General features: G+C 38.7%; 7 protein-coding genes and 1 long non-coding RNA gene across 11 annotated transcripts; 5 read left to right on the forward strand and 3 right to left on the reverse strand.

The window, feature by feature from the left end:
- Window positions 1–1,637: 1,637 nt before the first annotated feature.
- LOC118557687 (sialic acid-binding Ig-like lectin 9) lies at window positions 1,638–11,684 on the forward strand. The gene is made up of 7 exons (XM_036127810.1): window positions 1,638–1,683; window positions 2,584–2,757; window positions 2,884–3,195; window positions 9,646–9,954; window positions 10,048–10,126; window positions 10,243–10,333; window positions 10,412–11,684. Exons 1-7 carry the CDS (start codon window positions 1,638–1,640, stop codon window positions 10,778–10,780), a joined length of 1,380 nt encoding a protein of 459 aa, XP_035983703.1. The 3' UTR covers window positions 10,781–11,684.
- Window positions 11,685–17,758: 6,074 nt separating this feature from the next.
- Window positions 17,759–19,591, forward strand: LOC118562647. The gene is made up of 3 exons (XR_004930716.1): window positions 17,759–17,986; window positions 18,722–18,794; window positions 19,358–19,591. It is a non-coding gene; the product is annotated as an uncharacterized LOC118562647 (long non-coding RNA).
- A 12,313-nt stretch (window positions 19,592–31,904) lies between these two features.
- si:ch211-231m23.4 (free fatty acid receptor 2) lies at window positions 31,905–37,624 on the forward strand. Its single transcript, XM_021309975.2, has 2 exons — window positions 31,905–33,464; window positions 33,878–37,624. Exon 2 carries the CDS (start codon window positions 33,885–33,887, stop codon window positions 34,794–34,796), a length of 912 nt encoding a protein of 303 aa, XP_021165650.2. The 5' UTR covers window positions 31,905–33,464; window positions 33,878–33,884; the 3' UTR covers window positions 34,797–37,624.
- Window positions 37,625–38,565: 941 nt separating this feature from the next.
- Window positions 38,566–44,337, reverse strand: lim2.5 (lens intrinsic membrane protein 2.5). Its single transcript, XM_036135235.1, has 5 exons — window positions 44,146–44,337; window positions 41,440–41,652; window positions 40,358–40,507; window positions 40,007–40,141; window positions 38,566–38,733 (listed from the first exon to the last, which is right to left on the reverse strand). Exons 2-5 carry the CDS (start codon window positions 41,615–41,617, stop codon window positions 38,672–38,674), a joined length of 525 nt encoding a protein of 174 aa, XP_035991128.1. The 5' UTR covers window positions 41,618–41,652; window positions 44,146–44,337; the 3' UTR covers window positions 38,566–38,671.
- Window positions 44,338–49,436: 5,099 nt separating this feature from the next.
- On the reverse strand, window positions 49,437–59,179 carry vsig10l (V-set and immunoglobulin domain containing 10 like). Of its 2 annotated transcripts, XM_036135236.1 has the most exons (13): window positions 58,910–58,978; window positions 58,703–58,716; window positions 58,387–58,625; window positions 57,481–57,753; window positions 57,116–57,382; window positions 56,666–56,908; window positions 56,278–56,559; window positions 53,718–53,810; window positions 53,115–53,327; window positions 52,902–53,021; window positions 52,255–52,295; window positions 49,970–50,050; window positions 49,437–49,869 (listed from the first exon to the last, which is right to left on the reverse strand). In XM_036135236.1, the coding sequence occupies exons 2-13, from the start codon at window positions 58,708–58,710 to the stop codon at window positions 49,795–49,797; spliced, it is 1,935 nt and encodes a 644-aa protein (XP_035991129.1). In that variant the 5' UTR covers window positions 58,711–58,716; window positions 58,910–58,978; the 3' UTR covers window positions 49,437–49,794. The 2 variants fall into 2 exon arrangements, with proteins under 2 accessions (XP_035991129.1, XP_012706885.2); XM_012851431.3 differs by having other exon boundaries at window positions 58,387–58,716; window positions 58,910–59,179.
- A 1,332-nt stretch (window positions 59,180–60,511) lies between these two features.
- etfb (electron transfer flavoprotein subunit beta) lies at window positions 60,512–69,702 on the reverse strand. The gene is made up of 7 exons (XM_012851430.3): window positions 69,560–69,702; window positions 66,177–66,335; window positions 63,491–63,649; window positions 63,317–63,379; window positions 62,601–62,759; window positions 61,221–61,436; window positions 60,512–61,128 (listed from the first exon to the last, which is right to left on the reverse strand). The coding sequence occupies exons 1-6, from the start codon at window positions 69,611–69,613 to the stop codon at window positions 61,266–61,268; spliced, it is 765 nt and encodes a 254-aa protein (XP_012706884.2). The 5' UTR covers window positions 69,614–69,702; the 3' UTR covers window positions 60,512–61,128; window positions 61,221–61,265.
- A 2,766-nt stretch (window positions 69,703–72,468) lies between these two features.
- On the forward strand, window positions 72,469–96,071 carry LOC105916804 (upstream stimulatory factor 2). 3 transcript variants are annotated; one of them, XM_012851427.3, is made up of 11 exons: window positions 72,680–72,714; window positions 73,209–73,249; window positions 74,152–74,258; window positions 78,239–78,358; window positions 81,473–81,626; window positions 84,424–84,511; window positions 87,114–87,152; window positions 89,863–89,921; window positions 90,272–90,366; window positions 90,453–90,581; window positions 93,901–96,071. In XM_012851427.3, the coding sequence occupies exons 1-11, from the start codon at window positions 72,680–72,682 to the stop codon at window positions 93,988–93,990; spliced, it is 957 nt and encodes a 318-aa protein (XP_012706881.3). In that variant the 3' UTR covers window positions 93,991–96,071. The 3 variants fall into 3 exon arrangements, with proteins under 3 accessions (XP_012706882.3, XP_012706881.3, XP_035991130.1); XM_012851428.3 differs by lacking the exon at window positions 87,114–87,152 and having other exon boundaries at window positions 72,469–72,714; window positions 93,901–93,990; XM_036135237.1 differs by lacking the exons at window positions 72,680–72,714; window positions 73,209–73,249; window positions 74,152–74,258 and adding an exon at window positions 77,964–78,124 and having other exon boundaries at window positions 93,901–93,990.
- Window positions 96,072–106,986: 10,915 nt separating this feature from the next.
- On the forward strand, window positions 106,987–107,912 carry LOC105916803 (hepcidin antimicrobial peptide). The gene is made up of 3 exons (XM_012851426.3): window positions 106,987–107,269; window positions 107,365–107,442; window positions 107,606–107,912. The coding sequence occupies exons 1-3, from the start codon at window positions 107,183–107,185 to the stop codon at window positions 107,708–107,710; spliced, it is 270 nt and encodes an 89-aa protein (XP_012706880.1). The 5' UTR covers window positions 106,987–107,182; the 3' UTR covers window positions 107,711–107,912.
- Window positions 107,913–143,876: the final 35,964 nt, after the last annotated feature.

A 143,876-nucleotide genomic window follows, 5' to 3' on the forward strand; every position in this document is an offset into this window, starting at 1 on the left:
AAGATGGATGATGAGACCAGAGTCTTTCAACGGACGGAGGTGAAGGGTGTAGAAGCTGGCCGGCAGGAGGAGTGTGGAGAGACTGACCGGGAGGAACTCTGGAGCCGAACACTGGAGAGCAGAATATCTGAGCCGAGCGCTGGAGAGCAGAGCATCAGAGCCGAGCGCTAGAGAACAGAGCATCAGAGCCGAGCGCTGGAGAACAGAGCATCAGAGCCGAGCGCTAGAGAACAGAGCATCAGAGCCGAGCGCTGGAGAACAGAGCATCAGAGCCGAGCGCTGGAGAGCAGAGCATCAGAGCCGAGCGCTGGAGAGCAGAGCATCAGAGCCGAGCGCTAGAGAACAGAGCATCAGAGCCGAGCGCTAGAGAACAGAGCATCAGAGCCGAGCGCTGGAGAGCAACACATCTGAGCAGAGCACTGGAGAGCAGAACGTCAGAACCGTGCAGTGGAGAGCCGAACATCAGAGCCGTGCACTGGAGGGCAGAACTTCAGAGCCGTGCAGTGGAGAGCAGAACGTCTGAGCTGTGCAGTGAAGAGCTGAACCTCAGAGCCGTGTACTGGAGGGCTGAACGTCTGAGCCGTGTTCTGGGGAAAACAAACTGACGGAAAGTCTATGGGCTGACTGTAACAAAACCAGGTTGAACGGAGTCTTCAGGCTGACGGTAACAAAACGGAGCTGACAAGAATACTGGCAGAGAACTGAGCGGGAGTGAACGCTATGGACCGGCAACGGGAACAGAAAGAGGTGAGTCTTATAAAGCGGTGGAAACAGGTGGAAGCGGTTGCGGGTTAATTGCAGCCTGCCAGGTGAAGCCGATCAGGCTGCGCAGGAACGAGAGAGAGGGAGAGAGGTTCAGCATGCAGCCTATAAGCTGCATCCTGACAGACTTCTGTTACAAATCTATGTCTATATCCTATGTCAGGTTATGGTCAGGCTAGATTTACATCATTGTAACAAATCAGTCTGCGTGGAATCCTTTGCTTACGAAGTTAACAAATAACTGCAGCAGAGATCACAGAGAGAAAATAAGGTGGGGCTTGTTTTTTGTTTTTTTGGTTTTTTTGTACTTGTGAGTTTTTAACTTAGTTCCTCCTTTTTAAAACAGTTCCTGATGCTTCCTAATATACGGTAAACTCATTTAAAGCAAGACAACTTCTCTACTGAGCATTTGAGCCCATACGGGGTTTGGGAGTGCACCGAATCTTAAACAGGAAGTAAAACTTAAGGCGAAAAAGGAAAAAAACTGGTGAGTTATTTTCACAAATGGATACAGATGCTTTCAAGTTGTCATTAATTACAATTCTGTAACAAAGGTGGCCTATGTAGAAATAAAGGAAAACTACAGTTAAATTACTGCATGAAATGTTTGTAGTTTTTGTGTTTGTTTCTTTATGCTAAAAGTGTACCGAATAAAAAAAATGTAAGATTGTGTTTTTCACTTTTTAGTTTTATTTTACATTAGATGATAATCTAATGTGATGATTTATTAAAGATCATTTAGATGCTCTGTAAAAACCTAGTGAATTTGTTTTAAATTAATGAACTTTAATCTGTGGAACCTTATTTGCCCACCAAATTAGATTATCAGGATACTACAGGACAGTACATTACATGTGTTATATTCATCTAGCAAGATGAACAGACTTCTGATTTTTCTTCTCATCGCCTCTTTACTGCAAGGTGAGTTTTTACCGAAATAATTTAGATTTTCTTCAATATTATGTAACTGGGAACATAGATGGGTATATTTTAAGCTTTCCAGATCCCCCTTCGTGTAAATCAATCCCAGATGAATGACAGATTAAAACCATAAATGAGTAAATTCTTACTTGAGTACAGCAATGTCCATGTAAAGGAGATTGACAACATTATTTATAATACATACTGATAAAAAATAATATTTGAAGGAGTCCAGCATTCATGTTTAATCTGACACATAAGGCAGCAGTGACATCCTCAACTAATTTCACTGATAATTTTACACTATATTCTTGAAAAATGTACAAGTCTGTTTTATTTGATCAGTGTTTCTATCTTAACATTTTGTTTATACCAACCTCATTAGCCATATAATCTAAAATAATAGAAAATGTATCTATTTACAAATGAATTAGCTACATAACTTTTGTACCGCATTTCTAATAAAATCATCCACACTTCGTCAACGCACTGCCAAACACTAAAAGAAATGAAAGATAAGTAAACAGGAACCAAAGTATTCAAGATCCTATGTGGTTGACAGTATTTTAAATAAAAGATAACTAGCAATGTTTCTTATTAGTTCATTAGGCTTAGCAGACACGGTCGAATGCCTTCTCCAACGCAGATATTAAATCTTATTTTTACTATTTGTATTTTCTTATCATGGTAAATGTTCACAACACAGCTTCATTCTCTCCTAATTTCTCTTTTGTTTTGCAGGCAACAACTGTGATACGTTTGAGGTTAATTTGCCACAGAATGTACAAGTTGTGACAGGATCCTGTGTGACCGTCCCCTGCTCCTTTAACATACAGAGGAAATATGGTTCCAACTTAAATGATAGATGTGTAGCTAAATGGGTTTTCTATCCAAAACAAGATCCACAACTAACTGAGACAAATCCAGTAACAGGAGACTTAACAAAGAAAAACTGCACCACAACATTCAGCAACATGCAGCCTCGTCACAGCAATGTTTATAACTTCAGACTGGAATGTAACAATGATCTGAAGTATACTTATGATAATCTACGTGTAAACATTGATGTCATAGGTATGTTGCATTTTCCACATAAACTATGTTAAGTCCACTCACTTTCTATTCATTGCATTTTATTGATAATTAGACAAAGCTGAAGAAAATACTTTAATGAACACTAACTCTGGACCTTCCTCCCAGATAATTTTCCCTCACCAACTCTGACTCCGTCCACACTGAGGGTGAAGGAGGGAGACTCAGTGAGTCTGACCTGCTCTGCTCCAGCTCCCTGTGTGCCTCATCCTCCAACTCTGATATGGACCCACACACTGGGGCACACTCAGGAGACATTACAGGAGGATTGGGACAAAACTCTGGTTAAGACCTCTGTTCTGAGCTTCACTGCTTCTCACCTCCATCATAGACAGACAATCTCCTGCTCTGCTGTCTACAAGAAACAAGATGGCAGTTCTGATGCATCTCTTACCACGAGTGTAATGCCAGATGTTTTGTGTAAGTTAATTTGTCTTCTCGTCAAATTTTAAATTTCCTAAAAGTATTTAGCTATTCTTTCCAAACACTTATGAAAGCCTCCAGTCTCAGTCATTTATTATGTTACTCTTCTAAACACTCAATAAACCTGAGCCTTGTCTAAGCAGGGTTTTGCTTTATTTTAAAAGCTCACATGTTAAACATGTTTAGATCATGTAGCTGCCACCCTACAGAGGCGATGTTCTAATCCTGTCCTACTTGTTTTATCAAGTGTGACTCCATCAACCTGTTATAGGAGAAGTGCTCTAAATGTTGTTTTGGCACAAACCATTACAAAGTTAGAATGATTCGGTAGTAAAGTTCAGTCAACCTGTTGAAAAGTTTAACTCTTAAAATTTGATGACACTCATGGGTTTTACAATAAAGTTCAAATGTAGTAAATGCTAAAAACAGAAAAGATCTTTCAGGCTTTCTTTATTTGATTTCGTTTCCTATTTGTTTGTCATACCATCAATACAAAAAAGTTATTTCTTTTTGCTTCTTTAAATAGTTACAATCATTTGCTTTTCTTCCTTTAGATGCCCCTAAAAACACAGCAGTTTCAGTCCATCCCTCTGGTCTGGTTCTAGAGAACAGTGAAGTGACTCTGACATGCAGCAGTAATGCCAACCCAGATGTGAAAAAATACACCTGGTACAGAGCTGATGGAAGACATGAAACTGTCTTTGGGACTGGAAGGTAGGGCTGGATGATAATTCAATAACAATATATATCGATCGATAGACAAATATCGATGATAGAAAAAAAGGTTAATAAAAAGTTCAATAGAATAATAGTTTTCCTTCTTTTTACATTCTAGGCTATCATGTAAGTTAATATTACAGTCATTATATCCTCCCAACCAATTACAACGCAGACCCAGGAACCAAGCTCGCACACATTCTTTTTGACTAAAAAAGTTGGTTCATCAAAGGGTTAAGTTTGAATTCAGTGTTCATTATCTAAAAATAGGTCACTAAGCAACAGCATAAAATGGCCAGGGGTGCACATAAAATATATTGTTTGAATTTGTTGATAATTATTGATATCCATCAATATGATTTGTATTTTATCAATATTCTTTTTTTTCTATATCGCCCTGCCCTACTGGAAGGATTTTAAATGTTAAAGTTTCTACAGCCAGAAATATTTTTTTCTGCAAGGCTGAAAATTATCTTGGAGAAGGACGTTCCACCATGAAGCACATCAATGTTCTGTGTATGTATCACACTGGAGAAAACCTTTTGTTCCAATTTATAACACCAAGCTACCATTTGTCATTTATATAATTGAGTGTACTAAATACCATGCAGAAAGCTGTTTTGTAAATGCAAAAGAAGAAAAAAAGATAATTATTTTGTTGCATAGATTTATTTTTTGGGACTGGTCCAATTTAAAATATTACCTAAACTACATAAATAAAAGGTCACTAAAGAGGTATAAACTTTTCCTGAACCTACATCATGTCAACATTTGAATCTACTGATTCATTTATCAAGATTATATTCAACTTTAGGATAAACAATAACAATGAGCTCAGCAGATAGAAAATAACATTAAAACAACAAACCTTGTGTAGAAACAACAAATCTCACTTTAACATAAACTTAAAGTGTGTGTCTGTCTAGGGTTAACTTTTTGGTTAAAATGATTCTGTTCCTTATTAAATGAAGTTACTTGTGCAGTGTAGAGAAGCTTGAAATTTGACTAAAGTAAGAGTAGCAATACTTCTTAGTATTATGACTCAATTTAAAGTAAGAAGTACAGTGCTGTAAAACTGCTCTGAAAACTACATTGTGTCCAAAACGTTACTCAAGTAAATGCAACTGAGCAAATCTAACTAGTTACTACCCATTTCTGTGCTCTACTCAAATCATGTTAGGATGTGAATTTACTGAGTAATTAAGGCAGGATTACATTTAACTTTATGAAAATTGTTGTTGTTATTGCTGTCAAATATAGTTTGAAATGAGCAGAGAAAATATTTTTAAACTTTGATGACAGGCAGGTGAAACAGGTCTGAAAATAAACTGCATTGCTGCTTCAATTTTAGCAAATGTTAAGCATAAAAAGGAGGTTTAAATTCCTGATTTAAAAAAAAAAAACAACACAGCCAGAAAGATAAAGATAGAGATCTGGCTTCATTTACACTTCTAAAGATTAGTAAGACTGGTAAAAAATATAAAAATAATAATAAGAAATAAGAAAAAAAAGTTTGAAGCTTTAAGTGAAAGCAAAAAGCTACAGATGAGACTTGGTTTAAATACCTATATTTCTTTCCTTGCTTTGTTGCTTATCCTACCACTAAATCTAAAAAAAAAAAAATATTTTCTCCCAAATGTTCATAAAAACATGTTTTATAATCTTGCTACTTTATCTTGTGTTTTAATCTTCTATTTTACTGCTTTATTTTTAGGTATTTTTTTGCTTCTTTATATAGTTTCAAATCATTTCCTTCTCTTTTCTTTAGATTCCCCTAAAAACACAGAAGTTATTGTCAGTCCCTCTGGCCCAATTCTAGAGAACAGTGAAGTGACTCTGACTTGCAGCAGTAATGCCAACCCAGCAGTGAAGAATTACACCTGGTACAGAGTTGATGGAGAACATGAAACTGTCTTTGGGGCTGGAAGCATTTTAAATGTTAAAGTATCAACAGACAGCAAAACTTTTTTCTGCAAGGCTCAAAATTTTCTTGGAGAAGGACGTTCCAACCCCAGTTCCATCAATGTTCTGTGTATGTATCACACTTGAGAAAACCTTTTGTTCCAATTTATAATACCAAGCCACCATTCACCAATTATATGATTAAGTTAACAAAATCTCATACTCACCACTCTTTTGTAATTCCAAAAGGAAAAAAAATAATGCAAATATTTTGTTGTACTGGTTAATTTTTGGATTCAGCACAATTCAAAAATACCAACTGACCTACACTAATCAAATTCACTACATTTAAATTTAAATTAACTGATTAATTAACCCATTATTACATTTAATTTTGGGATAAATCATTCCCGTTATCTCAGTTAAATGAAGTTCAAAATCAGCTAAAAAAGTTAATTATTAAACTTTGATGACTGACTGGTAAAACTTGCCTGAAAATAAACTTCATTGCTGGTTCAAGTTTAGTAAATATTTAGGATAAAAAGGAAGTTTAAAGTCTGGATTAAAAAACAAACAACAACCAGAAAGCTAAAGATGAAGATCTGGCTCGAATTAAGCTGCTAAAGTTCACTAAAGCTGTTAAAAAATGTAAACTCTTAAATTTCATGTCACGTATGAGTAAGTAAGCAAAATGTATTTATATAGCAAATTTTACAGGATAAAAACCAGAAAGTACTTCACAATAAAACCATAAAAACAACACAGAACATAAAAAAAGAGATAAACAACATACATTCAACATCATACGGCATAAAACCATAAAAGCCAATCCGAATAAATTAGTTTTCAGGTGCCTCTTAAAATTATGAACAGAGTCAAGACAGCTTGAAGATGGAGGTAACACATTCTACAGTCTTGGCACCACAACTGTGAAAGATTTCTCCCCTCTGGTCCCAAGATGAGTTTGTGGAATCATTAACAGCCTTTGACTGGAGGATCTCAAACTGTAAAAGGCTGTAAAAGGTTGGTAATATAAGCTGGAGCATGACCACAATGCAAAGACCAAAATTTTAAAATGAACAGGAAAAGAGAGATGTGTGAAGCTTTAAAAAAAAGGCAAAAACCTAAAGATGACCCTTGGCTTAACAACCTCCTTTTTATTGTTCTTGTGTAAATAGCTTAAAAACTCCCTTTAGGGACTAGAAAGAATTTAAATGTTAAAGTATCCACAGACAAAGATTTTTTTTTTTTTTTTTTTTTGCAATGCTGGAACTGATCTTGGAGAAAGACAATCAAACTTCAGTCATATTAATGTTCAAGGGATGTTTCATGTCAGAAAAGCTGTTGTCCCAATATGTCCATATGAAGGAAAATAAATTGGTGATCATGAATCATTATTACACAAAACAATTGGATATCAATTGAGGAACAGCAATACTCAGTCGACTGGAAAACACAGGTTGGACTCTTGCTGATAAATGACATTCATCTAAGAAATTGCTGAAAGAAAAGCATAAAGTTTAGGTACAATAGTTTAAAAGGATACAAAATTGTCTTGTACAATATGTTATGAAAATATCTAAACCTATTTAGAAAAATATCTAAACCTCTGGAATATACGGTGGCCCTGAGGTGCAAAGCGCTACAACTTTAAGGAAAGCACTCCAACATTAATGAAAGCGCTACAACAATACGGAAAGCACTCCAACTTTAAGGAAAGCACTCCAACATTAACAAAAATATTACAACATTAACAAAATCACTTCAACATTAACAAAAGCACTTCAACATTAACGAAAGCGCTACAACATTTAGGAAAGCGCTGCAACATTTAGGAAAGCGCTACAACATTAACAAACCGGAAGAGGTACGTCCCAGTGGGAGACCTAAGAAATCGCTGATTGGACTACAGCTCGTTTTTACTTTTGAACCGAAAGTTATTCTGGCTTTAATGTGTTTTTAAAAACCATGAATGTTCTCGGTGATCCAAACCGTAAGATGCAGTATAAAACGCCACTTAGTCTGTTTTTAAGTTTCGCTTTTATTAATTATGCTTTTTTTTTTTACTACATGCGCTGTGTTTCTGTACCTCAACGCTCTGGTCTGCTCCTCTCCCCTCCCTCCCCTCGGACCCAGGGGCTTTTATCAGCGGCAGCATTATCACTACGTTTAATGTCTTTCCACTCCTACCAAAATGTCCTAATTAAAATCAATAGGAGAGTCCGTAGCTGTGTTTCATGCTATTTTCTTTTTAACGACACAGAACCAGAGGCGCTTCGGTGGGCGTGCTGCCTTGGCTTGAATTCAGGTGCGCAAAATTACGTTACATATAATTTAGGTGTGCACTTTTAAGGGTCATTTCAACAAGCTTGTAACATCGGAGCTTCAGTTCAGACCCAATATTCATTCTCTTCCCTCTAAAGGAGCCCTATACAGTCTTTATTTATGCTTTTCCCGTTATCCCTCGCGCGCAACGCACCAGGGTAAAATAGAGCAGCTGCGGATCATGCGTAAAGACGCCCAACAACCCCCCCCCCCCCCCCCCAGAAGCAGATTGTATGTTATCGTAGTTGATAATGAAACTACAGCTTATCATTAATCTATCCATGTTGGTCTCATTTGTGAATGAGGCGGAGTTTGATCAAGCCTAAAAGGTCCAACATTTCCCCTCAGCTGTAACCCTTAAAGCATACAGGGCTGCGTCGTTCACGCTGCGTCTTTACGCATGATCCGCAGCTGCTCTATTTTACCCTGGTGCGCTGCGCGCGAGGGATAACAGTGGGGGAAAAGCATAAATAAAGACTGTATAGGGGTCCTTTAGAGGGAAGAGAATGAATATTGGGTCTGAACTGAAGCTCCTGATGTTACAAGCTTGTTGAAATGACCCTTAAAAGTGCACACCTAAATTATATGTAACGTAATTTTGCGCACCTGAATTCAAGCCAAGGCAGCACGCCCACCGAAGCGCCACTGGTTCTGTGTCGTTAAAAAGAAAATAGCATTAAACACAGCTACGGACTCTCCTATTGATTTTAATTAGGACATTTTGGTAGGAGTGGAGAGACATTAAACGTAGTGATAAGGCTGCCGCTGATAAAAGCCCCTGGGTCCGAGGGGAGGGAGGGGAGAGGAGCAGACCAGAGCGTTGATGTACAGAAACACAGCGCACGTAGTAAAAAAAAAAAAAGCATAATTAATAAAAGCGAAACTTATAAACAGACTAAGTGGCGTTTTAGACTGCATCTTACGGTTTGGATCACCGAGAACATTCATGGTTTTTAAAAACACAGTAAAGCCAGAATAACTTTCGGTTCAAAAGTAAAAACGAGCTGTAGTCCAATCAGCGATTTCTTAGGTCTCCCACTGGGACGTACCTCTTCCGGTTTGTTAATGTTGTAGCGCTTTCCTAAATGTTGCAGCGCTTTCGTTATTGTTGGAGTGCTTTCGTTAATGTTGAAGTGCTTTTGTTAATGTTGTAATATTTTTGTTAATGTTGGACTGCTTTCCTTATTGTTGTAGCGCTTTCCTAAATGTTGTAGCGCTTTCCTTATTGTTGTAGCGCTTTCATTAATGTTGTAGCGCTTTCCTTATTGTTGTAGCGCTTTGCACCTCAGGGCCACCGTAGGAATACAACATATCTATGAATTTTCAGTAAGAAAACAATCTTGCAAAATTACCTTTGCAAGACCAGAGGGCATCAATTCATGATATTAATTCAGGAGAGTACTTTCAAATATATATTTGCATGTTTTCTTTCTGATTAAAGCAAGACTAGATTTCAAATGTCTTTTTTCAACTTCATTATCATTTAAACATTTGTCATTACAGTCCCTTCAAAGATCCTGCCCTCATCTAACTGCACTAAAACCACAAGTCAGGTCAACTGTTCCTGTGAAACGATGGGAAACCCGTCTCCAACGACACTTTGGCATCTGAATGGCCGACCTGTTAATCAATCTAGCCAGGTGGTGGTCACAAATGAGTCTCTAAATAGCTCATATCTGAGGAGCATCATTACAGTGAATGAACCACATGGCAGGGATCTGTCCACCTTGCTCTGCTTCAGCTACAACTCTTGGGGATCAGCCAGTAAAAGGTTTTGTGTCAGCTGCCTTGAGAGCTCAAGAGAAGATCAAGGTCTGTCTTTTGTCTCTGTAAATATATGGAACAAAAAGTATATGCTGCAGCAGCTTAATTCTTCTATTCTTTGATCTTCTTTTTGCATTGAAGGTCAGATCCCAAAGTCTGTCTTCATTGCCACAGTTACTGCTCTTCTACTCATAGTATGTGCCTTGCTGTTTGTTGTCTGGTAGGTGAAGCCATATCATCTGATTTTATCTTTATACATTTTTTCCCCTCTATAGCCTTCTGTTATTGACTAATGAAAGAAAAAGACAGACACTAGATCTTCTGCATGTTTTCCAGGTTTCAGAAGACTCACTATAAACCCACAACGATCACAGGTGATTCTGGGACAGTTGCTCCACGTCAACATTTGATGAAAGAGATAAATGAGGTACATTGACCCAAGTTTTGCAAAAAAAAAAAAAAAAATTCATTTTATAAATACCTGAAGTTTTCCCTTCAATCTTAGGTACCAAACCCAAATGAAGATGCAATTTATGCCAACTCAGCGGAACTTGGTCACGTAGTGAACCCCCAACCTTCAAATCCAAATGAAGTTAACTGCACCAGCTATATGACCACTGACAATGCAGGAGAAACCAGTAAAAGCTTGGAAAAGAAAGACGAAGATGTGGTTTACACCAGTGTGAACTGGTCAAAGAAGAGAAAATCAAAGAAGGGAGAGAATGACGTGAACATGAATCCTTCTGGTGACTCCTATTTGGAGGAGGAGAAGTTTGAGAGGGGGGGCATGCTTTTTGTGAACTCTGCGATGGAAATGGGAAGTCTGTATGCAGAAGTTAAGATTAGACCTGGAAGAAAGGAAATCATAGAGTGAAAATGCTAAGGTTAAATTAAAGAACAAGTGAGTCTGGTAATAAAGACAAACAATTTAAATGGAGGAGCTGTTTTTAAGGCCATTGAGGATGAAAAGAACAATATCCTAATATTTCTTAGGATGAACCAGAAATGGTCAATATATTTTGAGAATTGCTTAGAATCTCTGAAGATTGAACACTTTTTCATTGCAGTTCTTTCACAGAGTTGTTGAAAGGTTGTCTTACTGATGCAGAGCCATTGGTCCAAGGAGAGGAACTAACTTTAAGTTGAGTAACTGAGGGGGACACTGCTTGTGCAACGTAATTTCAAAGAAATCTTTCACAACTTTGTGTCCAGCCAAACACTACTGAATAAGATTCGCTCTACAGAAAAATACTGTTAGGCAGAAAACCATGGTGAAGAAAAAAATTAGGATGAAAAAGAACAATAAAGACTGGAATATACACATTTTTGTGCGTTGAATAAGTGTATTTATTAGACTGCTGCAAATTCTTTTTTGTCATACCATTGAAAAGAAAAGGGGAAAAAAAACTTTTTTCTCATAGTATCACTTTAACTTTTTCTTCATTTGTTTGTCTCAAAAAGTGTGCTATTATAGTTGCAGGTTAATTTTCTAAATCTTTTTAGATCTTGTTGAATTGTCAAAGCCTATCTGAAAGTTATTTTATTATTCTTAATTATACATGAATGCCATACTTTTCATATGTTAAGATAAAGTATTCTTTAAGTAATCATTAAACTTTTTATGACTGGGTCAAGTGTACTCTTTTTTTGCCAATATTAATTTACTCACCCTAATTTATACCACTTCTGCCAGGAGGAATGGACCAGAATTCAGCAAACTATTGTGAGAAGCTTGTCAAAAGATACCCACATGTCATGATTTAAGTTTTTGTGTGTTTTGGATTTTTCAATCAGCCTGTCATCTCTCCGCCACCAGTCATCAACCAATCAACTCATTCTCCCTCCAGCCACCACCCTACTCTAGATTATCTCCACCTGTTGCCACTAATTAATCAACTCTGGTCACCGGTTCACCAGCCTACATATAGCTGCCTCAGCCAACTCATCGCTGCCAGAATGTTGTGTCACTTCTCTTCTCACCCAGTTTGATGTGGCTCTCCTCTACCTGTTCATGTGTGCTCAGCCAGCTGGACTCTTCTGTTAAGGTCCTCTGTGTCTGCGTGCTGCTAGTGATGGTGAGATGAAGCCTCATGAGGCATTGAACCACTTGAGCCAACTGGTTCGAGAAAGGGCTCATTTTTTGGAGCTTCATGTGCACACGGAACCACCTACTGGCCAGGTGTATAATCACAGCCAGCTGTATCTTAACAGGTGTGATGCCTTGATTTTTTGTCTATTATGGCTCTTGGAAATGACTTCACAAAAGGTGTAGGACGAAATCATTTGTCTACATAAATTGTGTATATACACATATGTGTATAATAAAATATTGTTTGAATGTATTCTCTGTGTGTAATTATTCCCAAAATAGTAGTGTCATGTGATATGGCATGGTGTGTAATAATCAGACCTCTCAACTTTGATCAAAAGTTAAGAGTGAGATTATGCTCATTTTGTGGGCGGGAGGGGGGGGGGGGTTATGATCAACAATTTTCCCCTCAGCAGCAACACTAAAGCACACAGAGGTTCACGCTGCGTCTTTACGCACGATCCAGCTGCTGATGTCTCCCTCTTTTCAGCTCAATGCACTTCTAGACTGTTACAGTTTATAACATTCTCATCACCTTTCACAGCGACAGGTTTCTCAGTCAGTCGCCGCGCTGACCAGACAAATCTCTATTGCTCTCGTCAGTGCGCTCTGGGCAGATTTTACCCCCGTTGGTGCGCTGCGTGCGACGGATAAACAGTGGGGAAAATGCATAACTAAAGACTATAAAGGGCTCCTAAAGGGAACAAGGGTTCTGACAAGTCTGAGATGAAGCCCCTGATGTTACAAGTTCTTTAAAATTACCCTTAAAAGTGCGCACCTGAATTAAAGCGCGAGGCAGCAGCCCACCGAAGCGCCACTGATTCTATGTTGTTAAAAACGAAAGAGCATGAAACACAGCTTCTAACTCTCCTATTGACTTTAACTGGCACACGTTGCTACCGATGTGAGGACATTAAACGTAGTGATTCACGTTTTGAATGATGAACGGTGATAAAAGCATCTGCTCCGAGGGAAAGGATGGGGGGAAGAGGAGCAAGCGCTGAGGCACTGAAATATGGTGCATGTAGTTAAAAAAATGCAGAATTAATAAAAACGAAACTTATAAACAGACCAAGTGGCGTTTTAAACTGCATCTGGTTAGCAGAACTGTTTTATGATCCAGCGTGCAGCCATGACTGTTTCTGAATGAACCGGTCATCTGGCAAAATCTGAGCCACTTCCCGAAGCAGTCAGGTGGTACAGCCGGGCAGCGAGGCTTCGGACGTCATCGTTTTCGGCTCCTCCCCTAAATGAAGCAAGCCTCGATACGCGCTTTACGGAAACGCCCCCTCCATTACTCGACACACGCCTCGAAGCCTCGGCACATCACGTAACATCACTACGTGCTGCAGTTCTGTTTCTTTGTGAGTTCCAGCTGCTTGCGTTGCCTGTTCTGGTTTTTCCCCCGGTCTACATTGCCTGTTCTGCTCTGTCACTACCTGCATCCTCTGGTCTCCTGCTCATCCCTGCCTGCCTTCACCTTTTATCTAGGCAAAACAATGCATGTACCTTTTGCCCCCCCCCCCCCCAAACATATTTTGAACCCCCCCCAAAAAAAAATGCTCTTGAGAAATCTCTCTCTAACTGTTACGGCCAGTGGCCTTTTTGTCTGTTTTGTTTTTCTTTCTAATATGTTTGCAGGTGTAGTTGCATCTTCCTGCCAGCTGGGGCCACTCTGGAACCTTGCAGACCTCCCGAAGTCTCCTCCTGGCTTACCTTCAGCTACTTCCTTCTACCATCATCCCCATTCTGGATTGGACACTCGCCTGATTGCCTCACCAATCCGTGGAGAGCCCTCCTTATTTAAACTCAGCTCTCCCTCTCAATCAGGGCAGCTGTGTTTTAGAGCAGCTTGCCACACTGCCGGTTGTGTTTTGTTTGTTGTGATGTGTTTTTGTTTTCACTCGTCTGGCAATTTGCCGTGGCACTCGGTTTTAGCCTTTCAACTCCTGGTTGTGTTACTCGTCCCCTGTTTTCTGTGACACTTTGTTAACCTGTGTATTGAAGGCTGTGTCACTCGTCTGGCAATTTGCAGTGGCACTGGTTTTAGCCTTTCAATTCCTGGTTGTGTTACTAGTTTGATGTTTTGGTTTTGTCTTGTGGTTTGTTTAGTGTTGATGCTGTTTCCAGCATCAACACCTTAGTTCTTGTGGCCTTAAGTCATTTTTGGGTTTCTTTTGTCATTAGATCATGTCCTGTCCTTTTTGGTAGTGTACGTATTGTTTCTATAGCCAACTTATCAATAAATTGTTAAATTTTTTCTCAAACTCTTTTGTGTTGGCTTTTTATGTTACCTCCCCTGTACCCCTAGACCTTTGGGGTCGTAACCCTAACCCTAACCCACATGCTAATGGATTTCACTAAAATTTCAGTGGGCATACCAATCACCCCACTGCAATAGTTTTTCATCTGCATCCTCCTGCTTTGCCGTGTTTATTTTGGTTCAGCTGTGTGCTTGGTCTCAGCAGCGCTTGCTTTTGTCACAGCTGTATGCCCCGCCTTAAACCATTATACTGCAACATGATTTGCCTGGAAAATTTTTTGTCCTGTCCTGAACGGTTGAGGCGGGAGCGGGACAAGATGGATTATCATATGTTTATGAACACACAAATACAGCGAGAATTCTACTTGCAGCAAAGGTTATTGAATAATAAATGTAATTCAGATATAGATACAATATTTACGATACGATGTTTGGAGGAAATTTGCATCTGACTTAGAAATGCACCTAGGAGGACAGCAATGCTCCAACTACTGGTTGCTGAAGTGCGAGCCACCAGAATTGACTCCTAGATGCTGTAGGTGTCGAAACATTTTCAGAACAACTGAGCCAAAGTGTGGTTGCCTCCAATTTAAGCCTTCTTGCTTTTGCCATGACCTGCATAATTAAGAATTTGCAAAGGCAAAATCAGGAAGGATATCAGAGTTGGGGAACTTAACAAAACTGGCATATAATGGGCATAATTTCCAGAGTTATGATGGTGTCAATTTGATGCTTAAATAGTGCCAAACACAGATGTCAGTAATCAGGGCAGTAACAGGTGCTAGTAATCAGAGGATAGAGCTGGAACCAGTGTCCGAAATTAACTTCCTGATTCACCAGCCAAGTTGGCCGGTAGATGTAAAAAGCAACCAGCCAAGGATATTTTTTACCGGCCAAAATATTAATCCTGATCAGACCTCTCAATTTTTACCAAAAATTAAGAGTGAGATTATGTTAATTTGGTGTGGGGGGGCGTGGTTGGGGGTGTGGCCAACTGGACCCTGGAAGAGAAATCTTTGTTTCCTGACTTTGATAGGAAAATATTAAGTGTATTATAAAAGGCACAATATGAATTATCAGATTTACATCCAGGCAATTAGAAAACACTACAGATTATCATTATTCTATCCATGTTGGTCTCATTAGTGAATGAGGCAGGGGCTCTGCCTCATGAAGCTCTGAGCTTCATCAAGCCTATACCGTCCAACATTTTTCTCTCAGCTGCCACACTTAAAGGCATACTATGCAACATTTTTCAGTTAATTAATGTGTTCCATACCGTTTTGGATGATTAAATGAGTCATTTCAGGTCGAACAAATGTTTTCTCGGTTGCCCTGGTGGTCTGTGGGGGAAATACCGTACTTGCAATTGCAAGAGCCCTCGGCCCGCACACACAGGCTCAGAAGTCTTGTGCAAAACCGCGAGAGTCGGTCTTGCTTTACGGCGAGAACTCCATGTGTTTTTGCCCTGCCATTCACTATATGCACGCGCGAAAGCAACAAAGAACCGCGTGTTAACATCAAATAAACAGCATTATTATTATTATTTTATTTTTTTATTTATTTTTTGGAATGTTGGCGAGGCGGTTGCGTGAGCCCGACGAGGCGGCCGCAGCGGCCGCCTCGTCAAAATAGCACTGCGGGAAACCCTGATGTTCATACTTTCACTGTGTTAGTCATTGTTTGTACTGCCGTTTTTTTGACTTTTCGTTGCGTTCGCCTGTCTGCTAAGCTCAAAATAACCGCGCCTGGCTTGATGGAGAAACCAGAACAGCTGAGCATCTTTATGACAGTGCACTTTTACTTTCGCCCTCTGGGGGGAGCCTCGCTGGAAAATCAACCCCGGTTGCATAGTATACCTTTACAGCACGCTGGGGTTCGCGCTGCGTCTTTACGCTGATCCAGCTGCTGGATAAACAATGGGGAAATGCATAAATGAAGACTGTAAAGGGCTCCTTTAGAGGGGAGCGAAGGAAAAATGGGTCTGAGCTAAAGCCCCTGATGTTACAAGTTCCTTAAAATGACCCTAAAAGTGCGCACCTAAATTATAGCTATGTAACGTAATTTTGCGCACCTGAATTCAAGCGCAAGGAACCACGCCCACCGAAGCACCGCAGGTTTTGTGTCGTTAAAAACAAGAGCATGAAACACAGCTACTGACTCTCCTATTGATTTCAATTGGGAAACATTTGGGACGAGTGGTAGGACATTAAACGTTGTGATTCACGTTTTGAAGGCTGGCCGCTGATAAAAGCACTTGGCTCCGAGAGGGCGGGGGCGCAGTAAGAGCTGTGAAGCACAGAGACAGCGCACGTAGTTAAAAAAATGCAGAATAAATAAGAACAAAACTTATAAAAAGATTAATTGGCGTGTTAGAAGGCATCTGGTAAGCTGATCTGTTTTCTGATCCAGGGTGCAGCCATGACTGGTTCTGAATGAAGGATTTATCTGGGAGCCGCTCTCCCCCCATGCCTCCTGCTCCGCAGAAGGCGGAGTTTAGACTGAGCTCTGGATGGACCGGGTAATCCGCAGCCCAGATGGGTTTTGTAATTTTTATGTTATTTTTAATTTATTTGGTACAAACATTTACTCGCCATGTGGCAGCTAGCCCTCTGAAATTCACTCGCCAAACGGGAAATTTACTCACATTTGGCGACTGGCGAGTGTTAATTTCGGACCCAGCCTGGAACCATTCAGAATGCCGTGATAGCAGCAGACAGCAACAGGAAACAATCACAGCAAAAGCTGTAATGTACAGTAGCTCTCAGTTTCAAAAAGGTTGGTGACCCGTGCTCTAACGAAACACCAGAAACTGTATCGAGAGGCTAGTTTTCTTATGCTAACAGAAACCTGGCTAACGAACGAAATCCTGTACTCTAATGTAAAAATGTATGCCTTCCAGGCTTCCACATGATCAGAGGCGACAGGGCGAGTGACAGCGTTATGAAGAAAGAGGAGTGGCCGTGTTTATTAACAACCACTGGTGTAGCTCGGAACCCGTTACTGTTAAAGGGTGACTTTGCACAAAGGACATTGAGCTGCTAGCTGTTGGCCACGTGTGAAAACTCCCCAGACAGTTTTCACACGTGGTCGTGATAACAGTGTACGTCCCTCCCTCTGCAAACAACGAGGGACCCCACCCCTCATTTAACAAATCCCTTGTAGAAGCTGAAGTGATGGGGAATTTATTGCGCCATCCTCAACCGCTTTATAAAATAGAAGCTGCAGAACAACTAATAGATAAAACCCCCACAATGTATTACACGTGTGATTATAATGTATAAATCTTACAGACCTTCTCTGTCTAACTCTCCATTGAACATGAAGTTGCCACAATATAATGTGACATTGAGTCCCCATTTAAAAGACCACTACAGCTCCAGTCATTTCTGGTGTATATTTACATCATCGTAAGATATCAGTCTTAGGTTTCTGCCACGAAAACCTTGAAATTAACAAATAACGGATGTTAGATGCAACTAAGATCAAAGAAAGATAATGAGGTTGGGCTGTTCACAACTATTTCTAGGGACATGTTTTCATCTCGTACTAGTCAGTTTTTAAATGTGTTCCTCCTTTTTATAGCAGTTCCTGGTGCTTCTAAATTTACGGTGAACCCATTCAAAGCAAGATGACTTCTCTACTGAGGATTTGAGTCCATACGTGGTTTGGTAGTGCATCTTAAACAAGAAGTAAAACTTAAGGCGAAAAGGGAGTTCTGTTAAGAGGTAAGCTTTTTCTACTAATGAATATTGAAACTTTCAAGTCATTTTTGGAGATTTTTAATTGCAAATCTGTAACGAAGGTGGCCTATGTTGTAGTAAAGAAAAACTGCAGTTCAGTTACTGCATGATATGTTTGTAGTTTTTGTGTTTTTCTTTATGCCAACCTCTACCTTTTCCAGTTTACTGTATAAAAGATACAATATGACATATTTTTCACTTGTCTTTTTTATTTTATATTAGATAATAATCTAATGTGATATGACTGACCTCTTAAAGTTTTTTGAGATGGTCTGCTAAAATTTTTGAAAATTAGTTTCAAATTGATTAACTTTTATCTTTGACCACTGATTTACTGACTAAATAAAATTTTCAGGATACTACAGAATAATTTTGTTTGTTAAAAGAACCAACATCTTTTCAAAATACACATATTTCAGGCAAAAATATTTCATATTAATCTTTCACTATTAAATAATATAAATAATGGGTGCGCTGGTGGCGCAGCGGGTAGTGTGACCCATGTACGGAGGCCGTAGTTCTCAACACGGTCGACCCGGGTTCCAGTCTGACCCGCGGTCCTTTTCGCATGTCTCTCCCCCTCTTCCACCCCCCTTCCTGTCAGCCTCCTGTGTTAAAAAGTGAGCCACTAGAGCCACGAAAAATCTCCAAAAAAACAAAAACAAAATAGAATATAAATAAAAGTTAAATAATAGAAAATGTCTCCTTGGCTGTTTGTAGAGTTTGCTCAACATGCATCTAACGAGGATGCCCATACTTCTGATTTTCCTTCTCATCATCTCTTTGCTGCAAGGTAAATTTCTACTGACATAATTTAGATTTGGTTACATATTTATAACTGTGAACACAAATGGGTATATTTGAAGATTTCCCGATTCCGCTTCTTATAAAACGATTCCAGATAATAAAACTATAAATGCTTCTTTCAGAGTGTGAGTAAATTTTTATTTGAGTAATGAATGTGAAGAGGACTGACAATGTTATTAATAATACATATACATTACAAGCCTGTTTATTTGATCAGTATTACTATTTTAACTTGGTGTTTGGTCATATGAATTAAAATAATAACACATATATCAATTTATAAATCATACTGTATACATAACTTATGTTTGTACATTATTTATACCAAAATAAACCTCTTAGTCAACAAAATGCTAACCAATAAAAACTGAGGAACCCAAGTATTAACAATGAAGACCCAAAGTGTGGAACAGCATTTTAAATAAAAGATAAACAGCAATGTTTCTTGTCAGTTCAATAGGCTCAGCAGATATGATTTTTTTCTTTCTTGTCATGGTAACTGTTCACAACACAGCTTCATTCTCTCCTAATTTCTCTTTTGTTTTGCAGGCAACAACTGTGACAGTTTTGAGGTTAATCTGCCACAGAATGTACAAGTTATGACAGGATCCTGTGTGACCGTCCCCTGCTCCTTTCACATAGAGAGGAAATATGATCCCGACTTAAATGATAAATGTGTAGCTAAATGGGTTTCCTATCCAAACCCTGATTCACAACTGACAGAGACAAATCCAGTAACAGGGAACTTAACAAAGAAAAACTGCACCACAACCTTCAGCAACATGCAGCCTCGTTCCAGAAAAGCTTATAACTTCAGACTGGATTGTAACAATGCTCTGAAGTGGACTTTTAAAGCTCCACATGTAAACATTGATGTCACAGGTAGGTTTATTTTCCCCTTGCAGAACTTCAATGGATTAATTATCTTAAGGCAGCTCACTTTATATGTATTGCATTTTACTGATCATTTTACTGATCATAAGACAAGGCTAAAAAAAAATCACTGATCCTTTTATGAACACTAACTCTGAACCTTCCTCCCAGATAATTTTCCCCCACCAACTCTGACTCAGTCCACATTGAGGGTGAAGGAGGGAGACACAATGAGTCTGACCTGCTCTGCTCCAGCTCCCTGTGTGCCTCATCCTCCAACTCTGACATGGGCTCCTGCACTGGGGGACACTCAGGAGACATTGAAGGAGAATCGGGACAAAACTCTGGTTAAGACCTCTGTTCTGAACTTCACTGCTTCTCACCTCCATCATAGACATACAATCTCCTGCACTGCTGTCTACAAGAAACAAGATGGGAGTACCGATACATCTCTTACCACAAGTGTAATGCCAGAGGTTTTGAGTAAGTTAATTTGTCTTCTCTTAAAACTTTAAAATATCTAAAATGCCCAAGTCTAATTGTTCAATTTAAAGAACATTAGTCTGTGTTGTAACAGACGAGATTCTTTACTTACACTTATAAAGCTCTTGCATTTAATAATTATTTTTTACTCAGCAGGACTGTTTGTTCTATTCTAATAAAGTAAGTCACATGATGAACGTGTTTAGGTCATATAGCTGCTACCCTACAGAGGCGATGTTCTAATCCTGTCCTGTTTTATCAAGTGTGACAAGATCACCCTGTTAAAGGAGAAGTGCTGTAAATGTTGTTTTGGCACTAACCATTCTAAGGTTATATCACCAGTTTTATTAAGTTTTGAATCTGTTTGTCATAAGCTTTTGCAGTTTAGTCAATCTGTTGAAAAGTTTAATATCTTAAATATGATGACACACATGAGTCTAAAAATAAAGTGCAAATTTAGTAAATGTTGAAAACAGAAAGTTCTTTGAGGCTACGGTTGAAAACTGGCACGCAGTTGTGGCTTCATAACATCTTTGGTTATTTGATATTTTGTTTGTTTGTTTTACCACCTTGATTTTCTTTCGCTAGATTTCCCAAAAACATAGTAGTCTCAGTCAGTCCCTTTGGTCCGGTTCTAAGAACAGTGAAGTGACTCTGACATGCAGCAGTAATACCAACCCAGCAAGGAAGAGTTACACCTTTTCATGTGGAAGGTTACACAGTTTAAATGTTAATGTATCGACAGACAGATTTTTTTTACTGCAAAGCTGAAAATTATCTTGGAGAATGATGTTCCAACCTCAGTCCCATCAATGTTCTGTGTATGTATCACACTTGAGAAAACCTTTTGTTCCAATTTATAATACCAAGCCACCATTTACCAGTCATAAGATTAAGTTAACAAAATCTCATACTCAAAAGTGTTTTGTAATTCCAAAAGGAAAAAAATAATGCAAATATTTTGTTGTGCTGGTTCATTATCTTGGAGAAAGACGTTCCAACCATAATTGCATCGATGTTCAAGGGATGTGTTATAAAAGAAAACCTGTAGTCTCAAAATGTAATGTATTAATCAGTTGTATGGTTTAGTATCTGTCCTTCCTACATGTCCATATGAAGGAAAGTCTTGTCAAACATAAGCAAACGTTTCATGATTTTCATGAATCATTATTACACAAAACATTTGGAAATATAAATTCAACAACAGCAATAGTCACAGGAAATTGGGAAAGACAGTTGACACTCTAGCTGATAATTATCATTTATCTAAGAAATTCAAGTTCTGCCTGAAGAACAGCATATGGTTTAGGTACAACATTTAAAAAGATAAAACATAGTTTTGTACAATTTATTTTGAAAAAAGTCTAAGAACAGAAAAGTGTCCAAACCTCTGAAGTACTACCATAGATCTAAGAATTGTCAGTGAGAAATTTAACCACTGAAAGTCCTTTGTTCTTAGACAGTCTCCTAAAAACGTATAAACCATTGAAGCATTTTTTTTAGACTTAGACTTAGACTTAGACAACTTTATTTGTCATTTTGTATGCACAGAGTGCGTACAGAACGAAATTTCGTTTGCATACAGCTTGAATAATCACAGTGAGTTGCAGTAAATTACAGGATAAGGTGCAGCGGTGATTTATGTAAACAATTGAAATATAAACAATGTAAACAATGCAGGGGGAATAGACAGTGTGCGATTTCACAGTGTACAGGTGAGTATTATTAAAAACTGTGTAGTCTACGAATGTGGTACAGAGTCCATTTTTATGGAAATCCAGAACATAATTATCTTTGCAAGCTCAGATGCATCAGTTCATGAGATTAATTCATAAGAGTACTATCTAAAACTTTATTAAGCATATTAACATTTAAACATTTGTCATTACAGTCCCTTCAAAGATCCTGCCCTCATCTAACTGCACTAAAACCACAAGTCAGGTAAACTGTTCCTGTGAAACGGTGGGAAACCCGTCTCCAACGACACTTTGGCATCTGAATGGCCGACCTGTTAATCAATCTAGCCAGGTGGTGGTCACAAATGAGTCTCTAAATAGCTCATATCTGAGAAGCATCATTACAGTGAATGAACCACAGGAAAAGGATCTGTCCACTTTGCTCTGCTTCAGCTACAACTCTTTGGGATCAGCCAGTAAACAGTTTTGTGTCAGCTGCCTTGAGAGCTCAAGAGAAGATCAAGGTCTGTCTTTTGTCTCTGTAAACATATGGAACAAAAAGTATTCTGCAGCAGCTTAATTCTTCTATTCTTTGATCTTCTATTTGCATTGAAGGTCAAATCCCAAACTCTGTCTTCATTGCCACAGTTACTGCTCTTCTACTCATAGTATGTGCCTTGCTGGTTGTTGTCTGGTAGGTGAAGCCATTTAGTACAACATTTGTAAAATATTTCGGGTTTAATTTTTCAGATGACAGTTTTAGTTTCTGTCCTTTGTCTATAAAGCACAAATTAAAGTTTTCCTTCTTTATAGCCTTCTGCTATTGACTTTTCCAGGTTTCAGAAGACTCACTATAAACCCATAAGGATCACAGGTGATTCTGGGACAGTTGCTCCACGTCAACATTTGATGAAAGAGATAAATGAGGTACATCGACTCAAGTTTTGCAAAAAAAATAAATTTAAAAAAAAAAAAATATATATATATATATATATATATATATATATATATATATATATATATATATATATATATATATATATTATAAATACCTGAAGTGTTCCCTTCAATCTTAGGTACCAAACCCAAATGAAGATGCAATTTATGCCAACTCAGCAGAACTTGGTCAGGCAGTGAACCCCCAGCCTTCAAATCCAAATGAAGTTAACTGCACCAGCTATATGACCACTGACAATGCAGGAGAAACCAGTAAAAGCTTGGAAAAGAAAGACAAAGATGTGGTTTACGCCAGTGTGAACTGGTCAAAGAAGAGAAAATCAAAGAAGGGAGAGAATGACGTGAGCATGAATCCTTCTGGTCACTCCTATTTGGAGGAGGAGAAGTTTGGGGGGGGCATGCTTTTTGTGAGCTCTGCGATGGAAATGGGAAGTCTGTACGCAGAAGTTAAGATTAGACCTGGAAGAAAGGAAATCATACAGTGAAAATGCTAAGGTTAAATTCAAGGACAAGTCAGTCTGGTAATAAAGACATAAATAAATGAAATGAAGGAGCTGTTTTTAAGGCCATTGAATCTGAAAATAACAATATCGTAATATTTCTCTGGTACGGATGGCTAAAAGGTTGTAAAATAAATACAAAAGAAAACTTTTGAAAGATTCTACTTTTCATTTGAGAAATCCAGACTCATTAAGTGGAGAAAGGAAATCCCACTTACAAAATGTACACGTCACAATTATTGCCAACTTTAACTTTACATCAGAGATGACAAAAATAACATGTGGGATTCCCCAAGGGTCCATCCTGGGTCCCGTCCTATTCAGTATCTACATGCTCCCTCTAGCTCAGATCATAAAAAAACATCAGCTACCATAACTATGCAGACAACACACAGCTCTATATCACTATGTCACCAGGTGACTATGAACCCATTCAAGCACCGAGTAAATGCTTAGAAGAAATCAATGCATGGATGTGCCAAAGTTTTCTTCAATTGAATAAACAAACAACTGAAGTAATAATTTTCGAACTAATAGAGGAGAGAGCAAAAGTTAGCACACAGCTTTAGTCACTTCAGCTAGAAACCACTGATCAGGCCCGAAATCTGGGTGTAGTGATGGACTCAGACCTGAACCTCCAAAAGCATCTAAAGACAATTACAAGGTCAGTCTTCTATCGCCTGAAGAACATTTCCAGGATTAAAGGACTAATGTCTCAGCAGGATCTGGAAAAAGTAATCCATGTGTTTACTTTTAGTCAAATTGATTACTGCAACGGTGTTTTTACAGGTCTGCCGAAAAAGTGGATCAGACAGCTGCAGCTGATCCAGAACGCTGCTGCCTGCATCCTCACTAAGACTAAGAAAGTAGAGCACATTAATCTGGTTCTAAAGTCCTTACTCTGGCTCCCTGTATCTCAGAGAATAGACTTTAAAATCCTTCTGTTAGTCTATAAATCCCTAAATGGCTTAGCACCTAAATACATCACAGACTTGTTATCAGTGTATCAACCCTCCAGACCACTCAGATCTTCTGGCTCCAGCCTACTCTGCATACCTAGAACCAGAACCAAACACGGAGAAGCAGCATTTAGTTCCTATGCTCCACGTATCTGGAACAAACTTCCAGAAAACTGTAAAAGTGCTAAAAGTCTGAGTTTTTTAAAATCAAGATTAAAAACACATTTGTTTAGGATTGCCTTCAACTGTTAAACTGTTTTACTGAAACATCATTTGTTCAACTTTGTAGTCCAACTGTTTTTAATATTTCCTTTAAATTTCTATTTTCCCATGTTTTTTTGACATTTTGTTCCAACTTGCTTTTACTCCGTTTTATTTTCCTGTATCATGTAAAGCTTTTTGCATTGTCTTTGTACTGAAATGTGCTATACAAATAAATTGACCTTGCCTTGCCATGTTTCCTATAAAATTAATCGGCACATCTATAAACCTTTAAATAGAAAGCCAAAAATTCCTGTTTACAGGAAAGACTTAAGAACACACTTCACAGGTACTATTGACGTGTATTGATCATAAATGTCAGGTACTGGATATAAAAAGACAGCCACTGACCTAGACCTGCCAATAGCTACAGTCAGAGCTAGGGTCTAAACTAAGTGCTGTTGTGTCAAACAAAGCTAGAAAAATAAACAATTATAGATAGTATTATAAATATAATAGATTTTATGGTGCCACCTCACACATGATGAAGAAGGAGGGGAAATAATCTTCAAGACTCATTATTAAAGACCTGCATTAAATTGTATTTTGGGATCACTAACCCTCAGTAAACACTATTTATATTAATGCTTTTGTGCACATCATGATAGGTGGAACCATTAGTTGTTGCTGTATCTGTCTGGTAATTTAATGTGTTGGTTGTTTATGTTTCCTTTTTGTCAAAACTGAAGTGTGATGACAATGTTTTCGCCATATAACTAAAATATCAAGGTCCTAGTGGCATTTTAAATTCTCATTTTGCTTCTTTTTTAAGTCCAAGAGGTTTTTATATGTATAATGATTTATCACCAATCAGGCTTTTTTTTTTGAAGACAGAAAGCCACTTTATTGAAATTAATAAATCAAGTTTGATTACAAAGCAGTTTCCATACAGCATCTGTTACGGCTGCAGTTTGGTTTGGTTTGGTTTGGTTTGGTTTGTAGCGTAGCGTGTCGTGTCGTGTCTTGTCTTGTCTTGTCTTGTCTTGTCTTGTCTTGTCTTGTCTTGTTAGGTTTGTTTTGCATTTGCTTATTTCTGGTTAGTCATGGTTTCTTATTTCAGGTATTCTCTCTTTGGGATTTTATTTCTTTAGTATAATTTAATAAAATTCAGTTTTAATTTAACCAGAAAATCCTTGTGTGGTCTCCTTGTAATGTTATCCCACCAAACGAGCCTGGTGGACGTAATATTTATGGGGGCTCGTCAAAAAAAAAATAGTTTACCTAGCAACTAGTTGTGTCCTGCGGTTGTTTTTGGCAGTTATGCTGGTTTTGCTGTGCATTTTTTGGAACAGTCAGGGGTGTTGCGGTGGTTGATTAGGACAGTTGGACGTGGTGTGCTGGTAGCTTTAGTTGTGCATGGGCTGTTGTTAATTTGTGTGGCTTGATTCTACGGTCTAGACATGGAGTTTGACCTGGATGAGTTTGTTAAAAAGCCCACTTTGGAGTCCTTGGATAGATGTACGAAGGATCAGCTGCTGTTAGTAGCCGATCATTTTGAAGTTACAGTAAATAGACGTGCTAAAAAAGGAGCAATCGAAGCTGAGTTGTCAGCAGCACTGGTTCAGATTGGGATTTTTTCTGCTACAAGCTTACCAAAAAGTCCTCCTGCGTCTCCTTTGGAAGCTTCGTCAGATGACCCAGTTCGTCTAAAAGAACTTGAAGTTGAATTAGGACGGCTGGCTTTGAGAGAGAAGGAGCTGTATCTTGAACAAAGGAAACTGGAGATACAAGCTGACCTGCGTGTGAAAGAACTTGAGCTTAGTGCTAGGTCTTCGCAATCACATTCCAATGATTTTGATGTTAGTAAAAATGTTTGCTTGGTTCCTCCATTTAATGAGCGAGATGTTGATAAATATTTCACCCTATTTGAAAGGGTGGCACTCTCACTTAAATGGCCGAAAGAGATGTGGACTTTGTTGTTGCAATGTGCATTGAGTGGCAAAGCGCAAGAGGCAAATGCTTCGCTGTCTGTGGCAGATAGCCTTGATTTTGACAAAGTTAAAAGTGCTATTTTGCGGGCGTATGAATTAGTGCCTGAAGCGTATCGCCAAAAATTTCGCAAACTGAAAAAACATTATAATCAAACATATGTAGAATTTGTCAGAGGCAAAGAAATTCTCTTTGATTGTTGGTGCTCTTCTAAAAATGTTAAGGACTTTGCACAACTTAAGCAGCTCATGTTAATGGAAGATTTTAAAAACAGTTTGCCAGAGAAGGTTACTACCTATTTAAATGAAAATAAAGTGTCAAATGTGTCAGAAACTAGAAAATAACGGGAAAGAGTGGGCGAAACCTGTTTCATTCACTGAATCAGATACCCATGCTGCACTCAGTGGTGTTGAAAGTAAGTCCGAACATGTGTTGGATTTTAAAGCTACTGTGACGTGTTTTTATTGTAAAAAGAAAGGACACATTGTGGCCAACTGCCCGGTTTTAAAGAAAAAGAACACTAAGCCGATCGCTCTAGTTAAAACTGTAAATCACGTTACTCAGTTACTTTCAACAAAGTCTTGTGAATATGCCGATTTTAAGCCTTTTGTTATGGATGGGTTTATTTCTGTGTCTGATAGTATTGGGAAAATCCAAGTAAAAATATTGCGTGATACTGCTGCTTCTCAATCCTTTATTTTGGAGGGGGTTTTGCCGTTAAATAGTGACACTGCAATTGGTTCTGATGTGCCAGTTCGTGGTTTTGGCATGCAAGACATTGGTGTTCCTTTGCAAAAAATTGTGATCCACTCTGAGCTGTGGTCTGGTGATGCTGTGGTTGGGGTGCGCCCTAGTTTTCCAATAGCAGGCGTCTCCATGATCATGGGCAACGATTTGGCTGGGGGTCGAGTGTTAGTTACTCCAGACGTTACACCCGTCCCGGTGTTGCAAACCTGTCCAGATGAGCTTGCTCGTACGTTCCCTGATGTGTTCACATCATGTGCAGCACTTAAGCGTCAACAAGAGGTCGATAAAGATGACTTGGACTTGAGTGATAGTTTTCTGTGCAACATTGAATCCAAACCTGTGTCATTAAAGAGAACTGTGGAGGAAGACATGTTGGATGCACAGGATCTGTGTTTGTCCAGAAATCAGTTGATAGATCTCCAAAAAACTGACAAAAGCTTAGAACATTTATTTAGCGAGGCGTTAACTGATAAGCCCGACTCCATTTCTTCTGGCTATTTCTTAAATGATGGTCTTTTAATGCGTAAAAGGACGCCATTAAATCTTTCCCCTGTTGAAGAGTGGAGTGTGGTGAAACAGATTGTTGTTCCAACCCCATATCGATCAGAGATTTTGCAGTTAGCACATGACAATCCACTAGCTGGTCACCTTGGCATAAGAAAAACATATGATTGCATTTTGCGTCATTTCTTTTGGCCAGGATTGAAGAGGGATGTCGTACGCTACTGTAATTCGTGTCATTTCTGTCAAGTATCTGGAAAACCCAATCAGACAACTCCCCCCGCACCATTGTATCCCATTCCAGCTATCTCTGAACCATTCGAACGAGTACTGGTTAACTGTCTGGGTCCGTTACCTCGAACCAAAGCCGGGAATAAGTTCTTGGTAACAGTGATGTGTACCTCCACTCGTTTTCCAGAGGTTTTTCCGGTGCGTAAAATATCTACACCAGTAATAGTGAAAGCTTTAACAAAGTTTTTTTTCATTGTTTGGTTTACCTCGGGTTGTGCAGACTGACCAAGGATCTAACTTTATGTCAAAAGTTTTTGCACAGGTTTTAAAACAACTTGACATAAAGCACTGTCACTCCAGCGCTTATCACCCAGAAAGTCAGGGGGCACTCGAGCGTTTCCATCAAACGTTAAAAACAATGCTTCGCACCTACTGTTTGGAGTTCGAAAAGGACTGGGATGAAGGGGTACATTTACAACTGTTTTCCATACGAGAAGTGTTTCAGGAGTCTCTGGGGTTCAGTCCGTCGGACTTGGTTTTTGCTCACACTGTTCGTGGGCCATTAAAATTATTAAAAGAGAAGTGGTTGTGTGAAAGATCGGACCAAAACTTATTGGACTATGTGAGTAACTTTCGGCTGAAGCTGAGCCGTGCGTGTGAGATAGCCAAAGATAGTCTAAAAACTGCACAGGCTAAAATGAAGTCCTGGTTTGACAGAAATGCAGTAATGAGAGTTTTTGAGCCTGGTGATAAAGTATTGGTGTTACTTCCAGTTCCGGGTTCTAGCTTACAAGCACGCTACAGTGGCCCTTATGTGGTCAAGAGGAAAGTCGGAGATAGAGATTATTTGGTCTCTATTCCTGATCGGAGGCGGAAATCTCGCCTATGTCATGTTAATATGCTGAAGCCTTACATCGAGCGTGCAGCCTCTCTGACTGTCAGTTGTGTTTCTAGTGAATCAGCTGACGTATGTGTCGGGGCCGGTGCAGATGCAGGGGAGGAGCTGTGTGGTGCTGAACCTGAAGGTGACGTCTTTTTCCCGGATGTCTCTAAAGGAAAGTTTCCAAATTCAGAAGTGCTGGAAAACTTACCTCTCTTGTTGTCTCACCTTGATTTTTTTTCCAAGCAGGCTGATGTCATTAATTTGATCCAGACTTATGCGTCGCTGTTTGCAGACATTCCCACTCAGACTCGTGTGCTTAGCCATGACATTGATGTTGGTGATTCCAAGCCCATTAAACAGCACCCTTACAGAGTGAACCCGGACAAACGACGCCGTTTGAAAACACAGGTGGAGTACATGGTGAAACATGGACTTGCTGTTGCCAGCAGTAGTGCGTGGAGTTCGCCGTGCCTCCTTACAGTTAAAGCCAATGGAGAAGACCGTTTCTGTACGGATTTCAGGAAGGTAAATGGGGTGACTAAGCCGGATTGTTATCCATGGCCAAGGGTGAGTGTTTCTGTGTGTGGCTTAGTGTCATTGATGTCATTGTTTGTTTGTATACTCAGTAATTTAGCAGCTAAACAAACGGACGGCCATTTTAGATTCATACAAACCACATGTGAACAATAGGGTGCCTTAAATGTTTGAGCACTTGTTTATATTAGGTTTTCTTTACATTTCATGTTGACTAATTTATATAGTGCGTATTTATTGGATTTTCATGGATGTTATTTATATTGAACTTTATATTTATTGAATATGCATATTGACTGAAAATTGGAATTATTTATAGTGCAAAGAGTGCCATTTATTGAATTTGTGTGTGCACACTAGAATGTTTGATTTATATATTGAGAAAATGGTCCTGTTTTATTATTCAGGCCAGGTTTGATGGCGAGCTGAAGATCCAGGCCTAGAGCCCAAGAAAGATTTGCCCTTTTGCGTGCGTGAAGACTTGTTGATCTCCTGCCAGGCTGGTAGGAGGCTCCTTGCAGCCAACGAACAATTCTGTTCTTCTCTGATCTGACTTGAGTCAGTCAGGACCTGCACTGCACCAAGCACTTTAAAAAGAACTTGCTTGGGACCTTTAACCAACCCCAGCTTGGGGTGAATGAACTGAAGGGTGTGGGTTCATTAATTGTAGAATTGATCAATTTGTTGTTTTTTTTCTGTTTTATTTTGTTTTTTTTCTTTTGCGCATTTTATATGGCCATTTGAATGTTTCACTGTTGTGGGGAGACCACGCAAAAGAAAGGTTTAACAATTTATTAAAGTAAATAAACGTGCTAGTGTAGGTCAGTGGTGTATGTAATGTTGGGATGTATAAGGTGTGTGAAAGTGTACATGGATCAAACTAAACTAAAAGCTGGAGCAGGAGGCCAGAGGAGTCCATGGAGAGCAGAGCCAGAGAGAGACGCAGCCATGAGCTCTGGGCCAATTTATAGGAGGCCATTGCAGGTGTGGTACTCAGGTCCGCCGCCCACTTCCTGGAAGCACAAACCAGAGGAGCAGTCTCTTCACGATAAAGGCGGCCTTGGCCGTCACACTCCCCCCCAGAAGAAAAGGGCCCCGCAGCGGGACCTTCCAGAGAAGCCCGGTTCCAGTTTCGCTGTACCTTTATGTCCATGATGGCCCTGGGACATGGGGTCACCACCGTGCTGTCCCGGAATAACATAGCACGGTGGGTCAGTGAACGAAAGAGAAGTCCGGCCCAGTGATCCCCTTCTCCAGTCACAGTCTGCTCAGCAACCCGGCACCTGGGAGCAAATTAAGAGGAGAGAGACTAGAGGAGAGAGAAGAGGTCTTAAACAGGGGCACGGGACAGGGCATCAGCCATGACATTTTCTGTTCCCTTGATATGTTTAATGTCAAGATGGTACGGCTGCAGGAATAGGGCCCAACGCATGAGCCGCTGTTTCGGGTTCTGGAGAGAGTTTAGAAATGTTAGAGGGTTGTGATCGGAATAAACGGTCAGGCATGTTCCAGAGTCTATATACACCTGGAAGTGCTGTAAAGCCAATATTAAAGCCAACGCTTCCTTTTCGATTACTGAATAGTTAAGCTGGTACGAATTAAATTTCTTAGAAAAGAAACTGACGGGATGGTCAATCCCCTGTTCATCAGCCTGTAAGAGAACAGCTCCAGCCCCAACATGGCTGGCATCGACCTGCAGCTTGAACGGCTGATTGAAACTAGGTGCGAGCAGTACAGGAGCTGAACAGAGAAGAGACTTTACATCTTCCAATGCTTTCTGGCATAACGGAGACCAAATAAACTTAACTTTTGCTTTCAATAAATCAGTAAAAGGAGCGACTACACTTGAGAAGTTTCTGCAGAATGAACGGTAATAACCTACGAGCCCCAAGAACCTCATAAGTTCTTTTTTGGTAGTAGACACTGGGAATTCCGAAACTGCTGAAACTTTTGCTGAGATAGGACGAACTTTACCTTGCCCAACAACTTTGCCTAAATAGGTAACTGTAGCTTTAGCGAAATCACATTTTGCAAGATTCAGTGTTAGGTTTCCATTGGCCAAGCGATCAAACATACTTAAAACATTTTAAAACAAACCGAAAAACATGCACATGCAACAACAGACTTGCAATAAGAACAGACACACCAGAAAATCCTGATCTGCATTAAATAAACAATCTTTTTAAACAATAAATCCAAATTTCAATAAAGGCCAAATCATTTAGAAATGACAATTATAGTAAGTGTAGTTGGGAAACAGATGAAAGCCTAATGTCTCTCCTGCTGTCTTCTTGGAATCAGCCAAGTTGTTTTGCAACCCAGCATTTTGTCTTATTATACACCATAAGAAACAAAAAAACAAAAACTAATCAGTCAAAGTAAAACTACAACAGAGAATAAAATCCTTTAAAAATACTTATGCTTCATCCCACAAAGAATATCTATGAAATATGAAATAACAGACACAAGTATAAAATTACAGGTTACCATCCCATACCATCTTTATTTATAAAGCACTTAAAAACAAAGTGATGCACATTGCTACAAGCTAAAACATATCCATTAAAATAAATAAATAAAAGGATAATGCATTAAAAAGCTTAAAAGAAACATTAAAACCAATCAAGAGGGCGAGTAGGGATGAAGAGGTACAGAGGGGGCAAGGTCATTTAAAACCAAAATAAGAATTTTAAAATTAACTCTAAAATACACTGGGAGCCAATGGAGTGAGGCCAGAATAGGGGTAATATCTTCTGTTTTTTTTTTTTTTTTTTTTGAGTACCTATTAAAAGACCCGCCCCAGCGTTTTGAACCAGCGGTAGACGAGAAAGCAAAGACTGATTCACTCCAACATAGAGTTCATTACAGTAATCCAGGCGGGGTGATATAAAAGCATGGATCACTGTTTCAAGGAGCTGTCTTGACAGAAAAAAAATAGTTTTGCCAGCTGCCTTAAGTGATAAAAACATGATCTAACAACCACACTGATCCGACCATCTAATTTAAAATCACTGTATAATTTAAAACCCAAATCAGTGACACTTAGTTTAAAGGTTGGAGGTTACTGCTGGAGAAGTTTGATCAAAGTAATAAATCTAGCAGTTTTCTTGCAAATCATTGGAAAATGAGTAAAGAAAATGTATTTCTTTCATTATTAACTGACAACAATGTGTAAGGCAAGGCAAGTTTATTTGAAAAGCACATTTCAGTAACAAGATAATTCAAAGTGCTGTACATGAACAGAAGGTAAGAACAGAGAACATTAAAGAGCGAAGCACATTGCAGTGGAATAGCAGCAGGTCAAGATGTAAGACAAATTGGACTACAAACTGAAACACAAACTTTTTAAGGCAACTCTAATCAAAAAGGTTCTTAACCTTGATTTAAAGGAACTCAGGGTTTAAGCACGTTTACAGTCTTCTGGGAGTTTGTTCCAGATAAGTTGAGCAAAAGAACTAAATGCTGTTTCTCCGTGTTTGGTTCTGATTCTGGGGATAAAGATGTAACGACTGGACACAGAGGACCCAGAATTCAGCCAGACAAGATCAGATAGTGTTAAAAAAACAAAAACAGTTTGAGACATAAACTGCTGCAGGTCGAGGGTGAATCACTAGCTTCTGGGACAGGAACCACTTCTCACAATCTGGAAACATTATTTAGTTGCTAAGCTATTCAGGGATTTATATACTAATGGAAGTATTTTAAAGTGTATTCTCTTAGATACAGGGAGCCAGTGTAAGGACTTCTGAACTGGGGTGCTATACTCTTCTTTCTCAGTCTTAGTGAGGGCAGGGGCAGCAGCGTTCTTGTAACAACTGCAGCTGTCTGATCGACTTTTTTGGCAGCTCTGAACACACCACAACAAAGATTAAAGTCAACATATGCTGCAGCTTTGCATCTTAGTTAATATTAACTGGATGGTCACAGCTCTTTGCTCAGTTATGGATGAATAAAGCCGTGTAGGAGGTGTCAGTGTGACTACTACGGGTTCTTCCGGCTTGTATCATTTTAGTTTAGGTCATCTTTGATCTTTGATCTCATAAGACAGGAAACATAGCTGTACTTGAGCAAGTCACTAACCAAAGACTTTTGTTAATTTTTTTACCCGTTACACACCATTCGGTGAGTATGCTTTGGTTGTGTTACCAAACAAATATTGCAAAAAAGTATTCTTTTGTTATTTAAGATCTGTTGTTTGGACTCAGGAAATGACTCCAGTTTATATGTCCGGGTACGGAGAAGTGTGAGTTGAATCATAAAAAGCCTCATGTAAACTAGAAGGTCAACAGAGACCCAGAGGGTTGAACATTGGATTCCTGCTGTGTTTCTGGTTAAATCCTGATATTTTATGTGGCTTTTCCAGAATCAAACACAACATGAGAGACAAGGCACTTGAAATTGAATTTGATTAAGTAATTCAGAGCTTTCATCTGTTTTCATTATTAGAATCAGAAATAAGCAGGGTGTTCTGCATGCATGAACACCCTGCTACTACAACAGGCATTTTTAATGCTATTTTTTTCCTTTTGCTTTAGGTAAGCTATGGATTTAGGTGTGAGAAGTGAGATTCTTCTGTCATTTTACATCATCTCCTTCCTCTTTGGGCTTCCAGCGAATTTGGTGGCTCTGTATGCCTTTAGCATCAAGATCCACTGCAAGCCCCTCCCAACAGACATCCTGCTGCTGAATCTGACTGTTTCAGACCTGCTATTCTTGATCGTTCTTCCTCTCAAGATGCACGAGGCAGCATCAGAGATGAAGTGGAATTTGCCCAACTTCTTGTGCTCCATCACCTCCTTTACCTTTTTCTCAACGATCTACACCAGCTCCTTGTTGCTGATGGCAGTCAGTGTGGTCCGCTACATAGGTGTGGCCTTTCCTGTGACTTATCAACAGCTGCGAAAAGCATTGTACCCGATCATCATCAGTGCTATCATTTGGCTGATCTCAGCGGCACACTGCAGCATTACCTTCATTGTCCAGCATCACCCATCCCTGTCCAGCTCAAACTCGTCTGTTTGCTATGAGAATTTTACACAGAAGCAGCTGGAGATCCTCCTCCCAGTGCGTTTGGAGTTTTTCATTGTGCTCTGCCTTGTGCCTCTTCTAATTTCCATTTACTGCTACCTGCGCTTGATTTTGATCCTGTACAGCCGTCCCAGGATAACCTGGATGCAGAAGAGGAAGGCTATTGGCATGGCCTTGGGGACTCTTGCTGTGTTTCTCATTTGTGTTCTCCCATACAATTTCTCTCATTTATTGGGTTTCTTTCAGGGCAAGAGCCCTGAATGGAGGTACTACACTCTGCTTCTCAGCACACTGAACACCTGTATTGATCCCATTATATTCTATTTTTCCTCCTCAGTCTTCCACTGCGGTAGCAAGAAATCTATTTTCAGAAAGCGTGGTCTTAATGATGTAAAGATGGAAATGAAGGGAACATGCTCGAACTGAAATTGAATGCGTTCATTGAATATGTAGATTCTTTTGACAGGTTTGCTTTTTAGTCCCTTTATTCAGTTCTAAACTCTTTTTTTGTGGGAGGACCTCCTCTTTTTATTCTTAGTTGTGCAAGCATGAACTTTGGTCGAGATTTTCATAAGAAAACCACTTAACCTTGCCGTGTACGATTTTAAACTTCAGAATATCATTAGTCACTAGGAAACTGTCAGTTTTAATCTTATAGATTGATTAAATAAGAGTTGGCATTTTTTTTCTCTGCATTAAAGCAGACTTTTTTGCACTAATGGACTCTGTAGACATACAGTATGTAGAATGTAGGTGTAGATAACAACAAGCATGAACAATAAAACATAAATTAATGTATAATTTGCACAGAGACCTAGAACAAGATAGAAAGAGACCAAATTGAAAATCCAAACAGAACAATGAAACTATTTTTCAAACTTTTATACATGGTTGGATGTGAAACTAGATTGATGTATGATTAGTTATGATATGCAAATGTTTTTTTTTCTATCAACACAAAATGAAATAAATACCAACTCATAGCAGCTGCAACTGTGAGATATTTTCTGATTAAAAATGTCATGCCTGAGTACTGAGTATCCCCCTGTATTATGTAGTATTCTAATTAAAAAAAAAACCTCAGCATTTTCTATGTGATAAACAACCTGTGAAGAGTGTTGTGGCTGTTGCAGCCGAGACGAGTATGTTGAACAAAGAGAAATTACAGTCACTAAAACAGTTGCCCTGTAAGTTTACAGTCATAAAAGGACATTGGTAACAAAGGGAGCTGCTTTGGAGGGTGCTGAAGGTCACTTCATTTGGATATTACCTGGGAACATCAGGCAGGGTTACATAATCATGATGTAATGATGTTACACTCCAGCAGACTCGAGCAAAGAAAATAAGACTCATTTTAGTTTTCTATGTAGTTCTTGAACTTGTGTGCTTCAGTGCAGATGGAGCGACATGGTAGCATTAATAAATGCTTTCTCAAACAGCCTGTTGAAAAAAATATGCACGTTAAAAATCACAAGAATAAACAAAAGTAATAAAACTAGGATTTTGAGGTTTATGGTTTTTGTTTGGTTTAACACTGTTTATTCCATGGCTCAAGTAGCTCTAACTAAAAAGTCATATACAAGAATCAAAAAATATTCAGGGAGAAACCTGATTTGAGACTAATAGGAATATATAGTGAAGAATTATTGCCAAAGGAAACAACGACCACAGCTGAGTTTGTTAGATCAGGATCCTCTGATGCTTATTACCCAAACAACACGCACACTCATGGATCAGAGGAAAGGTTAACACTCAATGCTGCATAATTACTGACAGATGAAACATAAACTGAGTGGAAGCATGTAGGCAGCAGGAGGATAGAGGCAGCTGAGGGAGGCTGGGTGTGAGGAAATACTAAGTAATCTAGTTTCCTTCCTCTGTCTTTCATTTGATAAGTAAAAATTCCATATGTAGAATGTGCGAGACTAAGTCGAGAAAAGACACTAATTCAGGGCACAAATTCAAAGCTAATGTGTGTTCCCTCCTACTAAGGGTTTTTTTACAATAAAACTGTTGACTAATAAAAATACACAAGCTGTATTTTTATTAGTCAACAGTTCCCTGGCATTAAACAGGGGATAGTTTTCTCACATTTGACGTAATATATCCTGTTCACATTAACATGCAAGCAACTTCTTCTGGGTGGATTCATTTTAGGTATGCATTAAGAATGTACTTGTAAAACAGCAAAAGTTAACTGTATTGATTAACCTATGAGATAACTTATACAAACAGAAAAATAGAAATGTGCATTTTCACAGATGCCAAGTGACTGGTTTGGTGTAATATTAATATATTATTTTTCTTAATACACACTTAAGAAATGACCATATTAATATGGCATTTTATACCTTTTGATAATGAAAAAAAGTACCCTTATTTTGTGCCCACTGACTAATTTCAAAATAATTGGAGGAGTAATACAATGTAATTCATATAGAAATATGGTGCAGATCGTGAACACCATCCATGGAGACTTTCCCCGTTATTGCTGTGGGGCCCTGCAGATGCACATCAAGTATGTTCCAATACCTTTTAATGATTTAATTGAATACCAGGTACAGAATTATAACAAAAAAATAAACTGGAATTCATAGACATTGATTTTGTGAAAATACAATCTGATTTTTAAGTAATTTGGTTCCACCATGATCCAAAGGAAATCTTCTGACATTCCATTTCCAATGTCCAAAGAGACAGCCCCCTTCAAGCCTAAGAGCATTTTTTTTTTTTTTAGCAGAGGAAAACTCAGTTTGAGCAGAAATCTGACAATCGGCAAAGCCAAGTACTGTGCTGGCGGGGAACCACATGAAAAGCTCCTTAAAGGCTTTACAGCCCATGTGTGACCAAGTTGACACATTTCTTCTCATTCTATTGTTGCAGAGGAGAGAGAAGAAACTGCAATAAAAGGGAAAGCGAAATATTCTAACAGCTTGCATCACCGAGGCCTTGAATGCACTGGAGCATAGTCTTGAGTTTTATTGTTTAGACTGGCAATTTAGATCATGTTATCAAGCTGATTGTATAGTTCAGGATAAATACAAGTCTGTGTCACCTGTGTGTGTCTCCAGCCTATATATAATTTTATTTAAAATAATGTAAGAGCTAAAAAACAATAACTGGCTGAAATGCATATTTGCTACTGCAGCAGAGAAGCATTGAATGGTTCTTTACTTAATGCGGTGAAATCTTTCAGAATGCATCTCCAAAAGCAATTTCTCTAATTTCATACATTCCAATTTAAACCAAACTAATAAAAAGGACGCCTTGAATTGTCGATTTGATTCTACAGAATTTAAGCTTCTTCTTGTTGTGCTTTTTATGATTTATGAATCCTAATATGAATAATATAGTTATTAAAGCTGCTTTACATTTTCAGATTTGGGGCAAACAAGAATATGCAATTCTTTTTATAAATTCAATGAATTAGCTGTTACTTGTTTTTATGCAAACTCAGATGTTTTGTTTTCTTCCTCAGATCCATAACCGAGAGATTAGTGAAAAGTAAAGATGACATGTTGCATAATTTCCTTCCTGATTGGCTTTCCTGCCAATCTGGTGCCTCTATATGGCTTTAGAGACAAGACCCACTCGTAACCGCTACCAACAGACATCCTTTTGCTAAATTATTATCACTGCTGCTTTCTGCCTGATTTCAGGGGCACACTGAAACATCACAGCCAGCACTTATGTCCAGCACCACCGACCCCTGCCCAGCTCAAACAACTCCATTTGCCATGAAAGTCAAAGAGAAGCTGCTGAAAGCCGTATGTTTGAGGGTTCCCTTTATGCTCTTTATGTATGTTTTCTAATTTCCATTTACTGCTACCTGCGCTTGATTTTGACCCCATAACGTCCTCACAGGATGTCCAGGATGCAGACGAGCAAGATTATTGGCATGGCCTTTGAGATGTTTGCTGTCTTCCTTGTTTGTCTTCAGCCATATGTATATGCACATCGATATATACATAGATGTATATATGTATACATATTATATGCTATACCCTTTAACATATGAAACATCTGTCCTTTATCTTCCTATGCAAAACTATGTTTTCAAGAATCTTTTTATTAATGTTATCTAAACAGAGAGGCTAAAAAAGCTTTTAGGTGCTCATATTTATCTGTGTACTCAAATATATTGTGCATTCCACCCTAAAATGTTGTTGGCTTTTTTCCAACAAAACACAACATGTTTCTGGTAAATCTGCAAACGTCCAGATTTTATTAGTGTTCAAAAAGTTATCTATTGATATATCAGTGTTTTGTTTTTTGCCTTGACGTGTCATTTTCTGTTTGCCTCAACGCGGGCCTGCCACTCTTCTGCACTCATGCATTCTGTAGGCACACATGTAGAATATACCTGCAAAACAACAACAAACACGAGCTGTAAATACAATACAATAATAACCACACTGAGCATTTTTTTAAACATCCATGTTTTTTTTTCTTTTGTAATCTCCACAAAATGAGTGAAACAGTGTGTACAGAAACACCTGTATCTGTGCTTTTAACATTCAGACGAGGAGGGGAGTGATCTGGATTCAGGTCTCCACTGGGTGCATCTGGGCCCAGTGTTCTCAGTCTAGGAACATAGCAGCTCCAGACTGCAGCCAGAACTGAGTTTTGGGGTTTGGTTTGGTCTGGTTTGGTTTAGTTTAACCTATTTTTTGGTTTGAATTTATTTTTGTTTCCACCAGACTTTCTTTGCAAATTCACATTATTATAAATATGCACAACCTTCACAGTTGATTTACTGATTTGATACTTGGCTCATTTATTTAGGTTTGATCTCAGGTAATTTAAAGAAAAATGTTAATAGGTTGTTAAAGGAGGATTGTTGCCATTACCTCATAAGTTGGGTCATAAAACTGGGGGTTGGCTTGTCCAGGATTTCTGGAGTCAGCTGCACACTAAAAAGCGTTTCTAGCCATTGGGTTCACTAATTTGTTGAATGATTTGCCATGTTTATTTGTTTGTTATTACGTTACAGTTCAAGTTTTGATAAAACTGAAGGCTCATCCAGTTTTCCTGGAATCAGGTGCTGACTGAGAACACTAGACCCTGGTGTTCCCAGTCAGCATCTGACTCCACACCACTCCCACCTTCCCTGAAAGAAGGAATGTTAAAGGTATTGACATGAATGGCTACAGTGACCAAATCTAAAATATTTGAAAAAAAAAGCAAATATTGTTCAGAATTAAATTGTTTTGTGTGTGTGTGTGTGTGTGTGTGTGTGTGTGTGTGTGTGTGTGTGTGTGTGTGTGTGTGTGTGTAAAAAGTCAAATGTAAGTCTTGCGTGGTGCATCCTTCTTGATGATATAGTATTTTATTGAAAATAATAATAATAATAATAATAATAATAATAATAATAATAATAAATGAAGCTGCAGAGTTTTTCAGAAAAACATAAGCACAGGTTTTACACTGTGTAGGCCAGTGAATGTGTTTTACAAGAGTGACCTTGTTTGTCTGGTTAAAACCCAAGAACAAAATTCAATAATATTGGACAAGAATGACACATACTGGTGTCTATTTTGGAATATTAAAGTGGTTTTTAAGAGCTGCATGTTTTGGTATCATCAGTGAGATGCAATATTTCAACAAAAATTGGCAACTTGAAAGTGAAAACCAACCTGCAAAGAATGTCATGAGTAGTGCCACCCAGCCCAGTATGTAGGACCAAGAGAAACGCCAGTCACCAAAACGCTTGCCCAGGAAGTTCACCGTCACTCCCGTGTAAATGGCCATTGCAAGCAGAACAAAGAGAGCTGGTGTGAAAACAGAGAGTGACTCGTCATGAGGTGTTTATCCGTAAAACTAATGGGCTCTTTATTTGGAATTTACCCAGGAACTAATGGTTAAACAGAAGCCAATGTTTTACTTTTATTTTGCATTGTAACCAAATTATCTGGTAAATGCAGTTTCATACAAACAGAGGGGGGAGGGAGCATATCTGGCGATGGGTTGTCGTGTCTATGACTTACTTGAAACAAAGAACATGATCCCTGCTGCAAATGAGCGGTTGAATCTCTCAAACGCAGAGAAATGAGCAAATGAGAGGATTCCTGCGATGATGCCAGCAAAGCAGGTCATGGCGGACAGGATCATGAAAGCTCGAGTGGCATTCCAGTAGGCTGTGGAGGAGAGGACAAGCTTAAGAAAGAATCCACACAAGCTTTATACAGAAATGACCCAAATTAGATGGGCCTTGCAGTTTCACTAAAAATTTAGGTTACAATTTTCATTTCCTGTCTTCCTTTGTTTTTGCTGAATTGATTTCTTGTAAGATGTTTTCGTGTGCAGCGAGATGCAAAAGACACCAGGTACAACTGCAGTTCTTAAATTAGTGCCAACACTGTTCAAGATAAGAACAGTGTTGGCACGTTATTGTCCAACAATGGAGAAAATTAGGCGTGACAGCACCAAAGATACAGACAGTAAAACACCCAGGTGTATTTAAAACTGTCAACTAAAAGATTTAAGATATTTTATATATATATATATATATATATATATATATATATATATATATATATATATATATATATATATATACTTTTAATCTTTCAAAATATAAGAAGAGAATACTAATAACTTATAGTCAGACTCTTGCAACCTGTTGTGGTTCAAATGAAAATATACCTGCAGCTTTGTTCCAGTTTTAATTTGATGCTCAGCTCATGCGCCTTAATGGGCCTTCAGTAAAACATTTTTACAGCGCTCATTGTCCACTTGGTTTGGATTAACAATGCCAAAAAAATTACTTTGTCAAACTCAATCCAGGTGGAAAACCAGTAACATTCAGATAATGCACAGCTTTGCTCTGTGACTGATGGGAGAGCTGCTTGTCTTATACCATTTTAATCCTTTTAAACAGGAGGGAACAGACATCAGGCAGGCTAAATGAGGATGTGACTTTCTTTAGTCATTGCGCTTATTTGTATTACAAACATAATGATGTTATTTCCTTCAGATAATAATTTATCTTACCACACCTTAACAGATATGACAATGAATTCATCTTTTTTTCCTTAAAAAAAAACAAAACAAAAAAAAAAAGACTTACCAATGCTGTCGGTCTGCATGTAGCATTTGCCAGACATGCAGTACCTCCACAGGCCCTGATGGGCAAAGCTGCCCGAAAGGCGGTACTGCATCCAGTAGTCTGTTGCTGTGGAGACCACCAGCAAGATGTTCCCCACAATGGCACAGAACAGGCCCCCTCCCATGAAGCTGTACATCATGAGTGACGCTAAGACGCCGGCAAAGGCTTTATGCTCTGCAAACAAGGGCACAAAGTCAACTTATTAGTAAACGTGTGGACACAAGTCAGATATAAGTCCCACATTTAGTGACTTTAGAACAGAGATGATTAAATCAAGAAAGACTCGGATTTGAATCTTTTAAGTTGAAATCAGATTCAATGTTACAACAAAGTTTGCCATGTAAAACAAGGGTCGCCTATACATTTTTTTAAAATCAACAGTTAACTTTTTTAGTTTAGAGTCAGTTCACACTCGCTGCAAAGAGTGGCACAACATCTCGTGGCACCAGATTTTATCAGGCATGGGACAGTGGCCCATAAACATGATTTATGTTCAAGTAGTTTATTGTTGTGTTGTAATCACAGACCTCTACCAGCTCCATGACATGGTAGGAAGTTACAGGAAAAAAACAAATACATGTAGAATGATCTATTTGGTTACACGAATGGTCAAACAAAAATTAATTACAGTATGCAAAACACCTAAAAATACGGAAAGAGAAGGAACAGAGCTCAATTTTCATCCAGCATTTGCTGTTACACAAACAATGACAAGTCCATGGGCTTTCCTGAGATAATGAGAAAATAAGTGTTTCATAAGAAGAAAACTACATGGAAATACTGCTCTTGGCTTTTCTAAGTGACCAATATCTAGTTAATGTTATTTTAACAGCTAAGTAAATACTCTTGATTTCAAATGAATTTATGTGGGCTTTTATAAGTTCTTTTATAAGTGTGATGTCAATTGTTTAAAGAAAAATCCATAAATGGTGAAAAATGTCTTCAGATTTAGGCTGTTTAGTAAAAAGGTGATGTATTGCATCAATTACCAAACAGTTCAAGTGTCAGTCTCATTCCAACATCATAAAGAATGATAAAACATAGACTGAAAAGCAACAAATGCCTGCAGTTGTTAATAAAAAAACAAAATAATATTTCTAAAGAAAGCTACTCAAATGCAATAGCCACCTAATTTTATGTGATCTAATAAAAAACATTCTTTGAACAAATAAGAACAAATAATTAGTAAAGTAACCAAATACCTCATTTTGTTAAGCACCATTAATAACATTTCAGAAAGTATTATTAGTCCATCATGACATTACAAATTTGTTCAGCTTACTTATGTAAGAATCACATTTCCAGCAGTCGAACTTGGGTTTCACCTCATGTTTTGTGCGTCTTGACTTTGGACTCAACTTGGGATTTGACTCAAGAATATACTGATTTGTGAGATGCAAAACAACAACTTAGTCCCAGCTCTGCCTTTTGTAGCCTATTATTCATATTACTTGTTGGGAAAACCAAGAACACATTGGACAAAGCAGTCAGGATGCAAGTTTAGAACTTGAGATTTAACACTGCACTTGTTTGTCTTTACTTAGAACTCAATTTGGGACATGCATGTACTTAACTGGGATTTTACTGGTGTTGCACTTCTGGGTTTGCAAACAATAATAGTTTCACCTCTTACTATACGTAACCTAAAAATTTTCTGTACCAAATCTGATAGTATGCATGCTTATTTACATAGAATTACATTGCGAAGGCAGGGATCACTCTGTCTACCACAAAATCGGATACAGTTACCATTGTTTTTATTTTTGTCAAGTCAAATGGTAAAGGGAAGTATGTGCTTACAAAAATGTATTTTTCCTATTTGTTTTCCTTCTTTAAGCATAACTACTCTTTGCAGCAGCAGTGTTGAATGCATTTCCCTTCGTCTCCTCTAACATTAAGGCAGCCTTCTCTGTCAGCCTGGCAGAACGTGCTGCATTATCTGTCAAGTTTACTGCCGACTAGGGTTTTTATTTGTATTAACATTTACAAGAGCTGCACTTTGAATATTTATGAGGGTGCATGTAGATAGAGATTGCTTTGGGCAGTCGTTTAAAAAAAAAAAAAAGCCGTCCGTCATGAAAGCTGGAGGTTTCACAAACCTATTAAACCCAGCACGAAAAGCAAAACCCAAATCATAAATTAGCCCATGACCATGACAGTAAGCACACAAAATGTTAGAGTTTAGAAAAAGACAATAATGATTTAAATAAGGTTGCATGTGTAATAAAGTAGCTATTTAAGCTTGACCAGCATCTCACACACGTGTTTCACGCTTACTGGACTTTCTAAATGAAATAATAAAAAAAAATAAAAATAAAAAAAAATTTCACCAAATAAAAATGTAGATTTACAATGTACACAATGTATCTATGTACACATGTAGATTTTTCACTATTTTATGTAGACTTCTTATTCTCTCTGCATGTGCAGTTCAGCTATTTAATTCATAAGGAAAACCAAAAACACATTGCACAGGACTGGTTGATGGGATACAGATTTTCAGCTAAAACCTTAAAACCTTGTGATGAAAAGACAAAGGCCTGAAGGCCTCCAGGGTCCACAAGTAAGCAATGCACCTGTTGGCTTTCATCAAATTGCATTTTACTCTTGTAAACTCATCGCAAAAAAGAAAAAAAAACAAGAAATTGCCACTCCAAATCAACCTACCTGAATTCCTCAGGATATATGAACCCTCTTAAGTATCAGCCCTCCTCAGGGAGAGAGTGAGAGAGAGTGCAAACCAGGAGTGAGCAAAACGTCAAAGAGGAAGCTCTAGGCTGAATTCCAAAAGGTTATCCCCCAACTTTCTGTTGATGGAGGCAAAATCCTTTAAAACAATCAGCACAGAACAAATGCATTTGAGCTGGTGGGCCACAAGCCACGTGACACTTTCAAACTAAACTACATGGGAGCCTTTTGGGGGTTCAGGGGACGATGGGAGGGGCGATGGTGCATGGGGAAGGGGGAGGCTCTGGGATACCAGGCCGCTGCTCTACAGTCCTTGTCTGTTGTTCTATCAGTCGTTCTGGAACTGTGGATGTGCAAATGCTTGCAGTACTACTGTGGTCAATGGAATATGCTGAAGTGCACAGTTCCTTTTAGTGTAGCTGGGGTGTGGTCAGAGGGACACGCGCGCTTCGAACAGACGCATGACCAACACGCTGATAAAAATACATCCTGCATGCAAAAAAGCATCAAATATTGTGACACTTTGTGTAAACATACTGTAAATCTGCTGCACTGACAGTAAGAAAGTGGAATTATTGACCATACGTCTATTTTTAGAACTTAAGCAGAAATGACACCACGTTGAGTTGTAAATAGAAATAGGACCAAGTGCAACCGCCCTTCCATTAATGCAACTTCTACACAAGTAGAAATGGCCATTTTCTTGACAATGCAAGACAGCCAATGTAAAACTGCTCATTTAGCAACAAGGTTATAGTTTGCAGTAAAATGAACAGTAAGGTCAGGCTGCACTTGCATTTTAAACCGTATAGACTACTATTAATAATATGACTAAAATCCCATCTAGAGAGAGACAAATGCAAATTAGCTAAGATATAAATGTTAAAGTGTATCATGATTATTAATACTTAAGACTTGCCCCAAACCAAATAGATGTCTTAAGGTATCACATTTCTAAACAATGCATGGTCAGCTATGCTGGGTTTTAGGTTTTCTCTGAAATGCTAAGATGTAAATACAAATGTATCTTTATCTCATTATTTAGTTTCCAATACATAATTACTCCAGCTAAAGACATAGTATGTGGTTTCTCCATAAAAGAGAAGTTTGTTTCTAGGGAAGTGTAATTAGTAAGTCAGTTTGGTTTAATCTAAGAAAATTGTCCAAAAAAAAGAACTGCGTTCAAGCTGATATCAGTACAAGGCTATGATACTGTGGTATTGTCTAAAAAATTTAACATTAGGTTAAAATTTGGTTCAACCTCTGTAATTTGGCATTACAATATCAAACATTGAAATATTAGATATTGAAAAATCACTTGCAATGACATTGAAAAATAGATTTGGCATTATAAAATCAAACATTGAAAAGTCAAACATTGAAAAGTCAAACATTCACAAATTTAACGTTGTTAAAAAGTAAAATTCATGATATTCTGGTTTTATACTGCAGCTTTTTTTCAGTGAGATATGTTTTCATTGTCACTGCAGCGTTCCTTCAACTACGATGTCACTCCAACCTGACACTGTTTTGCCGTCGGGGGCGGGGCTAAATTGAAGGCCCCTTCATGGCCCCTTCCGTTTTTCTGGTGCTACTCGTCATCTACCTGCATTGAACTTATGGAAGGCTCCGGTTCAAGTACCGCTACTTGACCACAAGAAAGTGTATTATTGTCATGAATATTATCTTCACTAGCTTATATATGGAGCTAATGATTGTAGTGACATCGTAGCTGAAGGAACTCTGCAGTGACACTATAAACATCTCTCATTGAAAAAAGTTACAGCATAAAATTAGTCAAACATTGTTACTTTCTAACAATGTTTGATATCAATATTTGATTTTTCAATGTTTGATTTTTTTAATGTTTGACGTTTCAGTGTTAATTTTTTTAATGTTTGATTTTACAATGCCAAATCTCTTTTTCAATATCATAGCAAGCTGTCACTGCTTTAGCTCCATAGATTTTATAGATCTTAGTGTTGATCATGAACACTTTCCCTTCCTGTTGAACTTCATAAAGTTCAACAGGAAGTGAGTGGTACATAAGTCACATTGCCTCACATGACACCAGCTATACCATTGAGCTTATCCATGTCTCATGATAAACTGAGTATCTCTCCTTAATTGGTAGTGATACTAATACGGTTTTCCTTTTATTTCTTGTGTTTCTGTCATGTTCTCTCAAATTCAGCATCAGTCTGAGGAACAGGTTGCCTTCTCTGAGTTTGGTTCTGCATCGGTGTTCTTCCCCTCCCACTTGCTGCTCTAGAGTGTGTGTTGTTTTTTTATTTTTTTTAGAAAAGCATTAGACACCCTTGTGACTTCTAAACATGCATAAATATATTGAATTAAACTTAACCTTAGCTGACCGCCATTACAATGGGTTGAATTTGAAATTACCTTGTTTTGTTAATCTAATTTAGAGATTACTTTCTACAGTTTAACCCATTAAACTGACTTGAAGAAATATTGGTCATTGGATTCTAAGACTGAGCATGATATTGTATATTTGATGTTTTATTTTTTTACTTTTCTACAAGAAAATCAAATTGAAAGTACATTATTGAACAGAACCATTACTAATTCCTTGATGTTTAAGTGTCATCAGTTTGAAATATCTGATTAAGATGCTTAAGACACTTTTAATCAGACACTTTTATTCAGACAAGCTTTTAGTCAAATTACTATTTTATAAGCTGTTCGTATTTTATATCAAATCTATATTTTGATCTATTTTAGTTGTGCTCTGTAAAGCAAGTTGGGATTTTATTGAGGGGTGTTATGTAAGTGCTGTGCAGCAGATGGCGCTGCACCACAGCACCATTTGCTGCAGTGTGAACATCAAGCAGTGATCTCTCAACAAGTGAGACGAATTTGATATATCCGTTCATCATCCTATGATTGATTTAATTTATATGCAAAGATTAAAAGAGGAGTCAACTTCAGTAAGACCACTTAATGACTAAAAACTCCTGATCTCTGATTTACCTCTAAATGTTCTCATTAAGCCTTTCAAAAGAAGGTTAAAAACCTTTACACCAAAATTTGTTCAGAGCAGTTGTGAATGTGCTTGAAAAAAAAAAAAAAGATTATTTGATTCTTTCCCCCTAAATCTTAATAAACACTAAAATCAACAACTTCTGTTGCTTCTAAATTAGTCAAGGATTTACTTATTCTTATTACAATGAAACAAAAGGAGTCATTCTGGTTGTAGCTTTAGAAAACTGTACAACACTTTGAATTGTCTTTTACTGAAAAGTGCTATATAAATAAACTTGTCTTGCCTTCTGAATGTAAATTATGTAGGATTAAAAATACAAAAGAAGATGTTACAGGAAAATGTGAAGCTGCAATGCTTAAAAATTAGGTAAATATTTTCAAGAAAACCCCTCGACTCTCAGCCTGGAAGTAAAACAGAGAAATTCTTGTTTCATAAGAGAAGCATAAATAAATTCTGACAAAAACATTATACTAAACCAACATTGATCTTGTTTTGAAGGAAAGCACGTGAAAGCAGGTCTGATTTATTTTTCTTGTTTTTTTTTCTTATATATCATTTGCAATATTTGCATTTTGGGTTGTTGTTGTTGGAATACTTGAACATTTACTGAACGGTATTGGGCAGGAGGGCCTGAATGAGAATACATTGGACCCCTTTGTACATATATCCTTTGATACCAAACTACGTGTTTAACCCAAAAAAGGTGCTGGACATTTCACCCCTTTTACTATTTTGTACTTTTTTTTGTTTTGCTCCCTTATTAAATTTTAATGGAATTAGTAATTAAAAATTAGAAAATGTCGTGGAAAATACATGGTTTACATGAAGAGTGAAACTAAAAGGTAAATCAAGTCTTCACTGTAAGATCATCACAGGGTACACCGACATTTAAGGGAAATTAAGGCACCAAAGAACCCGACATACTTGTCTTTATAGGATAGGCATGTAGGAGAACCTAAAAAATGCCAGGCATGCATGGAAAGAAAATGAAAGCTTTTCAGAGAAAGGCGACAGCCAGGATCTGAACAAAGAACATTCTTGCTGAGCCTTGACACACACTGAATACTTGAGACATACCACACAATTTCAAATCTATACCGAAAATACATAAAAATCAACAGTTTTTTTTTTTTTTTTACATCTATGCAAGTGTGAGGCATGTGGAAACATTGATGACCAGTTAAAGATTTTGTAGGTTTATTTTTGCGATGATAAATGTACAGTATTGTGCAGCCCAAAGATAAACCCAAGCACAAAAACATCAGGGATTCAGCTGCAATACGAGTGAAATTGTAAGAAATAGAAAATAACTCTCCTCCTGGAACAATTATAACATATTAACACATTCAATTTCACCATAGAGAAAACTGGAAAAAAAATTCAAGAAAAGTTGTAAAATTATAAAACAAAGTAAATCCCAAAATGTCATATCACTGGAAGATTTAGGTTTAAAGAAATCACTTTCCTGTATAAGTGAATATGAGTGAACTGAGATGTTTTATCTCATAACTTTGAGATTGTGGATTTTATATTATTAACTAGTCACTTTTGTTAAGTATGAAAAGGTTATGCGGAAAACGGCAGGAGCTGATCTCCTGTGGGCAATCAGAGTCATGCAGAACATGAACACTTGTTAATGTCACATTTCCTCAAATATTTAGCTAGTTATTTTAATAGATATACCTTTCAAAGAATTTACAATTAATGAACAGATAAACTGAGTTTATGAACAGTTATAAAAATCTTCATACACTGTGTGCACAATTCTTGGGCCAGATCTAGAGCCCTCATTTAATCCAAAATGTTATTTAACCTCAAACAGGAAAATTTAAGAAAGTAAATGTGAAGTTATAGCTATCTTAGAATATCTATATGTCCATACTTATTGGGCAACTATTATTGTGTAGACTTATTACACAACTAGATCAAAAACATTTTCCAATTTAATTTTCTTTTCTTTTGAGAATTATAAACATGTAACATCTAATAAATAAATAAATAAAAAACACATGTCTTTGAGCATCTTGTAGATACTCCAGGGTTACAGTTATGGAATATGACTGAACTGGAAGATGATGAGTTCCTGGTTGCTTTACGCTAGATTCTTCTCTAAGCCTTGTCAATTAATTTGTGTCTTTTTCACAATACGTCTCTTGCGACACTGTTAACTATTTGCAACAACATTTGATAGTTCTGTCATCACGGTCCATCTTCTTAGTTAATTCAAGAGTCCTGCATCCCTCAGAGACCTTTGGTAATTTTTCACTTTTCAGAGACATTTAAATCTCTATTTTGGCCCATTTTGCCCCCAAAAAACTGCCTAATAATTATGCACATCTTGAATTATGCACATCTTGATACAGGGTTTTTCCTCATTACACAGATACACATCATCTGCTATGCTTAAATCCAATAAACATTCAAGTTATTAAGCTCATAGTTAGGAAATATGCCTAAAAATTATGATATGGTCAAAATACTCATTTGCCTTATAAATGTGCACACAGTATATACACTCAGCACAATTGCACAGCCTTATTACAGTTAAAAAATTACAAACATAAAATGTTTCAGTAATATATCAAAGAATAAAGTCAATTTTACAAAATATACACAAACCACATTTAAACTGTTGTTGCAACTCTGACTGGGGGAGGTGGGACAAATGTAGGAAGAGTCACAGATCTTTCAGAGGGAGTCTGGAATAAAGAAGATATAAAAAAAAGTTATATAACTTTACATGAATCTGAGAAGTAGTTTTCCATATATATTTATGTATTAATGTATTAGAAAAACTACCTGGTGTAACCTATTGTAGTCAGGAGGAGACCTAAGCACTCCATTGTTGTGTGGTGCTGTGTTATGCTGCATGTTCTTTACCTGAAAATAATACCAATATATTAGAACAGCTTCAATAAATTCAATGTACAACTTGACCATTTAAAACATTTATTTAATAGTAGATGTTAAACTGTACTTGGCAAACTTTTAAATCTCTGTATATTTTAATCAGTCTCAGATCTATTGTTTAATTCTGCTCTTGAATGTTTCGTTGTATAAAAGTCTTATTGCACAACTTAGGAGGAGCAATGATGATTTATACTGTAGTTTTTTGTTATAATAAATAATAAATCAAAATGTATTTAAGAGACATTCCTAAGGGAACTGAGAAATATTTAGTGTTATAAGCTAATTTTAGGATGTATTTCAATCAAATACATTGCTCTCAAGTTTAAAGAAAGGGTTTTGCATATAATTTAGGTTTATATTATCCAGTTAAAATTGGAAGGAATGGTCTGATAGACAAAAATTTATTCGGCAGAGGAAGCACTTTGAAGTCCAGCAGGATCAAACAACAGAAGTGCCAGAGGTAAAATGGATAAGGATGCACTTTTGGAGAAACACTATTCTGCGTCTCTGCTCCAGGTTCTACCAGCTCAGTCTAGCTTTCATTTTCAAGAAGTGTGGTTTTCAACCCTAGAAATGGTCTTTTATCTGCCCCAAAGTCCCCTGAAGCTAGAAGGCTTTTTGCTCTGGTTCACTTCATTGGATTTCTCTGTGGTTCATCTCTCTGAATGCTAAACAGATATCTTCACCAAAGAAAAATTAAATGGCTGAGCAAGATGCATCCTGTCTGGCATGTTAGTAGGTAGGTGAAGCAGTACCAAAAAAAGTGTTGGAACTTTTACCAAACAATAGACTGAATAACAAAAACAAAAGGTGAACAAAAATATTTTTTTGTCATTGGATAATGCATGTTGATCAACCCCGGACAACATGACAGCACTGGAGCTTCCAGTTGCTGTTTTTTTATGTCCATTTGTCACAGACTGCTCGCCTTGGAGAGCTCAAGATGACATCAGGTGATGATCACCCCCTCAACAAAGGAGACTTAGGAAAACATGTGCATTGCATTACACTGCCATTAGAAGAAAAAAAGATCCCCTTTTAAATCATCGTTTTAACTGAGTGAAAGATGGGAATTTAAAACAATTAGAAATTATCTCAGGTTGTACAATCATTCTGCTTGAAGCAGCAACTTGTAATTCAAGATTTTACAAGCAAGTCATTGAAGCAGTATTGTGTAATTACATGATTTTACAGGTCAATATACAGCACTTGGCGCGTATTGATGCTCCGTGAGGGCCGCCCTTCTAAAAAATTCACCTATGTAACTTCAGAGAGTGGGTTGTGGAGCTGAATGGGTAATGTGCACTCTAGGCTACATGATCCATTCTAAGTTACTGCAGTCTGAGCTCAGACTATTGTCACAACAAAATAAAACAGATATGACACTGATCTGAGATGTTTCTGGTTCTCTGATGTAGAATTTAATCTAGAGGGGTGAATATTGCCTTGACTTTATAAGTAACTCCATGATTTCTAAATCTGCAGGTCTAAAGTGGTTTGCTATCAGATTCCAAAACACAGAGGGAGAACGTTTAATTTTGTAACAGTGCAGTGTTGCCTGTGGCATTCAGGGGCGCTAAACCTGAAAGTTATAGGGTTTACTAAAAGTTGCAGGGGCTGCTTTAAAAATAATTAAAAAGTGTGTTTTCAGACTTTAACACGGTCCCCATTTCAAGTTATGACTGGTCATGAATACGTTTATGTATATTAGTAGGTTGGTGGGAATTGTTCCCAGGGGGATTGCTGTTTCACTTGTAGCCCCTCGCCCATCAGGCTATAGTGCACATTATGGGTAACTGTCTGGCGATAGGACAGAACTTTTTTTTATCTAATAGCACCTGTATATGTCAATTAAGGAATTGCATGTTCAGGCTGTGTTAAATGAAATGGCTTACTGAAGACTGATTTACCAGAGTAGGGCACTATTGCCTGCATTGACGAGCATCTAAACTTTTTTGATCACAACACCTCAGTCATCATTTTCAATATTTTAAGCTCTCAGGAAAATCATCTGCTGGATAGAGATCATCTAGCATTATGTGAATCTTCTTTAAAAAAAAAAGATGTTAGGTATGCAACCCATTTTACACAGCAGTCAATGTTAACTTACACCACCTTTAGCTAATTTGTCGACTCGGATGTTTATGTAGGCATAAAATAAATTTAAATCAAACCTTCTCAACTGCTCTGGAAACTGGATATCTTGTCTGATAACCTACACATAAAAAGAAACAAAAGGATTTATGGCCATGTGTTTCAAGCATTAAACATTTTATAATCCCAACCACGCTCTGTACATTGTGTTATAAAATACATCATTTTGCAAAACGAAACTTTGAAACACATCACAGTTTCACAGCATTAATACAAAAAAAATATTTCAATTTCCAAGTTTAATTCAAGACTTTCTCATAGCCTGCGATTGTTCAGTAGTTATACAAACATTTCTTGGTCATGTTGCAAGAGGCGGTTTCTGATATGAAACAAAATCACTCCCTAATTTGCTAAGATGGATGTTCATATGTAGTCTTAGAGAAATCAAATGTCTGTCTACACCTATTTCATGTTAAACAATTTTCATTCATAATGTTTTTGTGTTTTGTTCAACTGCCAAAATAAATAAAACAAACCTCCATTCAAATAAGGTGGTCCAATTGGGTGAGTGTGCGGTTGAAATTAACAGATTTATACATTTCTAGTAACTAGGAAAACTCACTGTAGTGCACAAACCTTGCGAATATATATTTGGAGGTAAAACAGCTTAACACCTCCATAATGTTGATATAGAAATTATTTTAACATTGTTCCTGACTTCACCTACTTCTTTTCTTGCGGATGTGGAAAATAAGGAAAATGAGGCCAATTAGTAGGATCAAGACGAGAATGCTACAAGGGATTCCAGCTGCAATGCCAGCGATGGCGGGCCCGCTCAGCCCTTCACCTAAAGTCAGCAAGATAGACAGCTATCAGTAATTTAAATAGAAACCTATTTGAAGTAAATGTGATGATTTGACAAAACAAGAGATTGTCATACCTGGGCCGACTGTGTGAACCTCAGATGGCTCTCCGTCATACAGTCGAGCCTTGGGAATGATTCGAAACCTGTATGTCAAGTCAGGATCAAGTGAAAAGACGTCTGCACTCCTGGCAGATCCTGGTTTCTGCTGAATGATGTTGTATTTGTTTGAGCTTCCTTTAGCACCATTATTGCTCGGAAGATTTGGCCCCTTCATTTGGATGTCAAAACCTTTTATAATGAAAGTCATATTTTGTTGCATCAGAGTCTTTAGCAATAACAAAGCTCCATATTTCAGCCATTAATCTATGACGGCAACTTAATTATGTGGTAATGCGTAATATATTTGCTTGTCCTAGCAGTTCTGTTGTTTTTGTTGTTTTCCCAAAAACACAGTCTCACTCAGCTGAAAGACCCATTACTTAGTGTTTACACCCCTATATTCTGTCAAGAGTTTCTGTGTTCAACATTTAGTCCACATTGTTCCTGAGCACTTCTGCTTAGGCGTGCAAATTCAAAACAGGAAGGTTAGGTTTCTGCGTTTCCCTAAGAGATTTTTCTGTGAAGATAAGTCAGCCAAGAGCTTTACAAATTGCTTTCTTCGAGTTATTTCTGCATTACCTGTAACAATAGACGTAGGCGGGACCTCCCAAGTCAATGTGATGATGGTTCCATCTTGATTAGGGAACAAACTGGAATCTGAGATAGATGGTCCTAGAGAGGGATTTGGAAGAGTAAGGGAGTTAATGGCATATAAAGACTGGAGAGCTTTGTTTAAAAGGAAAACGGCACTCCTAGGCATTACTTAGCTCCCAAACTAAGGGCCCATTGTCCCCCCACCCCCAAGTACTGAAAGTCATACTGCAAAATGAAGGTAAATGAAACAGAATTGTTCAAGCTTTTGTATGGCAACAGAAGTATTGACTGCATTGTAAGGTCATGGATAAAATGGTAACTTGCAAAGAAATACAGGTGTATTAAAATAATTGTTAAAATATGTTTCAAAAACAGCCTTAAAGGGGCATATCATCCCACTTTTTTAGCCCTTAAATACATTTTGATGTGTACTTTGGAGTCTGTAACAAAAGTTCAATATAGTCTTTCCAAGTGCTGCCTCAATATCTTTATATTCTATTTGGCTAATTTTTCTCTGTTTCCTATTATGTGTTTTGAACAATTACGTCACAGTGTTTTCCATGTAACTGTTAAACAAGGTCTTGGACTTCTGGGAAACCAATTTCGCGAATCTACCATTTTTATTCCAAGCAGTGATTTTATAGTCCAAGCTCAAGGATTCTGAAGCTACAAGTGGATGGAGAAAGTGTAAAAACAGTAATAGCAGATCATTGCGATGCTTTCATTTGAAGGTGCAGTACTGCTGGTTTGCTGACTTTATTCTCCTTTTGCTCTGGGTCAGACTGGCTGGAACATGTAATGGTGGACAAAAAAGTTTCCTGCCTTTTAAGCAATTTAGGAATAAAAAGTTTTGGTGTAGCTAGATCAATGAACATTTGCTATCGAACTACAAAAATAGTCGAACGGGGTGGAGTGGAACGCTTTGCGACATGGAGGGGGGAGGGGGTGTCTCAGACGCACTTCAGAAAAGAAGTAAAAGAGGCTATGGGAAAACAATAACAAAGAATTCAGATAAAAAAATTGCAGTTCCAAAAAAATTTGATAAGTAAACACTTTAAATAAATGTTCATTTCTTTTATATGGTCTGCTTTTTCTTTAACTAGTCCAAGCTATTAAAGAAAAATTTCAATGTAAGTTTTTTTGCATGTATTAAAAAGCCAACAGTTTAAATATAGTAAAGTGGTTTGGTTTTACATCAGAACTTCTTTTGTAAACCACAAATAAAGTTACAATGTCCATTTCAGTCTTTGATAACCAAGATAAAAGGAATGTATTAATCGCGTTAGTTTAATGCTGGCTATTAGTTCTTCTAACAATATTGAGTCTCTGTAACTGCATCTAGTCTCCTGGGTTAAAGTGTTTTAAAATGTCAAAACGTTTCCCTAAGCTAATAAAGTTAACAACTCATCTCAAAAAGGTCTCATGTCTAATTTCTGATAACATGTTCTGGATAATTTCACTTAAATAAAACTAAATATGGAGCGGTGTGCTGGCACACTGAGCGGAGCACATGAAGCAATCTGTGGTCAAGAGTCTTGCTAAGGGACCCAGAGTGACTAAGTTTTGAACCAACAACCTTTCGAGCCTCTCCAAGACATAAACGCACAGCTCCCTAACCACTAGGCCACCACTCCCAGCCTTTAAAAGTTTACAGGCTGTTTTGGACCACACATAGGGCATGATTACATCATGAAACAGATCAGAATTAGATCACAAGGTCCCATAGAGTTTAAACCACAAACACAGTGATTATTTTCCCCTCCATTTTAATGAAACAAGGTAGTTGGACTTTGGCAGAAAGTCATCTTAGATCCAGAAGGATTGCACAAGTTGCTTTTTTAAAGTCTTTTTTTTTTTTTTTTTTTTTGGGGGGGGGGGGGGGGGGGGGGGTTGGGGAAATTTATTTGGTACGTTTGGTTTTGAAACTATTTTATTCTCATCTAACCAAAAATCAAAAAAAAAGGACAAGGGTAAAAAAAATTATGAAAACACTTATTTTTTGCCAAAGTTTAATAAATGGAAGAGTCAGAGTTTGTTTTGAGTGGTCCCACTGTTAAAAGACATTTGTGTTGTAAAAAAAAATAAGTTTAATTGAAAGGTCCACATTCATTAACATAATAGCTCTGGCTGTCTATTCAGAGTAGCTTTGCTCCAAAAAGTTGTACTTCCCACCTAGTTTACTTAGCATTCATGATGCTTTGTTCTCTAATGATCTCTAACAAACCTGTGATCCTTTGACTCTGATCCTAAATTTAACTTTTTGCTTTTCACTATTTGGGTGAATTCTGAACAGAAATGATTGCTCTACATTGTATTTTTGGTATGTCAGATTGAAACAATGTTTATGGTCCAAACATGTACCATCCTTAAATTGAGGTTGGGAACCACACAGATTTATTAACAGAGGCACAAATGGTCCCCAGACTACACTCTGGACATTCCTGCGCTGGGGATTGACAATGGATTAGGGTAAGATATCCCCAAGACTAGTGGTCATTATAAGGATGCAGCGCTTGAAAAGCACAATCGCCGTATGCTACGTTACCTAGCAGCTGAACCTGCTTTTGCTGGCTGCCCAGTGGGTTGCGACAAGTACAGGTGAAGTTTGGTGTAAGCAGGAAAGTGCTGATGTTATAACTACGAATCTTCAGCTGTGTGGTGTCACTGCTGATCTGGTACGCCAACCCGTCGAGGACAGCCTCATCTCCCCGGGACCATGAAACCACAGCCTGAGGGGATGCCTCGCTGACACAGTGGATGGTCACCACAGTTTTTCCATCGGGATCAATAGTGGTTTTCACAATTGGGATGAAATGTATAGGACCACCTGTTGAGCAAGCAGATTCTTGTTGAGAGTTGTTCATCTCAACATTTTTTGATTCAAAGATTATTGCTTTCAATAAAACAGAGGAATGATTACAATAGAATATTACTTGCGGTGACATTGCAGGTGTTTTGTTCAAGTGGGTGGCTTGCTAAGCAAATGAGTGTTTTCTCATCAAAGTTATTCGATGCTGTGACGGTGAGGCTGAAGGTTCCTGCTCCACTGCTTGTGTTGCTTAGTGCTGGGAAAGACAGCCGGGCCTGTGGCGTTCCTCCGGCCCACCTGCACTGATACTGCAGGTCAGCATTGTTCACAGACGTCACAGAGCACAGTGGATTACCCAACGGCTTTTCTGTTACCAGAAGAAAAAAAATACTTACATTGTTACAAGTCGTATTCACAGAACACAGGGCTGTTTATGTATATTTATCACGTATATTACCTTCTTATAACAGGTTTTTGTTTAGATGCTTCAAGCACCAACACCTCTTAATTTTCAATTTAAAAAAAAAAACATGCATCTTTACATGAAATTAGAAGTAAAATGCTTTTCACACACCATAGATGTTTAAAGTAATATTCTTCTCCAGCTTCTTCTCAGTTAATTCATTGAACACAGAGCATGTATAAACGCCTCCTTGATTGGTCTGCACATTTGTCAGATTAAGGACCCCTTGGTGAAAATCCGAAACCGTCCGACCCCCAAAGACCCACTCGATAGTGGGCTGTGGGAAGCCTTCAGCTCGGCAGAGGAATAACAGAGAGTCGCCTGCTTTATAGAACGGCTGAACTGACAGTGGCTCTACTATGGGCTCATCTGGTCCATCTGCAACAGAACAAAGTTACCAAAACATGGAGGGATGCACACACAGGTTCTAAAAAAAAAAAAAAAAAGTGTTTAGAATGAGAAACGATTCGTCTTACAGAGAACAGTCACATTAATATGGGTTGTCACGCTACTGAAGGGGTTCTCCAGTAAAACAGAGTATGTTCCTTCGTCAGTCCGTTTAGGTCCAAATATTACAAGGCTGCTTCCCTGTATCAAATAGCGGGTTCCGTTCTGCAGTTCTTTTCCATTGAAGCGCCAGGTCTGTTGCTCAACAACACCTTGAAGCATGCTATATTGTAACGTGAACCGCTCGGCTCCCTCTTGGGCAAAAGCAGGCTGTGTGCTCAGAGTCACATTCTGGATCCTTTCTGTAAGCAGAAATGTGAACGGATAGTATAAACCGTGCCCACTTTGTTCATATATTTGCTCAGAACTACTATCTGTTTAAAAGTGCAACATAATATATTGTGTCAATCAAAAAGTCAATTTTAAAAATTCTATTTAATATAAAAAAAAGGTAAAATTCTTACGATATAAATTCATTACAAATTTAAATCATTTGTTGATTTTGTTTACTGTGACTATCAAGTACTGAAAAGAGGCCATTGCAAGGGAAGCTGGCTATTCACAGGGTTTTGTCTCCAATAATATCAATGGAAAATTAAGTGAGAGAAAAAAAAAAAAGTCTGGTTTAAGAATCTGCATAAACAAGGATGGCCACAGCTTTCGGAATATTGTGAAGCACAACCCATCCAACGTTTTCAGGGAGATTCACATGTCATGATATGTGGCTGGAGTCTGCCCTTTAACAGCCACCACACAAAGTTTTGTCTTATACAGTTAAGCAACTTTTCAAAGCAGGGCAAATTTTATCTCGGCATTCTCCGAAGATTTTTAAACCAGACTGGCTTGAATTTTTTTAATTTGTTTTATCACACTACACGGTCAGAGCATGCTGTATGTTTATCTCATCACTATTTCACATTGTGTGGGGAACTTACCAAATATATTTAGAGTGAACGTCGCTAATACCTTTCCCAGTCCAGACTTTGTGAACTCAACTTTATAGATTCCAGTAAAGCGCTTCGGGACATCTTTAAAGGTAAGAGACCCGTTGTTTTCAATTCTAAGCACATTGCTGCTGCCATTGGCTATGTCTGCAGGAGAACTGGAGTTTATAGTCCATGTTACCACAGGTTGATCGTCCTTAGACCAGGTGACCACTGGATCACTGGCACCACTGAAAGACACGGCCAGAGTCACGTTGCTGCCAGCTAAAGCATTCACCAGGGTAGGACCAACGGGAATCACCTCTACCTGGCCATGAGCACCTACCGGAATAAATACAAGAGACGAGTTCAAAGTTTCAGCATTATTTCCTCAGTTTCTATTTTTTTTTTTTTAGCTGATATTAGAATGCAATGAACATTAAAACTCAAAAAAACCCTCAGTAAAAAGAACCCACAACAATGCTTTCTCTGTTACAGACTGTTATTTAATACTAAAACGCGCTCTCAGGCTCACCTTGAAATGTCGAGATAAACAAAACAGACAGAACCACTGCGCTTAATTTCAGAAACCGTTCCTGACCCTTCATCTCAAAAGTGTGGAAGAACTCAGGAGCTCCTCGACAAAGTAGAGACACTTTAATTGTGGCTCTGTTAGAGGCCAGCAGGTGAAGAAACGTCCTTGGAGTCAGACGGCAGTGACTTGCGCGTGCGTTCCTGCGCGCTCGAGCTGCGCCTCGTGAGGAGCTCACCTGCGCACAGTCAAAGCCTTGATTGTTGAATGGAGGCCACGCCCTCTCACTGCCAAAACAGAAGGAGCCTTATTTCTCTCTCATTTCAGGAGGTATGTGGATGGATTACGCTGCAATGTCTTTGTATTTACCATTTCCTTTGTAATTGGTAGGCAATGATGCTGGTTCTTCATGGCTGCTGCCATCACCATTGTATAGTCGCCTTTAAGTAAGTCAACATACTGTAATGACGTTACAAATGAAACAATCTGTGCTATTCGCTAATTAAACAACTTTTTCCAGCTGAATGGAACTCTGACTATTTAATGTTGACATTAACCATTCATATTCAGGCAAATCATTTCCACAAATATTTTTTCTTGTTTATAGTTTTACCAGTGAACGACTCGTTTAGTGTAAAGCGCTTTGGGATCGTCGGATATGATAAAACCCTGTACAAGTACAAGCCATTTACCAATTGTCTACATTTGACCTCTGTAAATCATATTGTGTTAAACTTGGCTGTATAAAAAGTGCTCTATAAATAAAGTTTGATAGATTGCACGTTGCTGTGAAATATTACTTTTAAAAGCTTAAAAGTGAGTTGGTTAGCCTATAAAGCATAAAGATGGGACAGTGTGATCGCTCAATACCTTTTTTTTTTTTTTTTTTTTTTTTGCTAAAAAATTAAAAAGGTTGCTTTTTTCTATGAAACATCTAAAAGCGACTGACCACAAAAGAAAAACAAAATCCTCCACCATGGACCTAAAGGCTGCTTCACTGAATGCCCTCCCTTCAGATTAGGTGGACAGCCATGACTTTTGTGCCATACTTAATTTTTTTCAGGATGGATAATATGAAATGAATTAAGCTTCTGGGATATTGATCTGGTCATTTAAGTACTTTACCCGTTGTTATAGTAACCAGTCTTAGCTTTGACCAGGGTCAGTTTCACAGGCAATCCAACAGCACCAGGATGACACATTAATTAATAGGCATCATTGCCTAAATGCATAAAACTGTATTTTGTCTTTGAAGACATCCTTTTGAGGGCTGTTGAACTTTGTTGCAAGCTGAATGTTAGCTCCCTCTAGTGGTACACATAAAAATACACAATCAAATCTACCAACTGTGAACCTCATAGTTTAAGATCAAACTTAAAACGTGTCCTTTGTGGAGGTAGGACATGTTTATAGTATTTCTGACATTGGTTTTGATTTTCTTGCACAATGTGTGTATGGTCAGATATATAATTTAAACCTTAGTTAAAAACAAACAAACACTGCTGTCCTATTTTCTGAGGTAATGCACAATTTAAACATTAACAAAAATCCCACATTTGAACATTTTGTGAAAATAGCAATGAATGCAAAAAAAACAGACGCCTCTTGAATATGAAAAAGACTGGCTGCTTTATTGTCATGGGGATTTTCTGTACAATCAACAGAATTGAGGCGCTTACGGTAAAATTATTGATTTATTATAATCTCCCCCTACATATACTGAGACACACTGTCCAGCCAGTCCCAAGCCAAGTCACAGATACATTAACTGTACAGATTAGCAACGGCAATGAGAATGATCTTGAAAGACATCATTTCTACATGTTTGGGTCCATATTTACAAAATACCATATACACCTCTGAACACGTGTGGCTACATTACAAGATATAAAAACCTAATGTTAAGCCGCTTTCAGATGAATCTACAGTTATTACAAGTAGCAATCGGCGTAGTACAATGTATAACATTAATTTATTGCATAAAGTCCATTTCTTGATAATTAAATGATACAGATGTATTTATGCTAAAATGTACATAAGAAGAAAATATCTTTTTGGGGACGTTTGACTTAAGGACAGTGTGTCTCAGTAATTATCTTCTTCTGTTAGTACCCAGCTGCACACGCTCAGGAACAACAGTCGCAAATAAAAAAGGACAAGACTGATACGTAAACTCATTCGGAGGGTGTGTGTATGCAGTACAGTCCTCATTCATCAGAGTGCTGCAATGAGAAGAGGAAAGGGAGACAAGAACAGCAATTAATATTTCTCAAATTTTCTCTCACCCTGCAAAAATAGACAGACAGACACTTACCGCTCTGCTGGGTTGTGTGCTCCTGTCCTCTTGCTCCTCGAGCCTCTATACCTTTCCAGTATCCCTTAGTTTTTCCACCAGGTCTTCAACTGTCTCCACCTTCATCCCTGCCTGCCTCTGTGGGGGCTCGTCAACCCTCAGAACCTCCAACCGTGAAGTCAGGTCCACACCCAAGTCTGCAGGCTTCACGTTAGCAATCTTCTTCTTCTTTGCTTTCTGAAGAAATAGAAGAGTTATTGTATAGATGTAAGCAAGATTAGATTTTCACAAACCTCAATGTATTTAAATGATAGACCAACACAAAGTTGTACATAATTATGAAGTGGAACTAAGTGGGTCCAGGATTCTTGGATCGATGTGTGCTTCTATGTCTTTGCTCTGTCTTCTCTAACCCCCAGTCAGTCGAGGCAGATGACCGTTCACACTGAGCCTGGTTCTGCTGGAGGTTTTTCCTTCCTGTTAAAAGGGGAGTTTTCCTCTCCACTGTCGCTTCATGCATGCTCAGTATGAGGGATTGCTGCAAAGCCATGGACAAAGCAGACGACTGTCCACTGTGGCTCTACGCTCTTTCAGGAGGAGTGAATGCTGCTTGTCAAGACTTGATGGAATCTTCTGGGTTTCCTTAGATAGGAAACTTTTTGACCAATTTGTCTGATTTGATTGAATTTGACTTTGTAAAGTGTCTTGAGATGACATGTGTTGTGAATTGGCGCTATATAAATAAAATTGAATTGAACCAAAAGGACACGTGGTTTTCAGTGGTTGTGTTTACAAAATAGAAATCTGGAAAGTGTGGTGTTGGAAGACAGCTCTTAAGACAAAATGGTTTAACCACATTTTGCTGCAATTATAGCTGCAACTCATATTGTCTACCAGCTTTCTACATCTAAAAACTTAACTTTTATCTTTCATATGAATTTTCTTTGATCTAGAGCATTCTATAATAGCTCTGGCTGTCTATTCAGAGTAGTTCTGCTCCAAAAAGTTGTACTTCTCGCCTAGTTTACTTAGCATTCATGATGCTTTGTTCTCTAATGATCTCTAACAAACCTCTGATCCTTTGACTCTGATCCTAAATTTAACATTTTGCTTTTCACTATTTGGGTGAATTCTGAACAGAAATGATTGCTCTACATTTTATTTTTGGTATGTCAGATTGAAACAACTGTTGATTAAATACAACACATGACAACGCCATTTTTGTAAAAAAAAATTTTGAGAACCATGTCATTTTATTTCCACATTATGTGCTACTTTCTGTTGGTGTATCATAGGTAGTGCTCATAAATTAAAGTTATCCAAAATGTTCCCAAAATGGCTGACAAGTTCTTTGCATGTTGTTGGCTTCTGTATTTATGAACATAACATCCTGCTACTTACCATGATATTAGGCAGGGTGGCATATCTAGGGGTGTTGAGTCGGAGGTCTGCAGTCAGCACTGCCGGTGTGTTGATCTTAATAGTTTCCAGCCCACCGTCGATTTCTCGGACAACCTTAACCTGAGCTCCGTCCATTGAAACCTCTGATGCAAAGGTACCCTAAAGAAGGAAGAGACGGCTTATATTCACTGGATCAACACGGTTAAAAACAGCGCATTGAGATAAACACTAACAAGACAGAAGCTGTCCATTGGTTGTTACTGTGCACCACCTGCTGGCTTCTGGGTGGAATTACAACACCACGTACTAGAAAAAAACTTAATTACGCTAAAGGGCAGAAACTTTACTATTATTCTAAACAGATATGCATTTACACTAATTGAATAATTGTAAATAACCGTGTTCAACCCTTGGATGTGTTCTTGGTAGCAAGCTACCAAGTTGTGATCCAACAAGAGACATATGCCTCATCTATTGGACAACAAGCTGAATGTCACACCCTCTACCCAATCAGCCTTTGACCATGACCAGCGGAGCTGATCTGAGCAGGAACCCTGTAGCCGTTTCTGACCTGAACCAGTTTCTGCTGGACCTGATAAGGCACCGCCAACATGCAGCCAAACCGGTTAGCAGCGCTGGCACAGCACACTTGTTTTAATCTCAGAACTAGTAAAGATAGATGGGCTTGTTAAAAATGTATTTCATGAGACACTTACCTGAGGCCAGTCCAGTAAGGCCGCTGTCATCTGACCAGTCTGATTACAGTCATCGTCTATGGCCTACAAATGAAAGAAGGACGGAATGAAGAAACCAGCTCTCAAAGTACTATTTATGTTAAAAATGTGAGTTCAAAAGCAAACATATGCAGAATATCAATTTGCTTCTTTCACCTGTTTGCCAAGGATGATGAGCTGAGCGTCCTCCTTCTTGGCCAAAGCAGCCAGGATTTTAGAAACCTGCAAGGGTCCTAGGGTCTCATAATCTTTCCCACTCACTTCCACGTGAATCCCCCGGTCCGCTCCCATGGCAAGAGCAGTACGAATGGTCTCCTGTGTGAGGGAGACGTCGCAATTACTTTCCAAGATATCATTGCAAGTTTTTCCACAGATGACATATCAAATTTGCTTCTCTTGATTAATGCAAATTATCCCCAGTTTAAAAACACACCTAATCAAAAAGTACGGGGATTTAGCATTTCAGATTCGGCAAGATAAAAAAAAAAAAAAAAAAAAAAAAAAAAAAAATTATATAGATATATATATATAGATATATATATATATATATATATATATAGATATATATATAGATATATATATATATATATATATATATATATATATATATATATATATATATATATATATATATATATATATATATATATATACATACACACACACACACACAACAGCAGAAACTGGCAAATTAACTTAGCAAAGGGATTTTAGTCAGTTGCTACTTGATTATGCACAAATAGTGAGTATTTCCTTGTTTACAGTGTTTTATAAATCTATTCATGGCTTTTGGACCTTTTCATTTCTGCTCAATTTACAACCCCAACCTTCACTGTTATTAACTTTACTGTATTTTTCGGACCATAAGGCGCACTGGATTACAAGGCGCATTAAATGTTCTTCCCAAGTGTGTAATATCACTCCTTCCCTCCATGTACACAGCTCTCTCCTGAGAGGGAGAGCTATTCGTCTCTGCCGGGAGAACGGAGTAGTTGGACTACGGGTAGTTGGACTAAGTTTAGTTTAGACATTACAGTCAGGCAGTCTTGTAGACAGCTCAGGGGGCCAATCACATAGTGACACAATGTACCGTAATGTTCCTAATATCCATAGAGTGGAGCGTCTTCGTTCATTACCAAAGTCGTACTTACACATTTTAACAAATTTTTGAGGACATTGTACCACATAAAATTGGTCAGTAAGCACAACAGTAATCATATCTAAAAGGTGCACCATCAATTTGAGAAAATTTAAGGATTTTAAGTACATCTTATAGCCCCAAAAATATGGTATGTTAATGTAATTGGGACTCTATGTAATAGACTAGAACACCTGAGGGCTGTTTTTTGATTAACCTGGATGAGCTCTAATGATCCACAGCTCAAATGGGGGAATATATCGATATATGACAACCAGTGTTGTAGTCAAGTCACTATGCCTCGAGTCCGAGTCCAGGTTCGAGTCTCCAGTGTTCAAGTCCGAGTCAAGTCCAAGTCATTAAAAAAAAATCCGAGTCGAGTCCGAGTCGAGTACACTACTCCTTCGAGTCAAGTCCGAGTCGAGTCACTATTGATCAAGTCGAGTCCAAGTTCCGCACTAAAGTAAGCATAGCCTACATGTTTTTAAACAAAAAAATAATCCACACTCCACCACATTGCACTAATAATTTAGATACACCAAATAATATTCTAATGACATATTAAAATTATAGCCTAATGATATAAAAAAAAAGTCGAGTCTTTTTCTCAATTTCCGAGTCAGAATGATCTGAATGTAGGAGTCCGAGTCCAAGTTCGAGTAATCAGTGCTCAAGTCCAAGTCAAGTCACGAGTCTCTAAATTTAGCTAATGACTCGGACTCGAGTTCGAGTCTCGGACTCGAGTACTACAACACTGATGACAACTATGGTGCACAAATCACACCCTGATAGAAAAGTTTCTAGACGACTGCCATTGTTGAAAGAAAGCCATGAGAAGCCCCCCATCTGTGATTTTTCACAAGCCGAGTTGGGGCCACTGCAATTATGTGGAAGAAGGTCTGCTGGTGAGATGAAACAAAATTAAATGACATGGTCTACATACAGAGCGATAGGTGTGGAGGAAATCTCAATGCACGCTGAGCACACCATCTTAATTGCGAAACATTATAGTTGTGGCATCAGGCTGTGGAGATGCTTCTCTTCAGCGGTGACAGAGAAGCTGGTCAGAGTTGATGGGAAGATGATCCGATCCTAAACATGCAGCCAGAGCTACAATGAAATGGCTTCGATTAAAGCATATCCCTGTGTTAGAATGACCCAGTCGAGATTCAGACCTAAATTCAGTTCAGACCCTGTAGCAGGACAAATTTGTTATTAACGGATGCTCTTCATCCATCTCATTGAGACGGAATCATTTTCCAAAGATGGAGAAAAAATTGTCATATTCTAGACACAACCCGAACAACAAATGGCTGTAAGAGCAGCACAACATGGCCCTACAAAGTGTATATTCAGGGGAATGAAAAGTAAGGCGACACACGTTTTTTATTTCGAAGGAACTTTCAAAACTGTGCATCAATTTCCTTCAATTTCACAAATCTGCACTACTTTGTATTAAGTCTACAGCCCAACTACTTCATTGTTTTGTATCAGGATCTTAACTGATAAAGTGACAAAATGTGAATTTTGTTTAAAGGCACTGTCAGTAGACATCTTCACCATTTTTGACAGAATATGATGACCGTGTTTGTTTTTAAAATGGGTGGCTGAAAAAAAACAACTGGGAAACATTTTAACAAACCACCACAGAAGTCATATTGTTTAGCAAGGCAGGGGTGTAAACTCTAGCCACATCTCTCTCACCTGGGATTGCTGTGGCCCACAGCTGACAGCCACGACCTCCTTAATGAGCTTCTTCTCCTTCAGTTTGACAGCCTCTTCCACAGCGATCTCACAGAAGGGGTTCATCGAGTGCTTCACGCCATCCGTCACTACGCCACTGTTGTCTGGCTTCACCCGAATCTGAAGAGAAACAGAGCAGGAGAGAGTGACTGAAGGGCTACCAGATTACCGGAACCATTCACCAAATCTGATCCAAATAGGGCAAGTCTCATTTACCCTGCCAGAAAGAGGAAGAACACACATTTGTACCTTTAGTGACACCTGTTCAGTAGATACTTAACCTATTTTTCTCCATCAGAGGAAATAATTGACAAAAAAAACAACAGCTGTCTCATATATGTCAATCTTATTTCTCTGATTTTTTTCACTTGAAAGATTTTCATCTTTAAACTAAGCCCAGACTTTAAAATGAGAGATTTACAGAGAAGTTGGCTGAGAACTGGAATTGATCGTTTTAAAACCTGAACGGCCCTGACTGGTATTAACCGATTGGAAAATGCTCTGATTTGTGTTTCCCAATCAGATAACCCACCCTAAAACCAACAACACCACTTCCATGTACATGTTCTTACCAAGGGAAGACAATTCAGTACCAGTGGACTGGGTTCTAGAAATTAAGTTTAAAGAAGCACAAAAACTCTCAGTAGCGCTGACTGCACTCTCTGTCACACAAGGTGTGAATCTATAGTCCTAATCAAAGTAATTAATAATTGATCACATCAGAGAGGCTTCGTAAGGCTCATGCTACAACAATTTAAGGAGTGATCTGACTGTAACATATAACAGCAAATAGGAGCTTTGTCCTATAAAGTCAAGTCCCGGTCTGTGGACCTTTGCTACATATCTTCCCTCTCTCTCTCTCCCATTCCCTGCCAGCCTACTGTCAAATACCAATAGTGCCACAAAATAAATAAAAAAAAATAAACAATGTTAGTGTTACATAGATGTTGCAGATCAAAATTTTAGTATATTGACATAGTACTTCTATATTTTTAGAACAGTTTTAAAGTTAGTGAGATATACTGTCTATACACAATAAAGCCTCAACCTGTCTAGTCCTGGACTCCTGCAATAACTGATAGAGACTGAGAGATGTTTGGGTATTATTTACTGAAAATCAGGTGGTGCCCCAGGTTGGTCATTTTGATCAAAGTGACTAACTAAAGATAAGCAATTGTAACTTTGGTCTGGTTATGACCTTATTAATACTGTCCACATCTTTAAGAAGATTCTACAGATTGGTTTGTAACCTACAAATAACGTCTAATAGGGCTGGGCAATACGGCTGAAATGTAAAATCTCCGATATATACTATACCACATGTGATTAATGCAACTAAATACAAGATGTGAAACATATTTATAAAGCAAGATGGTGGCCCTGCCATTGTAAACAATGAAAATATAACAAAATGTTTGATGCTAGCGGGATTAAACAATGAGCTAAGAACTTGCTTCACTTGTGTAACTTCAAATTAACTCAAAACAAATAAGTAAAAGTAAATTAGAGTGTCTTGTATTATGGTTAAAAAAAGTTTCATGTTTACCATATTTTGACAATATATTTTTCTAAACATATTCAGCATTGCACTCTTTTCTCCTTATGGAAGCCCAATGAGTGCATTGGCAAAGTAAAATCCCGATTTTGCAAAAATTTTGTCTTAACAAATATTGTAAATTCATATTAATTGATTAAAATCGATCACCCAGCCCCAACGACTAATTACAAATCTATTTTATGTTATCTGCTATATGTAGTATTAGGGTTTGTTACCAATCTTTGTCGATAAAAACTGCATGTAATGTAAGGTTAGCTTTAACCTTCATATTACCATATGTCATAACACACATACAAGTACGGCACAATGTTAGAAATACATGTAATCTCTGTGAGTGTTACAATAACAATAAGTTATGTATTTTGATGAATAAATAATTAAACAGTGCTGATGTCTTTCATGGGGGTCATATCAACAACGTTTTAGTGAACAAAGTTGACTTTGGCTAAAATCAGCTGTTTTTTGGCATAAATAACAAGATGTAACTTAGTATTAGTTTCTTAAATGATTTTACTTGCTTTACTACCTTACCACCACTAAACCTTTGAAAACGTATTTGTGCCTTATTAAACAGAACTTGTTTAATGCAGCACACTGTTTTATTGTGTTATCTGTTGTTTTGATTCTTTTTTTTTTAAATCATAATTGCTTCACTGTCTTGCCTTTCACCATTGTATATCTAATTTTTCTTTGTGCAACATGACTTTTTGGAAATGTGCAATAATAATAAATGTGACTTTTGACCTTGACCAAGTGCAGCCAAATAAGACAAAGAGCCAGAATGTGTGGTACCTAAGTAATTAGTTAACTATCATTGCAGTCCAAGCAGTTCTTTGTAATATGCATACACCGACATTGTGATAACAGTACATTTGTGTTGTATTGGGCACATACTACTTTAAACCTTGTAAATGATGCTTTTACAATCATATAAATATATCAATAATTTAGCTAGAATATGTAGTTGTTCCCATTCCAAACAAACAGCTAAACTTTAATGAGCTGAGCGATGGGTGACCACAAGTGAAGTTCTGGACTACAAACTGAATTGCACCGACATTTGAAAACAAGAAAAAAAAATCTTTCAAACATGTCAGCACATAACTGCAGACACACATTTACCTGCGATAAAATATTTTCATTAAATGGGTATTGTTCAAAGCACTATCAAGGACTTTAAGTGACTTAATCTAGATATCTCTTTATTACTTTCTAAAGCACAGAAAGCTAGAACAGAGAGCATGTTCTGAACTGATCCAGCTGCACAGATCCAGTGCTGGCAGCTGCAGAGATCCTGCTGGGGGCAGCCGAGACAGGAGTCTTCTTGCTGTTGCATGAACTTCATAAAACGTGATCCTGCTTTTTGGATCCGCTCCTGGGGTCCAATCCCCGGCGAACAAAGAATAATAAAAAAAAAATACTATATTCTAATAATAATAATATTAACAATAGACGTACGGAACAGAGGTCTAGATGTGGAAATAAACTTGGAAACTGCCTCCTGAGACGAACAGCTCAGCTAGGCACAGGTTACACAACACACAAGAAAAAAAAGCAGGTGCCCGACAGGGAGCCTTTCAGCGTCTTTAATCAATGTAAACTGTGCTGCAATCTAGCAAAAAATAGCAAATGACCTTTGCAATGGATCACAGCAAAAACTTGTCAAGTACATTGACAGATATTAGTAGGCTAACATTAGCTTTCAGAGCACAGAGCCATTGAATAAAGCACATACAGTGCAATTAAAAAGGATGTTATATCGGCTGGAAAGTAAAAAGTGGTTTACCTTAACGGCATAGTCGATGACACGCTTTACTCCAACAAGAACACGGCCCGACATTGTGGATAAAACGATTGACAATCACAGGCTGCCACCGTCACACACAGTCACCGCAGTGAACCTTCACCCAAGGAGGAAAAGTCGGAATTATTTGACGGTGAAACCACCACACGGATTAAGGCGCCGCCTACCGTTCCAGCCAATCATACGCGACTTCCGGACAGCTTCCTGAGTGCTGATTGGTTGAGATCTGATTAAAGTTGTTGCTAAAATCATCGAATAAGTGTTACGATTTATGTTAAGGACGAGTTGTGTCAGGTTTTGGTTAAGAATAACCAGACGTTGCTCACAATTAAAAATAAACACCGACTTCATTGTCTTTTGAGCTGCGGAAACTGTTTAAAGCAGATCGGTGTCATTACGGTGCTCATTTATCTATGTCGTACAGATGGTCAAACGAAGAAAGGTTCCGCTTGATGTGGGGCAAAGTTCACAATTAAGACTGGTGTTTGATTTTACTTTGATGCATGTTAAATAAGACATAATCTTAACTGAATTACTTATTGCGCTATAACTGTGTACCAGTCTGATTCGTCTTCCAATGTTTAAATGTTTGGAGTGCTTATTTCAAACAACTTTGACAAAACATATTCTTAAAACCCTTGTTACTTGTTTTCATACAAAATCAAATGAAATTTGTTAATCTAATTAAATACAAATTTACTTCCACCAATGAAATTTTTATATATATATATATATATATATATATATATATATATATATATATATATATATATATATATATATATATATATATATATATAGAATTCAATTCAGATGAGCTTGAATTGACACAGACTTTTATGAAATATTAATTTACTGTTACTTTGAGCCTGATCATAGCAATGAAAGTTTTCTTAACATTGTAAACAGCACAACAGCAAGACTCAATGTATAATAATGTCTTTAGAGTAGAAATGGTTAAGCATTTCTTGGATTAAAAACAACAACAACAAAACAAAGCATTTTGTTTATTAAAGTGCTCTTTATCATATTTATACCCAAGATACATTTTTATTTTATACTGTTATGATAAAGGAAAGATTGAGGTGTAAATTATAATTATAATATATAATCTGTTTTACAATCATTATTGTTATTATATTACACAATTATCATTACAATTTTAAAGAGTATGTTTTTTAGTTAAGGAAACCATTACCAAAAATAATGCTGTATTATTTTCTAACGTCATAATTATTAATCTAATTAGTGTCGTTTTAAATTGTCCATCAGTTTAGTGAAAACCTGTTAGAAACATGCACTGTACAAACATACACATAAGGTTGTTTCTAGTTTTGTTAATCAACTCCATAAAAACATTGATATGACGATTGTTATTATTTTTATTACCATCTTAGCCTTCATAGTAGTTGCTGTCAATATCATATCAACTATGATTATTACTATTCTTTCATTTTACACTTGTACTCATGTATTTACCGAGAGAGAGAGAGAGAGAGAGAGAGAGAGAGATAAAGAGAGAGAGAGAGAGAGAGAGAGAGAGACATACTTTAAAAAAAAAAAAAAAAAGCACATAAGGGAATTGATTGCAATTGTTATTTAGGGTTAATAATTAAAATTTTCCTGTTTACTGCTCTATGTTTGGTTTCCATCGTAGTGTTCTTCTTTGTGCTTTTGTCATATAGTGACTTTTAAGCCTGCAGATTGGGTGGGCACCATAGAAGATCTTCTGTGGTGAAGATAAGAATTATCGTATCTTCACCACAGAAGATAAGATAAGATAAGATAAGATAAGATAAGATAGGCTTTATTGGTCTCACATTGGAGAAATTCACTTGACACATCGGCTCAGTAGTCAATAATCAAAAGAAGGTGCCAAAAGCAGGAAAAGGTGCATCAGTTATGTACAGTGTGTCCTCATATATACAGTGGATCAAAAACAAAAAACAAAAATAACAATAAAAATACAAAAATAGAAATAAGGCAGAGGATGTCTTATTTATAACTTTATCACTTTAACACTTTATTAAATAAATCCAGTCAAGCACTGTGGTGGCTGGTGGGTGTTGGATTTGACCAAAAGGGGGCCCTAACTCAAAGTCTGCTTAGAGCCCTGTTCAATCTAAGTCTGGTGAGATAAGTATGCCACTTTTTATATGGGTGATCCCTCTAGGAAATTATCCAACCTGTGATCAGAGACTGTTATTCAACCATTAGATGTATACAGATTTATTCTATCTCTACAGATTGTGATTTATACACAGTGGGGAGAACTTACAGTATATGAGAAAATAATTTCATCTTGACTACCACAGGAACAGATCACGTGTTCTCTCTCATATTAACGAGCATCATTTTTTTTTCTTTTCTTCCAAATCTAGTCGTAAATTTGTTAAATTAAGTATGATCCCCAACTCAGGCCATCAGTTCTGGTATATACAGTCATGATGATATGCAGCATCATTGTACAGAATTACTGTGTGTATATATTAATTTAAGGTCTTTCACTTTGATATAACCCATTCTGCACTGACAGTAAAGTGAAAAATAAGCAGTTTGGAAATTCAAGACACACCGGAAGTGGAGGTATCTATGGTTATGTTGACCCCTTTCATCCTTCAATGGGGAAGTTTATGTTCAAATGTATGAAATGTCTGATCAAAACAGAAAATTAGATAAATATGGTTGTAATTGTAAAAAAAATTAAGCGAGTCATCAAGCTGCTAAAACCAACAGATGCAGTTTTCTAATAATAAAAAGTAACGAAATGTTTTTTTTTTCTTTATCAAATAACGTTATATATTTTTACAATATAGGCAAACGTTTCTGCAACATTAATAAATGAAAACAAAAGCGAAGATTAAAACGCCTTTGCTCAGAGAGCCGCTTTATCCGCCCGGCGGAGTCACCTCTGCTGGATCTCTCACCCACAGCAGCAGCAGCAGCGGCGGCGGCATCGGCGGCCTCCATTTTAACTCCGACACCGACTCGTACCTCACGTGTCCTGGGCTGTCTCTCTCACATGACCCGAGTGTTTGTTCCCGTGATCAGCACTCCCATCTCCGTCTGTGACACAGAATATCACTTTTTATTTTCACCCTGATGGATATGCTCGAACAGAGTCTGGACACCGCAAGGTAAGCGGGACTCTTGTCAAAATGGCTAACAGACACAGGCTAGCAACTACATGCTATTAGGCACAGCTAGCAAGGCCCGAACCGAAAAAAAAAACTGTTTTCACAAAGAGTTTAATGCCAGAACCGCACTTTAGTTAGCAACTAAAGTGGAAGACATTTTTAAGCAGATTATCTGACATGCGGCACTCACGAATGCAAGTGGCGTATTTATGAGAAAACAACAATTATGTAATATCATTTCAGGTGCCAAGATAGCTTAAGCTAACTGTTAAAACAGAAAAAAATGTTTGTCAGCCGTGGAGGGAGAAACGCAGAAACCGCAGCAAGGTTCGGGGTTTTCTGTAAAGCAGCTTTGTGGGTTTGCGGGGCTCTTGCGCGGGTTAGGCTGGAGAGAAGTCCGGGGGGTCATATTCAGTGTTTTCGTTTGACGTTTGAAACATTTTGACCACTCCGTGGTTCCTGAAAACTGAGTTGTCTTTGCATTGGATTTGCAGCCAAGAAAAGCAAGAAGAAGAGGTTGTCCAGGCATCTGAAGGTGAGAAGTTGTCTGGCTTGCAGTGGCAATGGTTTGTACCAAAGATCAGAAGAGTTAAAATAATATTAATAATAATAATAATAATATTAAAAACAATAATATTTAGACCCATAAGACACTCCCTTTCCAGTTTGTGCGGGCATCTTTATAAGGTCCTGTGTTTTTGTTCAGAGGTTGACTCACACATTTCACACCAAAACACACCCATCTCTGGACACAGAACACATCTGCTTCCTGAACAGTGAGATGGCTCCACATTCCCATGCTGTTTATACTCACATAATAATTGCTTAGATGAATATGGAACCCTTGGGTATTGGGGAAATTGTACACAAGGGTTAACCAGACTTGTGGAGGTCCACAATTCCCTTCTTTATTTCTTGGTAGATTTGTTTTGAGCACCCCCCTCCCTCTCACACACACACACACACACAATTTCCCACAAGGAATGAGTGTTTTTGATCCATATCCTCAAATCAGTCAGAAGCTTCCAAAGCCTTGATTTCATCTTGGCTTTTCTAAACTCTTAAAAAGGCATAGTAATCTTGGTGTATGTAAACTTTTAAATTTAAAGAGAGTAATAAAAAGATGTTGTTAGAAACGATTTCTCCTTTTTCTTGCATTTAGACAATACAAATAGCTTTGGTAATCCCCACTGGGCTAAAGCAGTAAAAATGTGTCAGAAAGCGATGAAACAAAATGTTTGTCTTTTTTTTTTTATACAGTGTGTGTAAATATCTGGTTGCAACTGTATAGCCCTTACTTTGCATAATACTACATAGAAAACATTTTCTACAGCTTCATTAACCTCTTAGTTTATTTTTATCCCCTCCTCCTCATATACTAACCGCTGGCTGTTTTTTCTTTTCTTTTTTTATCTCCTTTTTTTTTTCTCGTGTAAGACGCAACAGGGGAAGAGCAGACGTCTGTAACAATAGCCAGTGTTCAGCAGGCTGCAGCATTCGGAGACCACAACATCCAGTATCAGTTTCGCACAGAGGGTGGGCAGGTATGTAACCGACGGATCACCGGATGACACTTGCATTGCTCTTGGTGGCATTAAAAGCAGAAAGTGCATCTGTTCATGACAGGCGAACAATTTGACTCCAGGAATGTCTGTCTCTGGCGACTTGCAGTTTGCAGCATATTGATGAAGGTGGCTTCACGGATTTAATCGACAGCGTTAAGGCCCATTCATACCTCACGTAAAAGACGGATACGTGTGGAGTGTTTCATACGTTCTAACCGTCGATTTCGTCCGTATTTTGACACGAAAATTGGGAGCTTGCGCTTACGGACGAAACGGATCAATACGGAGCAATACTACCGGAAACGGTGGGGGCGCTATTGAGTTTGTAGTACAAAATGTCAACAAAATCACGAAGAAGGTTGTAATTCTGGGCTTTAAACAATGGCGGGATTCGAGGAACGACTCGCGGAGCTTTTCCGCAACTACCCACACATATGATGTGTCGTGTCCGGGGCACAGGGACAAACAAAAAGTTTACTTACGGAGCAAATACAACAAAATCACGTATTGGACCGTCGCCGTGTTTGATCAGTGACGAATCATTGGCGCCCAGCACTGCCACCTAGATGGAATATTGGTTATTGCGCACCTCAACGGACGGAGGTATGAAGGACTCAACGGATAGAACGCACGGACAGAAATACGGACGTGCAGGCCAAACGTAGGGTATGAATGGGCCTTTAGAGTCCTTTTGTTGAAATACTCAAACAACTTACAACCACTAACTTGTGCAAAGGTGTTTTTATTGGAATTTCATTTCATAAACCAATATGAAAAGAGTAAAAAATGTGAACTGTTGGGAAAATTATGCACGGTTTGTAGCAAGTGTGGGGTAAATTTGTTTTCAGACTCCTTTACTGTGATACCCCTCAAAGTTAATTTCAACCATTTTTAGAAGTCAAATAATTCTTATTAGACTCGACTTCTGTGTGACGTCATCTCAATATATAAACAGCTGTTCTTAAAAGGTCTCAGATATTTGCTAGAGAGCATCAGTAGACAAACATCACCTTCCTCTAAACTGCTTATCATCCATGGACTCCACCATACCTAAAAGAACCTCTCACTACAACCTGATCCCTTTGTTCAAAAAACTCATGTCGCCTCTCACTCCCCGAGTTGAGCACCATGGGTGATCGTGCCTTTTGCTCAGCCTCCCCGACCATCTGAGAGAACCACATACAATTGAGACTATAAAAGGATTAAAATAATTTCTATTTAGCAGAACTTATGAGTTTTAACCTTGTACAGTAATGTTGTTGCACTATATATATATATATATATATAAAGATTCATGTTTTTATGTACCTGAGAACCTCACTTGTAGCACTTTTTTTTAATGTGAAGAGCATTACAAATGTATTATTATTTAATAATAATTATTAATAATGAATACCAAGCCAACCCCCCCTGTACAGCTCAAGGATGAAGTTGGGAGTATTTCAAGGCAAGGATAGGTTAAAAAGAAAAAAATCACAAGTTTTGAACATCTAAAAGCTACTGTTAATGTCAAATAGGAAAGACTATAGCAAAACTGCAGATCTACCAAGACATAGTCCTCTATCTAATTTGGTAAACTGGGTAGGATTATGGATTATGTTGAGAAAAGGGTAAAGGATCATGGAAGCTTTAGATGAACTGCAGAGATCCACGGCTCACGTGGGTGAATCAGTCCACAGGAATAGTGGAAGAGTTTCCTGAAGAGCGACAAGGAAACGTTTTTTAAAAGTCCTGTTTGCATTTTGTCACTAGCTATACGAGTGTAACAGGAAATAAGTGGAAGAAGGTGCTCCGGTCAGATGAAACCAAATTAAACTCTTTGGCCTACATGCAAAGCACTATGTGTGACAAAATGAAACTACACATCACCTTGAACACACCATTTCCACCTCTAAACATCCTGGTGGCAACATGGTCCTGTGGGGATGCTTCTCTTTAGGAAGGACAGGAATGTGGTCAGAGTTGATGGGGAGGAGAGCTAAAAGCCTGATATTCTTAGAAGAAAAATAGTTGAAGCAAAACAGGCTGAAGCGGAGGTTTTCTTTTGAGCACATCAAGCTACTACAATTGAGTGGTTTATACAAAAGGATGTTCATGTTAGAATGACCTAGTTAAAGTCAAGACTTGAGTAGAATAGAGAATTGGTGGCAAGACCAGAAACCTAATGTTTACTGACACTCTCCAACCAACAGTTTCAGCTGTCTTGCAAAAAAGAAAGGGGTGTAAATGTGGAGAAAAGTTGTTTTATTTATTATTGCTTTGAAGGGGTTAATTACGAATGTCAACCAGACTAAAATTATACATCTGTTTCCTTCCATTTCCCAATTGTGCACTACTTTGACCTGGTCTACCACTATGTTTCAATAAATCGTTTAAAGTTTGTGATTGTAACTTCAAAAAAATGGGAAAATAATTTGAGCGGTAAGAATACCGTCAATAAGCACCCTATGTGCAACATAAAGAACAGTTTTCACACCAGACATCTGTATTTACTAGTTAGGCTTGTCTGCTTTAAGTTTTACTGTAACGTTAGAGCAAATTTCTATTAGGACTTATTTAAATTACCCTAATGACAATGTAGGCACCGCAACTGTATAATACATTATGTATACATCATTGATGGCAATTAATTAAATGCCATCTTAGTAAGAAATAACCAAAAATGCCCCAGAAACCACTAGATTATGACTGTTGCGTTTAGAGAACGTCAAAAACCCAATCATGGGAAAAATAATCTTAAAAAGATTATGGTTGGGAAGTTGGATTATTGAGAAACTCTTACTCCGGGATAACAACTTCCTTCCTTCTCCACATGACTGCAGAGCGTGAGAAAATATAAATAGACAAGGTGCAAATGTATTCACTTCACATCTGTTTACCATAAATTAATCAATCTTTAAGCTTTAACTAATAGCAAAGTTGAAGTCGTTGCCATCTTGAAAAAGCGAGCCACTAGGAGTTTGTGAGGATTCTCGTGACCTGGAGCTCCTAACCCCAAATCATCCTCTTATGTAAAAAGTGAAACAAAAGGCCTGTTTAAGATAAAGAATCGGGCGCGCAAGCTTAAAAAAGGAAACAGGCACAGTATATTTAAGATTTATTCAAGTGTAAACCTTGCTGGAGGCAATATCGTTTTGTTCGCAGCATGTGCTGCGCCAAGAAATTTATGGATGGTCGGTAATGTAATGAAGATTTTTCATGACAAACTGGTCAGATCAATGAATATCTGCTGTTCATGTCCCATATTCCGAGGTCAGGAGGGTGGCAGACTAATTTGCTTGAATCAAGGATAAATGTGTTGTTCTTTTTCTGGCTTCCACGAGTCCAAGGTGAATATCATCATCAAGTGTGTTTCTATCCTCCGATATGCATCTCTGTACTTGTCTGCGATAGACTGTGAAATGGAAAGAGCGGTGAATAAGCTTGGGGTGGTTGTAACATTGAAGAGTTTTGTTTATTTTTTTCCTTCATATTTTGGGATATTTTTTTTTTTTTTGTACTGGAGGGAATTAAGTCAGTGATCCATGTGGCTCGTTTGGCGTAAACAGTTCTAGCGTGAGCTGTCATGTGATTCCAGTCTGGTCAGGGATTGGCATGGGGTAACCTGTCACATGTCAGTCAGGAGGACAGTCACATGATGGAGCGATACAAATAGGGATTCTTGGGACAATCGAGCTCATTTTCTTCATCGCTTTCTCCAAAATTAAATCAGGCACATTCTGAAGCGTAAGCATATTGTGTGGGGATGCTGAGATCGCTGCACTGCTGAGGTTTGAACAGGGATTTCAGATCCTGGGCTTTGCTAACCTAAAGAAATTGATATGATAAACAAAGCTGCAAGCCAGGTGAGATGATTTTTTTTTTTTTTTTTATAAATCTGCTCAGCACAACTGAAATACAAGAAATATTGTGTGTCATCTCCAACTGCTCAAGTTCACACTGTTGTTTCTGTCTCAAAGGTCACGTACCGCGTTGTTCAGGTGACCGACCAGCACGTTGATGGAAGAGAGGATGCGGGAGGAGCAGTGAGCGTCGTTTCTACAGCTGCTTTTGCTGGGGCTCCTCAGGCTGTGGCTCAGGTAACACAACACTTTCTTTTACTCAAAGCTCTCTGTTAGTCTGTAGGGCTTTAAAAGAATAGCTCGATTTGTTATCTTGATTATAAGAACATTTCATTTTCAGCCGTTTGTTTCCAAAAAGAGATTAAAACCAATGCAAGATTGTCCGTCCTCTTATTTTCCGAACCGGTTTGTTGTTTAGATGTTTGATCTGTTGAAAACACGTAGACGAGAAAATCATCAACAACACTGTCTGCTCAATCAGAAGAACTGTGAGATGACAGAAGGATTTTTATTCAGATTAGGCAGATTTCTACAAGTTCTTCTTTCTTGTGAAGAGTTGAAACCCTTTCTGTCTTTTTTTTAAAGAGACTAGTATTAGGTTAAACAATGTAAAGAACTATTAAGAAATTAAAAACAAAAACTGAGAATCCATCCATCCACCTTGCCGTCTTGGGTCCAGGTCGAAAATCCAGGCGCCCCTCTCCCTGCTGACGTTCTTTTGTTCATTTTGGGGGGTATATAGTCCTTCCAGCAAGTTCTGGGTCTGCCTTGGGGAGTCCTCTTCGTGAGATGTGTCAGGAAAATCTCAATTTTTGTGCCCAGGAGGCCTTCTGTTCAGACGCTCAAACCCCTCTCCTGGTTTCGTTCAATGTAGATAAGCAGCGGATTTACTATGAGCACCCCCAAGATGATGAAGCTTTGCATCCTATCTCTACGGCTGAGTCCAGCACCTCTATGAAAGAAGCTCATTTTAGCTGCGTTTATCCTGGATTTTAGAAATCATACCTACTTAAGTTTAAGTTGAGCACAGAACAGAAACGGATCTAAGATCTCAGGTTAATATATGCAGCAGTATACTATCTCAGTCGCCAACTTCTCAGGAGTAGGGGAAAAAAATCCTTACTAAGGTGGTGTGAACCAGTAACCTGGCTCTGCCAGATAGATTTGCTCCGCATATCCATCTGGAAACCTTCCGTTGAAGTAATTTTGGGAAGGGGCGAAAATACTGGTTAGCTGATTGGCCTATGTTGGTGATAGACGGGCCAAATAAACCAATCAGATTCGTCGTCGCTCGTAACAGAGCGACGACGAAAACACAACCACAAGCCAAGCTACTCTTGCTGCTGCAGGTAAAGGCTCGTTAGCTCAGCAAAGAAATACTCTGTAATTCCGATAAAACTTGCTCGATAGCCACGCTAACGCTAGTTTCATCGGCTGAAGCCGCCATGTTCTTTAGACTGAACTGACGCGCTTCCCGTTACGTCACACCTCAACCGCCTCAAAGCCAACAGACAGGACTGCAGAGGCTTTATTTTACTTGGGCATATTTACAAGAAAGAGAACAAAATCCATGAAACATAAGACATTTAGTTTCTTTTTCTAATTGCACACTTTAGAGGGCTGTTTAATAAATGTTAATCTATGTTTAGGGCTAACTTTATTGTAGTTAATTATTATATAAAAAATGGAATTTTCCTGATCTAAATTAAGACTGTGGACCTGAAACCAGTTATTTTAATAAGTAGATTTTATCCAAGTCTATCACAGCAGTTTTTGTTTCACTTTGGTTCAGCACCGGTGGGGAACCTAGTACAGGGACTTTCTCTGCTACCCGTTGACTGAGCTGCATAAATAGTAGCAGAGATGGGGGCGTGGCGGGGGTTCCATTCCCTTCTCTATTAACCCGCTGACCTCTGCTTATCCACAGCTGGTGTGTTTTTTTTTTTTTTACACACTGCTACAGTGCTTGTTTTGTCAACCGGGGGATCGTTTTGAGCAGTCTACAAACAAATTTGACTTGAGGAAATGGAGAGCAATGTAATCTGTAATTTTAGGGATTAAAAGTTATTATTAAAACGGGGAAACGCACCAATCAGCCGAGATCGGGATTTGCCAACGTTCCCTTGATTGACTCTGAATGTCGTTTGGCAAGCGGAAGACTCAAAACCCAATTTTTCCAATGTTTTTTGCTCTACTTGCTTCAAAACTAAGAACTTCCACCGTTTCAGTCTCTGAACACAACATCATCTTGTTATTTGATGCTTTCTTTTGGGTCTCATATGAATAGAGTGACTTTTAGCAACATGCTTTGTATAAATTGGGATCAGCTTTTAATTCCTTCATTTTCTGGCAGAGTCAAAAACTATTGTCTGTATCAAAGAACCTGCAAGACATTTTTTTCTTTCTATTTTATAGTCCTTTAAAAAAAAAAATCATAATTTGAAATGTGAATTAGGAGGGTCAACTTCAAATAAAATCAGAAATCAGTACCCAGCCAGGAGAATACTACTTACGAATAAAAACTTTTACTTTGACAAGAAGCATATGGTTTAAGTCATATTAGTACAATTAGTGTAATGATTCCCACAACCTTCATGAACTTGCCTTTTTTGTATTATTTTAGTTTATCTTGTGTCCAATAGATTAAGAAGACATTAATAGTTTGTCATTTGCTAGAAATTTAAATTAGAACCTAAAGTTATACCACACTAAGAACAGAAATTAGATTAGATTAGATTTAAACTTTATTGTCATTACACAAGTACAAGGCAACAGAATGCAGTTTAGGTCTAACCAGAAGTGCAATAGCAGCAAGTGCAGGAAAAATAATGGTTCCATAAGTACAGGACATGGGTTTTTACTGAATAAATATAGAGATGGATACTATTATAAACAGAATTTTACTGATAGATTTGTCCTATGAGTATATATAGATAACTAGTATTGTGAACTAAATTTACAGCTGGATATGTACCGAATATAATATACAGATGGATATTACTGTAAATAGTTTTATAGATATGTACAATAGCATAAATTACAATATAACAGTGCTTCCTAGCCAGAATATAACTATCGTTATTTCAGTTACCATATACACCTAAAGCTTCTCTGACCAAGTTCCTATCACCACTAACAAGGTCTGTGCTGCTTCCTTTCTGCTCTTTTTTTTTTTTTCTTTTTTTTTTTTGTTCCCTGCCGTCCCACCGCTCTGTGTCTTCCTCGGTGGTCTACGGGGGGGGGACACCGGTGTTGAGTCTGACAGAGAGCGAGGTGTGCGTTTACCTGCTGTGACTGCTCCATTGCCACTCGCTCATGCTTTTCCCCCTGCTTCTCTCTTATCTGCCACAGGCTGTGATCCAAAACCCTTTCAGTAATGGAGGAAGCCCAGCAGGGGAGGCAGTGGGAGGGGAGACCCGCTTCGCTTACTTCCCCGCGACCGCGGTGAGCGACGGGACCGTGTCGGTGCAGGCGGCAGCGGACCCAACCCTCACGCAGGCAGGGGGTGAGTCGCTGTTCGCTCTCAACACGCACCGGGCCAAAGCGCATCACAGTGTTACACGGCTAATTAAGCAATTATTTTTGACAAAAAGGCAATCGTTATAAGTACCCTGCAGCCAGAACAACTTCCCTCTCTCTTAGCAGATCTAAATAAGGCATCATCCTTAAAGCTCTGGATAATTTGAAGTAAAGAAGGATGCTGTAGATGCTAAATGTCACTTTTGCTGCTGTGATGAAAGCGTTATATGTCGCAAACTCAAAAAGTGTTTGAACTGCATGTTTTGGTCAGAATCAGCCGTTGGCCCAGAAAGGTGTGAAATATTTCCTGCCACATGTCAAATACCTTCAGCAGCTTAAATGTGACCCTGTGTGTCTGCAGCGGGCGCATCGTTCCTGAATTGGATGATTTCGTAAATTGCAAATAAATTCAATATATGAACCACAAATTGTGTCCCCTAACGTGCAAGCTTTTATTGCAAATTTAGCCGCTGCTCGTTTATCACATGATAACCATCCAGCTTCATCCACGCGGTCACATGTTGTCCTGCTGTGTTAACCGTTCATGTGGTTTTAATGTGCTTTTGAAGATCAGGCTTATTAGGAAATCTTTTGATATGGGTTCCTGTTCTTTGCTTTTGAAGGTTTCCAGAACATCAGGAAACTAGGCGACCAAACATGTAGCTCCTTTATGTGCAACAAATCTGCATTTTAATGCGCAGGCCAGGTCTAGATCCTCCTGTGGGCATGCCGTAAGCCAGGAGTGACTGGCTCGTCCTTGGATCAGCACTTTATGGTGATTGTAGCAGAGCTCTGGTAATTTTATTTAGAAAACTCTTTATTTGTTTGAAAATGGATTGTTTTGCTTTTAACAAACATAAAAAGCCCCAAACTGAGATCCATTACGCTTTGAACCATTTTATTCTGTCCAATAAATCCAGGCATTTTGCCCACGTTTACTCTATGTAACTAATCCAACTTGTTTATTCCAACCCGAAAAAGATAAGAGGGATATACGTGTGGTTATCTAGGCAGGTGTTTTTAAAATAAAAAGGTTTTGCTTACTGTAACACAGTAATAGAAAGGTGTGCATAGATGAGCCGGTCCAGGTATATTCAGCTTTTAATTTGGAAGTTTTTTGCCAGTACTTTGCTGACAAAATGGCTACTTAGATTCTATGTTTGATTAACAGTTTTTTTAAGTAACTGCTAATTAATTACCTCAGTGTTATGGGTTGGTGGGAGCAAAATCATGTCAATAGACTTAAACGGACTTGAGATAGTTGAGATAGTTTTGTTGAAATCAGTTTATCGTCGGAGTTGAAACATACAAGCCAATTTTTGAGAAAACTGAATCCTTGATTTATTTATTTTTAAAGGATGGAAATCACAAACTGGGTTTTAAAAAGTCTGTGTCGAACAATCCAGTCCATGTTTGAATAGTCAGTAAATCTTAAATTTAATGTTTGTCTAAAGGCTGGATTTTTAGCCCAATATTTCCCCTGATCTTCCCCTTCTGACAGATGGTGACTATCGACATGGCTCTTCAGTAATAGTAAGATAATCAGATAATCTGAAGCGATATTCCTGTCATATTTGGCGTGTTAAGAGTGATCTGGTCCGCTTTTTCAGGGACCGCTCCAACCTCAAATCGGCAAAATTCAACCTGTTGGATTGTCTTGCCCTTATATCCCAGCATGTGGGGTGTTCCCGAGGACAAGCGAGCACGTTTGAATGTGATGTGTAGCCAATCAAAAAGCGAGTTGCAGGAAACTCCAATTAAATGAAACCGCTCACCTCCATATCATAGTGAAACGGACATAGAGGCCACTGGTTATGTTGTTTCCTCTTCTTTTACCAACGGCTTTTTATTGTTATGTTTTTCCCTGAGAAACTTAACGCCAAGAAGAAACTATTTCTCAGTAGATTTCTACTACGATCTGGCAGCAAATGAGCTCCGTCTCACTTGACTTCAATCAGGCCTTCCTATTGGTGCAGAATCCTTTCATGCCGACGACGGCATCATAGCCAGAAGTAAATATTTATTTATTTTAGACCCATAAAAATGTATTTTTTATAGAATTAATACTTTTATTCTGCACCACTCTAGACGTCCTGTGGATATATTAGTTCTGAAAAATTGCTTTGATGAAAAAGTTGTATTAGGACTGGTTTCTTTAGTTGTTTCTAAAGAAACCAGTTTGGGTTTGATCAGTTTTTAATGAATCCGCAGGCCAGCTTCCTTAAAAACTGATATAGCCCCCTTTAAGTGCTCTACCATTAGCAATCTGTACAGCAGATGTCAAGTTCAGTATTGTAAGTCAGTTACATGGATTCTCATATTTTTCTCTTGTATATCGCTATTTTTCACCGGCTACCAGAACGCTGCCTCAGAAAGCTTTTTTTTCATGCTAATATAACCGAGCCTCTTTATTAGTCGACTTGTGTTCAAAGAACAGGGCACCTCAAGAGCTACAGCCCATCTAGCTCCAAATCAATCCTCCTACTCAAAATACAGCAGGTTGTCGAGCTGAAAGCATGCTTCTTCGCACTCAGCGCGGTTCATATCAGCATTAAATTTGCTTCACTAGATCAAGTAACAAGCCGACGGCAACAAGGCAGCACTTTGTGACACTGGCTTCGTTCTGATGAAGAATATTTTGGTCCTATAATGTGGTCAGATCTTGTACCACAAGTCTATATTTAAATGAAAGACTTGTTTTTTTTTTTTTTTTTTTTTTCAACCTGATGTGTATGGACTTGATCCTCTTTGCTCACTACAAAATCTTTGTATAATTCCCACAGGTCAGTTTTATGTGATGATGACACCGCCTGATGTCATTCAAACAGGTGCACAACGAACCATCGCCCCGCGCACTCAGCCCTACCCTGCGTAAGTACCTCCGCTCATCCAAAAACGGCCCGTTCTGCTTTAAGTAAACGCATTTTTTAATTTTGGTCGGATATCTGGTGATCAAAGTAGGTTTCAGTTTACCGTTTATTAGAGTACATTTCACTTTGCTGTCGTTTTGACTGTTTTGATGATTACTCTACGGTGAACCTTACGGGCCTCCATTCAGGCTCCTCTGCGAATCAGCAGCCGTTGTCCACCGGTCTAAAATGTATATGATCAGATGATGTGGTCGCATCAAGTAAACAAAGGAGGCAGAACCAAATAAATCCAGATGCTAATGCAGCAGGAGGCTGTGGAGGAGAAGGAAATCTCTGAGTTTCAGCCAGGGAGGGACGGGACAGCAAAGAGATGCATGTGTCCAGTTAGTGGAAAAGATGGATTATTCTCTCACATGAGTGAATATGGTCTCAACACAGGAATGTGAAATCATGTTTGAGTATTTGAAGAGCGCTCTTGTTACTTCTGTAACTATGTTTTTCCCGAACGCTGATTTAAAACCTCATGTTGTTTGTCTCAGAAAGCGATACACTTTAAAATAATCAGACACCAAACGAGATCCATCTCAGAAGATGTTCAGCTGTTAGGCGCACGCTGGTATTTTTTAGTCACCAGGATTATAAACGAGGTCGTTGAAACAGAGTCTGCCATTTTAGTTAAATGACAACAGGCTCCTTCTGGTTTACTTTAGATACTTAAAGAGGAAACACTCTGCCAAAAACACTTTGGCTCTGGTTAAGTAGCAGTGCCGAGACCTGGAAGATTGTTGAATCTTAATCTTGATTTTCTGTTGTTTGGCAAAAGCCAGCTCAGTCATTTGCTTTCTTGGTCACAAACTGAACACATGACTCGTTATTGAATTGGGTTTGCTCCGAGTTAAGTGAATATTCTTGTATTTTCTACTAGGCTTTGACTTTAACACGTGATGTTAGGTTTAGTCTTCCTTAAAAGCAGAAACTTGTGTTGCTGAATGCTGTGATCAGGAATGCAATGCGTTGCAAAGGTATCCATACCCCTTGAGCTGTTTCACACGGAATCGCATAACAACCACAAGCTTCAATGTATTTTTTTTTTTTTATTGGGATTTTATGTGATAGTCAAACACAAAATAACACACAACCATAGAGCAGAAGAAAAAAAAGATGCATACTGTTCTTTTTGATCTTTTTCCAAAAATAGTTTAGAAAAGGCTGGTCTGCTTTTGTTTTCAACCCGTTTGTCTCACTGTAGTTACTTCTGCAAGTCTTTCTGGGTGTGTCGCTACCAGCTTTGCATGTCTTTAGGTTTTAGATCTGGACTTTGACTAGGCCATTCTAAGTGTATGTCTTTATGTTTTGAGTTGTCCCACTTGAAAGAACTTCTCTGAGCATTTATCTCTGTTCATTTTTCCATCTGACCAGCTTCTCTGTGTCTGCCGACGAGAAGCTTCCCCACAGCAGGATGCTGCCACTGCCTGTTTTCATGGTGTGAATAATGTATTTGGAGCAATATTCATTTCTTTAGTCTACTGGCACACGTATAGGCCAAAATATTTTGGTCTCATCTGATCACAACACCTTAAACGTGTCTGCCTGGTTCTTGCCACACCCACAAATTCCAGATTTGTAAATTGTACAACGATTAGTTTGGCTCAGATCCTCCTACCTGAGCCGTGGATCACTGCAGCTCCCCCAGAGTTTCCACTGGCCTCATGGCTGCTTCTTTTGTTGTTGCGCTCTATTCTTACTCTGGTATTTATTTTTACTTTTATTTTGGCCTTACTGATAAGCACAGTCTCTGTTGCTTTGGCACTAACTTTAGATTAGGTTGGTTTTTAGTACTAAACGTTTTTGGGCAACTCTGTTTGCCAGTGTCACGCCTGAATTTCCTCATTGTGGGTCAATAAAAGGATTTCTTATCTTAATAAACCTCTGAGGCCTTCACAGAACAGCTGAATTTATACTATTGTACTACACACTGGTGGGCTTTGTTTGCTGATTAGTTAAAATTAGGTCGGTTTGTATTCTTCTCCTCCCAGTTTATATTTATAAACTGCTTTGTGTTGGTCTGTCATGTAAAATTCATACACCAAAGTTTCAAAATCCTGGAAAGTTCAAAGGGTATGAATAATCGCAATGTCCTGTAAATTATTTTATTCTACCGTCAGTGTGAGATATGAATAATTACCCTAAGCTGGAATGTGTGTGTATAATGGAATAAAATTGAAATATTTTTGTGTTTCAGTCATTTCAAAGAACTTTAGATGTCTGAAAAAGATGTAAACTCCTTGTTGGCGGGCAACTTTTAAGGGGCCGAGCCGCCTGATAATCTGACTGCAGCTCCGCTTTATGTCGCTGCTATACCGTCAAGATTAAAGACCAAACCACGCTGGAGTTTATGTAAATAAACTGTAGCGCATTTGATTTCCATCTCTCAGATTCCTGTTTGCAGTGTGTATGTTGCTATTTATTCCCTCCTCAGTAATAACTGTAATCCATTTTAAGTGTCACAGATATATTTGTGCTAACTAACCAACAGTATGATTGACATGTGAAAAAAAGTGAATGAAAACCTCCCCCCCTCCCCCTTTATTTGCCGTTCGCAGAGATGAAAACGAGCTGCTGCAACATGAAGGTTTAAACTGGTGAGGACAGTTTCCACATTTCTCCCGCACTCCTTTTTTTTTTTTTCTTCTCTCTCTCTCTCTTCTTTTTAAACAGCAAATGAACTAATCAAATAAGATCACAAGAAACTAAGCAGCTCAAAGACTCTTAAGACTCTGCCCTCCTCTCCCTCCCCTCTCATCCACGAGTCCCCAGCGATTCTCCGGGCTCTTGATGTACGAGACACAGATAATTTGTTCGATGCCGACCCTGATCCATTGTTGCTAGTTGTGCTTGTGGCAAATAAATGTTTCCATTAGGATCTAGAAAGTGGGTCATTGTTTTCCATCTGGAAACAAATGCATGATCCATACTTTTTTAGTGTTCTTTTTTTTTTTAAGTGCCTCTTTGTTGTAGTGCAGTTTTGTTCTCCTTTAGCCTAGTTTTTTAAGTTGGTGGAATAAAATATATGGACGGTATTTGACACTGTTGTATATTTTATTGATCCAACTGTATTGGTGTCATAAATTAGGTCAAACAAACTGTCTGCAAAATGTCACACATTACTGATCACGGGTGACTGCTAAAGGCTAAAGGCTGATCCCTTAAATCATCCATTGCAATCATTAGAAGCCCAAGCTGCTGTCCGTAGGGCTTCATGTTACGATTTACTGTCAAGGCCATTTCTTTGAGAAAGGACTTGAAGGGCAGGAGAAGTAAAAAGTAATTTCTTTGACCAATATACAGCTGTAAACGTTCTCCTTTGTGCTAATAATCAGGATAAACCGATTCAGCAGTGGAACTGATTTTTTTTTTTCTTCCTTGATTTGTGTGGAAACAATAACTCTTAGGAGTGTTAAGATGATGTGTTGCTCTGTACTGCAGAAACATGGAAACAGACATTCCTCTGGGTCTGCAGATTTAGTAATTTGACAGTTGTCCTCATTTTGTTTTTAAATGAACCACTGAACAGAATCCATTTTGCAGCGGAAATCCTATTAATACAGAATGGAGGCAATTTTGTTGGCACCCCTGGTAAAGATGTGCAAAATAAATGGATTTTTTATTTCTGAAGTATGAAGTCAGTAAATTTTTGGGAGCCCCGGCCTTTTAATTTAAGTGCATTTATTCAATGGTGGGAGGAGGAGAAAAAAAAGTGGTTAGAAAAATTGTTTATAACAATATCACCGGTGGCACAATTATTGGTACAATTATCTTAACGGAATTGTTAAGGGGGACTGAAGCTTTTTTAATTTCAATGTTTGATCAGAGTATGTAGGAACTTCATAATTAGTAATCCATGACTTTCTGTTTCCCAAGAGTTTAAATATAACGCAACAAAGAGCCCCATTTCTTTTAGCTACTGGCCACGAGTGGAAGACCCATATTTATCTCAACATCACACATAATAAACAATGCTATGGAGACTTCTCAACACCCGCAGTGAAGCGTGGCATCTTGGGGTCATTGAGTCTCCAGTAGACATTATCTACAGGCCAAGCAGTTTTTTGGGAGGTGATCTAGAAAAGGCCCCTGCTGAGTCTGGTAAACTGTCCCGGGTTGTACCTGGAGCTAAGCACACAGCTGGGATGGCAGGAAATGGTAGGATGAACGTGTGAAAGCACCTAATGCTAGCTGTTAGGTAAAGTGGAAGATATGTAATGCCATGGGCCTCTTTTTTTTAGTTGTTTTTCTTTCAAAGGCCCTGTGAACAGAATAACGATCTTAAACATATAATCAGTCAACACAGAAAAAGTTCACCAGACACAAATTCAACCTTCTCCTGTGGCCAACCTTGCACAACGTTATAGAAGAAACCTAAGCGCTGCAATTGTGTCACGGATGATTTTGTTAGTAACGATTATTTCTTAACATGAAAATGGAACGTTTTTTTTTTATTTAATTTTAATTATTATTATTATTCTGTCAGATTAAGATGCTGCAATAAAAGATGCATTCATTTTAAGGCTTTTTACACATCTTCACCAGTTGTAACTTCATATGTGTCCATGTACTATATATTAAGCTTGTTGTGCTGCCAAAAGTAAAAAAAAAAAAAAGATAGTCACATACAAGGAAGACATTACAATTGATTTACTTTCTTGAGTAAAGAGCAAAATTGTCAAATTCTTTTAAACAGTTTACTGCCAAACTTGCTAATTTTTGGCAGTATTTTCATATTTGGTGTTCCCACTGTAGTCCACATATTTATGCAGCTGTTTTTGGCCTTTTTGTGCCATAATGGCTATTTGGAAAGCTTTAGCAGTCATGTCTTGGCGAGTTCGTTAAACAGAGTCCTGAGGCAGGAAACGGAGACACAAGGCCGACACGTTGGTCTCCAAATACCCAAACTTCAGCAGAAAGCGGCTCTCGGTAATTTTACACACTAATAGATCAGTGTCCTTCCTTTGGGCCTCACCTGGGAACGGAACAGGCAGCAGGAATTTGGCCCGGTCTCAGTTTTCTAGCTAAGCGGCTCGTGGCTACGGGTGGGTGCGTCACAGCTGCACATGTAGCCTCACATGGCCGTGCATCCTTAAGGTTCTCAACCACAAGCAACTTCATAGGCCTGTTTATAAATGGCGCCTACATTAGTCTTAAATTGCAAGATAACGTTGAAGGATGCGGCATGTGATATAGATGAATTGTGGGGGATAAGGTTGGATTTGGCCTGATTGTGAGGTTCTCAGAGATGGGACATACCGCAGTGTATGAAAAGTATTTTTTTTTTTATTACCATTTTATCTGCAGGAAAATGGACGGACCCCGAACGCCACGAGATGAAAGGAGACGAGCGCAACATAATGAAGGTGGGTAATTAGCGATGATTGTGGCTTTTGATTTCATTTGATAGTACGGAACAATGCAGTGGGCGGGTGGGGTGGGGGGGGGGGGTCTTAATGGGGGCATTTTCTGTTGAAAGAAAAATCACCAAACCCTGTCAAAATGTTATTACAGCAGCAGATAACACGTTTATTTACATGGCCGCTAGAGGGTACTGTTGAGCTTTCAAAGCTGGTCACTTTGCCTGAGAGCTAAAAGAGGCAAGAAAAAGAAAAAAAAAAAGTCAGGTTCTTCAAGCAAAAACTATCATGATAGGAAAAGAAATCTGGAGCCTATACTTTTTTCATTTTCAGTTTTTCTTGTACCATTTGATTAGTTGAAAGGCGACGAAGAGACAAAATCAATAACTGGATCGTCACGCTTTCCAAGATGATACCTGACTGCACTATGGACAGCACCAAGACCGGCGCAGTAAGCCATTTCACACTTGACTTTTTACTGCAACCATTTTAAATGTCCGCCTTTCAGCCGTGTGACTACAGTTCTGTCCCCCTCAGAGCAAAGGAGGCATCCTCTCAAAAGCTTGTGACTACATCCGTGATCTGAGGCAAAGCAACCAGCGGCTGCAGGAGAGTCTGAAGGAAGTGGAGAGGATACAAGTGGACAATGAGCTGTGCAGGCAGCAGGTACTGATATCTGCCCTTGGTTCAAGCCTGCAAAATGCGGCGCCAAGTAAAGTCTCAATGAGTTCAAGAATACATAAAGAAGGTCTATGAATGATAATTCAAAACCTTCTTTTGAGGTGGCGGGGTGTAGCAGATAAATAAATCTGCGCACAAATAGTCAGCGATAGTGGGGCTGCATATGTGGCTGTGAAGATTGCCACTGCACTGAATAGATTGCTTTGCTGCAGCATTCAGCAGCAAAGTCTCAGAAGCATGAAATCTACCCCGGCCCCATATGCATCTTCATTTCTCCAAAACAAACCCCCCTGGGACTCCGGGCTGTGTAGCTAATCATCACGGGCTGACAAAGAGGATCAAAGAGTTTGCGCTCTTATAATGTGAAGTGTTACCTGACATCGGTGCTTTCAGAGGCAGTGGGAACGATATAGACAGGGGCTGTGTGAGAACTAAGTGCATGCTAATGCATTGAAAGTATTGTGAAATTTTGGAGCTGCCCGTCTCCCGCGTTGAATCCGAGGCCTGCAAGGCACTCGCAATATATTTTTTTATTCCGGGCGCTCAAAGCCTTATATCCTCCGCTCAGTCCTTTGCCGGGGAAGCTGCAAAGTCTGAACGGTTGGTTGTGGACAGGGGGGTGTCTTTGAAAAGGTCTGCGTGAATTTTCCCTAATCCCAGGTATTCCACAAAGCTGTGCTCACATTAGCATAAGCCAGTTTAACTCCGCAAATGGGGAAAAAAAAGAAAAAAAAGTCAGCTCTATAAACTGCAAGCTGGATTTACAGATGCGCCGCGCCTCAGTTATACAAAATAGCACGAAGAAGTTTATATATTTCAGTAATTCAATTGAAAAAGTGAAACTTGTATATGGATTCAGTGCTCAAATAGTGATTTATTGGGTAGTTATTTCTGTTGGTTCTGATGATGATGATGGGTCACAGCTTGTGAAAATTTAAATTTTATTTTTCTGAAAATAAGGTTATTAAATAAAGCCAGCTGTAAAAGGACCTTTTTTAAACAGAAATATTATCCCACTGAACACCAGGTTGTGGTACTGTACAGCAGATGGACTCGCACTGCAAAAACAAACTAAAAATAAGTAAAATGTTCTTAAAATGAATGTATTTTTCCTTGATTTGAGCAGGTAAATAAGATGATCTGCCAATAGAATACGATTTTTGCACTTAAAATCAGAACAATTCATCTCCATCTTTTTTCAAGTGCAGGATCTCTAATTATCTTATTTTAGGGGTCAAAATACTCATTCCATTGGCAGATAATCCTATTTACCTGCTCAAATCTAGGACAGAAACACTAATTTTAAGAACATTTGACTTGTTTTTAGATCCGTTTTTGCAGTGCAGTATTTTGTCCGGGCCTCTTTAGCTTCAATCTCTGCAGCTGTGGTGTAGAATAATCAGCCAGGAGTGCTGCTGAGGTCAGAAGGAATCCTGGGTTGCTCTCAGTGACCTTCAGCTTGCCTGCATTGCTGGTTCTGGTGTCTCATCTTACTCGTGGTAATGCTCCATAGATGCCGTTTGGGTTTTTTTGTTAGGCAAGTTTGCTGGCCGATCGAGCACAGTGAAGTCATTAAACCCGGTGTTGGTACTTTTGGCATTCTGTTTAGGTGCCATGTCTTGCTTTTAAAATGAAACCAGCATCTCCAGGAGGCTTGTCAGCAGAGGTAGCCAGACGCCGGCATTGACTTTGGACTCGATAAAACCTGGCGGACCGGCATCAGCAGATGACACGGCACCCCAAATCCTCCCTGACTGGGGAAACCTCACATTGCATCTCAAGCAGCTTGGCATCTGTGTCTCCACACTTTCTCCAGACTCTGAGAGCTTGATTTCCAAATGAAATGGAAACATTTATTTCACTTGAAAAGAGGACTCTGACCACCGAGCGACAGTCCAATCCTTTTTCTTCTTCCCGCCTGGACCCCTCTGACGTCTTTCATTCAGAAGGGGCTAAAACCAAGGTTGTAGCTTTTAAGCAATGATTCCAGGCACAGTAAATGCTTTGTGAATTTTAACCAAACCCTTTAACGGGCTTTAATCAAGGCAGGAGTTATACCCTTTTCTGGGGAATCGTTCTCTTTTGGTCAACTCCCCTTTAATATTACTGGGCCCAGCACTCTATGAACCACCAACCAGCTTTCTTAGCTATCACCTCGTGTGTCTTGGGGTATCTGTCACTGTCTGCTGATGATTTTTGTAGCCCATAACATTTGTGCCATAAATAATATTTTTTATTTCTCTTATTTAATGCTCTAATTTTCAGAGATACATAATATCAAATTTATCGTTAGCCGTAAGCTACAATTATTAATTAATGCTCAAAATGTATTATTTTGTGTGCAATAAATCTATATAGTGTAGAGCAGGGATGGGCAACTTCCATGATAAACAGGGCCACATTTTTTTCAGCACAATTGGATATGAAAGACGCTACAAATTATTCTCAATAAGAACAAATTTTAGATGAATTTAATATGTCCTTAAGCAAAAGACAAACCGTTTGCTTTAAAAAAAATTTGCAAAAAAGGAATTTAAATTCCTCCATATCAATGCATTCAGGAGCATGGGACATTTCAAATTTACAAGGAAAGAGGCATAAAACGGAACAGAACTTAACTCAAAAAATAATGTGTCTATCCAGAAACAGTGTGGGCTTTCTTACAATACTGAATGCTCTATAATTTTATTTCTGTTACTTTTTGATTATGCACATCTGTTAGCTTTTTATTCTGAAAAATCTAATGTCCCATGCTCCTGAATGCACCATAGCTTTCTGACACTCACGAATGCATCACACTCAACGCGGTGCTGTGTAGATGCACGTCTGATCGCCCGCTTAAGACAAAGCTTTGCAGTTTCAAAACTCACGTCGGCTCTCACGGTTTATTGTTGTGTGTAAATGACAAGAGACCAACAAATAAAAAATTCCCCATGTCCATACTTCTTCCCATTTTGTCTGAAAAATTTGACTTTCTCGGTCAAGTTTTCCCTTTATGGCCATGGCTCTTGACTTTCTTCCTCGCTGTTGCAAAGCGGCCCATGCCCTCTATTGTTTGGGTACGGCCCCCTATCGGTCAAAAGTATAATTACATTTTTATTTATTTATTTATTTTTTTTATCATTATTAAATTATTATTGCTCTATTCGCGGGCCGCCCTGAGTGATGACGAGGGCCGTGTGCGGCCCCCGGGCCGCCAGTTGGCCATCCCTGGTGTAGAGTTTGAGCTTTTGAATTAATTTGCTCAATTGAACAACTTTCTGTTGGTCGTCGATTTTGAATTTCTGTGTTTTTTGCGTTTAAGATCGAGGAGCTGAAGAACGAGAACGCGTTGCTCCGAGCACAGCTCCAGCAGCACGGCATCGAGATGGTCGTGGAGACGCCGCCGCAATAACGGGGATGAAAGCGACACGGAGGAGCACCGACCACCTAAACGTGTCACTGATGCTGTAGGGGAGGGGGGGTGGAAAAAAAGCAGACGAGATGATTGGGAAAAGACTTGTGGAGAATCACTTTGTTTAGTGATTGCCTCCTTCTCCAGCTTCCGGGTCACGAACCCATCACCAGCCATTTGTGGCTACACTTGACTGTTCCAGTCCTATCGAGATAACCGCCCGTCGCAGCTCAGTAGAAGTGTCCTCCAAGAAAACGTGTCCTCTCGCCTCTATCGGAGTGCTGTACCAGCACTAGCTATGAAACAGAACCTCTGCTGAACTTCTCCTGTGATTAATATTTATGTAGCCTCACTAGTGGACTATGAGTTTGGTTATCTAAGTTTGTTCCCTGTGAGTTTCTGTTTTCTCCCCATTCTTAATTTTGTCATAGGTCTTGCTTTTATCATGTTTGTGTTTTTTGAGTTCTGTATTAATAAGTTGTTTTTAGCTCATATAATTTATTAGTCTGCTTGCTGACAGAAGACTTGACGGAGACCAGTTACGTCAAAACTCACTCACCGCCCCCCAGAGGAGAAGGCTGGATTTTTTTAAAAGCGAGAAAACATCAAAAGTTTGCAAAAAAACACAATACTAGAGCCAAGAATAACGTGACACACTTATTTTACCTACATCCAAAGACAAACGAGGAGCCGTGCGAGCCGACGCCGCCTCCGGGCAGATTTATGTAAATACGACTTCTAATGTTTTAATACAGATGTTACAGAATGTTAGAGCGGATTATGTCTGGGAGTCAACAATCAATAACTCATTAACTCCATGCTGGTCCTTCGTCATACTTATTACCATGAAGTGTGTGTGCAATCTCTAAGCTTGATTTGAGCTAAAAAAAAAGAAAAGAAAATATAAAAAAAAAAAAAGACCGGGGTATACTTGAAATGTTGGGCATTTGCTTGATTGAAGAAAGAAAAAAAAACAAATCACCTGTAAAGTTCCGATTGTTTAAATGGTTTTTAAGTAAAAAGAGCAGATCATTTCCAACTGAGCACTTTGGACTGATGGCTGGAGAACAGCACAGTACAAACTTTTTGCCAAACCTTGTTCAGGTACCGTTGGTTTATCCTTTATATATATATTTTTTTTCCTTTTATTCACGGATGATTAAGCTTTGTCTCGAAACACCCTTTCCACTGTTTTGGTGTCGCAACTCTTCAGCTGGAGCTGGACGTGCAGGGAGGGAGGCACCCTGGAGAGCAGCACTCAAAGACTCTGCTTACTACAAAATAAAGTGTACACGGAAATCATGTTACACTTTTTAGCCGAGCACAACTTGTTCCCCGGGAAAAGACCAGAACAATTCAGATGGAAGCTCCCGTTTTCTGAATAATAAGTAACTTTAACTGGGCGTACCAACCGTTCAAGTCAATATTAACATTGTTGACATTTTTTTTTCTAAATGAATATACATGATGTTTTTTTTTTTTTTCCCTCATCTTGCTTTTGGCAATGGAAATGAAAACGGAGGAACAAAGCTAAGATTTGGAGCTGCTCATTTAAGCACGATTGCTTCTCCGTGTATCAACATCTCAGGATCCAGCAAAGCAAAACCAACCCTGGAACCCCTGGCAAAATCAGGCGGGCTAAATATCCAAGACTCCATAAGTTAACAGCTTGTGCTTTGAAAGTGCTGCTCTGCTACAACTCCATTCAGAGCTGACGGAAAGAGTGCAGGTGGCTCATCTATCAAAGGGGGCTCTCAGCCAAAGTTGAATGATAGATGTGCAGTAGGAATATATATATATATTTTTTTCTTTTCTTTTCATTTTTTTTTTTTTTTTTACACCTCAGAGGAGAGCAGAAAATGTAAAGAGCTACATGTTTGCTTTGGAAGGCGGATCTTCACAAATGAAAGGTCATTTGTGGGATTCTTTTTTGATTTTTATTTGTTTTTCTTTGCTTTTTCTTTTTTCAAATGGAAAGAGAAAGCAAGCAAGCTCCCTCTCTGTAGCAGCCTCACTGTTCTCAGGTTAGAGAAACCTTTTCTAAATAAAATGGTGAAAAATAAAACTTTCACTTGCTGACATCCTGGATTGGTTGTGGTTCATTGTCCTTGCTCGAGCTGTAGAAATCTGACTAAAATGTGTTATTTCTGTTGTGAATCTGAGGTTCAGTTTCTTATGTGTCAGGCTGTTAATTAGCAGCACAGATGAAAAAAAAAGTGTTAGATTTTGGGTCGGTTAGGAGAAGAAGAATGAATTTCCGGCCCACGACTCTTCAACTGCAGGACCGTAGAAATTATATCTATTCACATTTAATCTCAAAGGTCTTTGTGACTAACATGAATGTTAAGTTAAAATTTTTTTTGTTGTTTTCACAAATGACCTGTTAAAAATATGTTCTTGTATTTTTCTGTCGTCAATCGCCTCTCTAGATGAAACATTCATCAATTTCAATGTCTTTCAGATTAACCTTAATTTAAAGTCCTCTGGTATTTTTTATATGGCCTCTGGGACATTTATGGAGGCTGCAACAGTCCTTTTCCAGAATCTATTAGAACTTATAGATTGATTAATTGGTCAAACGTTGAAGTCCTGAATCTGACTCACTGGAAAATGTAAAACAAAATTCTACCATCAGCAAAGCTCAATTGCATTGTCTTGCAGAAGTTTTCACACCCCTTGAAATTAATCACATTTTACAAACACAGCTATTAATTTCAGGGATTTTATGACCAATACAAATAATTGTGAATTTGACGGAAAATTGCACAGAATAAAAAACATAAAAATCTTTAAAGTGTTGCATGCATTTGAGGTGGGCCCTCCTGAGTCAACAAATCGTAGAAGAACCTTTCCAAGCAGCTGCAGCTATAGTCCTACATCAATCAGTTTTGCACATCTGGAGCCTGAACATGTGGCCCGTTCCTTCTGAGCTAAAGCTCAGATTTGAGAGAGAGCATCAACCAGAGAGCTACTGTATGCTGTGACTCTGGCTGTATTTTTAGTGTCCTGCTGAAAGAGTAACCTTCGTCAACGTCTCAAGTGTTTTTCATCCTCTTAACAGGTTTTCTTACACAATTGGCCTGTATCTAACGCCTTCAGTCATCCTATCAACTCTGACCAGCTTCCCTGTCTCTGCTAAAGAAGAGATGCCCACAGCATCATGCTGCCACCACCATGTTTAACGGTGGGGAAGCTGTTTTTCTGGGTGATGTCATGTTGGTTTCCTGCCACACCCAGTATTTTCATTTTGGCATCATCTGACCAATGCACCTTCTTCACTATGCTTGTTATGCCCCCTTCATGGCTGGTGGCAAACTGCAAATGTTACGTCGTGTGTTTCATCTTGCCACTTTTCCATAAAGGCCAGAGTTGTGCGCTATGTGTCCTATGGACAGAACATCCCACCTGAGCTGTTGATCTTCACAGCTCCTCCAGCACTAGCAACGACCTCTAGGCTGCATCTCTGATTAATACTTTCCACTGCTTTAAACATTTCAGTGAAATACATGGAAGTTTGGGGCGGTGATACGACAAAAAGTAAAAAAAAAAATTTACGAATACTTGAGTAAGGCTCTGCAAACAGTTCCTTACATGCGTTTTAGCAAACGATACCTGCAGGAAAAACCAAGTGTTTTATTTCAGAAGACAGATTGCTTTCCACTTAGCCAGGCCCATTACCAGGGTTCTGACACTTTGCATGAGGGTTGTCACTGGACATGAACCATCATTAAGAACTTCCAGTCATCTTTTGTCTCTCATTTGAGGATGTAAACTATCCAAGTAGTAGTTTCTGTTAACCACTTTTCCGTCCTTAAATGTGAGCAATATTGACGATTTGCAAATTGCATATCTGGAGTTACAATTTTTTTTTTCCTAATATTTTTTTGAAAGCATGTGTGATCAACACACTAAATGAACCTATATGCCGTTTATGGGCAAAACAGTGAGAAAGATCAGGTACATTTAAATCATATTTTTCGTCTCCATGAGACTGAGATGTGAAACAGTAGAAATTAAACATTTCTGTTTCTTATAAAATGGGAGAGACAAAGAATTGACTTTGATACATTAAATTTTTTTTATAAACTGTGTCTTAGATCTGATTTAGTCTTCGTCCCTGCTCCAAATTTCCACGTTTGTCAGCTACTGTTAAACATACACAGCCAACCAGACAGGCGTCTGTGTGTCGCCGTGTCTGTTTGAAGTGGATGATCTCTGATCCTGTTTACCTCCCTGATTGGGACATAACACGTGCTCCGTCTCTCTGACACTCATCTTTTCACCGCAATCTTAAAAAAAAAAAAAAGACAGACTTTGAGTGAACTTGGTTTGGAATGTTAAATTAAATGTTATATGAACAGTGTTATTTCCCATAAATAAATAAAAAAACTGAGGCAAGTACCCAGGACTGTGACCTTCACCTCTCAGTTCTGATAATGCACTTACAATTAATTGAAAGAGGAAAGCTTTGAGCTATGAATTGTTATTGCTGAAATTAAATTTAATTGGATTTAATGCAGAGGTCAGTGGTGATAATTTGCCTGCAAAATGAACCAAAATCATTGTAGAAAAATGCAATGTGAAGTTCTATATGTGTTTGTATGAAGGCATATCTTCCCAAGTGCATGGCTGACTGATTTCTATTGAAGTCACACCGGCCAAAATATTCGACTGTAAAAGGAATAATTTTATGCCCTGCAGGCTTTTTCTTACCTTTGTGCTTCCTTAGCAACAGCAGTGTGCTGATGACAGGGTGTACTGGCTGCTGCTTTGGCCGGGTTCACATTTTTGAAAAAAAAAAAAAAGGCAAATTCCTTGCAATCAAGTCCTCTATACCACATTTTGTTTCTCTTTACTTCTGCTTGAATTAGTATCATTAGCATCAGCAAGAACACAAATGTGAAAAGCCCTCAGTTTGAGGGTTTTAAGTACTAAGATCTCGCTGTTCATTTTCCCAAATCTTTGCCAAAATGCAGAAACTGTGTGGCTAGCTCGAAATATAGCCTGACTTCTTCCAGACAAATCACGAGGGTATGGACAAGTGTTTGAAACCTGTTATTAGCCTGATTATTTTAATCAGATGAATTTAACGAGCTGATCATCGGCATCTCAGAAGCACCTCTAAATTAAATTATTTTTAGCAGCGTACTGGAATGAAGCCTTCAGATGCGCGTTAACACAACGCCAAGCTGGGAAAGACATCAGCAGTGATCATAAAGAAGCAGCTGTTGCTGGTAAATGTTAAAGATCGTCACAGTACACTTAAAGAAACACATCAAGTGTACAAATGTGCTGGTGGGAGAAAGCCTCTAAAAGCAAACGTGACAGCTTGACGTAGCTTTTAAAGCCTGTTTCTTGCAAAAGCAATCTCCACTGGTAAGACTACATTTCAAATGTTTGACTACAAGTATAAAACCAGGGACCTGGGAGGAACCATGGGGAGCAAATCAACACAAACATGTCCTATTTTACTTTATGAAGCAATGGGGGCAGATAATTTGAGTGTTCTTTGCAGCCACAGGACATCAGGTACCTTGTTGTCATTGAATTGACCTTGGGCTCGTCTGTATCCCAAATTATTCTGGAGTCTAGAGACAGTGAAGCCATCTGTCTGACAGCTGAAGCCTGGAATAAATTGGGTCAATAGTCCAATGATCCCAGCACACCATGAAACATAACCAAAACCATTTTTAAAAAAGAATCAAGGTCATCCAGAGGACTTCAGACTGTTGCTACTAACATTTAACTACTGGAGCTTAGTGTTTAGTTTTTAGCGTCATGATCTTATTATGTTAATATGTTTCATCTATGTCCAATACCTGTTAAGGGTTTTCCTGATCAAATACAACAGAACAAGGTATTCTAACTTGTCACCAAAACATTATTTTGCAGCTACATTAGAGCCGAGGATAGGAATGAGAGATGTTTCATTTTTTTTCACTGAGCCACCAGAGGCTTGTTTTTGATCTTGAGCCCTGATCAAAACGGCAGAGCAAACTGTTAGCACATGTTAAAAGACATGTTTGACTCCGACTTGAAGCCGAAGAACATATGATTTAAATCTCAGCTTTTTGATCTTGTATCAAAGGGACAAAAATTGAAAATGTCATGGAGCCATAGAGTATCAGAATTCACCATCTCCACGGTGGCTGCAGATGCCAGAAACATCAGTTTAGAATCTGAATTTTGAACAAACCAGAGGATTTCACTTAGTGTCTATAATGATCAACAAAAAAACACCCTCAGCAACAACCAAAGAAAATAAAAACAGCATGTTTTACATTCAGGAAATCTTAGCTAATCCGTTTTTTTAAGCAGGTAATTCTTCTGATACAAGAGGGGCCCTTGAAGCATCAGCTCACTAAAATTTAGATGCACTATGTTGTATGGGTGACATGCCATCTGGTCCAGCATTAGTGAAAACAAAATTGTGATGGTTTTCCTGACTAAATATAACTTTATAACAGGAATGTGTTGAAAGGATGTTAGCCCCTTATTGGAAACACAGAAAGGGATGTAGTGATACACTCTAATCAGAAAATGTGGGTAAAAATAACTAAGAGGAATAAAAGCTCTACAATCACTGGTAAGAAAATGTGCTCTATTTTTGTTACTATGGTTTTCACTTCCCGTTCATAATCTGTAACTAAAGTTATTAACGGCTCTGTCCATTTTACTGTTACACATTATCCTTGATAATTACCAGCAACTGCAGATGCCATTCGACTGTATCTCAGTAGTTTGACTACCCTTGCATACATGTGTAGCATTACCTTGTATTGACGAATCACAGACCGACCGGGTTCCCCACAAAACAATTTGGAATCCCTGGATTGAGTGCCAGTTTATAAATTCTCCAAGCTACTTGTCCTCTGTGGCCGTTGTGTAATCCAATGATGCCCAAGTTCAGCGTTCCTTGCACGTCATCTCTCTTTGGCTAGTTCTATGTTTTAGACGTTTGCATATTTCGTAATTTCAGACATGGAAAGGATTATAACTCCTGGGACACCAGACGGAAAGCAACTGAAAAGGAGAAGTGCTGAAAATGAAGACGCATGGCCTTTAAAAAAAAAAAAAGAATGAACCGGAATCTTACTTGCACCAAATAATATTTTTTTTTTTTTCATTAAAGATTCAAGGCAAAGTGTTTTTGAAGATCTTTATAATTTTACAATAATTGCCAATGAAAAACAATGCATTTTTAACTTTCTTGGAGTGTAAAACGTTTTCACAGATTATTTTGATGCTTTAAACTCAACATAGAATTCCGTGTATGAACCGGTATTATCAAAATGGCCAAACTGCTCTGTAAGAAGTAAATTATAACCTTTAGTTGCCTAGTTTGAATAAAGTGACAGCTGCTGGGTATAATAAAAAAAATGCTTAAGTAAAGCCTTTGATTTGCTGCATTTTACATTTTAACACGCTAAAAGGGTGCATTAGACAAAGACTCCTGTGTTAAATCATACATTTAGAGAGTGAGCAGAATAGCGGTGGTCTCAACACTCTAACATGTCCTGCTGTGCTCGTTGAAAGATGTTGAAAAAGTCATTCACACTTTTTCTGGCAACAGTCTGCAATTATGATGAAAGAAAGAAAGAAAGAAAGAAAGAAAGAAAGAAAGAAAGAAAGAAAGAAAGAAAGAAAGAAAGAAAGAAAGAAAGAATTGATTTCAGCTGTAACTAAAACCTTAAAAAGGACCAAATCACATACTATCACTTTATAAAAAAAACCAAAAAAAACATATATTAACCTTCAAATAAAACAGTATAGGCCAAGTGTTTGTCCTGATAGTGTTTACTTGTCCTTTCTGAACCTGGATAGAACTTTGCACCGAGTGCCACCAGCAGACATTAATTGTTGTGCCATATGCCGACAGTATGGTGGAACTATCAGAAAGCAAGGCGCCAACTATTGATGCAGCTACTGTCAGAGCCAGTGGACCGTCCAGCAATGCCTCGCAGTAACGAGACAGCTCGGCGTAGTCGAAGACCAACCTGATCAAACATTTTTTTTGCGTTTTGTCACACTTGATCTTGGACTTTTCCTCTTTCTTTTAACACCTCTGCCAGGCGTTGCTGACTCTGGTTCGGCTTCATTGCTTCTCCTTGTTTATTCATTGTGTGCATGTGCAATATTGCACCTCCAGTCACATGGTTTTACAGTAAATGCACAGAAAAAGTGCTTTGTTTACTAACAAATAGAGAAATAACAGAGTGCAAAACACTGAGATAAAATATAATAAGACAACAGGGCGCCATAATTAACTCGGAAACCTTTGAATGCAACCAGTGAGGTACTGCCGTAGAAATTTGTAAAGTCATAGTGCATGACTATGCCCCTTTAAATTCATTAGTTAACACTAAATAAACTAAAGATTTAATCAGTGAACAAAAGAGTTTCAATAAATTATCAAATAGATAATACAGATGAAAATAAATAAAACACACATACTAACTCGGAGTTTACAAATAGTAAATCACAGTCAGCACTGTAATCTGTTATTGTATAAACATTTCAATTTATGATTTCATTTCACTTGCTATGTAGATATTATTGCTCTGAATGACTCTCATCCTATTTTTGGTCCAAATAATGACCTTTCCTGCTCTATAGTATTTTAGAAATTCCAGTCAACACATGCAACATTTCTCAGGTTCAACCCAGTGTGGGGAAATCCCAGCAATTAATAGCAAACCTATGAACTCTCTGCTGCCCCCTGGATTCAGAATGTGTCGGTACTCATTTAGGCTGCTGGAAAAGGGAAAAACTAATTGCATGTGGGGAACATAATGTGTTGTTAGTTTTGAGATTCGGGTGTTTGTGACCTGTCTTTGTGCCCATTTTTAAGGGAAGATCTAACACACATAGGGTGGTTGGGATTCAAGGGGGCGCCTGGGCAATGGACGGGGACATGAATAGAGGACACAGATGAAACAGGGACAGACGGGGGCAATGCCCTCGGTCAGGAGAGAAAAGGCAGAGTGGCGCCTGCTGAGGTGAATCTGTGCGCCATTCTGGTGCCTGGTTTTGTTTGGCCAGCAGATCGCTGATGATAGCCTCATCAGAGAAGCTGGACTTTTTTTTATGAGAGTCCAGCTCCATATTGTATTGTATATTTATATATTTATCTTTATATTCTATCAGTTCCATGTACTATTGTATCTTTACAATATGCCCTTATATAAAATGTTGTCTTCCTTTCCCTGCATTTAAAAAATGTCATAATCACATCACACGAGTTGAGTCATGCATTGTCAATCGTGGTGCGCAGATGTTTTTTTTTTTTTTTTTTTTTTTTTTTCGTGAATGGACATCATGTTCGAGTATAAACAGTGAAGGAGATCCCAAATCTGTTGCATGGAGACAATATAACTTTCTGACAGCGGTGACAACATGTTGACTCTCCCTCTGAATGGTAGAAAATGATGGACAGATTCCAACAGACATGGAGCCATTCTCGATTGTATTTGTTGACACTGACGTTGCGGTCACCCAAAGTAAGCACATGGGCCCGCAGGGTTATCAGCGAACGAGACAGCCTGACGCAGAGCGCCTGCAACATGTTGTTCCTTAATTGAGTCGGTGGAGACAGTTGGGAAAGACTTTGAAAGTATAATGAGAACTCAAATGGTCTCTGATTTTTATCAGCAAACACGGCCCACCGTTTATCGGCTGGCACCTGTATTTTTTATTTTTTTATTTTTTAACCGTGCTATAATTCAATTTTTAGCCGTATTGATTCTGCATTAATTCACAACTTGATGTCGCGGAGGAGATTTCTAACGCTGAAAGGTTAATTAATCTCGAGTTGTTTGTCACTGCCTTACAAATAAGAGTCAAAATAATTATAATGAATTCAGCATTGCACTTTTCTAATGAAACTGTTAACAGTAGGTGTTTTTGTCATCATGCCACGGTTATTAAACAGGCCTCTGCTCACTTTGCAGGAACATCATTATTAATATTTCCAGGGCTGCAAATAATAAGTAGATTCATATTTTAATTTCTGCTTTCTATGCCTCCTGTACCCAGTTCCAGTATATGTGTTACTGCATTTTCTACATTTTATGTAATCTTGAAGTAGATTTAAATGACATTTGAAAGGTCAATATGAAATTTTTTTGTATATTTTCTTTGATCAGTTCTTATTCAGAATCAAAAATACTGAAGAGAGGTCAGTTGGACTGAATTATTCTTCACTAATTTCAGATTTTTTAAAGAACAGTTTCTGATAACCTTGGATTGTGTCAACCAATGACAAAAAAAACAGAAAGGAAGGTTACAATCAGTGTTTTTTTTTAAGAATAAGTGTTTAAAACCACACAGTTTCTAAGTTCCTGTTTGGATTCTTATTTATGGGCTAGCTTCTGGAACAACTAGTGATGAGCAAATCCATTTCATTCAAGTTTAATTACAGCCTACAAGCAAAAAATAAAACCTCTTTGTGCCTACAATTCTTTATTAGTAACCTTAAACCGCCATAATGTTTGACAGTAAAGTGCAACGACCTCTCCAATTTTAGACTAATTCACTACAATGCTAGGCCTATATTAGTTTCTGAAAGTTCTGATAATATAGCTCATAATATGTTCTCTTTGTGGCTACAAGTAATTAATCATCTTCCAAACCGGTAGAAAAGTTGTTCTACTTCATAAATGAAGCACTTTGCTTTAAACATGATGATTCTGACTGGTGTTAGTAGTTCCAGTATGCAGGGCTGCAGTACAGGTTTAACTGGTTCTGGTGTTTTAGATTTTGAACTAAAGCTGAAAAAAGAGCAGTTAAAAACTAAAATAGCCATTTTTCCCAAGTCTTGAATCGGATGTCAGCTCCATTGATTTACTACCTTGTCTAACTTGTCAGCAAACAAATATGAAATTGGTTACTGGGGCGAGCTAATGACCTAACTTTAAAGGGTAATTGTAATTGCCTGAAAATGCAAATATCTTGTTAGAAAAGACAATTTATGCTAAAGCACTCACATTTTGCTTTTTTTTTTTTTGAAAGGATATTTTGTTTCAGATGTTATCCAGAAAGCGTGACGTCTGGTCAGATGGAAGGGTTAGGGAGTTTCATAACACACTAAAAATGCATTGTGTTTCTATCTCTCAGTAGTATACAAAATGTGTAACTATGTCTATATATTTGCTGTTATGCTCACCTATTTTAGCTATGAAATAAACAATAATACAGATGTTACTTTTCACACAGGGACATTACTGCAAAAGCACAACAAAGTTTTGGTTAGTCCATTCAAGTGTTTGCTGGTGAAGATTCTCAGTCATCCAGGTCATGGTCATTCCAAAAAAAAGGTAAAAAACAAAGCAACTGGACTTGTTTTCCGTAGTTGAAGACGTTTCGCTTCCTCTCCACAGACGCATGGCTCAACACAGGAGAGCTACCTCCTCAGGACAAGACTCTGCTGTCCACCTACACCTTAGGGACAAAGGACACTCTTTTGAGGACCAAAATGTTCACATTTTGGACAAAGAAGACAGATGGTTTGAAAGGGATGTGAAGGAAGCCATCTACATTAAGAGAGAAAGACCAACTTTGAACAAAGGAGGATGCCTTAGGTTTCAACTCTCAAAAACTTACAATACAGCTATAGGATTAAGTCCGGCCAACCGTCACCTTAACTCTCACCCTCATTCGGGTGATCAAAACATTGTTCCTTTAAGCCAAGCCAATAACGACCCTGACGACTCCCCGTTACAGAGGAGTGGACCAGTTTCGGTTCAATCTGCTGGCTTAATGGCTTTAACGACCGCCCATTACTAAGGGGTGGACCTGTTTCTGTTGAATTTGCATGTTATCTAAGCCATTACAAGGCCTTTGTTTGCCAATTGTATAAAGCTTGTTACTCCACATTACTCCAGACTTTTTGAGTTGAGAAAGCTTCCTGGAGAGGAAGCAAAACGTCTTCAACTACGGAAAACAAGTCCAGTTGCTTTGTTTTTTTACCTTTTTTTTGGAATCATTCTAGCGTTTATTTGGGTTTTATGAACTTTTTGTAGATTTTATAAATCTTCAATTAATAGTGCAGATTTTATTAATAAAACTTTTCAGGAATAAAAGCGACTTATTTTGAATGTGGACTAAATGTTGACAATACCTATGTCTAAATCTGGATCCTGCATAGATTTAACTTTGACTCTTCTTATTAGGCTCTAGTCTTGAATTAGAAAGTCAGTGAGGAAATAAACTAATGTTGTGATTCCATGAGAAGCTCTGACAAGAGCATTTTTCATCCTCCCCAGTAAAACACCTGAAGCAGTTTAGTTCTTTGCTGTTTGAAGAGAATATACCTAATTGTATTACTTTACTCGCCTTTAACTAATACATATTAAAACACCTTGACTCTCAAATGGAGTTTTTTAATCCTGACCACCAGTCACTGCTCTCAAAAGGATTTAATTTGGTTCAACTACAGGTTCCCACACATTATGCAAAAAACGGAACATGTTGAAAATCAGGGCTAATTATTCCATTTGAGAGGATGTAATTACATCCTTTAGACCGGGCTATGGATATTCCAAAGTGGCTGGTTCTCTGTCACGAAGGATATTCTGGGTCGAAATGAGTGCGGCTCAGTCAGCCATGCAATAGACTGACCTGTTCAGCGTCAACCTTTGCTGGGAAATCTCTGGTGCTCCTGTCAGGTCTGCCTTATCAATGGCCTCTGTTAAAGAATGTATTTTGCATGTGTATGCGTAATATTGTAAAAGATGATTGGCTTGTTCAAGTGTGGAATTATTGGCTCTCTCGGTGGAAAGTGGTGTTTGACAGACAGACATTTAAAAAAAAAAAAAATAGAGGGAATTCAGTGAAATCCCTCCAGTATTGCAGAAGTGCGGAATGATGAAGAGACATGAGGAGGCCAAAACTTCCCCAGTGGAGTTAGGTAACAGCTGCCAGGAATGGGCAGGGCCTCCAGCAGAGATGAGGCAACACTTGGCCCATGAGTGTATAAATACCTACACTCTCTGCATATTCAACTACTAGATGCCAGAAGAGCTGAAAGGATCAGCCAAAGATCTGAGGAAATCCAGTTGAGAATCGGCATCCATCTCTGAAGCTGAAGAATAAATTCAGGACACAGCGGTGCTCTGTGTTGGCCTGACATCCATGTGAAAGGAGACCCATCAGCTCTAATCTTCGAAGGATTTATCACCACCTTGAACCCAAAATGAAGGCATTCAGCATTGCAGTTGCAGTGACACTCGTGCTCGCCTTTATTTTCATTGAGGAGAGCTCCGCCGTCCCGTTCACAGGGGTAAGAATTTGACTTAAACCCGCTTCGTTTGCTTATCAGCTCCTAGCGTTTTGTCAGGAAGAATAGACTCTTAAATGTGCATAATTCATTAACAGGTTGGAGAGCTGGAGGAGGCAGGGGGCAATGACACTCCAGTCGAGGCACATCAAGAGATGTCAATGGAATCGTGGATGGTATGTTCAATTGACTGAATGGATTAAGCCAATTACCACGAGCAAATTAAAATTTAAGTGGCTGCTGTTTTCCCCACGGAGCAGCCTCGTCCCCTCTCAAACACAGATAGAGAAGGAATTGCTGTTGATGACACTTTGTTCACGTCTCTTGTTTTTCACACAGATGCCAAAGCATGTCAGGGAAAAGCGCCAGAGTCACCTCTCCTTGTGCCGCTACTGCTGCAAATGCTGCAAGAACAAGGGCTGCGGCTTCTGCTGCAGGTTCTGAGGGTCGCCTGCAATGACCGCTACATTCTAATTTATTGTTTTTTCTCCTTCTTTACCTCTCCTTTTACTGAATCTATGGAAAATGTTTTACAAGTGAAATGATTCATGGAGCAGCACAAACAAGTGAAGCCTTTCTTCTATTTATTTTGTATACTTCAGCTTTTTAACTTTTTTTTAAAAAAAAAATGTCAAATGGATTTTTTTCTTTGCTGGAAATGATTGTTTCATGTTGAATAAAAAAAACAACATCTGAATCATCGAACCAAAGAGATTTGTGTCATTTATGTTGAATCAAGCAACAGAAACATGTCTTTCCAAAACGTGTTTTACATGAATAACATCAGCACGACGCCTGCCATGTGCTGGAAAAGCCAAAAGCTGCAAACAGAGAGTGATTACAGCTGCACAGGTGTGCAGACGATGCTGGAGTTGGTCGCTTGAAGACAGCACAAAGACTCGCCTAACATAATAATAAAGTACACCGTGTCGCATCCGTAAAATTGATCTTAAATTGAAAAACGTGAACATGTGCATTATGAGACTTTGCACATCTTCAACGTAGCCTTAAGTCTTTGTATCTATGACGCTTTCAAACCAAAGTCAAGGAAAAAAGAAATCTTGGCGAAAGAATCTGTTGTCAGACATCGTGTATGACAGTTTTGAGCTCCTCAAAGACGGTTTTATAACAGTGTAAGAGAATTTAAGATTTATAGCTTTACAAAGAGAGTGAAGGCATTGATCTAGGGATCTCTTTAATAGCTTTTATCCGATATTAGATTCATTCACACACCTTGGGGCTCCAACACCTTTCATTCTTAGCTTACAGCGTATTGCTGTAACCCCTTTGATCAGTCTTTCAGCCCTCTTTAGTGACAAACCAGGATTTTTAGTTTCTTCATTGATCATTCTAATGTGTAAAGAGATACGTATTCATTATGATGGCTGGGAAGTAGGTATTCAACATCCTGGAAAGAGACATACAAAAAAAGAGATTCATTCAAACCCCGATTTCCTTCCTTTGCAAACGGCATGAATCTCTGTCTGATTGAACTCTGTTCCACTTGGGCTGCCTGGCACAGTATTTGTACTATTTTGAATTTGCACTTTTTTGTTTTTATTTTTTGATGAAAAGAATATTTTGTTGCTTTGTGCAAGAAATGAGTAATTCAAATACATTTAGACTTAACCAGGCTGTCTGATTGGGTTTCTTTGCAAAGAACAGATACTGAAAAAAAACACGCTTTACCCTGTTTGCGAACGATTCTCACGCTTTGCTCCAACTAGGCTCACACCAGTATTTTGCATTTAATTTAAATAACAGCCTTTTTTAAACATAAAAAACTTTGTATTTATTTATTTATTTCTTTTTACCATTTTAGCCATTTTGTATGTTTGCAAAAATCCAAAGCATAAGTAATTTTGCAATTACAGTCTACAAATAACAAAATTTGAACATCTAGCCTTGATTATCCTTTACACAGTAACACTAAATATATATTAAACAGAAAGCAGCATTTAAAAAAACAACAAAATTTTTGATCTAAATTTAAAAATAGTACAAATGGTTTTCAGAAAATGTGGAAAAAACTGATTCCCACACAGTGAGCACCCGCATCACAGGTGTCAAAAAGGGTCAAAAAGGGTCAAAAGGACTAAAACTATTCAGAAAAAATAGCTGTAAATGACAAGCACAAAGAACTGAGTTTCAAGGTGATGACACTTCCTAAGCACTCTTATAAAACGAATCTAAAGGCAATAATGACATTTGGAGGTCTGTAGTTTTTGGCTCTGAAAAGAATTGGGAACCTCTGCACACTATGCACCTCTCTATCAGCTGATCTCCTGCTGTGAATTCACGAGGCCCCCCCACTTTGGGGCTGAGTTGCTGTCAATCGCTTCTACTTTGTTATGATACCGCTGACAGTTGATAAAAATTTACTGACCTGACTTATATTTCAGGTTAACGCTGGACTATATATATATATATATATATATATATATATATATATATATATATAGATAGATAGATAGATAGATAGATAGATAGATAGATAGATAGATAGATAGATAGATAGATAGATAGATAGATAGATAGATAAACTTTATTCCAGACTCATGGTCCTTTATTCCAGACTCATGGTCCAATAGATTATATATATATATATATATATATATATATATATATATATATATATATATATATATATATATATATATATATATATATATATTATGTATGGTGCAATACAAAAAGGGTTAATAAAATGCTCAATAGAAGAGTTTTTCTTTCTTTTGGCATTCTAGCCTATCATGTAGGTTAATACTGCCACAGACATATATATGTAGACACTTTATTGGGCGCAGGTTTGTACGTCAACGTTACCGGCATATCATATGTGGCAGAAAGTAGTGAATGTCTACAGTATGTTCCCTGTGTATATGTTTTAAGTATTTAGATAGAAAGATATAGATGGAGCTTACATATACTTGTAAAATATATATATAGATTAATTGATAGAGATTGGCAGAACAGAGAGCTTTGGATTGATGTTTTTAGATATAGATGTGCATATACAGAAGAAATTTAAAGTATTATAAATAAATAGGTGTGTGTTTATATAAAAGTATATGTGTTATGAATATAGACATTGTGGTCTTCATTATTTCATAAAACCGTGTGAACCTTTTAAGATCTGGTATAGACACAGATTAGCAACAGACTTTTTGGGAGAGTATTACAGAAACAACATTACTAATATGAGAAAAAAGTCATAGGAGAATAAAGTACAAAAAAAGTGGTGTTATTATGAGAAAAACGTTATATTATTAGAACTAAGGGGGGACATTTCCAGAATAGTCACAGTTTGCAGAACTATTTTATTCCTGGAGTAATAGGGCCTGGTTAGATTCTTTTAATAATTTGTATTATTTACGATAATAAAGTCAGGAGAATGAAGCCAAAGGGATACGAAAATTAATTCAGAATATTACAAAAATAAAAATATTACAAAAATAAAGTATATTCTGAGATTAAAGTCCCTCTGATACTATTTAATTGTCTACATCTAACAGCATATTTGCCACATTAAACATGGCGGACGCTCTGACTCGTCCACAGCATAGGCAGAACCCGCCAACGAGGCGTCTATGTATATAACGTCTATGAATACTACAGTCCAGAACGCTCTGTCACCAAGCTCCGCCCCCTTCAGAGTTCAGAAAGCAGCTTCCTTTTTTCCTTTTTTTTCTAGACTAGCTGTTTTGGTAAAAAGTTGTTTGAATAAAGAGTTGAGTTTCATTTCAGTGTTTGAGTGTTCTTTATCTAAAAACTAATCATTAAGCAACCACATAAAATCTCCAGGGCTGCACTTTAAATATATCCTTTGAATTTATTTAGCTAATTATCAATAACAATCAGTATGATTTATTTTCTTATTAATATGCTTCATTTTCTAGCCCTAGTTTAGGTAACATCCTATCACAGTTTGATGCTGTCATGTTATGTGGATTAGGTGAAAAACAGGAATGCTGGATTAGCCTACTGAATATAATAACAAAATTTGGAGGACATGGAGACAGGGAGAACAGGGCATAAAGCAAGAGCAGAGTCACAGGCAGGTAACAGGAAGCAACAGGAAGTCTAACGGGAGGAACCAACAGGAATAAATGGCCAACAGTCAATTTAAATACTGAAGGAAGTGTGGAGAAAGACATTGAAGCCGATGTGATAGTCAGAGGATAATGAGGAGTAGCTGAGGCGGAAGAGAAACAAGTTAAAACCAAAACCTCATACCCAAGGATCATGACAGAGGCTCAAATTCCCTGAGCTCCTTAGAATGACCCATTCTTTCACAAATGTTTATAGAAACAGTCTAGGTGCTGGAGTTTATACATTTGTGGTAATGGAAGTGACAAGAACACCTGAATTCAGTTATGTGGAGGCGTGACCTGATGCTTGTGGTAACGTAGTGGATGTCTAAGCCAAAATATTAGGCTGATGATGCAAAGGCCTTAATGGACGCATACATGGATACTAAGGCTGAAACAACAGTGACAAGGATAATGATAATTTTAAGAATTTAAACTGGTTGAAATCCCTTTATATTCCTGTTTTTTTCCCAGCTTTTTTCTCTGTTTGACCAAATTTAAATCTGTCTACCAAGCAATTCTTCTTGTGAATTATAGCTGATTTTAATGGATTTTTTTTCAGGTCCTGGTGGAATATATAGTTGGTACATGCTCTACTATGTCATAATCTAAAGATGTTTTGGGTTTTCCTTTTCTTTTGGCTCTGCTTCTGATCATTTGTGTTAGTTTTCCAGGTAAGGTGTTATTACTTCACCGTTTTAGGTTTAGTATCTTATTCATTCTTGTATTCTATTCATAATGCATTTCCAGATTTATCCTTTAGTTAGATTATGTCCGTGTATCTTCCAGGTCATTCACACAGACTCTGTCATGAGAGCGTTCTACTCTATGCAGTAAATCTGACAGGCTCTGTGGCGCTGCGGCATAACGGACAGCCCTCCTCCGTCGACCATCAGAAATACGGATCAAGTATGTTTTTGATGGATAACAGAACAAAAGGCGTACATTTCTAAAAACCAGATGAGTCCAACACAAAAGAGTAAAGTGGATCCAGAACATTTCTTAATAAGCAGGGAAGGCTGCCTGGATGCATGAACGGATCCGACACACATCCAGTGCGGATTGCCACACAGCATATTTTGCGATGGAAACAGAACATATTCAGTGTGAAGCCAGCCTAGGTTCTCACTCTCTGCACCCTGCCGTGCCTTCCTGCTCTGCAGTAATCAAGCTCATGTCATACATCTGTTGCCTGCTCATTGCTCATGATCCCCACCTGTTACACTATGTAAGCTTCTCATCTCTATATGTGCCCTGCTGAAAAATGCACTTTTATTCATGCAATGCCACAACTTCTTTCTTTCTTCGTCTGTCTGTTATTCATGCCTGCTGCAGCCAGTGTTTTTGTTCAGATCTTCTTCTGCCAGTTTTTGTAAGTTTTGTTTGGAGACATTTTGATGAATCTTTTTTTAACTCACCATACAGCTCCTGCCTGTATGTCTGCATATTGGGTCCAGCTCCAAACCACAGTCTTCATCCCCTTCACACACTGCCTCAATATGTTGTTGAAGCCAAACTTAGCAAAAGTCTGGTTGCCTCCGATTTAAGCCCGTTTTTGCGGTTGCGATGGCCCGGTTTAACAATGAGCCAACGTTACACGCCAGGTTGCATATTATTGTTTTAAAAATGCATTAATAGAAAACATCAATTGGTTTTTCCTTTTGTTTGGTTGGAATTTATGTTTATTTTCTAGGCGTGTCTTCACCTGCAGTGGAGGGACCTCATCCTGGCATGTCACTCTCAGGTACGCAGATTAAATAGTCACCAGGGATTTGCACACAATTTATTGGTTCTGGGTATGGCTTGAACCAAGAGACGGATTAAGGAGGGGTGACACTGGCCAGAGCGTTTTTTTTTCTGTTGATACAGATCTTCAAGTAATTATTGCAATGTGTTTAAGATATTTTAAGTTTATATCAGTTTGTAAATGTATTGTTTTGTTTGCTCTTTAGTGTATATAGTGTTGTGTATATCCATTTGCATTTGATGCAACCCTAATAATAGTTTTTCCCCAATTTAGGTTAATTTGTATTCAAGTTGCTTGTCATTTATCGTTCACTGTTGAGTGTTGGTGGTTCTGTTTGGTTACGCTGCTGGCTACAAAAAAAAAAAAAAAAAAACAAGAAGCTTCCACAGATGTCACTTCTTGCTTTGTCTTTTGACTGCCGTTTGGGTCCCACTTCCATGGCCGCTCGACCAGTTTCACAAGTACTTGACAATGGTGTCGGGGGTTACAGCTAAGAGTCCAGGAGAAGATGACACGTGGTGAAAAAAAGCTGGAAGACCAAGAGGAACCTGATGGGGGGGAACCAGCTCTCTCAGCTGCCCAGCAGGGAGCAGCTGCAGCTGTCGCCAGCAATCATGATAAACTGCAAGAATTAACCACCTTTGTAAAGTCTCTTTTTGCAAACCAGCCTCCAGAGATCATTCAGCAGGTGGAAAAAGAGTCATCACGGCAAGAACAAGAACAGCTGATGATGACGTTCTACATTATTTGATGTGGTTGGCCAAAAGAAGAATTCATGTTATTCCCTTGCTCACTGGCGAAGCAAGAAGCACATATTATGTTATGATGGACTTTGATGATTTAGCCAATTATGACAAGGTTAAAGAAGAGATTCTAGCAAAGTATGAAATCACATCTGACACATATGTGCACTGGACATCAACCCTAGTGAAACCCCACGCGAACTGTATGTGAGATTAAAAGACCCATTCAACAATTGGGTAAAACCAGAGACTTCAACAGTCAAGAACATCTCAGAACTACTCATTGTGGAACAGTTCCTGAGGATGATGAAACCGGAAATGGAAGTATGGATCCGTGAGAGGGACCCCAAGTCTTCCGAGGATGCTGCCCATCTTGCGGAGGTGTTGCTGCCAGCCAGGGGTGGGAGCCAGAGAACCACTTTCCACCGTGACAGCCGCCTCATACGACACAGTAAGTCCTATGGGGGTGATGGGGGTGGACAAATAGAAAGTAAGTCCTATAGCAATTTAAAACAGTCTTTTTCTAAGCCTAGTTGCACTAGAATACATAAGTCATCCTTTTCCAAATGCAGGCCAGACACTGCAATGAACTAGGTCACACCCAGTATACATGTCCTTCTACCAGACAATCTACACCCTCTCTCTTATGCACTGTTCCTAGATTCTCTCAGCTTCTTACACCTGTGAAAAAGCTTTTAAAGGTCCTTGTCTTAACCAATGGTCAGCGTAAACAGGCCTTGTTTGACTCCGGCTGTTTTAAAACAGTTGTTTGATCTGGTATTGTCTCAAGAGATCTTTGGGACGAAGCTTCAGCTAACATATGCTGTGTTCATGGATATGAGAAGGTGTACTCCACTGCTGAGATTTAACTAACATTTGATGGTCAAACTTGCCTAATGTCAGTCATATCCAATGCCTCGAATAGATAAGTTATAGAAAGAGCTTTGCAATTCTATGTTCATCACCACCCTCGACTTGAGCAAAGGATATTGGCAACTAGCCCTGGCACCAGAAACAAAAGAACTAAGGAGGCTTGTACCAATTCAAGGTGATCCCTTTTGGTCTGCAGGGGGCGCCAGTAGCATTTCACATACTGATGGACCAGGTAATGAGGGAGGTCCCACAGTTTGCAGCTGCATAGTTGGTTGAAGTGGTGATCTTCAGCCAGACCTGGGAGGACCATGTTTTCCATCTGAAATAGGTTCTTCTTTTAATAAAAAATGCTGGACTGACAATCGATCCAAACAAGTGCTCCCTGGCAAAAAAACAAGTGGAGTATTTGGGGCATGTTGTTGGCCAAAGTGTGGTTAAGCCATGGGCTGCAACATGGATGCCATCCATTCATATCCTGTTCCAACAACCATGAAGAGAGTTTGATCAATTTTAGGCTGGTAGGTTGGTATAGCAAATGCATTCCACATTTTGCTGCTAGTTCATCAGTCCTCACTAACATCACAAAGAATTCAGCACCAACAAAGGTGTAGTGGACTGATTTTGACAGAGCCTTTCAGGACCTTAAGATGGCCATAACAAGTGAGTCTCTTCTTCACACCTCCCCATTTCAATCATCCCTTTATTCTTCAAACAAATGCATCAGCAATTTGTCTTGGAGCTGTGCTTTTACAGGATGTGGAGGGGGAAAGGAAACCAGTACTGTTCCTGAGCCAAAGACTCCTTGAACGAGAGACAGGGTATTCAATTGTAGAAAAGGAGTGCTTAGCCATGAAGTGCGCAATCAAATCCCTGAAATACTACTTGCTAGGATGTTACCTCTACCTAGAGACTGATCATCGGGCCTTACAATAGCTCAAGAGGATGAAGGACACAAACACTCGTCTCACAGGATGGTACCTGTCCCTCCAGCTATATGACTTTACAATTCAGTATCGTTCAGGCAAGGCTAACCTTGTGGCGGATTGCCTATCCTGTGTACGTGAACACTGAGGTACTGTAATATTTTGTGATAGGGGGAGGAGCTGTAACAATGAGCCAACGTTACATGTTAGATTGCATTTTATTGTTTTAAAAACGCATTAGTAGAAAACGGTTAAAAAGGAAAAAATGACTGATGTGTCAGTTGGTTTTTCCTTTTGTTTGGTTGGAATTTTTGGTTGTTTGCTGGGCGTGTCTTCACCGTCAGTGGAGGGATCTCATCCTGGCATGTCACTCTCAGGTGCGCAGACAAAACTGTCCCCATGGGTTTGCGCACAACTTATTGGTTCCCGGTATGGCTCAAACTATGAGGCGGATTAAAGAAGGGTGATACTGGTTTGTTCGAGCTTTAGATTATGAGTAAACCCCACTGGAGCACTAATGTGAATGAAAATACTGATTAATATCTTAATATTCATACACTAAGCAAACTAGCTGTACTTAGCAATACTCTGTTCTGTAAACTCATGTTTTCAATGAAGTCTCTAAGTGACGTACGGAATACAGAGGTTGAGTTAAATTGAAGTTAAGGGTGAAGTTTAATAACAACAAAATAGCAATACAAGATGAAAAACCGACAGTGATGTTTTGTTTCATACTGGGTCAAATGTATGTGACCTAAGATTGCTTAATTTTTAAACCAAACTCTGATCAGTACATTTAACATGGTCTAGGATAAATGTGTCTAATTTAGGATACGTGTGATGCATTTTATTAAATTTCAAATGGCGTCCTCAGTTTACAAGCATTGAGGGTATGTTTTCTTAGTCAATCTTATTATTTATCTTTAATTAGATTTTATAAAGCATTCACAAATAAACAAGAAATTGAAGTTTTCTTTATCCAAAAAAGGTCTCAGAAGAGCATGGTGTGTTTTTTTCCATGAATAAACCATCTGCATAATATTATAGGCTAGTTTTAAAAAAGGTTTAACGTTAGTACTTACTACGCAATTAAAACAGAATCTGTAATTGTCATTGACAATTTAAACCGGAGATTTAACTGAAAGCAATAACAGACATGTCTAATGTTGAACATTTTTGGACAAAAACATTTTTACTTAGAGCTTATCACCAGCAGCCATTTTTTTCCAAAGTTCATACTGAGGTCTGTTTATCACTGAGCTGCATCACCTCTTCTCTCAAACTAATGTGAGAGTCAGTGCTGGTTCCAGCCAGCAGTTGTGTGAAAACAGCAGTCTTTGATCCACAAGAATATACAGGTTATTCATGCAAATTAGGGTTTAAACAGTCTGATAGTTTTCCACTTTATCTCCCTCCATGTGAAATAAGCTCAAGCTCAGAAAAAGCAGCTGCACATCAAGTTCTACCCTTTGCAGAGCATCAACTTGCAACGCTGGATACAGATGTGAGATTGTGTCCAGTAACACGCGTTTTCAGAGGTGATTCGACCTCATGCAGTGTGTTTTGCCTGCTCCTAATTTATTAACAATAGATCACAACCACTCAGTACTAGTTTTTTTTAATTGAAAGACTCAAAGAATTGCTTTTCACCCACTGCATGTTAGGTGAACCTCTTTCAAACCTAACAGTGAGACACTTTATTTTTTAATGTCTAAGGATTAGCCCAGCAAGGCTTTCATTATTGTGTGTTTTTCCTTAGTGTTAGTTTTGAAAGGCTCACCATCTGTCAACATCTTTTTATACCCAAATATGTGATTGTCCAGTCCACCTACTAAGCTGAAGTTGGTCCACAAAATTAACTTTAGTTTTGGAAGTTTATGTTCAATGCCCTGCAAAGGTACTCATATACTTTCAAGTTTATGTTTAATTTTACATTTTGAGATGGAAGGAAAATTACATATTTTCAAAATGTGTGACAAATAGAAATATGGGAAAAGTATACCACCCCCAGAAGTTTATTTATTTTGAAAACAACCTAAAATTTCGCTACCCCAACCATGTTCTTCTGGGTTACTAGATCAGCTGTCTGTCATGTTGTGTGGGGTTAGAGAGTGAGCAAAGCATGAATAGAAGTTTGGAATGAAGCATCACAAAGATTTCATAATGGTAACAGAAACTTACAGAAACACAAGGAGAACAGGACATGGCAGTGTAAGAAGGACATCGAGAAGGAGTAATGGGAAATTGGTGCATGTTAACATGGAGGATCATAAAAGATCGACCCTAGTCCATGACAATAAAAGAAAAAAAATGAGTAGAAGGGGCTTTAGAAGGATGAAAAGAAACCAAAACACACAAAAAAACAACAATAAAAACTGAATCCAGGACAGAAATTGGGTTCTCATCTAGAGAAGGCATAGTATTCTGGTGGACGACCCAACGGTTGTTCTTGGAAGATCTGAAGGGTAATGGCAAAAGAGGTCTGGAGGCCAGCAGCAGAGGAGGTCAGGAGGATGGCGTTGGCGAAAATAGTCTGGAGGCTGGCGGCACAGAAACCTTGGTGGCCTATGGCAAATGAGTTCTGAGTCCAGCAGCATAGAGACCTAGGAAGCAAGTGGCGGTGAAGATTAACTCCTGGAAACCTGTGGTGGAGGTCTTGAGGTTAACAGAGATGCATGGTGAACCCATGGAGAACCCACGGAGGACTGTGACTGGAGGCCGAGCAGGGGACAGTGAAATCCCATGGAAAACCTTTTTAGGAGGATGGCCAGAAGGTAGGGAGGACCCTCAGAGAAACTTGTCAGGAAGTTGCCTGGAGCCATGGAAAGCCCTCACTGGAGCTCATGAGATTCAAACCCATAGAACAGGTCTGGGGACTGGAGGCACTTTGATTCGTCTTGTTACTGAAAAGTTAACTTACCTTGCCTTGGAACCCATGGTGGAGTGGACTGCTTATTGGTGTTGAAGGGGCAACAGCAGGCACTGGAGGAGACTGAGCTCTGGATCGTGGAGCAGAAAAGATCTGGTCTTTGATGATTCTGTGATGGCTTGCAGCTAGTAAGCCAGTTCTCTTCAAGGCCAGGTTTCCAGCTTGCTTCTGCAGAGAACCTCTCACTGCCATCAGGTTTTCTCTTTTAAATCAACCTTTAAAGAGTGACACTGTGTCTGAATTTGTGGGTCTCCTGTCTGGTCTGGCATTCCAGGTAGGTGAAAAGAGGGCTCCGATGTCCACTGCAGGGTGAAGGAGAGAAGAACCAGAATCTCCGGATCAGGAACGCAGATCTTGTGATGGAGTCTGCGGCCAGGGGATGAAGCAGTGATGGGCAAGTTGGAAATGTCAGATGAATCCTCCAGGACAGAATAGGAGGAGTTGACTGGACCCTTGAAGACAGGAGTGGGGAGTCAGCTATACCCTTCATTGCAAAAAGGGAACTAAAAGTAAGTAAAATGTTCTTGAAATGTGTGTATATACCCTTAATTTGTGCAGTTTAACAAGATCATCTGCCAAAGGAAGGAGTATTCTGACTCCTAATATAAGATTATTGGATATACTGCACTTTGAATAAGATGATGGAAATGAGTTGTTCCTATTTTAAGTGTAAAACTCTTATTCCATTGGCAGATCATTTAAATATGCCTGCTCAAACCAAGGACAAATACAATAATTTCAAGAAAAATATACTTATTTAAGTTCAATTTTTGCAGTGTTGGAATCAGGAGCAGAAAACTCAGTCAGACCCTTAAGAACAGGCGCGGAGGGGTCGGAAAGACCCTCAGGGGCAGGAGAGTAGGTCTCGGCTGCACCCTCGGGAACATGAGCGGAGATGTCAGCCAGACTCTCAAGGAAGAGAGTGCAGGCATTGGCCAAGCCCTCAGGGACCTGACCATCAGCTGGTCACCCCTGCATTCCTGCCTGTATGCTAAGGCAGGGATAAATGACAAGCAAACCAGAAGAGCAGTCAAGGGAGATGTGGAGCAGCTGTGTCAGATGGCCCACGAAGATAAGAAAACTAATTAACAACAACGAAGCTGAGCGGAAATACTGTACAGAAAAATCCAGGGGATGAAATTTAAACATCAAACAGTCACCTAGAATACACAGAGAATAAACTAAAGGAATAAACTAATAAAGCAACGTCTTGGAGAACATAAACATCAGGGAAATGATGAAAACAGAGACACAAAAGAAACCCAAAAACTGAAACACCTCATAACACTGTCGATATATTGATCACGGTTGCAAAATGGTTTCTCATGAAGTGCTGCCTCAGGGCTTGAAGGTCACATTTATTCAACAGTAGTTTCTTGCTTTGGCCTTTATGCACCAAAGATTTCCCCAGGCTCCCTGAATCTTTTCACACAATTATTCAACGATAGATGTTCTTTGCCCTTTTGCCTTGAGATTGTTTTTTTCCCCCCTCAAATCCAAGACTAAGCTTTTCATGGGTGCTTTTCCAACATTGACATCCTCACCTGTCAGAAATATTGTTTTTCTTGTAAAATCTTCCAGAATGTTGCCACTAATATTTATTATAACCTTTCTTACTTGTTACCAGTTTTCTTAAGGGGGTTTCAGAATAAATTAGTTTGTAATAATAAGAGTTTTCTGTTTGCATTCCAGACAGATGGGCGTGAACATCAGATTATAAACACAGGTCTGCCTGTATTATTAGTCATCTTTACACACTCAACTTAAAAATAATACTTGCTTGATGATGTGTGATCATTTTACATATTACCATGTTACTAATTTTGTCTTCCTTGACAGCTATGTTCACTCAAGATTAAGATTCCAGCTGGTCCTCATAGTTCACTGTTATTTGACAACAGATGAATATTTAGCTCAGAAAAACAAGATCAAAAGCTATTGGAAAAACACATTTAAGCTTTCATTTTAAATGCAGTTTCATGTTGAAATGCGCAAAACAAATTAGATGTTTTAACACAAGTATTTCAGGCCTGGATGAACTGAATTAAGTTGTTCAGTTAAATGACATACCACAAAACAGTTGGGGCCAGTATAAGAGGTATTCTACCTTCTTTTGAGTGTCACATTGCAAGCATGTAAAATCAAATAGAAATTAAGAAAAGCAACACACAATAACAAAGCAATACATATAAACAATATAAAAATACGTTCCATCACCACATTCTGTCATGTGATGCTATAGTGTTGCACAAAGAACCCCACAACAGACAAGTCATTTGAGAAATTCATTGGCTGATAGTATCCCGTGACATGAGCTAAAGTTTCACACAAATAGTGTGAACCCAGCAGTTTACAACTTAATTTGCTGGCTAGGTTCTACTTTTTTATTGTAACAATAAGATGACAGATTTTTAGAACAGTTTACACTAAAGTTAAAAAGTAAATGGAAGTGCAACCCAAATGTTAGGTAATATCCTAATGATAATGTCACCTAATCGCGCACTAATTATGCAGAATACTGTGCAGATGCTCTGTCTGCACGAATGAAGATTCACTCACCTCAGCATGCTAAATCCTTAAAGTGGCTCCGACTGAAGGCCACCTTTCTTTCTGATCAATTCAGATAATTATTTGACTACTTCCATGTGAATCATAGTCATAGAACATTTAGCCCAAGATGGTCAGGCAAACATTAGGTGCAGTAACTTACTCTGTCTTGACACAGTAGCACACTACATTTTATTCCTTTAATCCCAATAGAGACACACTAAACACAGGCTAGTATGAGGTTTTCATGGTATGATAGCATTAAGTAAAACTGGTTTCAAGGTATTTTGGTATTTAAACAAAGATAATGGAAACATAAAAAATCTTAGATTTTATTTAAATCAATAGCAGTATTTTTCTGTTGTATATAAAACTTATTGTTTGATTTTTTTTTTTCCTTTAAACAGAGTTGACCAAAAATAGAGGCTACATCAGTTACATTTGGTTTCATTTGATGAGCTTATTCTCCAGGGTTGTCCTTTTTGCCATTCGGCTCTGTATACATTAACACACACATAACAAACAGAGATTAGTGAATTAGGAAGTAGTTTATTCATCTTCAGACAGGAGACTTAGTACGAGCGATGGGTATGAGTTTCCAGACCATGACTATTTGTGTTTTTCGTGACCAGAAATCTTTACAACGAACCAAATTTGTCTTTCATGGAAGCAAGGGACATCTGCAACAGCTTTATTTCATTCAGCTGACTCGCAGTTTTCAGGACCAGAATGAGGAGAGGCACTGCTGTGTTAATCTTCACTCCAGATGTTCACAGAAGAGTCTGGTCACTCCATTTGTGGTATAAGTTGATACCAGTAACCAGCATATGTTTAACATGCACTGCACAAAACAGGGTGGTATCATAGGCAACATGACTACACAAACAAGAACTGAGGTTTCACAAAATATGCTTCACTCTTTGATGTTTAGCACCGAAACATGTTTTTAGAGAAGTTAACATAGTGTGTGGTGAGATAAGAAACAGACCGACAGCAGCTTTAGCAGTTCATGAAAAACAGTGATGAGTTTACCATGTCTTTTTTAAAGCTATGTTTAAAACAATTTTCAACTATAAGCTCTTTTTTAAATGTCTGCATCATGCATATTGCATCACTGTGGAAGTGTGTCACCAACCGATGGACACAGACAGGTATTAATGTGTTTTATAGTTTCTTTCATGACATTTTGCATTTTGACGGTTGAAAAGCTTGACTTGTCCAGTATAGCCAACACAATATATTTGCTATGGTTCTTGGAATGAAGTGGTTTAGCTGCTTCACGTGTTGGGATACCAGACCAATTCTTCAGTGGAGAAGAATTAAATAAACCCTGGAAGTGTCCAATGCAAGTTAGAGTTTATCCAATAAACTCTGCTGGCCTACTTAATATAGCCCAGGATGAGTCTTTAATTTGTCCTAGACAGTCAATTGCGAAGGAGAAAAGAGCCATCAAAAGAAATCAACATCGCTGTGGGCAAACAGAACCTCAATAAGAATTTTTAATGACCCATCAAGAACGACCGCTAACGGCATTATAGGCACAATGATGCCTGCATTGTCCCATCTTTGTTTAGCATTTCCACCTCAGGCAACTTTGTTTATTGGATTTCATTCAAATTAAAGTTAACTCCCTGAGTTTAATAATGCATATGTGGAATCATATGCAAAAGATGAAGGAGTGATAAATGTGTTCCCACTTTGAGAACACACCGAGGTTAAAGGTCAGAGGCAGTTTATTGCGAGTGTGATGGAAACAAATAGGCTGATATGAATGGTTCAATTGACACACAATGTAATAACTGCAGATGCAAATGAAAAACTGTCCCCTCCTGAGCATTTAGAACTAAATGAAGATCTGCTTTGGAGGTAGGTGGTCAATCACAGTGAGAGTCAGGAGTCAACTGGAACTCATGGTGGCCCTCTGGTGGACAGGTAGAACAGAGACACATGTGGATCACTGCTAAGGGGGATAATGATGCGGCAAACAGTGTGTACCAGTCATACAACCTTTGTTGTGAGAGAATAGAGAAAACATGGTTTGAAAACACATTTTTCTACTCCAATGGCTTTGGAAATTGTTCTGTCAAAAAATATTTCATCTTGAAAAGGATTTGGCCGTGAAGAAGTCAGGTTCGTGAGTTATGAATGTACGCACTATAAGATGATCTCTTGCACAGCAAATATTTTAAACTGCCCAAGCAGAGAGAGCTAACACCTGACTTTTAACTCCATTTACCTGTGCAAGTATCTGTTGTTATCGTCTGCAGTACTTTTAAAAACCTTTTCTGAATTATCATAAAACAAATGTAATAATTTTTTCTCTCATTGACAGAAATGATTCAATGCAATAACAATATGTTCCAATGACATTAACTATAAAAATTGAGTGAATAAAGTGCAATAAATAAATCCAATAAATATAAAGGAATGAAATATCACATTTGCATACTGTATATTTCAGAAACTTTGTAATGACTACTAGTGCATCCAACTTTTTTCCATAGTCACTGTGATGCTCAAACTTAATATGGTGTCTAGGTTTGCCCAAATTTTTTTTTTTGGTAATGACATGTGTACTGTGTCTCCTATGTGGGAGGTAGGAAAGCAACTGTGAAATAGATGTTTGCAGACTTGTGCAAACATATACCGTGTAATGACACTGCTTTTCCCGCTTATGGATTTCTTTTGTATGTACTTTTTAGTCAAACTTACATGTTTCAGATCATCAGCAGTTTTCTTAATATCAAACAGTGTATCAAGGTGCAGTGTTAAAAGAATTTCATTTATCGAGGGAAAATACATAGCTGTCCAAACAAACCTGGAAATGTAGCTTCCTTCTGAAACTTTGAACTACTTATATACATTCATTTGGCAGTTGCTTATTCAGCTAAGCTAACAATAGGCTACTGAAAAGCAAGACGACTAGTCAAGTTCTGTCAGAGCTGACAGTGTAGAAATAGAGTGCAGAAGTGTCTAATATTAAAATGTTTTGGATGAGTTGAAACCGATGTTTTGTGACTTCAAAGCTAAAACAGAATAAACTGTAAGGAGGAAATATTTTTTTTACTTCGCTGCACAGGTATACAGACTTGAGTGAGACTAATTTCTTTATTCTAAAAATAAACAAGTGTACTCATCTGAGTTACATCATACACAATGCAAATTAGCATTCTAAGAACGCTTCTCCGTTAGCAGGTAAGCGACCATCTAATGGCTTCAGCAGAAGCTATTCAGTTTCTTTTAGGGGCAGGAAAGCCTGAAAGAATGACAACCATCTGCACAATGCTCCTCCACTTATGGTGTCGCTCCACGACACAGAACCTTCCTCTTTAAGTGGCACTTGACAGCCTGCTGGGAATTTGAGAAGGAAAAATAAAATCTTGTGAAGAACCACCAGAGCGTAGGCTCACAGAATCTCAGTCTGGTGGGAAGTTGGAGTTCAACAAGGCAACAACCAGAGGGACCCTGCAAAGCACTATTTTTAAGCTCTATAGTGATAATACCCATCCTTGGATCCAAACCCAGGGGACAATCACTGGAATGACATGACAGAGCCTGCCCCAGCTCTTTCTATCTAAATGTTTCTGCAAAGAAGAGTGGGAAATATTTCAACAGAGAACAAAACCTCACCCAGATTGTGAGATTGCCCCAAAGAATAAAATAGATCCATCTGAACATTTATGTAAATAGAATTTTTCCATTTTATTTTCTATAATTCAGTGAGCTTTGGCAAAAAGTATGGTGGGACTGGTTACCTTGCAGTAGCAGATCCGCTGTATGTACAGGGCACTGTAGGGTTGTCCCCTTGTTGCACAAATTACTTTATCAAATATATAGCATTAGAGGTTGTACCTGGTTAACAAATCGGATTTAACGGGCTAAAACAACTACCAAAGAAACAAAGGCAAAGACAAAGATGTCAAGGAGGGGCGGAAAAAGCAAGGAAGTAAATCTAAGTTTATTTCTATATCACCTCTCAGTCACAAAGTGCTTTGCTATAGAGCAGGTATCTTAAAAACAAATATAAAACACTGAAACTAGTTAAAACCAAATCTTAAAAGATAAATTCATAGCAGCGATCACAGAGACTCCCGCAGTGAGCGGGAGGTCTGGGGGCAACAGTTGTAAACTCAAACCCTCCTCCCTGGCTTTAGCCTGCAATGATGCACAGCCAGCAGGGCATGATCATTGGACCACAGGGACTAGCAGGTCATTTGGAGTAAGCTGGGGCTTTTTCGTGTAAAGCTCAGACAGTCAAAATCAGGATCTTGAAGAGCGCTCGGAAGTTGACGAGGACCCAGTTTATCTGCAAAAGCAGCAGAACGATATGCATTTATGTAGAGTACTTAGTCAAAAGATTTGCTCTCTGAACAACCTGTAGATGATCCAAGGACGGGCTGTTGAGAAAAGAGAACAATGAATCACAATAGTGCAGAAGTAAGAAAAATATCAATGAACAACATAAACGGGTGGTGGGAACAAGAGAAACAACAAGAAGGACATTAACCCGAGATGTGGACTACAGGGCGGAAACTGATGGAGACCATAGAGGTTCCCACAGATACAGATGCACAAAAGATCCCGACACCCCTAAGCAACGCTGCAAAGACAATTTAGGTCACAGCCTCCAACCATCCACAGACAACCACCGCACCAGACGTAGCCATTACACTGCACCATACCTCTGGACAATCCCACAGCAAGGTGCAGCCTCTAATTATTGAAGCTAATCAATTTAATTTGAACTGCTGTGGTTCACTGCCAAACATCCTTTCTTCCAGAAGGGTTCTTTGATTTCCTACTTTTGACAGAGCATTCTGTTTCATTAATATCATATATTTTGCAATGTTTTAATGTTTTAAATGAAAAATAAATAGCTTGTTAAATGCAACCGCTAGTCTTATAATCTACAAACCCTCCAGATCTCAATTTTGTTTTTAATTTGCAGAGCTTAAATAGCAGCAGTCAGGGTATGTGAAACACAACAGAGCCATAAAAACTTGAAAATACCTGAAAACTTTCGCTCGGCACAGCTCTTCCCAGTTTCTTTTCTGTTGACAGTCGTGTTCAGCTCAGAGCTGTGTTTCCATTGTCTCTCCCACCAAGGCAGTTTTTTTGATGGAAAAAATATGCAGGAAACAATTTGCTTTTTAGTATTACAGGATCTTTCTTCAGTAGGATTATGGTGGAGTTTGAAAATTATATATATAAAAAATTATCTCACAAAAGAATTTCATCCTATGATTCAGTGCTTCAACTCTTACATATTCCTTCTATTTTTGCTTTTTGTCAGTGTCATTTTAAACATTCCAAATAATAGAATCATATCAGACGAAGTTGGCCTGAGAAAACAGTTTTCAGCTTAAAAAAAAAATCCAGCTCTAGCTGGTCCTATCTGAAAAAAATAATTGCTATACCCAATGACTGGGTTGTGCCAACCTTGGCAGCCAGGCCGTCATCAGGTGTTTCCAATATTTTGCAATATTTGCCGATGAGTGTAAAATAAGGAATTTATGTCCAGTTTCCTTTACAGAATTGCTTTAATATAACCCGACTGGAACATTTATGAGCATCAATGGCTTGTTTAAGGTTATGACCCTGCATCTCTTAATTGATCTGCAAGGGCAGAGATTGAAATCTGGACATTGACTAGGTCAATTTAAAACATTCTGGGGATTTTTAGGCACTCAGAGCTCGATTTACAGGTATACTTTGAATCACTATCTTGCAGCATAATCCAAGCTAGTGAACTTGAATAAAGGAATATAGTCAATCACAGCTAACACATGATTTTGTGAGGAGGTCAAGTAGATTTTCTCACAGGGCCAGGTTGGTTTGGACTTCTTGTCACTTGATAAAAAAATATATTATTTTAGAACTACTTGTGAATTAATTTACTGTGGTTATGTTTTTTCAGATATTAAAATGCATTTAATGTGAAACATTCAAGTGCGCAAAAACAAAAAGAAAATCTTTAGTAGTAGCTACTACTGTACTGCAAACTTTTTTTTTTAGCTCAAACTAAAAAAAAAAATGTAATCTAGAAGCTACTTTTTTTAATTAAACTGATTATCCAGAATTAAAGGCAGACATATTTTACATTTGTGATGGTGCCAGCAGTATTAAGGAGCGATTTATAATAATTATGGAAATGCAGAGCACTGTCGGTGGGTTGCATGCTGCACAGTGTGCATTTGTGTGTGTGTCAGTGAAATGTCAGGATGGTCTATAGACACTTGAGACCTGCTGTGATTTAAAAAGACAGGCATGGGAATAGACATAGCACTCCTACCCTCTTCCTCTCTCTTATTGATCACCGTATAACTCAAAGGTTGGGGAGAAAATATGTTAATTGACTTCTTCGCTGCCGAGAAACAACCTCCCCCCCATCGCAAAGCACTCAGAGAGCATTTAAAACCCCGATCCGGTTATTGACCTGAAGCCATAATCAAGACATTACCTCTTTTGCTTAAAGAAAGGATCTTCTACCTGCAGCACATATCACTTCTCTGCACAGTTTTATGGTGCATCACACCCAAGCATTTGCATTTAGATCGCCTCCCCTCCCATTCCCTTACACCGCACATTGTGTGGCTGGATTTGAGTCGATACAGCAGCGGGCTCCTAAGGAGAATGGATGGGGGCGGTAATGAAGGCGAACCACCAACACAAACAAGCCGCCCGGCAGCTCCCTCGTCCGGCACCGTACAGCACCTGGAGTCTTTAGTTTTAATTAGCAGCGGAGGGGAGTGATTGGAGCTCCCCTACCCTACCGCTCACCCAGCCACCAATCCCCTTCTGGCGGAGAGCAGTTGAATAGAGAAATACTTTCTCATTTTTAATCTTTATTTTTCAGTTTTGGATTTAATTGCAATAACAGATGAAGATCTTAACAGATTTGTGAATGCATGATGGCCCAAATAATAATCATCAAACATATTGACAGGCACAGATGGGTTTGATAAAGAGCTCAGTCTGATTTACTACCATTTTTTTTAAGCACACAGCAGTGTTAAAGGAATATCTTTTGGCCTGCAGGGGGAAAGTGAAGATAGATGGATGTAATTTGGCAAACAGCATCTATCCACACACGTTCCATGGAATAAACCTCTGACATCTGCAGGAAGTTAAGCAGAGCAACCCCCTTAAAAACCACCTCCCCCCCTCTCAGTTCTGCTCTGAGCCACTGATGAGACCTGAAGTCACCTACACTGTCCTGACACTCCACCCACACACCTACACCTCTGCTTGGTGAGCACAAGTGAGAGGAAAAAGCAACAGAACAGCTCTCAAAGTTCATCCATGACTGAAAGTCGGTTTACAGTAAAAACGGCCTCTTATATTTTAGAGAGCCGTATTGCAATTTTTCTTTTTTTCAGCTTTTTTAAAAACTGCAGTTTTTTTTTTTTATAACGATTTCTCCAAGCTTTATCTCTTTCATTCGTATTCAAACCTGCATTCCTGGGATTTGAGTCCAGATAGAATCACTCGTCTTTATCCGTCCCTCCACCCCTCTCCGCAGAGAAATGCTTCTTGATTTACATTACCCATCAAATCTTCCAGACACTCAGCACACCCATACTAGCCTGGAATGGCTCAGGCTCCGCCTCATCCTCGTACAGTGTGGATGCCGAAAATGAAACGGGGAGGTGGGGCTGGGATGTGCATCGGTTTTGACAGACTTATTTCTGAAAATATATCCAGTGTTTTGGAAACCTGTAATAGTCTTGACAGTCCCCATTGGTATGTAAAGTCCCTTCTTGGTTCAGACATGTGGAATATTTTTTTCAGCTTCCCAGGCCTCTTGAGCACCAGCCAGACTGGAAAAATGTATAGAGTGTTAAAATGTTATATGCTCCCTTTTAAAGCTTTCACAGAGATATGAGATGACTGGTGCGGCTAAGGTAATGCATCTGTGGAGAAGCTCAGCTTTCAAGCAAACTCCGCACACAATTCGTCTTTGAAAACGGAAAAGGCCATATTTTCTCAAGCACAACAACCATGTACTCTATGTGTACACATGTACAGATGCATCTTAATAAATCATTTATCTTTTGTTAATTTTAATGAGTGTGTCTTACACCTGAAGAAAACCTAGATTTATGTTCAATCAGAATATTATGCAGCCGAAAGATATGGAGTTTAATATATTAAGATTATGTTGTTATGTTATGTTTATGGTCTAAACAATCATGTTAAAGACGACTGATTCGACAGCTGTTTCACAGATAGCTGTTTCACAAGGTGTGGACAGCAGCTAGAGCATCAACACAGAGACATTTTCAGAGTATTGGCCACAACTTTAGCATTTCATTCCAGTTAAGTTTAGTTTATTTATATTGAAAATAATGTCATCTGAAGGTGCTTGGCAAGAGAAACAGATCTGAATTTTATACTCAACTATAAAATCAAAACAATTTCAATATATAAACGGAATCAAATTAAATCATCTACATTCCAATTAAATCCAAGTCATAACACCATGTGATTGAATTCAGTTGATAATGTCAGTTGTTAAATATGTTTACAATCTAAGAAAGCTTAGCTAAATGCATCAAGCCATTGAGTTGTGTTAAAACAGTCCTGATCAGGGAAGTAAGAAGCATCTTACCTGGACTAAACAGGAAAAAAAAAGCTGGACTGTTGCTAACGTCCACCGTTTGGAAGACACAACATTTTCTCTATTATTTGGACATCAAGGTCCCAAAATCTTTGGGAAGACCATAGGAGCAAAGAATCCAAGCTGTTTATGGTCCAGAATGATGTTTCCACTGCCTACATTGCTAAAAGCACCAATACTTGCTTTAAGGTAGTTCTTCCCATAAGCACAAAATATAGATGAACAGGTTAGGCTCACCATTTGGCAAGAAACGGGTCAGTTTTGTCTCCTGTTCACCCTCAAATAATGCATAATAAAAACTTATGCTTACAGATTATTTAATTAATTACATATGTAAAAACTATTTATTAGCCATCTATAAGAGGAGCCTTATTGTAAAGCCTTATTGTAAAGTAGAAGCTGTAAGGCATAATCATCAAATGATCCGAAATGAACCTTTAAAATATATTAGTCTGTGTTATGAATTTATACAATACATGAGTTTTGTTTCCCTTTTAAGCTTAGTTACTTGGATAAATTCACTTGTCAGATTAAAGTTAGGGTCAGCGATTTTCCCAGAAGTTTCCCCAAGTCCCTTTTTGAATAACTGTGCATGAGCAAGACTGTCTTCCCTGCTCTTTTGCTCCTCAAAGGGGAAGAAAATCGGCCAAATCACTCTGGTCTTATTTCATTCTACTGAGGCTTTCCTCTTCTTCTCTTAAACGTGTACGCAGTTTGCTTCTTGCGACTCTCACCTACGTTCAAAGTATACGGTGTGAGCAGCGTAACTACAATGAACAGCTAACAACAAAACTAACTGCTAAGCTAATCGCTAAGCTAACCAGAGACCTAAACACATGAACATACCTCTCAACTTTTATCAAAAGTTAAGAGAGAGATTATGCTAATTTGGGGGCGGGGCTTGTTTGGGGGCGGGGCTAACTGGACCCTGGAAGAGCCGGTGGAGTCAACTCCATCTCATTTTTATCCCACCAGACAATGAAGTAGACATGTATTACTTGTGTTAAAAAGAGAAAGAGACGTATTAATACTTTATTGTTCAGTTAATGGATTAAGACATAAAAAAATACACAATTGTTCAAATAATACTGAATAAAATTAAGTAGTTTTAAGTTATTGACCGAATTATTACACTGTTACACATTAATCTATGGGTTTGTTTATCATTGTAAATAAATAACCTGATTGGTGGATCAGGCTGAGTTTCATCAAGTCTTTATGGTCAACATTTCCCCTCAGCAGCAACACTGAAGCACACAGAGGTTCACGCTGCGTCTTTACGCACGATCCAGGTGCTGATGTCTCCCTCTTTTCAGCTCAATGCACTTCTAGACTGTTACAGTTTATAACATTCTCATCACCTTTCACAGCGACAGGTTTCTCAGTCAGTCGCCGCGCTGATCAGACGAATCTCTATTGCTCTCGTCAGTGCGCTCTAGGCGGTGAGGTGGGCGGATTTTACCCCCGTGCGCTGCGTGCGACGGGTAAACAGCGGGGAAAATGCATAATTACTGTAAAGGGCTCCTATCAAGGGAACAGGGGTACTGACAGGTCTAAGATGAAGCCCCTGATGTTACAAGTTCTTTAAAATGACCCTTAAAAGTGCGCACCTGAATTAAAGCGCAAGGCAGCAGCCCACCGAAGCGCCACTGATTCTATGTTGTTAAAAATAAAATAGCATGAAATACAGCTACTAACTCTCCTATTGACTTTAACTGGCACACGTTGCTGCCGATGTGAGGACATTAAACGTAGTGATTCACGTTTTGAATGGTGAACGGTGATAAAAGCACCTGGTTCTGAGGGAAAGGAGGGGGGAAGAGGAGCAAGCGCTGAGGCACAGAAATACGGTGCATGTAGTTAAAAAATGCAGAATTAATAAAAACGAAACTTATAAACAGACCAAGTGGCTTTTTAAACTGCATCTGGTTAGCAGAACTGTTTTATGATCCAGCGTGCAGCCATGACTGGTTCTGAATGAACCGGTCATCTGGCAGCAGCTCTCCCCCCGCCCCCTCCCCTCCGGTGTACGCGGTACAGGACCTTACCGGCTCACTTTCACCACTGTTAAGACTAAAATTATTCATAACTCTGATTACTCTTCCTGCTGCTCTGTTAAAAAGAACTGCAGCAGGAATTACTGATGGCCACAAGCTGTGAAAGAAGCCGAAACAGCTCAGCAGAAGGCGGAGTTTTGTCGTCCGCAGCCCAGACGGGCTTTGTGATTTTTATGCGTGAGAAATTACATGTTTGCGTGTGAAATGTCATGTGTTGCGTGTGAGCGTGTGAAGTCAGAGAAATGCGTGTGTCACACGGTCAATGCATGAGAGTTGAGAGCTATGCACATGAAGTATGCATGCGCAGCCAGCAAGCGGAAACTAACAAGGAACGTGCATGCACACTGGTGTTACGTGAGCACATTGGAACGACTGGCATGTGGGACAACCAATAGATAAGGCAATACCCCTGGAACTTGAGGGACAGAGGGGGGTGTGGGCAGGATCAATCCTCTGACAAATATCTGCCCTTTAGTGCAAATGGCAGTGATAGGTCAGAGTTTTACAGGCCTGCAGCTCCCACAGAGATCTATTTTTTAGCCTCCTTTTTCTGAATACATAATGCATTGACTACTTTCAGGATGGAAGTACCATTTCACCCAGTATAACAGAAAGTGTTTCTGAACAGGATTACCAACTATAGATTTAAGTGTCATTTATTCAGAGACCCCTGTATGCACACTGCAGCACGTGTTTGCTTTGGACTGGCATAGAGGTCTTTAAGTGTTTTGCTGATCTCCAAAAACCTGCCTGAAAATCGTATTCCCTCACAGTTATTACTGCTCACAGCATTGTCCCAAAATCTGCATACATGCTATGTCAGTGGTGCTCAGCCTTATATTACTCCTGGGAGGGCTACGTGTTTGGGAGCTGCGCAGTACCTCCTGGTCCATGTTGATTAAATCAAACAATATGCAGCACGACTGGAATACATAAGCACATTTTCCCCCCACGGCTGAACTGTGAGAGAAAGCCTCTTTATCTCAGGGCTCAGTTTAATACTCCAGACTTTGGAGGAGCCACCTTGGGGTGGATAGATAGGACTTGTCATTGTTTTACTGGCTCACGCCCTACTATGTAGCTGTGTAGGCTCCCCTGTGTGCCTCAAGTCAATATCAGTTCTACAAAATCATACAGCATGGATTTGCCATTCTGGCTTTTCATCTTAAACCAGCCAATCTGGGCTGAGCCCGTAAAATAGATGCCTCGTATTTTTAATGTCAGATTAGAAAATAAGATAACCTTTTAGAGTTTTTTTTTCTTTGCCTTTTAGCTGGGATACTATGCAATCATTTTGTGTAAATATTCTGTTGTGTGACCTTATACCTAGTGAAAAGGATTATGTTACAAAACTCTGAGAGCACCGAGAGACTTAAGAATTTAAATTAGTCCAGAATTTATGTAGCACCTTAATAAAAGGAATATACTTGTACTGCGACCACGCACCAGTGCATTTTCATGTAATACTATAATGCCGTAGATGACTTACTTAATCTCCTCTTACACCCTAAAGGTCTCTCTCATTCCCTGTCTCTCCCTCGGCCTTCATTCAAATCCATCACCACGAGTGGCCGGTGGCCTGAAACAAGCCTGCCGCCTTGTAATAGATGGTTCCGATTAGCCGCCTCTGCGTATATGCTCGACAGGTCCACGGTGACTTGAGCACTGTGAGGCTGGTGATTTGTAAGGTCACGTGTGAAGATACAGTACAGGGAGGGAAAGATATTAGCAGCCGTTTGGAGTCCCAGGAGATGTATGTTTCCTGCTGACGCCATCACATCTGCAGGCAAATACGTGCATCCCCCCCTCCCCCCACCCTCACCCCGTCTCCTACAGTTCACGGGGCTTGCACAAAAAAAACCCCACCTGGAATTAAAAATGAGCTTGGGTTGGCCCCATCCACTGATCCAATATTCCTTACATTGAATTGTTATGAGGGTTTTATGTAACAGGGATGCAGACTTTGTTGAAGTGGTTCAAAAATGTATTAGGGTCCACTTGATCCCTGGTCATTAGTTACCTGCTCGATGATGTCAATACCAGCTCTTCTCCAGGATGGAAGTCCAGCGTCTTGCCGTCACACTAGGCGTGTATTTCATGTTGGCTTTTAAGAAAGGTCTGACTTTATTCCAGGCTTCAGATTAGACCAGAGTGATTGTCAGTTTGTATCTTTTGTAACTGATTTAATATGGGTAACAGGGTGGCTATGGTTTTTGTTCCAAAACCGTTAAAAGTTTCAAAATGCTTGGTGACAGACTGGACCATCATTTCATATAACAGACTTGCATGTGTCTATGGGTTCTAGCGTTGTAATAGTTCAATGTTAACAAGAATTAACTGATCCTTGTTAATTCATCATATTTTGTCCAAAATGAAGTGTACATGCATTTAAACCCATACTTATTCTCATCACTGGTGGATTAAGTTTAAATTGGAACTGCAAGCAGTCGTGAACCCGCTTCCAAGCCCTACACAGCATGTTCTCCCTTGGTCCTGTCACTCTTTGTGCACTGTCCTTTCTGCATAAAACTCGACATTGTACACCTTTGGTCTGAAAATTATTCTTTGATCATAAACTGTTCTCAAGTCAAGCCAAATAAACCTTTAGCAGCTTTGAAAAAGTTTGATTCAAGATCCAAGATTTTTTTTATTGGTCTTCCTTTTAAGAAATTCATCCTGGACATAAGAAAGCTGCTTCAACAATCACAACAAACAGTCCGAAAAAACGTAATGTTAAAATGTCCAATAAATAGCATAGGAGAAAAATACTAAACTAATTTAAACAACTTCAGCATCCAATCTTGTTCACGCACATTCTACTGAGCCATTATTATTCAAAACTATTCATCAACAGGCTCTCCGAGGCTTCCTGTGTTCCAGCTCATCTCTCCTTCTGAAATCATTAATATGGTTGATAGACAGAGGGAAGAATGAAGATTTTTTTGTATCGGTTGTGTTTACAGAATGGGACCCTGTACCACCTTCCTGATGTTAGCATATATAACTTATAAAATTTAAAAAGATTTAGTAAAACTATCCGCATTGTTTGATCAGCTATGGTAGAGATGTAGTCAGTTAACTTTTGTGCCAGTTTGTGATAGTTTGTCCCTGTGTAGCTTCAACAATAATAATAAAAAAAAAAAAAAACTGAAAACTTTGTCCATATTGTTGTTTGCTGCATCTGTAGATGGCTTGTACTGAGGTTCTTGTCAATCAAACTTAAAATATAAGGAGAGATGCCCAAAATGGGTTTAGGTATATATACATTTACCAGTAATGGTCAATTAATTTTTGTGGAAGTGAGTGTGACCCATGTTACGTGGTGCAGAGCAACGTAAAGAACAAGTCGATATAAAGGTTTTGGTGTGTGACATAATCTGGAAGTTAAGTCCTTTGTAATGCCCCCCCAACCCCTAGCTATTGGGGCTTCTGATTTTTTTGTATCTGAGAAGGGGTCCTGTTTTCTAGCTTTATCAGAATTTTGCCGTAATTTACAGGGCATTTTTTCTTTCAGGAGTAATCTTTAAATTTTACCAACCCCTTGACTGGAAGTAAAATTAATATTTTAGTGTGATCCAGTCCGAGTCTCCACTGGTATCCCATACAGAATCTGTGGAGGGAGCCAAAGATTAGGGTGATGGCAAGAAGACTTCCAACCTCAAGGACTTGGAGCTTATAACCAAAGATAAATTGATAAAATACCAGTGAAAACATGCAAAAAAAAAGGGCTGGACTGATTTAATGTCTGTATATATATATATATATATATATATATATATATATATATATATATATATACTCTCACTTCGTTCTGTACCTGCCTTTCTTCGTGTGATTATTAGTTATTCCATTTATTACAGATACCACCATTTCTAGCCTTATTTGTTTGGATTTCTTTGTATGTTTTTTTTCTCTAGGTTGCTAGTGACTTCTGGTGTGAAAGTCATGTCAACAGCCGCCATTATAAACAGATTTCCAAAGGACAACATTGTCGTCTTCAGTGTTTGTTTCCTCATACATATATTTGGTGAGCGTATAGCTGAATATGTGTATCTCATCTTTGAAGGAAGACTCCATGGTGTCAGGTACTGATTACTGAGCCTGAATTCAGCCACACACAGAGCTTCGTTTTAAGAGTTTTATTGAAGGAGATGAGTGGTGGAAAGGTAACCAGTAGACTGTACCAGATGGCAGCGGAGCGATGTTGACCGTGGCTGGAGCAGGAGAACGTAGTGGAGCCGAAGCCGGGGGACTTGAGGGAACGCAGGCAGGAAGGCAGAGACGAGGCTGGCTGGAGATGGGAGCACACGATGTGGGACGAAGGACGCTGGGAGACGTGAGGCATGAGCAGACGTGGGAAGGACGTTGACGAACCAGCAGTGAAAGCAGAAATGAGAGGAGTTTATGTAGGAGGTTGAACAGGTGGAACGAGTCCAGACTTGATTATTGCAGCAGGTGAAACTGATCCAGCATGGAGTGAAGCAGGGGAGAGAAGGTAGTGGAAGGCTCCGGAACTGTCCATGGTGCAGCAGGAGAACTGCATCCTGACACATGGAGGCTTCAGATCTCTATATAACAAGCAAGGAGATAATGTACTTGAAGATGGTTCTGGTGGAAAATCAACTCTGATTAAGAAAATCCTCTCCACCTTCTTTGGCGTGGTCTCATGAGCATACACCTCCTGAATTTCCTGCATCCTCGTCTTTAACTTGGAACTGATTCCCAAAGAAAAAGCCTCATGGGGATATTCTCAGCTCCTCTAGAAAGTGTCACGTTAATGAAAAACAGCCCAGTGTTGTTTGTTTTTCATATGACCTTGGAGGTAATTCAGAAAATGTTTCTTTGGAGAGAATCATAACAAAAGCTCTTTTGCTTGAAATAGTCATTTGAATACGTTTGTATCTATTTATCTGCAGAACTAGATTTGTTCACATATTACCGTAAAACAAACGAAAAAAAAATAAACACAAACGAAAAATAGTCACACCACATCAACATGTATAAAAAAAAAACTCCCACAAGGTTCATCTTCTCTTATAAGAGCAAAAACACTAACCAGAGAAGGAGTTTATTTATTGCAGACACATCGAGCATCCCTCCATCCTGCTGATTCAGGCCTCTAGCAGTGATCTGAAGCATAAATCCGCAAACCTGGTACCATGTTCTCTAAACATTCATCATCTATTCTCGCAACATGGTCCTGTGAGGATTTGTGGGGTTGATCCATCGCAACTAAACGCTCAAGCCAAAACTCAGGATTTATTAAAAATTGTTTTTGTTTGATTCTGGGAGTCAAATGATTACCGTGCTTAGAGGGTAGGCTGAATGTAATCCCATAGGTACTGAAGTGTGACTTCCCTTCTAAAGTCATTCAATGTGTGATGAGGCCTCTACTTGCTTCACTTTTAACCTCCATTGATCTAGACAACATATCTTTACATTTAAATCTCTCTTGCTAACAATTAAATATTGCAGCTGTCACTGAGGGGATACAGACACTGGCTCTTCACTGATACAGTAGATACTATCATTGAGAGATTAGAACTCCTCAGCATCATACTAGGAACCTCCCACAAGTGTCTTTTACTTCTATGATAGTTTTTAAATGCATCTTTATCAAGTCAAAATGGGACATTATATTTGAAATCTCCCTATATTGGGGGAGTTTTATTGTGGCTCCATAATTTTTAGTTTTTCTGTGGAGGATGAAACCCACCATCCGTCGTTTCATGAGGTTACCGGTAGCATGAGAGGAATTTTAACTTGTCTCAGAGCTTTGTGCACATACATCAGTGAGTACTGTCAGATGGAATTACAAAATGTCTTTGACAGTGGGACAAACACAGCTTGTAGATATTTGGACTTCAGGCTAAAAAAAAAATATTTTCTTGAATCTTCCAGGAACCAGCAAAGCCTAATCTATGAGCAGTTTAGTGGTTTGGATCAGTTACTCAGAGCAGGAGGCCTGGGTTGTGGAGATTGTCTATTGTCCATTTCTGTTTGGTGATATCCTTTTGGTTGCAGCCAGGGCAGCAGGATGCGATGTGCACAGCAGTTTGCTGTGCCAACAGCATCACAATAACTTAAAGTGCTGCCAGCTAAGGTGGACACGAGGAAGTTTCAGCCTCGGCATCATGGTATGGCCAGTCCCGTTTGAAATTCTCCAGGGACCAATCTACGCTGATGTGCTAGACCATACTTCACTGATGTGGTGCCACTGCTGTCACCACGCTGCCCAGCACCACACCAGCTCCTTCAAATGCTGCCGCCATGATAATGCACTTTAATGCCATTAAATTTTTTATATCATTTCTCAAAGTCAGTCACACAGGGAACTCTCATGCGCCACAAGGCTTAATGGGGAGTGAAATAAGTCCTCAATGCACCACTGTACACTTCTCCAAGATCATGCAAACATTTTCCTGATTCCAGCTGATTTTTGTTTTACATCATATTGTCATCTTAAACTCCTGAAGAGTGGTCAATGGAACAGATTATCCATTTTGAAATCTAAACAACTCAAACCTATACATCCAGAAGGACCCAAAACTACTATGACACAATTTATTTATTTTTTTCTTTGGTTTAGCATTTGCAGGTATGTTGAAATTATTCATACCCCTGACATGTTTAGATTGAAAATTTCACTCAACCAAGAAGTTTGGTTCTGATAGGAAAAGAGACAGACCTCTCTGAAGGGATAATAAAACAATGTAATGTGTGGTGTATCAGTAAAATTGAACAATGAATACCCATATAAAAATGATTAATCCATTTCTCAATAATTAGTGGCAATGTGGTCATGGCCATTATTGCAATCAGTTGCAATATTGCAATAGTATCTTTTTTTAAATTGCTGGAAGGCCTATTGTTTTTGCTTCATCCCTAGATTCACTATCAGATTCAAGTCAGTACTCTGGCTGGGCCAATGTAAAATATTATAGCTTCCAGTTAGAAGAAAAATTACTTATATCTAAATCAGGATTATGGATAATATTAGGTTGAAACATGTGAGAAGGGCTTAGGATGCAGTTCTGAGGTATATAGTCATATTAATATATTACATTGACAGGTCAAATATTTCAGAAAAACAAAGTATTAAAATGCTATTAAACCCCCTTATACTTATATCAGACAGGTATCCACCACAAAGTTTGCTATACAGAGCTGTCAAGGCCAAAACTAACTTCCTCTATGAGGAAAAATCACTCCGGTAGCCTTTTCATTTTCTTTTTGTCTCAGTTAATAGTTTGTGGTAAGATAAGGTCCTTGGAGGAAACTTGTAAAAAAAACCTCTCCTTTCCCTTCCCTTTTTATGCTCTCCATTACTCTCGCAGGGGAAGTAGAGTAACAGCTTCTACACTTGTAAACCATTATGACCTTCAGCCATTTCTCCAAGTGACTATCAGGGCAAGACAAACAAAGACAGCTCTCTATAGTCTAGGAAATGTATATAAAATGAATCACTGGCACCAAGTGGTGTTTTTTTTATTTTATTATATTGGCAATATGGCTTTTTTTTTTTTGCTGGCATACCTGCCCTGGCCGGTTAGACAACTCTATACAGAACAGAGATACATGATCTTAGCTTAGTAAAATTCTTATTTTGTTGGAGAAAACCTGACCAGGCAATCAAAAGACAGACCGTGAGTTGACCGCAGCTATTGTTTGTATGAAGTTTAGCATGACAAATGTCAGTTTTATTTAATTTTTTCAAATTAATTAATTGCGGCTGTCATCAGATGGCGCTCTTGCATGTTAACCCATGGCAATGGCGTACCGCGCATGTGACGTCACCGTCTCAAGAGCAACGCCCCTTTTGCCGCTTAGGTAGGACATACAGGTAGAGAACGCCCGTAGCAACCAGCTATTACATGCACAACAGAACCAGCGATATGACCGACTTTGCAGCCGTTAAACTTTCCCAAGACGATGTCCCAGGCGCACGGTTTACTGGTCGAGCTGTCGAAGAACACACCAACCTTCAGCTCAAACGATGGCTTGAGTGTCGAGGGCTTAAAAAAAACGGAAAACGGGCCGAGTTGATCGAACGGTAAGCTTTGTTTTTTTTTTTTTCCTGCGCAGCGGTCATGGCGTCGTTGGCCGTTTTTTTTGTTTGTAATCACCGTCCAGGGATCGGTATATGTTTAATGTTTGTCTTATTTGAAATGTTTTTGAGTAGGCTATCCTGGTAGCAGGCTATCAAGTTAGCGCCTGCTACCATGATAGCCTTTATGCTATCATGGTAGCAGGCGCTTCATTATTAACATGTCGGCCACCAAAATACTTACCTGTTCACTACTTGATGTCGCTGGAATTGGGTCAGGATGTTCTTCGGTTGTGCCCTTTCCTCCGACAAAATGCTTGCTACATATGTACTTGAATTTGGTAACTTTTTCCGGATTGAACTGTTGTGTAGGGCGACCGCACCGGTGAACCCAGCGCACACATTTCTCCTTGGCAGTCTTGAAGAAAACATCCTTCATATGCGGCTGATCAGCGTAACTCGAGTCGCTGTTGCACGTTCCATAGCAACAATGTTTAAAAACCATGGTTTTAGATTTGGATAAAGCAGTCGTTTACCGAGTAAAACCAAGGGTAACGCACGTCTCTTTTACAGCGACACAGCGGCGGACTATGCAAGCTTGCCCTACTGCGTACCACGTGATGTGACGTCATCGTGACGTTACGTTTCTAAAAATAGCTCACTCGCGGTACACCATTAGCAGTTGTCTGGAGAAGTTTTTTTTTCAGAGACTGAGCAAAACTATGGATAACATTTGATTCCAGATGCTTTTTTTTTAGTGCTTTGTGCAATTCTGCACAAAGCACTAAGAAAGCACAAAAAATGGCGCAATTAAAGCCTGTCATGTAAAGCACAGACTGAAAATGTGTAGAAAAATATGACATACAACAATCACTGCATGACTTGTTAAAAGGCTGTTCTGGTGACTCAGTTTTTAGGGGAAATGGTAGCTCTGATGCGCGTGCACATCAGAGTGACAATACTAGTTTGAAATGGGGCCGAAATTACAAGGTTTAATGCTTTCAGAATTGTGGGATTTTGAAAATGACATCTATTGTCGAAAGCAGACAATTTGGTGAAAGTTTGGTGAAATGGACGTTGATTGGGCTCGCCACACAGCATCTTTACATCCCTGTGTTTGGTGCTGGTATGTTAGGTCTCTAATCTACTGCACTTGGACAACTGTTCTCCTGACTTCCTTCACCTCACTGGATATATTGTGACATAAAATCTATTTTTATGAGCTCACGTTTGAGATGCAGCCATTGCTCTTACTACTTTAGTCTCGGGTGGTCATTGTGTTATGCATCAGTAAGAAAGCTCTTCATTCCAAATGTAATGCCGTCCTCTTCTGCCACTTTCAGCTTTGCTGACAGATGTTTTGTTTTTGGCTTTTTACATATGTCCGAATTTTGCACTGGACATTTATATACATATGAAGAGCTATAAACCTAAACATAGTTGAATATTTTAAATAGGAAAAATATGATACATCCCTTCAAAAGTAGTCAACAAATCAAGAGCAGTATTTTACTTTTAAGTATCTTTGTTATGTTGACTCCTTGGTTCCCAGGTTTTATTTTTTAGAGCACTCTCCTTTTAAATGTAATTCTTCTCTTCTTCTGAGACTCCCTTAAAACATAAATCCAATCCCAACTAGTGCACTTTCAGCAGTCCGCAACCATTCCACCTCCTTGCAGATTAAGGCAGAGCGATCCAGACAACTTGGCAACACTTTTCCTGACACTGCACTGATTTGCAAACTGATTATCATGAAAAAAGAAAAAAAAAATGCCAGCGATGAATCTCATGAGGTGTCATTTTTTTTCTGTAAAAAGAGGCAAATAACACTAAAACGCAACGAGTCAAGGGATGGGAGGGAAGAGAGGCGGGCGATGATGGGAAATAGTAGAAGTTACAGAGCTTATTGGCATTATCAAACCAAGAAGATGGAAATACAAATTGGAGTAGGAGAGATGGGATAGCAATTTTCTGAGATAGTTTTACATAAGTACAAAAAAACAGATGACAAAAAAAGGAAATGAGCCAGATGCAAACCTCTCATTGCTGGAAAAAAAAGTCAAAGCTGAAAGAAACTACATTTCTTAGGAGGCAGAGTGGAAGATAAAGTTTTCTAGAGACTCTGGAGTATGGCAAGGTCAAACACATTAAGGCCTCCCAAACAGAAAGACAACACTTTGCCAAAAATAAATGTCATGGAAAAGATTGCGATCCCATGTGGGATCGGAGGACTCGTTGATTGTTGTGTGAGCACGCGCGCACGTGTGTGTGTGTGTGTGTGTGTGTGTGTGTGTGCTCGATCACAAGCCTGCAGCCAGCCTCTCCATATGAAGCCAGCCCATAGCCCAGAAAGCTCAGGTAATTTGACGGATCGTGCCACTCAGGCTGGTGATGCTTGCAGCTCTCCCTAGCTAGGGATTGTTTCCCCAAGCTTGTTTGGCTGGGCTGGCACGCCGACAGAAGATGAATAGCAGTTTCTTTTCCCACCCTGTCTGTCTCTGATCTGTCCTCGCTGCTCCAAGGTCAGCCAACCAAAGAGTTGCGAAGAATGGGAATGTGGGCATGGGATGGCTGCTTGTCTGACTTAAGAAGGGAGGGAAAGGCAGACGTAGGTGTGTGTGTGTATGTGTGTGTGTTGGTAAGTGTGTATAAGCGGGAGAAGACAGATGTCAGGTAATCTACAAGGCAGGTACATGACTTGGGTCTGAGCAGGTCTGCGTTTGCCCTCTGTTTGTCCTGTGGGTTTTCAGCAGGTGTGTGGGTTTTTTGGTGTGTAGAGAAGGAAGAGAAGGCTATGATACATCAAACGAAATCAGTTTGAGCCTGAAAAAGATGCAGTTGAACTCACCTTCAAGTCAGTGTGTAGGTCTTTCTTTGGTTTCCACTGCTTTATTGGAATGGAAACAAAGCCTAATTTCTGTGTTAAAAAAAAAACAAAAAAAAAAAAAAAAATCTAAAAAAAACCCAAAACCTGTTGACTTTAATTCACAACCTAAAGGAAGACATCCTTTTGAGCTGGATTTACAATCTGTAAAAAAGTAGTCATTTTTTTAAGAGTTTGTCACATGTTAAACATTTCACAAAGAGATATCTTCATCACACAGAAGGAGGGGTGATGCTGTGATGGAAGACTTTGCAGGGGTTCAGCCGGGATTTATCAGTTCCTGAAAATAATTTCCAAAACAATTTGCCGCATCGTGTTCAGTAAATATTTACTCAATGTAATCAGCATTTTGGAATAAACTGAAAAATACTAAGTCACAAGTTGACACTTGAATGTTTATTTTTAAAAAATGCGTGCGTTGGTAAAGGAAGAGTTGTTGCATCGGCAGAACAGACGAATTTAGGTGAAGTTAAAAATCTTAACCCTAAAGTCAACATTTAAAATGCCAAAAAAAAGAAAATATCTTAATAATTACAGTTTATTCAGAAACTTGTGAGATTTATAGAGACAGATACTTTTCAGGGTTGTAAAAGGAGCAGGAGCCTTTCCCAGATATAGTGTCGACTCAAACTAGACCTTAACCAGGAGTCTCCATTTCCAGTCCTCTGGATCTTCTATTCTTGCAACGTTTAGAAGCATTTGTGTTGTAATACACCTGAATCAGATTGCTGGATTGTTAAAATTTCCTAGCAGAACTTGATGACATGCTGAGAAGGTAACTTAGCCATTTGATTCCAGTGATGTTTCTAGAAGTTGGTTGGTTGCTCTCGGGCTGGAGACACCTTGCTTAGATGTATCCTTGAAAGACTTCAGACTTGACTTGCTCTTGTTGTTGTGAACTCAAGTCAGCAGCAAACCCCACTTCATGAGTGAAAACAAGCTGTTATGTAAGCTGCCACCTCCAGACTTGACAGGTGATGTGAGTGTTTTATTGTAGAAGAATTGGCTTTACAGCTCATTGCTGGACGGCATATGAAATGATTTTGAGTAATTTCCGAACAAAATTAACTCATTACTGACGTCTTATTCTCCTGCCTTTAAGCTACCTGGGTCATCACAAAGACTCTTCTTGCATATAGGAATAAAATC

Source organism: Fundulus heteroclitus, chromosome 3 (assembly GCF_011125445.2).
Source record: "Fundulus heteroclitus isolate FHET01 chromosome 3, MU-UCD_Fhet_4.1, whole genome shotgun sequence".
Classification (NCBI taxonomy): Eukaryota; Metazoa; Chordata; class Actinopteri; order Cyprinodontiformes; family Fundulidae; genus Fundulus; species Fundulus heteroclitus.

Bases quoted from the DNA above. Each gene is read 5' to 3' on its own strand.
- vsig10l (XM_012851431.3), bottom strand. From the start codon at position 58,982: ATGAAGGGTCAGGAACGGTTTCTGAAATTAAGCGCAGTGGTTCTGTCT. The intron at 56,909-57,115 runs GTGTGTGAAAAG...TTCTGGTAACAG, and splicing joins TATTACTTTAAACATCTATG to AAAAGCCGTTGGGTAATCCA. The intron at 50,051-52,254 runs GTTTGATTTAAA...TATTATTTTCAG, and splicing joins TTTCCAGAGCAGTTGAGAAG to GTAAAGAACATGCAGCATAA.
- lim2.5 (XM_036135235.1), bottom strand. From the start codon at position 41,617: ATGATGTACAGCTTCATGGGAGGGGGCCTGTTCTGTGCCATTGTGGGG. The intron at 40,508-41,439 runs GTAAGTCTTTTT...TCTCCTCCACAG, and splicing joins CATGCAGACCGACAGCATTG to CCTACTGGAATGCCACTCGA. The intron at 38,734-40,006 runs GTTGGTTTTCAC...GTTGTTTTGCAG, and splicing joins ACTCATGACATTCTTTGCAG to GTATATTCTACATGTGTGCC.
- LOC118557687 (XM_036127810.1), top strand. From the start codon at position 1,638: ATGAACAGACTTCTGATTTTTCTTCTCATCGCCTCTTTACTGCAAG. The intron at 2,758-2,883 runs GTATGTTGCATT...CCTTCCTCCCAG, and splicing joins TGTAAACATTGATGTCATAG to ATAATTTTCCCTCACCAACT. The intron at 10,127-10,242 runs GTAGGTGAAGCC...CATGTTTTCCAG, and splicing joins GCCTTGCTGTTTGTTGTCTG to GTTTCAGAAGACTCACTATA.
- LOC105916804 (XM_012851427.3), top strand. From the start codon at position 72,680: ATGGATATGCTCGAACAGAGTCTGGACACCGCAAG. The intron at 84,512-87,113 runs GTAAGTACCTCC...TGCCGTTCGCAG, and splicing joins CGCACTCAGCCCTACCCTGC to AGATGAAAACGAGCTGCTGC. The intron at 89,922-90,271 runs GTGGGTAATTAG...CCATTTGATTAG, and splicing joins ACGAGCGCAACATAATGAAG to TTGAAAGGCGACGAAGAGAC.
- LOC105916803 (XM_012851426.3), top strand. From the start codon at position 107,183: ATGAAGGCATTCAGCATTGCAGTTGCAGTGACACTCGTGCTCGCCTTT. The intron at 107,270-107,364 runs GTAAGAATTTGA...ATTCATTAACAG, and splicing joins CCGCCGTCCCGTTCACAGGG to GTTGGAGAGCTGGAGGAGGC. The intron at 107,443-107,605 runs GTATGTTCAATT...TTTTTCACACAG, and splicing joins TGTCAATGGAATCGTGGATG to ATGCCAAAGCATGTCAGGGA.
- etfb (XM_012851430.3), bottom strand. From the start codon at position 69,613: ATGTCGGGCCGTGTTCTTGTTGGAGTAAAGCGTGTCATCGACTATGCC. The intron at 66,336-69,559 runs GTAAACCACTTT...GTTTCTCTTCAG, and splicing joins TCATCGACTATGCCGTTAAG to ATTCGGGTGAAGCCAGACAA. The intron at 63,650-66,176 runs GTGAGAGAGATG...TCCCTCACACAG, and splicing joins GTGGGCCACAGCAATCCCAG to GAGACCATTCGTACTGCTCT.
- si:ch211-231m23.4 (XM_021309975.2), top strand. From the start codon at position 33,885: ATGGATTTAGGTGTGAGAAGTGAGATTCTTCTGTCATTTTACATCATC.